At 43.0% G+C, this 144,179-nt stretch overlaps 3 protein-coding genes across 5 annotated transcripts in view; all 3 read left to right on the forward strand.

Annotated features, from left to right (window-relative positions):
- The first annotated feature begins 58,416 nt into the window (after positions 1–58,416).
- On the forward strand, positions 58,417–79,196 carry HMGXB4 (HMG-box containing 4). 2 transcript variants are annotated; one of them, XM_054989257.1, is made up of 11 exons: positions 58,560–58,636; positions 64,915–65,020; positions 65,631–65,776; positions 67,186–67,264; positions 70,668–71,692; positions 72,081–72,162; positions 73,489–73,553; positions 73,877–73,982; positions 75,415–75,584; positions 76,516–76,638; positions 77,243–79,196. In XM_054989257.1, the coding sequence occupies exons 2-11, from the start codon at positions 64,990–64,992 to the stop codon at positions 77,285–77,287; spliced, it is 1,872 nt and encodes a 623-aa protein (XP_054845232.1). In that variant the 5' UTR covers positions 58,560–58,636; positions 64,915–64,989; the 3' UTR covers positions 77,288–79,196. The 2 variants fall into 2 exon arrangements, with proteins under 2 accessions (XP_054845233.1, XP_054845232.1); XM_054989258.1 differs by lacking the exon at positions 64,915–65,020 and having other exon boundaries at positions 58,417–58,636.
- Positions 79,197–81,290: 2,094 nt separating this feature from the next.
- Positions 81,291–109,556, forward strand: TOM1 (target of myb1 membrane trafficking protein). 2 transcript variants are annotated; one of them, XM_054988585.1, is made up of 16 exons: positions 81,291–81,389; positions 89,857–89,941; positions 91,795–91,873; positions 92,903–93,052; positions 93,747–93,881; positions 94,936–95,082; positions 95,763–95,879; positions 96,117–96,250; positions 96,364–96,397; positions 97,709–97,823; positions 98,561–98,681; positions 102,828–102,903; positions 104,156–104,209; positions 107,280–107,339; positions 108,113–108,143; positions 108,489–109,556. In XM_054988585.1, the coding sequence occupies exons 1-16, from the start codon at positions 81,338–81,340 to the stop codon at positions 108,635–108,637; spliced, it is 1,539 nt and encodes a 512-aa protein (XP_054844560.1). In that variant the 5' UTR covers positions 81,291–81,337; the 3' UTR covers positions 108,638–109,556. The 2 variants fall into 2 exon arrangements, with proteins under 2 accessions (XP_054844560.1, XP_054844561.1); XM_054988586.1 differs by lacking the exon at positions 104,156–104,209.
- A 23,010-nt stretch (positions 109,557–132,566) lies between these two features.
- Positions 132,567–144,179, forward strand: part of HMOX1 (heme oxygenase 1) — a 15,650-nt gene continuing 4,037 nt past the window's right edge. The window contains exons 1-3 of the mRNA XM_054989437.1: positions 132,567–132,727; positions 133,159–133,279; positions 141,765–142,256. Of these exons, the coding sequence (XP_054845412.1) occupies positions 132,717–132,727; positions 133,159–133,279; positions 141,765–142,256 (624 nt within the window). The 5' untranslated portion in view covers positions 132,567–132,716. The remainder of the gene's footprint in view (positions 132,728–133,158; positions 133,280–141,764; positions 142,257–144,179) is intronic.

The following is a 144,179-nucleotide window of genomic DNA, read 5'->3' on the forward strand; positions in this document are numbered from 1 at the left end:
ACTACATTCTGCTTAGGGTTACCAGACCTACACTGTTAGAGTGTTAGAAGACTGAGAACGAGGAGCATCACTGATGCCATGATGTCACTTCTGGATAAGTACCTAGAAGTGATGTCATAGCACTTGTGATGCTCTAGAAATCCCCCAATCTCATTGGTAAAACCATAGAGATTTGGGTAAGTTCCTAGAGCATTGCTGGCACTGTGAGTTCTCAGTACTCATCTCGAAGTGAAGTCCCAGTATCTATGCCATCATCTTCCCCCGTTTATTCTTCTGCTGATCTATCGAGTGAGTGAGGGAGACAGAGCATGGAGACGGGATGTAGCCATGGGTGGGCAATTGGTAAGCCTAATTCTGCTGCATAGGCTAGTCCTTTCTTTCAGTATAATGTAGGCCTGGTCTGGCAACCAGCAGGATACCAAGTAGGGCATAGCCATTAGTTGCAGTGTGCTTTTACTTTTAAAAAAATTATCCTGTAGGCTGCTAGTGTGCCAATGGTCAAAGCCTGCTGGGGACGAGAGATCTCCTGCCCCCAGAGGACACTTGCCAATCCTAGTTTAATGTAGTTAGCCATTTTTTTTAAGGCTAAGATAGAGCCAAGGCAAAGGACAGGGGGAATGGTCCCAAACTCCAAAGCAAAGGCACACTAAGGACACGCCAAAAGACCGCTGCTGCAATCCAAAGCTTTATTCATAAATGCCGAGGGTCAAAATCAAAAGGATGGGGGAGCACCCACTCTCTCCGGCTGCTCCCGGCAGGAGATTGGCAATGGGTTTGCCTGGCTAAATTGTCCCGTTTCGCAAGGCTCACAGCTTCATCAAAAGCCACAAATGAATTCTTAGTGTAAAGCGTATTCCTTTACTACAAAGTAACCTGCTGGACAAGAGTCAAGTTTCTTCTTAGTTTTAGTTCAACAATATTTCCTCTCCTGTCCAAATAGGATAGAGCCAAACCTGTTCTGCATTGCTGAGCCAAATAAATACAAGGTCTTCCTGCATCATTCTTAGACAGGTAGAACATTCTCATAAAGGGCCTTGGTTCAGGATGGGAACAATCAGCTGGGTTTAGTGCGTGAGTTGTACTTGTTAAAGTCTGAGACTCTGAGCCAAGGCCTTAATTCTCCTAACCATGATTAATAAAGGGTTCTTTACACCAAGGGTGTATATTAAAGAAAGGTGGGCTTTCTAAAGGCATTAACTTGCTAGCTTGCATGTACGTGGATCTGAAAGAGAGGTGTGAGGTTGATGGATGTTCTTGTCATATTTACGGTTTGTAGCAGGGTGATTAATGTGCTTTGTGGTTTATAATGCAATGCTCATTTAACTCTCCTTTTAAAGATTGAAGTGATTTATTGGATCTAGCACTTTTGTAGCATTTCAGTGGGTTGGCAGCAATATTATGATATCATGCTGGATTATCAATTAGTCTCGTGATAGAGTCTTCCCAACTGCAGAATGTGTGACCCTGATTAAAGTGGAATTAAACAAAGACAAATGGAAAACCAAGTCTCTGTACAGGTGTTTCCTTGCCTACCTAATGTGTTTCTATCCAGCACTCCAGGTCACCATGGAATTCCTTACAGAGAAACTTAGCATGGATCCCATAATGTCAGGGTCAATCAGGGCAGATAACACAGCTTTAGTACATCACTTCTGATCTTCCCCTGCAATGTGCAGATACTAGGGAGGTATGGGTGTGTCCTAGAAGGCACAAGCTTAGCTCATTAAGGGCCACAACAAGAACAACAGACAAAGACAGTGCCCCTCATGAACTGAGTGTTCTGTCTAAAGCATGCCCCATAATCCTTTGCAATGCAGAGGGATATTTATCTTGTACTACATTTTTATCCTGCTTTTCCACAAAGAGGTCAGGATGGTATATACAGCTCCTCACCCCTCAATTTAAAAATCCTGTGAAGTCGGTTAGGTGGAGAGAGCGTGACGAGCCCCAAATGAGCTTCACAGCTGAGTGGACTTGACTTTGGATCTCCCAGATCTCTAAGGTTGCCAACTCTGGCTTGGGAAATTCCTGGAGATTTGAGGATGGTGCCTGAGGAGGGCAGGGTCTGTGGAAGGCGGGGAGCTCAGTGGAGAGGTGATGCTGCGGAATCTGCCCTTCGAAGCTGCCATTGCCTCCACCAGTAATGATCTTTGTAGTCTGCTGACAAGTTGTGGGAGCAGGTATGTGGTGGACTTGTGAGGTAGCTAAGCAATACTGGGGAGGTATAATAGAAATAATTAATGAGGGTGTGCAAACCCAAATAAATAAGAACCCAGAATTGCTGCTACTGAACTTGGGAATGGAAGATGTTCCAATGCAGTATAGAACATTGCTATTTTACATGACTACAGCAGCAAGACTTTTGTATGCGCAGAAATGGAAAGTGCAAGAAATACCAACTATAGAATATTGTATTTACAAATTGTTGTACATGGCAGAAATGGACAAAATGACAAGAAAACGGAAAGATCTGGATCCAGGAGAATATTTTGCAGACTGGGTGAAACTGAAACAATATTTAGAAAAAAAAATGGGATGTGAAAGAAGGACTGTGGCAGTTTGAGAATTATTAATTTGTGATTTTATAAAGGGGAGAGGGAAGTAACTTTACCATTAATGGGGAAATTTAGTTATTAATTAATCTAAGCTAACACTATTATTAAGAAGATTGTATTAAAAATAGATAGGTTAAACAGTTAGGAATAGAATGGATATATTAGAGAATCTGAGATATAGAATAATTTGAACATGCTTAGAATAAGGGATACAATATATATAAGATTCAGAAGAATATAGTTAAAAATAATTTAAACGGTAAGATGGGTTAAGGGTTGGAAAGCCGTTGGAAGTCAATAAGGAGGGGGGGAAAGGGTGGGGGTTGTTATAATCTAGGTAATATGGGGAATTTATGTAAAAGTTATGGACTCACCAATAAAATTTTTTTTTTAAAAGTTGTGGGAGCAGGCAACCATATCACAATCTAAATCAGGTCACGTCACCGCTATATTTCACTACACTTTCTTTTTTGTACAAAGCAAGTTCCTGTGATTCTGAAGAGCCGCTGCCAGTCAGAGCAGATAACACTGACCTTGATAGACCAAGTATATAAAGCAGCTTTGTGTGTTCATCTGCCCAAGATTCACAAGACAGTTGTGCTTTCTGCTGTGTGCAGTTCAGGTCAACCCATCTTGAAAATCACAGTGTAGAGCTAGAAAAAGATCAAAAGGTTAGGGCAACTATTCCTATGTGGAATTACTAAAACATTTGGGCTCTTTGGTCTGGGGGCGGGGGGAGGGGAGAAAAATTTAGTGGTAGAAGCTTATAGAATTATGAACAGTGTGGGAACAGTGGAAAGACAAATACACTCCCTCCTGCCTCCTCCACATTAGAACTGAAGATTTGTCAGAGGCCCTGAACAGAAAAAGAAGCACTTCTTCACATGACATATTATAAACTTCTGGAATCCATCATCACAAGATGCCAAGATGGCTATAAAAGAGGACTAGATGATAGCAGTTACTATTTAGCTTTATAGCTCAATGGAAGCTCTAAGTTCAGAGGAGATACATCTTTGAATGCCACTTGCTAGAGCTGAACAGTAGTAAAAAGCCATCTGGAAGTCCTATTTCACCTTCATGTCCGATTTATGAGCTTCCAGAGGCCACTGTGAGAAACAGAATGTTGAACTAGATGAACCATGGTGTGATCCAGAAAGACAGTTTACCTTCATCCCCTCTCCTTATCAGTTCTCCTCCCTCCAGTCTCTGCTGTCATTGCTTCTCCCACCTGCTGCTTCTCCCAACTCCCTGGCCAATATGCAGCTGCCTTCCTTCCTCCTTCCCCAAGCTTCACCTACAGTCCCTGAAGTCCTCCTATCCTGGTCTCCTAGGGCTTGCTTCCCAAGAACTCACCTCCTAATCTTTAGATCACTCATTCGCATGTGATCATTGCAGTCAGATTCCCACTGCATGCATTTCAAGGAGCCACCAGCCTACCCTGTCTTTGTGCGAATCCGTCCTAAGCATGGTCCAATTTCTGGTGAAGCAAGCTTGCCTCGAAATTAGCATTGTGCACTCTGACTATGGACACACGCTCACATGATGTCAGGATGTCCCCTGGCATACTCTGCAAGGTCCTGTATAGTGCTTGTATTTTGCAAGGCCCTGTATATTGTTTGACTCTGCTGATAGAAACTGAAGCTGTTCTCTGACTGTTCTCTGACTGGAATATGAAAGCCTGAGAGGGAGGAGGTTACTCTGTGGCTGTGTGTTTTCTCTTTAGCCTGGAAAGCAGTGCCTCACAGCCTTCAAGTTTCCAACACATCATCTCTGCTTTGTCCTGCTGCTCATCTCTTGAACTTAACTGTTTCCTGAAGGGGGCGGGGACTCTGGGGATCAGGCTGTGTTTAGAATTCTATATACGTTATGTGCTTGTAGAGAAATGCCACTTCTGGCAAGGAACATAGTAGGAGTAGGATTCTAGTAACTTATCAATAAAGTGCTTTAACTCATGCAGTTCCTGGACTCATGCAGTGAAGTCTTTGAGAGATACTTGGCAGCTCCTTACTAGATCTGGGCACGAACGGGGGGGGGGGGAAATGAATACGTTGTTCATTGTTCATTGCCATCCACGAACAAGGACAAATGAACAGTAACGAACATGACCTGTTAACGAACATGTTCACTGTTCGTTGTTCGCGGGGGGCAGAATGGCCCCTTTGGGACTTAGAGAGCCCCTATTCACAGGGAGTGTTCATCAGGCTCTCCTCCAGCCATCACCTAAGTTTGGTTAAGATTGAAATACGGCTCTTGGAGTTATACATTCCCAAATCCAACACCCCCAGGAAACTCCCATTCAATAAAATTGGAGCCATCCGTTGACTTTGACCCCATTTACAAGTGAATGGCTCGAAACCTCATGGCAGGCCACCTCCCCTCTAGGGGGCAGGGGGTTGGCCGCTCATTGGAGGCACCCTCCATGTGCCCGCCTGCCAGGCCTCAGAGAGGCCACCTTCCGGGAGCCAGGGATAGGGGGATGATGTCGGTGGTGGCAGACTGCCTCCCCACTAGAGGGCAAAGGGGTTGGCAGCTCACTGGCGGCACCCCCTATGTGCCCGCCCGCCAGGCCTCATAGAGGCTACTTTCCACATGGCCAGAATGTGGATTATGTCGGCAGCCGGCAGGCCTGGCGGGCTCAGGGAGGTGGAGGCAGGCTGCCTCCCCTCTAGGGGGCAGGGGGGTTGGCTGCTCACCAGCAGCACCCCCATGTGCCCACCTGTCAGGCCTCACAGAGGCTTCTTTCTGGACACCAGGGAGATGAGATGTGTTATGTCAGCGGCCGCCAGGCGGGCTCAGGGAGGTGTTGGCAGGCTGCATCCCCTCTAGGGGGCAGGGGGTTTGGCCATTCACCGGCAGCACCCCCCATGTGCCCGCCCACCAGGCCTCACAGAGGCTACTTTCTGCATGGCTGGAAGGTGGGTTATGTCGGCAGCTGCCAGGCCTGGCAGGCTCAGGGAGGAAGTGGGGGGCTGCTTCCCCTCTAGGGGGTGGGGGGTTTGGCCACTCACCAGCAGCACCCCGCATGTGCCCACCTGCCAGGCCTCACAGAGGCTACTTTCCAGATGCCAGGGAGAGAGATCATGTCGGCAGCCACCGGGCCTAGTGGGCTCAGGGAGTCATTGGAGGGCCACCTCCCCTCTAGGGAGCAGGGGGTTGTGGTTAGGGTTAGGGTTAGGGTTAGGGAGCTGTGGGCTGCCCCCATCATCACCCACCTTCCTGCCTTAGCAGAAAAGACGGGAGTCGCAGAACCCATTCCCCCCTGTTCAGAGGGGACAGCAGGTGCCATGAATAGGGGGCACCGTGCTGTACAATTAAATGTGCCACAGCAGCTGAGGTATTCCTCATGCACAAAAGCGACAGCAGGTGACATGACCCACCTTCCTGCCTTCACAGAAAGGACGGGATGGGCAGGACAGTAGAGGTTGTTGCCAAGGGTCAGAGTGGTTCCAGAGAGGGAGAGGCTTAAAGAGGGACCGGGAACTTGTCAGGGAGAGGAGGACAAAGGGTTACCAGCCGTGGAAGCAGCCCTGAGAACTGAGGGGGCTACAGCGGTTCCCCACCACTGAAAGACACCTTACCTGAGCAGGCAGGACAGGCACTAATAATAACCAGTGTGAGTCCTTCCTGCCTTTGTGGAAAGTACAGGAGTCAAGAGACCCATTCCCCCCTGCTCAGAAGGGACAGCAGGTCCCTTGGATAGGGTGCACTGTGCTGTACAAACATGTGCCAAAGCTCCTGAGCTGACTCCCGTGGCCAAAAGCAGCAGCAGCAGACAGCACCCACCTTCCTGCCTTTGCGAAAAGGATGGGAGTCGTGGGACAGCAAGAGACATGCCCACTGTGCTGCGCCCAACCACACAGCCCACCAACGAGGCCCAGAGATCGAGTGGGCCCATTTGGGTGGGTCTCTCCTGTCATGGCTCTGTTCCCCCCTCCTCCCCCTCCTCTGCCGCCTGTCCCTCGCCCCTGCCTGGTTGACTCCGTCCTGCCTTCTCTGCCTGGAAATGGAGAACCACTTTGTAGAGCTCCTTTTTACAGCTCTGCATCTCCCCCCGCCCCCCGGTATGGCGATGCTGCCCTTGATATGGGGGTCACAGAGGGAGGCCATTTGGTACGGTACCTTGTGGCACAGAGGATTCAAATGCTCAGCCAGGCATTCCTGCATCCTCCTCACAAAGTTCCTGACCCTGGGGAAGCAGCTCTTGCTCATGCTCGATCTCCTTGGCCAGGAACTGGTTGAGCCCATGGATCAGGGGGATGACCTGACCCAGGCTGGCCTCGTACGAGCACAAGTGCTCGGTGGCCTCCTTAAAGGGTTTCAGCAACCAGGACATCTGGGCAAGGACTCTCCATTCCATGGAGTTGAGGCTGAACTCTTCCTTCCTCAGAACGTCTGGTGATGACAGGATGTCCTGCAATGATGTCCTTCTGCTCCACCAGACAACTTATCATGTCATAGGTGGAGTTCCAGTGGGTGGGCAGGTCCTGATAGAGGTGGTGTTCGGGGTCCCCCCTCCCCCTGCCTCTGGAATACCTCGCAGGAAGAGTTTATGCTGCGGGAGAAGTGGGAAGCGATGTGCCAGCAGCTGTCCAGCAGGTTGTGCATCCACAAAGTTCCCTCATCTCAGCTGTCCCTCAGCTTGCTCCCTAGCCCGAGAACATCCCTCATGACCAGGTGCAGCTTGTGTGCCATGCACACCAGGCCTGGGAGGGATGCCTCTTTCAGGGCTGCCAACATGTTGCTTCCCATGTCTGTCACCATGAAGCCACAGACAAACCCTTCCCCCAAGGCCGTCCACTCCCTCAGAACCACCCTTATCATGGTGGCTATGTTCTTCCCAGTATGAACATCGTCCATCCCCCAGGCCTGGAGAAGAACTACCCTGTAGCCCGGTGTCAAGCATGGCACCTGTTTTCAGGTGCTAGTTCCTGGCTTGGGGCGGCGGAGGTCCTCTGGTTGCCACCAGTAGGTGATGATGCCAAGGTAGCCGTGATGGCAGAAGCTCCAGAGGTCAGCTGTGAAGTGTACAGTACAGCCTTTGGCAGCCGACAGCTTCCTGAGCACCAAGTCTTGCACAGACTGGTAGAGGGCAGGCAGGACTTGACAGCCAACAGTGCCCCGTGACGGTATGGAGAACCATGGGGCAAATGCTGGAGCAGCAGTTGGAAGCCCATGCCCTCCACGACGGATAGGGGGAATCCTTGTAGGGCAATTGTCTTCCATGACGCGAATGCCCACCTCCTGAGCCCTCGACCTCATCCTTTTCAGCAGCACTATCCCTGACCCCGAGAGAAGAACCTCCGCAAGGGCAGCTTGCCTGACCATTCCACTCCCACCAGCAGCAGCCTCGGGGCAAGGCTTCTTGCTTGGGGTGGATTCTGGTGACCCTCCCACTGATCCCTGGTCAGAAGAGCTGGTAGCCATCTTTCTCCCCCTGCCAGATGTTTTGCTGAGTGAGGAGGAAAACCACAGGCTCGGGTGGTGCATCTTCAGATGCCTACTCAGGACCATCGACAACAGGTGCTTTGGGTCATTGCCCCTGCGCACTAGGCCCTTGCAGGCACGGCACTGCACCACACAGGGGTCATTCAGAAGGACCCGAAAGTGCCTCCATATGGAGAGCTTGAAACATGGCCCACTAACTGTTCTAGGGGAAGGAGGACGAAAAGTTACAGGCCACACTGCAGAGCTGGCACCGGAAGAAGGAGTGAGGGGTGGACTACAGGCAGGGACAGCACCGAGAGTTTGGGATGGGGATGGGATGGATGTTTAATTGAACTCCAAACATTCCTCCACAGACCCCCTCACCCTCCTCTTCCTCCTCAAAAAGTTTAAAGATATCCTCTTCCCCCAGTGGCAAGACCTCTTTGGCCTCCTCCACAGCCCCCACAGGTGAATCTTGGAGAGTCTGTTGCCCCCAAGCCCTGCCCTGTACTGCTTCCTGCAGGGCAACCGGGACAATCTTTGCACTTCCCCCCACGACCACCCTTGGCCCCTGCCCGAAGCCTCATTGTGCCAGCAAACAAGAATTAAGGAGGAAAGAAAAAGAGAGAACACGGTGAGCCCTCAGCCAAGGTGCCCACTGAGCTTGGCCCCAGGGCCTAGCAGCAACCCTGGAACCAGAGGGAGGGGGTAGAGCCCTAGCCCAGCACTCCCAGAAACCTGACCAGATCAGGCAGGCACTGATAATAATCAGTGTGAGCCCTCAGCCGAGGTGCCCACTGAGCTTGTCCCCATGGCCTGGAAGCAGTCCTGGAACCAGAGGGAGGGGATAGAGCCCTAGCCCAGCACTCCCAGAAACCTAACCAGATCAGGCAGGCACTGATAATAATCAGTGTGAGCCCTCAGCCGAGGTGCCCACTGAGCTTGGCCCCAGGGCCTGGCAGCAGCCCTGGAACCAGAGGAGATAGATCCCTATCCCACCACACACAAAAAATTGAAGCTCCAATGCACTCTCCCTGTCTCTCTCCCAAAATGCTAGCAACAGCTCTCTCCCACTCCACTGCCTGCTGAAACTGAAAGCCAGAGCTTGGAGCACGCTTCCTTTTATAACCAGAGGTCCCATAGAGCAAAGCAGGAGGTCTGTGGTTGGCAGTCAGAACTGCCTAATAGGGTTTGCAGAGATAAGATTGGAGTGCCCATGGCTACAGAACACCCCCCTCCCCCCTACCTCCCCCCTGGTCTTTGCTCCCATGTAACCAATTTGGAGCTCCACACTTAGAAGGAAGACCTGCCCATTAAGCTAAGTTGGTCTTAGATTGGGGTTTCCAGTGCAACAGAAGGAGTGCAGTCAGAGTTCAGGCAGTCCCTGCATCTGTTGCCAAGGGGATTGATTGAAGGCGCCTGACTGCCTGGCTTCATGAACAGCAGATGAACGCAACAAACGAAGCTTGTGACGACCACTTGTTCGTTTAAAATTGCACCTCACGAACAACTTGCTCACGAACAGCCGATCGGGCTGTTCGTGGCTTTTTTTCATTCGTATTACTGTTCATGCCCACCTCTATTCCTTACACATATATCACAAAGGCAGGTTCTTCTTCTTATTTATTTATTTTATTTTATCGTATTTATATTCCGCCCTCCCCGCAAGCAGGCTCATATTTCAACCCCTATGCTTTAACTGTTCATAAAAAAATAATATTAAGTTAGTAATGTTGGGTGCACTGACAGTCTTGCTAACTCTTCCACACTTACAGATTCATCAAATATAGAGCAAGATAAGCAGGTGCAGGAAGGCATGTTTGAGGTGCTTCAATGACTATGCAGTGAGTAGAACAGTTGCTAGATTTAATGCATGATGGCATGAAGTAAAATGTGTACTAAGTCATCTTTCTCTTTGTTTTCCAGGCTGGTGAGCAGAGTCACAATAGGTGACAACTGCACCTATTTACCAAGGAGAGTCCTTATTTTCTGACAACTGTCCCTGATATCTTACTGTCCCTTATTTTCCAATGTTGATCTTATTAGAAACAGATTCTACAACAGGCTGGCATTTTTTTCTATATGGAGCCAACTTTTTTTCTTGAATTAGTAATGACTGATGTGGCTTAACTCTACCTGGGCTGACCTTAATGAAGAGCCGAACATCCTTCTGCACTAGTGAGCTTTTGCCTCCCTGCTGAATCCCCCTTATCAAGGGAAAATTGAATTTCAAAGAGCACCATCGGGCTTCTGGAAATAAAAGACTTATGTCAAGGTTAATTGCCTGATAACATTGGAATAGGACCAATCTAGGCCTTCTGCTGGCCTGACAGTAGAGACAGAAATGTCAGTGCTGGCTCATTATCCTAATTTAAGGAGAACCGTGGGAGCATCTTTCATATGGCAAAGCAGCGGATTGGCTGGCCAAGAAGCGCTCTGTGTCAAACTATTGATTTACTGTTCTAGGAAAAATTCAGTCCTGTGAAGAAAGCAAAAGGGATGTGCAACACTTAGGACTGCCTCTACCATATGCTCCAGCTGTCTGTATTTAACAAGACAGGGACAGTTTCTGTTTTCTGGTGTCTGTCCCCGGTATATTCATCTTATATTTTAGTTTGGTTGTGTTCTCAGTTTGCATTGGTTAATGGGGACAACTAATGCCACAATGTCTTTGTGCAGAGCAACAGTGTGGCCCCGTTTGGAATAATTTTTACAGCTCTAATCACTGCATCTCGTACAGGATATTGCAGAGCTGGAAAAAGTGCAGAAGAGGGCACCCGAAATGATTAAGGGGTTGAAGCATCTTTCCTATCAGAAAGACTAAGGAGTCTGGGACTTTTCAGTTGGGGGATGGGGAAGGCAGGTAAGGGGGAACATAGAGAGAGCTTTTACTCCCTCTCCCATAATATTAGAACTCAGAGGAACCCAGTGAAGTTGATGGACAGGATGTTCAAGACAGACAAAAAGAAATACTTCTTTATCTAATAAGTAATTAAATTATAGGGGTTCACTGCCTGTGGCTGTAACTTAACTGGCTCTAACAGGGAATGAGACAGATTCATAGAGGATAGATCTGTCATTGGCTAGTAGCCATGGTGATAGTTTCGGGTGGGTAGCCCTGTTGTCTGCAGCAGAAGAGCAAGATTTTGGGCCCAGTATAGGGTTGCCAGGCCCCCTTGATCTCCCAGCGGGAGACTGGGGCCTGGCTCTTACCTTGGAGGAGCTCGTGTGCGCTCATGCTTTGCGCGCGCGCATGCTCCTGCAAGCATGATGACGTCACTTCTGGGAGTGACGTCATCACGCAGCCCCCATTTGGGCGCTGATCAGGCCCGTTGTGGGCCCCTGCGGAGCGCAGGAATGCTCCCACGCCCCACAGGGGCCCACAACGGGCCCAATCCACGCCAAAAGGGACCCGATCCGTGCCAAAACAGGCCCATTTTGGCGTGGATTGGGCCTGTTGTGGGCCCCTGCGGAGCACAGGAACACTCCTGCGCTCCACAGAGCCCCTGATCCAGGCCAAAACAGGCCTGATCCGGGGGCCGCTGTGCGTGGGTGGGCGCAGCACCACAGGGGGGCGCGCATGGAAGGTGTGCGCCCCCCCGCTGGCCAGGTAAGTGGGGGCGGGTGTGGGAGGGTGGGGGTGGGGGATCCCCCTCCCCCACCAGGGGTCTGGCAGCCCTAGCCCAGTAGGACCCTAAAGGCCTCCACTATCTTGGTACTGCAAGGAACTCTGTACATAATCTGAGGAACCTGCTACAATCTAGGTAAAGTGTACTTAGCTGAGTTAGACCACATTATGGTTTTCATTTGAGAGACTTTATGGTGTGTGACAGTGTACTCTTCCCTGTGTTTTGTATTTTGCACCCTTTCCTTTTGAAGACACCCACTATTTCCCCCTTTTTTCTATAATAAACATTATTTCTATAAAGGCATTTTTTGCTTAGTACAATTTTTCCAGGATATTTCTCTTCCCTACATGCCAGATCACCTGGGAGCTACATAGTTTTCTATAAGGTATTTTCCAGAGTTTCTGCCCTGTTTACAGGGCAACTTCTCAGTAGGTCAGTCTAGATGTTCTCAAGAGGTGTTTGAGTGGTGGCAACCAATTACCAGGGTGCTTTCCAGAGAACCCTTTGTCCAAGGGAGATCCCAGCAAGGAAAATCACTACCGCCTCCCCAACTTGGTCTTTAAGGTGCTACTCGCCACAATGAGTAAAGTATCCTCCAGTGTTCCATTTTTGTGGTACAGGCAGAACTGGCTTGAAGGAAGAGTTTTCGTCACTCTCTTTTACCCACTTTTTGGTTTTCTTCCTGGCTGGTATTGCTCAGCGGTGAGAAACCGTCCAGCCACCCACCTCTTCCTTGGCTGTCTGAGCTCCCTTGTAAGTATTCCACCCTGTAATGGCACAGGCCCAGAGCTGGCTTGCAACTCCTCGCAGCAAAATTCCTGAAGGTTTTAGGCGTGGATCCTGGGGAGGGCGGGATTGGAGGAGGTAGGGACCTCAGCAAGGTATAATGCCATAGATTCTACCCTCCAAAGCAGCCATTTTTTCTAGAGGAACTGATATCTGTTGTCTGGAGATCAGAAGAAATTCTGGGAGATTGCGACTCAGACCCACCTGGAAGCTGGCAACCCTAGTAGCAAGTGACATCACCTTGAAAAATCCCTGAGGAGAGCTCTGCCCTTGCTAATGGGGAAATGCCTCTCTAACTGGGCAATGAGACCCAGCTGGCCCATCAGAGGTGATCAGGCCTCCTATTTTTCCTCCCCTCATCAGCTGGGAGGCAGCAGTCCCTTGGGGAGGAAGTTGGGGTCAGATGACTCTGCCAACTCCATATTCTTCTCACAAATCCGTACTTCTTTGCTGAATCCCTAATACTCCCTTACATATCTACCCAACCATGGTGGCCATCTTCAGAGGCCCTGAGTCCAGTGCCCCCACTTCCTGAGATTAGACAAGTGGCAGCCCAGGGGAGGGACTTCTCAGTTGTGGCAACAAAACTCTTTCCCCAGGAAGATTCATCTGTCTTCTTCTGTTGCCATCTTCTGCCAGTGGGTGAAGACTTTTTTGTTTTATTTGGCATATATCAGCGATCTCTCCTTTATACCCAATATTTTAATTGTTTTAAAAAATGTTATGTCTTTGGTTTTAATTGTTTTTGATGTGTTTTGGTTAATTTGAATGGTTTTATAAGGGGATTTTTTTAGTATGTATGCTTTAATTTGTTAGCCATCTTGCTGGCACTTGTGAGGGCAGAAAGGCAGGATATAAATTTTGTTAAATAAATAAAAATAAATGAAGTGGATCCTCATTGCCTTGCCACCAGGGATGAGGCACGCCTCAACTCTTCTTGGGTAAATCCAGGAGAGCAGAGTCAGACTGTGGACAAATACATTGGAGGGGTTAAAAAAAACAATAATAGAATCAGTGCTTGTAGCTTTACGAAATGAATGCCCTCTCAGTGGTTGCTGCTAGGCAACCACAACAGTATTGTCAGCCTTCAAACCTTGGTTTTTGTTAGTAGAAGGCAGGGGGAGGGAGAAGGTCCTGTCCAGGGCTGCTCAGGCATTTGAGGGAGGACTTAGCTATTCCAGGTCTGGAAACAACCATCAGGCAATTTGCTACCACAAGGCATTATGCACCCATAGCTGCTTGCTACTGTGCAACCACAGTGTAGTATAATGGTTAGAGTTTTAGAGTTGGATCTTGGAGATCCAAGTAAAAATTCCCACTCTTCCATGGAAACTCCTTTTTTTTTTTTTTGTAAAAATTTTTATTGGATTAGACACATATAGAATTTATTACAATCATTCCCTTAAATTTTCCAATTCTAACCCCCTCCCTTTCCCCCCCCTTTTGTTGACTTCCAACAGTTTTCCAACCCCTTGTCTGTTCTCCCTCTACTCATTTCAAACTTATTGTACTTATTATAATATACTTTCAAACTCTTCTAAGCTTATCTATAGTAACATAGTGCTATCTCTATTTTCTTCCCAAATGGGTAAAAATATGACAATCTTAACTTATCTTTTTCAATAATAATAATCATCATCATTTTGGTATTCTGTACTCTATCTTACTCTTTCTAAGTACTTCAAAATGGGGCAAACAATTTGTCCCTCTTTATGCATAACTTCAAATACTTTTATAAACATTGCATACATTTATTATAAATCAATCAATTTGACTTATACTCTATATGATACTCTTTACTTTCTTTTACATGTCTTGTCCTTTTTGATTAACTAATTTCTCCATTATAAAACTATCCAACAAACAATTCATGTACACTTTCAGCAAAAGTCTATCAATTAGACCTATATTATGTATGCTAATGTATATTTATTCTCCATTGCACAGTTATCTGCTGACATAAAAAAAAATTAATTAAATTCTATCCTTATAATCCTTATGATAGTAACACTATTGATACCCAACTATTCATACTAATCAAATAAAATAATTGCTTAGAATTTTTTCACTTTACTCTCTCCCCCCGGTATAGTCACTCCCCTCTCCTTTTGTTATATTTCAGTAATTATCAAACTGCCACAGTCCTCCCACCTCCCATTTTTTCACCAAATATCGTTTCAGCCTCTCCCAGTCCGTGTTAAACTGTCCCGGCTCAAGGTCTCTCAATTTTCTTGTCATTTTATCCATCTCTGCCATGTACAGCAATTTGTAAATCCAGTCCTCAATAGTTGGCACTTCTTGTACTTTCCATTTCTGCGCATATAAGAGTCTAGCTGCTGCTGTCATGTAGAATAACAATGTCCTGTGTTGTGCTGGAATATCTTCCATTCCCAAGTTCAGTAGCAGGAGTTCTGGGTTCTTATTAACTTGAAATTGTAAAATCTCACTTATTACTCTTATTATTTCTCCCCAGTACTGCCTAGCTACCTCACAAGTCCACCACATGTGATACAAAGATCCCTCATGCTTTTTACATTTCCAGCATTTATTAGACGTATTCAAATTCCCTAGCGCAATTTTCTTTGGTGTCAAATACCAACGGTAAATCATTTTGTAGAGATTCTCTTTGATACTGGTGCATGTCGTAGTCTTCAATGTATTTTTCCACAAATATTCCCACGCCTCCATTGTTATTTCTTTATTAAAGTTTATAGCCCACTTCACCATTTGCACTTTAACTACTTCATCTTCCGTATACCATTTTAACAGTACTTTGTATATCTTAGAGAGTTCCTTTTTTTCTTCTTGTAGAATTGCTTTCTCTAAATCTGAGTTCTCCATTCTTATCCCTCCCTTCACACAGTCCGAGTAATAAAGATCTCTAACTTGTCTATATTGAAACCAGTCATAATTTGGAGACAACTCTTGTTGCGTCCTTATTCTTATTTTAGAAAGTTCTATTCGCGTTATCTCCTTGTACGTTAAGCACTGTTGTTCATTATCAACCGTTCTCGGATCTATTACTTCATATGGAACCACCCAGGAGGGGATTCCTTCTTGCAGGTAGTCTTTGTACTTCTTCCAAGTTGAGAAGAGGCTTCTCCGAATGTAATGGTGCAGAAACATAGAATCTGCTTTTATTTTATCGTACCATAAGTATGCATGCCATCCAAATAATTTTTTATATCCCTCTAAGGCCAGCAGTTTGCGATTTTTCAGCTTCATCCAATCTTTCAACCATACCAAACAAATTGCATCGTAATAAAGTCTCAAATTGGGAAATTGCATTCCACCTCTTTCCTTTGCATCCTGTAATACTTTCATTTTCACTCGAGGCTTCCTGCCTGCCCACACAAACTCCAATATTTTCCTCTGCCATTTGTCAAACTGCTTAGAGTCCCTATGATTGGTATTGTCTGTAACAGAAACATCACTCCATGGAAACTCCTTGGTGATCATGGGCCAGTCACATACTCTCAGCTTAACCTACCTCACACAGTTGTGGTAAAGATAAAATAGAGGAGAGGAGAATGATGCAAGCTGCTTTGGGTCCCCATTGGGAAGAAAAGAGGATATAGATGAAGTAAATAAATAATAAATATAGGTAAAGATGTGAGGCAGATAAAAGGTAAGTTGGCTGGTGGATGGGGAGGAAAGAAGGAAGCAGGGAAAGATGAGGATATGTGGGCTGCCAAGAGAAGGGAAGAAATAGTGGGGAAATGGACACAGGGGAAAGTAAGATGCCCCCTGCAAGTCCTTGCATGTTCTTCACCACATAACTGTGCCCAGCCTGGCAGCTGACACTGGGCAACTCAGTCAGAGTTTGCCTGGGGAGAGGCTGCCAGGAGGATAGACAGAGAGAAAGCTGAAGACAAGGGGGATAGACAAAGGTATGTTGGATAGTGGGTGGAAAGGAGAAAAGGAAGTGGAAAATGAGGAGAGTCTATAAGGGTTTCAGGGAAAAGAAAGGGGAAATCGTGGAGGAGGGGGAAATGAAATGGGAACGAGAGGAAAAAATGGGGGAAATCACCTTCCTTCTCCCAGAAAGAACTTTTCTGGCATAGTCATACTTTCTCATCTGTCACCAGGTGTACATTTGTTTGTTTGTTTGTTTGTTTGTTTATGTTCTGTCTTTCTCAGAAACGCTGAAGGTGGATTACTCAGTGTGAGTTGGTACCTTTCAATAAATAGTGTAATAGGGTATACAAATGCAAATTTGCAAAGATTTAAAACCAGAGGAAATCCAATACAAAGTTGAAGAAATGCTGAAACAGAGCATAAGTAATTCTAAGCCTGACATATTAAACAACATAGGAACTAGCCAGTAGGGTCATACTTACAGCAGTACTGGTAAAGTCCATAGTCTATCATACTTACAGTAAAAGTAGTAAAATCTATAGTCATTCCCTGTCCCAATACTGATTCATCTCTTTGAGACTGTTTCCTTATATTACAGCCCTCGTATCTGAGTAAAAAGCCTTCTTGAATAATTTAGTTTTGCATACCGTGGGAATTCACCATAGAGTTTCCAGCAATTCCTACAACAAGATGGCGTCACTTCAGCTTTTCCCCAGAAGTGATGTTAGAAAGCATGTGACACTAGTGGCCTCTCTGTGTCCCCACTCCCCAAGCCTGGCAAACCTGGAGTTGATTGACCAAGCATCTCTGGTTAGTAGTGGACCTTCGACCAGACCATGGCCCTTAGCAGATACCCTCCCCTGTTGACCCATGGTCACAAGCCTGTACTGATATGACAGTGGAACAGAGGGTCTCAGTATCCTGCAGTACCTTGGTATGATAGTCATAAAACTAGGAATACTTGATTTCATGGTTCAAGAAGCAAGACTTTTTTTCATTTGGTACGTATCTTCATCTCATTGCATATGGGTCCATTCCTTTTTCTTCTGTTTCTGGACACCTACTGCCTCAATGTCCCATTCCCTCTACTATCCATCATGCAAGTTGTCTAGAAAAAAAATCTGCAGAGAAGTTATTTTTAAGACGGAACAGTACAAATGTATCTGCCTTGTGGAAAATATTCTGCATGTAGAATTTAAATGTCATTATACTGTAGTTACCAATTGATACTTCAGCAATGGGGGACCTATGAAAGTCTGTGCATCATCATTTTATGTATATGTGCTGAGTAGTACATTTCAGACTGTAGTCATGTTATTTTGTAAACTCCATCTACAGTCTATATGAAAAAAGAGGCTGTGCAAAATTATGCTCACCTTTGATGAAAACAGACTGTCAATGCTGTCAAAGACCACCATCATTTTGGACAGCATCGACAGACTATTTTCATTTTCTGCATGTAAAGGTTATGCTAGTCCAGTTATTCCAGTAAGGTAATATCAATAAGATTGCTAATTATGGCAATTACATGATGGATCATTAACTAGTGATTATGACTTTGTCAAGTGCTTGGCAATTTTATGCAAGGATCACTCAGCATGTCACGGGAATATGATCCTCTTGGCATCACTGACTTCCTGGCTGCAAACAAAATCTCAGGAGTTGGAAATTGAGAGGGCGGAAGTCCACATAGAAAAGAAAACAACTTATAAAGGACTATGTTTATGGGGATATATTGTGTGCATACATCTCTAGTAATGTGACAAAAAGTGATACAATTCCCAATGGACTATATCAAACCCCAAATACCTTAAGAAATCCGTAGCCCATGCTGATAAAAGGGATCATGGTTACAGGAGACAGTGACCAATTTCTTATGTAAAAGAATTTACAGAATTTGTCGTTTCCCTGGAGAGTCGAACCATGTCTCATTTCATTTGAATAAATTATTACTTTCACTTAGCCTGCAGATTTTGGTTTTTTAAAAAAGATGTACCCATGTGGTTTGGGGGGGAAATTATAGTGGGTGCCCATGAATTTTCCATGGGAATGGACATTTTCCTGCTATTTGTGCAGCCTTCCAAGGGCAGAGAAGCAACAAGAGAGAAAATTCTATTATTAAATTAGAGAAAGAGAATGAATTATGCTAGAACTTACCTGTTGGAAATATTGCAGAAAGGACTCTTAATATACAATTAATAACTATTTAACCAGAGTGATAATTCTACTAAAACAGTGACGCTACGTACCATACCATACCATACCATACCATACCATACCATACCATACCATACCATACCATACCATACCATACCATACCATACCATACCATACCATACCATACCATACCATACCATACCATAATGATATACCATAATAACATACCATACCATAAGAACCTATCCCTATAGGAATTTGAACTAAGATCTCATGATCCTAATCAAACTCTAACCACTGCAACACATTGGCACATTTAGGTCATTGTGGGAGAATCTGCTCCAGCAAGATGCCAAACCCTTGTGATTATGTTACCATTGGTGAGGTAAAATGCTCACAGTCGTTCCTCCATTTCTCTAGAATTCCTTTCTCATGGAGCTTGAGCCCAGATGCTCAACTACAGAAGGCAATCTTGTTTAATCCTCAAGGACCTGTCCATGAACATCAATTCTGCCTTTCCATTATGGAGCATGGAGATTTGAATTTGCACTGCTGTCTTCTGTATGTTAAGAAGGTCTCCCAAGAAATTATATAGCTGTCTTCTTCCATGATGTTTATGCACTTCCAGCTTATCCCATAAACTGTTTTTTCTCAAATCTATCAAAGGTTCCTCAATGAAATCAGTTATGGTGGACAGATTTCCTTTAAACATAACATACTTGTTTAGCACAGAAGCACGAAAGCGGGGTGTGGCTGCCTGAACAGAATATCTAAAGTGAAGGTCCCCTCCATTTATCCCTTTTTTCCCCATGGAAAAAAGGCCTCCTTGATCAGACAAGTCTGGGGAGGTAGTGAATTTCCTGCATTGTGCAAGGGGTTGGATTAGATGAACCTAGAGGTCCCTTCCAACCCTATCATTCTATGAAGTCCTTCTTAGTGCTTTGACTTATGGCTGTGTGGATTCTGGAACTGGTGGGGCAATTGAAAGTGAACAATTTAGAGATGAAGTAGCCAGTGGCTAAGAGTCTGTGTTATGAAGTCCCTGATTCAACTCCCACCTCTGCCACGAACTTCAATGCTGGTCTGGGGCAAGCGCCCTCGGTTGTTCACCTGCAATATGAGAATAATCATACTGACCTACCTTACAGAGTTGTTGTAAGGAATATTGAGATAATATACTTGTGGAATTTGGAACACTAAAAAAAAAATCAGATATTGGTCAGCCTAAATTAGGGTTGCTAACTCTGACTTGGGACATTTCTGGAGATTTTGAGGGTGGACCCTGAGGAGGATGGGGTTTGGGGAAAAACTTCATTGGGGTATAATGCCATAGAGTGCACCCTCCAAATAAGCCATTTTCTCTAGGGGAACTGATCTCTGTTGTCTGGAGATTAGTTGTAAACACCAGCATAAATGCTATAAATTATCATTAGTCCTTGAGGCCCTCAGCCCACTGCAATCTTTGAGAACTCAGTTCCATCTTCCTTTAGGGCATATCTGCGCTATGAATTAATAGGTTGAACATTTATTCCTTATTCCCATGGGAAGAGAGAAATAATCTCTACAAAAGAATTTTCTGTCTCCCTCATCAAACTACAATTCCCAAGGTTCTTTGGAAGAAGCCATGACAGTTAAAGTGGTATAAACTTCAAAGCTGCATAAACATGGTCCTTACCTAGAAAGGTCCAGGCATGAATGAAAGCTTTGAGTGCCCTCAGTTCATGAAGATATTTAACAGGAACTAAGAACTGATTAAAGTAAAATAATTTGCTCACAGAATTTCTTTTTCAGCAGAGGTGGCATCAAAATTCTTTTCCTTCCCATAGTCGAGCTAATAATAAGAACTGTACAAACCCTCCAAGAGCAGGAATAATGCAGACCATACATGCATCAAAGGATGGCAAACGGGGAAAGACAGATAACACTTCCATTTTTCATTTGACAAGAACAGATTAATTATGATGGTGCATAGCTTTGGATAACTAGAGGGAAATCGGGACTGTTTGTTCTCTGCGGTCAGCATTGATTTACCCTCACTTGAACTGAGAGGCTATTTAAGCAGTAATTTCAGTTTCCTGCAGCTCAGAGGCAATAAATGGATTCTTGCTTACACTAGATACATTTTACTAGGCAATTCATGGGGAAAGTGACTGGTGATTATACTCCAGAACATTTGAAATAATACCTGTGATCAGGGCTTTTTTTCTGGGAAAAGAGGTGGTGGAACTCTCTATTATCACATGTGTAAGCGCAAAGCGCGCGCGCATGCTCCCAGAAATGTGTGATGTGTAACGTCACTCCCAGAAGTGACGCTGCTTCCTGGAACCCAGCACAATGCATTACAACGAGATAAATGTTAGTAAGCTTGGGAAATTACACTATTATGAGAAAGGGTTTTTTTTCCCTTTCTGTGTCCTCTACAAAAAGTGAAATCTTCCATTCCGTTTCCCAAACATTTCATTTCTTTGGAATCATATTTTAAAATATGCAAGAAGGAGAGGGCCTGTAAAAATCCAAAATCCAACAGGGATTCAACAGCGATGCGATCCCATAGATTGCACCCTCTGAAGCTGCTACTTTCTCCAGGAGGTCGGATCTCTATAGTCTGGAGATCATTTGTAATTCCAGGACAACTCCAGGACACACCTTGAGGGTGGTAACCCTAGGGTTTCATCTAGGGATACCAAAGTGCCTGTCCATTTCTGGCAACACCTGAATATTCTGTATTTGGATCATCTTGCAAACTGTTCTTGCCTCATCCTGTTTGATATTTAGAAACCATATATGAATGACTGTTGTTTCTAAGTGAGAAACAATACACATTAAAGTAGTTCGTAGTTTGTTTGTTTTTTATGTTTGTAGACTGAAATACATTTTTTTAAAAGGAGATGGGCTCAAAACTTTAATGCAAGTTATTTTTTCGGCTATTTAAGCTAGAATATTATTTGTTTTGATAATAATTGGAATTAAGGCATTCTCCACTCCTCATAACCATTAAAACATTTCGAAATGTGTGCAGTATGTGTAGAGGGGGATCACACTTCTACTACATTGATAGATTTGTGAGAAATATTAACTTCATTCACACATGCACTCATACACACACACGCCCTTGCTGAACATAATATGAAAAATGGTTTTCTTATCTATGATTAATGGCTTGATCTTATGCAAAGTTATTCTAGTGTAAGCCTATCCCACTGCATAGGATGGTGCTGTTAGCGTATGTTTTAACTCCCCAGCCAGCGTAGGAATAATGTGACTTCAAAATGGGGAGGGGAGGGATGAAGGCATACCAGGTTGGATGACAGACTTATGTTTGTCTCAGCCTTGCTGTAGTCATGGAGAACTTTCTCAAAAACGAAACTGCAAAGAAAGGGCAGTAAAGACTTTACAGGGAAGCTAGTGTCAGCCTGTTTGCTAGGCTCAGTGTTTCCTGTGCCCCTAGTGTTTGCAGTAAGAACTGCAAGAAAATTAAAACTCATGCAATTGTTGTATGCAGGATAATTCCAGCTTCAGGGGTGGTCAAGTTAAGTTGAGCTCTGGGAATTTTGTCCTCCAAGTCCCCTTCTCTCAACAGTCCTTTTCATATGTACATTCAGCCTTCACACTACAAAAATTCATTATTATTTCAAAAAAAGATGCAAAACATTCCGCAGGCTGAAGGGGAGGGTGTTGATAGGTACATGGATACTAGCCAATATGTACCCACCATCACCTATCCTTCCCTGGTTTAAAGTGTATCATACTGAAAACCTACAGAACCATTTTTTCCCAGAAAGGCATACGTGTGTTTGGAGGTTTGTGGCAATGCTATTAAACTCTCTCTACCACACTTGAAATGATAATCTTATCCTCTTTTAGTAGAGGGGCTCTGACTTAATGTCCTTCATGTCCATTCCAGTTATATAAGCCAATGAGCATCCCTTTGATTTAGTTTTTCCTTAAACCTGTAAGCCATGTCATGAGAAGGAGGGCAGGAGAGAACTGGTAGCATGGAGAAACTTGCACGTCTTGTAAACATACTGGCAGCATATACAAGAAATCAACAATTAAGTATTTCCTGCTCTAAATCCATTTTTGTGCTGCTGTTTGCCAGTCCTAAATTCAATTGAGGAAAATAACAAAAGAGGAAAGCAAATCTGCCAGGTTATAGCATTAATCAGCAAATATAACTTTGCCTAAGTGACACAGAATAGATGTAACAGAAATTTAAATGCAATGGCCATCAGGCTGATATACAGTAACCCAATAAGGAGCATAATTTAAAAGCCTTTTTTTTTTCTTTTAAAAGTGTTGTTTGCAGAGATCTTTTTTTCAAAACCTAATAAAGATGTTTGCATTTTCACATTCATGGACAGTACCAGATCAACGTTCTCAGGGACTGGCAGTTTCTTTTTCTCTAGCAAAAACAAAGGCTATGGGGAAGACTGTAAAAGCCGTTGCAAAGAGGGTCTCCCCAAAAACATAAACTGTATACAATATCCAAAAGTGTCTGCTTACTGTTAAATCACCCTTCTAACATCATATGTAACTCACTGCCACTTGCAAAAATTATTTTTATCTATCACAGTGAACACTTTAATCAATACACAGTCAACTATAAATAAATGAATATAGAACTACGGGCAGCTTCTCTGCTGCTTTGTTTCCAAAGGTCTATGCAAAACACTTGGGTTATTTTTCTCTTTGGCAAAGCCTGAAGCATGCTTGGGAGGGAGAGGAAAGCAGCCATTTAATCCTTTCCTGGCTTTTAAAGCCAGGAGGAATGTGCAGTAACCTTGCAATGTTACAAAGTTATACTGATTACAATGTTACAACCCATTCTTGCCTGCGGGGGGAAGAGTGTGTCCATACCCCAAGGGAAGAACAGGAAAAGCATCCATTTAACCCTCTCCTGGCTTTTAAAGCCACCAGGGAGTAAGCAGCAACAGTGGAAATCATTCCTGGCTTTGAAAAAAAATGAGAGAGTGTGTGCATACCCCAGAGGAAGGAAGTGAAGGGAGAAGCAGCCTTATGACCCTTACCTCTTTTTACTGATAAAAATGGCAGGAAAAGAGTTCAGAATGCTGAGGAGAGTGGGAGTGGTTAATTCCACACAGACCAATCTACTCCCAGGGAAAAGGAGAGGGGGGAGAAGAGAAACAGAAGGGGAGTATAGAGTTCACACTGACATTAATTGGGCCAGATGTGACTCGGCCATATGTCTGCAGAGTGAAAAACCAGGAATACCACAGACAAACATCAGTACTGCACCCCATGACTACCTTGAAAGTATGAAAATCCCGCAAATATGGGAAACAGAACACATACAGAAACGCTTTGAAGTCCCAGTGCAAAAAGGACCTGAATGTGGCCAGTCAAGTTAAGTATTGTCTATTACACTGGCAAGTGATTTTCCAGGGTCTCAGGTGGAGGTCTTTCACGTCACCTACTGCCAGATCCTTTTAACTGGAGATGCCATGGATTGAACCTGGGACCTTCTGCATGCCAATCAGATGCCCTACAACTGAGCCCTCTCTTTTTTGACCCACTTGTGGCTGTTTAGAAGGTTGCCTCACTCCTTCCTAACCATGAAGAACAGCACAATAATTTTTCTGCACATCTGCATTCTCACACAGCCCAGTTGAGTTCTACTCCCCACCCCACCCTTGCTGCATGATGTAGCATGCAATTGTTTAAACAGACAAAACAGTCATATATTATAGAAATCCATCATTAATAAATGCTGTTTTAATAAAATCATACCCTTTGGTTTCATCTTAGACCCTAGCAACAGTAATAGCTAATGATTGGTTTGTGCCTTTGCACATGTGCAGTAGTTATTTGTAGGTGTTTGGAATGAACCAAACAGACTGGGTGATTGGTTGAGGTCTCAACATGGTAAGTTTGAGTATTGAACATGTTCACAATTAAATTAGCAGCCTCATTACACAGGAGCAGTGCTGGGGCATGAGGAGGAAACTTGTTAACGCCAAGATTAGTAATATCTGTTCTAGAGAATTACATATGCTAAAGAAAATAGCTCATCCTGGCTTTGATTCCCTTGGAAGGAAACACACCTATAAAGTTTGGTGGTTTTAAAGCCACCACCATCCAAAGTGAGTATAGCATCTGCCTATACATTTCAGGCAGGTTTAAATATTGCTTCATTCCCTACTGACTACAGCAGGGAAGAAATATTCTTGATTTATTGGCTGTTTAGCAGACTTTACATTCATTTTTCCCTCGTCACATTCCCTCAAATCATTGCAGTGGCATGTGTGTGCACAATCCTGTTTATGGAAGGTGCAGTCACATTTCTTTTTCTCTGTTATGCTCACATTTAATTAATTGCTTCAGCTACCAGTTTCTGCAGGGATGAAAACACCACAAAAGCTATTGTTGGAAATGGCTCATGCAGGCTTGTCTGGGGCGTAGATGTAGCCAGTGGTCTTTATATGAGAAATGAGAAAGCTATAGGCAGCCTTGGGATGTCTAGGAGGGAACTAAGAGGAACTGGTTAACCACTGTAAGAAACAGGATGCTGGACTAGATGAACTGTTGGTCTGATCCAGCAGGGCTCTTCTCATGTTCCTGTGGAGTGACCTGAGGGCCTGGCTGGAGCTGCCAATCTCTTTTCAGCAACTTGCCATCTCTTTTTCTGCTCCTGCTTCTATGCCTTTAACAGCAGCTTAACAGATGATGCCGGCTTCTACATAATAAAGATTCTGTTTTGCTTTCATTAATGCTTTAAATGCAGAGGCATGGGAACTGGCAACGGAGCTGCCGCACAAGAGTTTTCTGCACACTTTCTTCCTGTGGCCTTTTCCCCACACCGTGCCACCAGAGAGCTTTCTGAGAGCTTTTTGAAAACAATCAGTCATTGCTATAGCATTATAATACTATAGCAATTACCAGATTTTTTTTTAAAAGGGCCCTCAACAAGCCCTCTGGTAGTTTAGTGAGGAAAACTGTAGCCAAGGATGGCACTGATGTGAGGACATGCTTTGCAGGGCAAGAAATGTACACCTTTCTTAGATGGAGTGATAAGACATTTGGACTTTGATCTTCCCAAAATGATTTGTTTGGCAAAGGGTGTCCTAAGGGCAGGGAAAGGATGATTAGAGCCCAATTAGGGCATGATGTTAAGTGGATGCCTCCCTCCAAGCACTGCAGTTTGGAGACCAAAATGGAAGAAAACCTCCTTGTGGAAACAGCCACGAATGAATCATTCCCTGCTACTTCTCTCCATGGAAGGAAATTTTCCAGTGGCTCTATGGGTGTGTATCAGACTGTCATCAAAAGCACGGGAGCAAGGCTAGTTTTAAAAGGTGGCAATCTTTGGTCTGCAGCTTGTTCCCCTGGCTCCCATAAGGTTCATGTGGAGAGAAGAAGGAACAGGATGTGCTCCTGCCTGACCCCGACGGATCTGGAAGCAAGGTTCGCCAGGCAGAGCCGGCGACAGAACAACATGTGCCGAAGTGCCAGCGGCAGGCTGGCGGGTGATGCATCGGTTGGCAGCCAGGCCTACGATGCCAACGGGGATCCTGCCCAGATGCCAGGCCAATGCTCCATACAGCTGTAATCAATAAAGTTGTGGCCATTTCTAACCCATACAAGTGTCTGGTGTGAGCACTGACCATCAGCTAGCTGGTGTCAACGGGAAGGGCATGAGAAGGCAGTGGAGCTGTTGGAAGCCCTCCTTTGTTAGCTATTTGGGGAGTGATGAGGGATTGTGGAATAGATAAGTGCCAAGCTGCTTCAAGCTCTGCTGTCTGCTATACTGGGCTTTGCCTTAAGCAAAAGAGGGGAAATATCTAAGATGTCTTCTGAAATGTTTCTTATGTAACTCCTGCACATTTCAAGTTCTACAGACTCCTCCTAAGAGAATTTCCAACTATATGTTAAGAGCAAGACACACTCTCTGTCATTGCTCAAAGGCGTGTTGCTATGCCTGGATGAGAAAAGTAGATAAGCAGGTAGGAGATACTAATTCATCTCATCTTGCCTTTCTGAGATTGGAATGACTGGATACACCCATGCCACATAAAGTGGGGGGTATCTCCTCTAAACAGATGCATTCTGTCTGAAGTTAGTTGAATCCTCCACTCATCATTTCCCCCTGTAGAACTGTACACATTTAATAGAATTAGATCCATGAAATTGGCAAGGAGTCTGCTGACCTTGTCAGTTTCACTAGAGACAGGTGGTGAAAGAAATGGGGGAAAGGCAGGTAGGCAAGTAATACAGAAAAGAGAGAGTTGCACATTGTCAGACAGTCATCAACCACATTGTGTTAAAAGAGCATATGAGCACATCTGAGCCTAGCCAAAGGGCAGAATAGGCCAGCATCCAGGGGAAGCAAGTGGAGGAATAATTTATTCTGCATTGGCTGGAGGAGGTACAGTGATGTGAAGGAAAAAAACTTGTGAATGCTGGTAATACACATGAAGGGAAGTGGGGGGGAGATTCCCAAGGGATAATTAAAGCATTTTAAATATGTGCATGATTTTGGCTCTAATATACATGTTGAAGCTCATGACAAGTAATATTTTTGGAAACTGAATATCACATTTCACTTTGCCTGAATCAAAGAGGCAGAAAGTAATCCAAGTAAAAGATCTTGTTAATTTCCCCTTTGAGGTTCCTAGGGGGAAGAAACTTCGTAAATTCTCTCACAGATTTGATAGATTCATCACAAACACAGCCTATTGCCTTCCCCTCCAGCTCTAGTTTCCAATTATACCTCTTGTATCCATGTCAGAAAAAAACAGTTCCTTACTGGAAGACACTGGCTCATTCATAGACATGTGGAATATCACTAATGATCTCTTGTCACATAAGAGGAAAATCATTTTTCATGCAAAAAAATTAAGATTTCAAGTAGGAGGTTACAATAAAACTACAGGTATACCATACGACATCGGGTATTAATGGAAATATAATATTCTCAACATAAAACCCAGCCACGATGAATTAAACTGCACTTTAAGATTTCATAGCTACAGCACTGCAAGTTTATGACTTCTGCAAACATTTTCCCTAAGTATATCTCAGGGAGTTTTTTAATATGAAGTGCTATAGAAGTGCTATAGAATTTATCAAATTAAATTTTAATGCTGTAATTTTTGTAATGTGTACACTGTTGGCAGATTGTGAATTTTTGTAGAACAATTTTCCTTATCAAATGTTTTATTCAGAGTGCAAGGGAAAATGTGCCCCATATAAGCTTCAGAGAAAGCCAAGAAAACAGGGTATGTACCATTCTGGAAACGGAAACGTTGCAGAACTGTCATTTTATCACTCAGATCCTGCTGTTTGAATGGCGGTCCTTGGATGCCACTCTTTAGGGCTGAAATCACCGCTTCTAGAGAGTCCCATCGAACTCAACAAGATTGAATTCTGAGTAGTGATGCTCATTAAAATTCTCTACCATTGAGCATCTTTGCCAACTATGATGCCTCAGCCCATCAGGAGAACCCATTGAAATGGACCCATCTGTGGTTTTTTTCACTCCTCTCATTTCACCACCTATGAAATTGCTGTTTCGTATATATTTCCTTGCATATTTATTTACATCTCTCTCAATGTGATACTAGAATGCACAGAAGCCCCCAGGTTATGCAGCCTGGGGAGCAGCAGCTGATTCCAAAGCTGGTTTTTCATGCTTTCCGTCGCCTGAATTCCAAACAAGCCTCCATTCTCACACAAAACTTCAGGGAATAGTGTGAGACTGCAATGTTAATTCAGCCAAATGCTTGTAAAGTGTCACACTGAAGGCAAATATGTATTTTCAGGTGAAATGCCCAAATCAATATTCTAAAGAAAAAGCAGGAGACCAGATGTTTTAGATAGACTCCAATGTGATTTGCTGGCTCCTGTATCATTGCTGGTCTAAGACTACTGAGATGGATGCAAGGGTTTCTGTTTTCGTTTAGTGAAAACCTACCAGATTTTGTTAAAAGCCACCATGGAGGAAGGGACAAACAAAGACCCCAAGAAGGCAGGAAGCAGGACACAGTAGGCAGAGGCCACCATTTGCACAACAAAGGGAACAATCCTAAGCAGGTCTACAAAGAAGTGAGTCTCATTTTGTTCAAGGGTGCTTTCTCCCAGGAAAGTGTTCTTAGGACGGTAGGTACTGCAAGTCACTGAGCCAGCAATGACTGAGGGAAACATTGTAGAAAGAAAGATAATCAACACAAGTCGATTGTAAGATCTTTTTTGACTGGAAAGCATAGATGATAGTTTCCTATTTTATGATCTTTTCCAGGGGCACCATCAGCATACCCTGAGGTGGGGCAGCTGCCAGGGCCTGTAGTTTCTTGAAGGGCCCACTGTTTTTGGACACACACACCCCACCTGCGCACCTCTCCTTCCCTGCCCATCTTATTGCGTGTGATCTGCCACCCATGCTTCTATTCCCCAGCATTGATGGGAAGTGCATACAGGTGGTGCACAGCGGTGGCACTCCTGGCGGCTACAGCAGCAACACAACCAGCTGAATGCCCCAGCCAGAATGGTCAGGGAAAGGACATGAATGTGGTACAGGCAGCTGTGAACAGAGGTGGTGGGGAGGCTTTTGAGCAGGGGAAGGATGCACATTCGGGGGGGGACATGCGGGTGGGTGGGTAGAAAGGAAGCATGAGAGGGCCTAGTAGTGAGCAGGGGCATGACCCTGGGCTCTATCTGGCCTGGAACTCCCAAAACCTGGAACAGCACTGAATGCTGCTCCTGTCTTCTTCCCCCATCCCTTGGAAAGTTTGATGTCCATTTCACTATCCTTGAACTCTCTAAACCAGAGCTCCAAACACAAAAATGAATGAAATAAAGCAAATCAATAACATGTGTTCATTCATTGTTATTCTTATTTGCTACCCTAGAAAGACAATGAATTGGGCTTTTGTGGGTTTTCTTTCCTATTTGTTTAGAAATGAATGCATGTCCCTAGTTCTCTGCTCCTCTGATTACTCCATAGTGAGATAAAGTTAGTCCATGCTGGAGAACAAGATCAAGATAATTCATATTATGGTATTCCCCATTACTATTTATGGATATGAAAGTTGGACAGTGAAGAAAGCTGACAGGAAGAAAATTGATTCATTTGAAATATGCTGTTGGAGGAGAGTTTTATGGATACCACGGACAACCGAAAAGACAAAGAAGTGAGTTCTAGGTCAAATCAAGCCTGAGTTCTTCTTAGAAACTAAAATGACTAAACTGAGGCTATCATACTTTGGTCCCATCATGAGAAGACAAGATTCACTGAAAAGACAAGAATGCCAGGAAAGGTGGAAAGCAGTAGGAAAAGAGGAAGACCCAGCATGACTCAATAAAAGAAGCCACTTCCTCCAGTTTGCAAGATCTGAGTAAGTCTGTTAATGTTAGATGTTCTGGAGGTCTTTCATTCATAGGGTCACCGTAAGTTGGAAGTGACTTGACAGCACATAACACACACACATCTGCTCACAGCAACTCTTCTTCTTATAGCCACTGCTTTGGAACTTCAAGAGCAGAGCCTTAGCACTGGGGAAAGTTCATGAGCTGTGATCTGAGAGACCCTGGCTCAAAGTGAGCCTTGCTCCCAGGACAGACTTTTGGAGAAAAAGGAGGAAGAGAAAGTAGAAGAAAAAACAAACGGTGACAAAAGGTGAAGAGACAGCTGAGTGCAAAATAGGAGTAAAGCAGAGTGGGGAAGGGAAAGATCTGGGTCTAAGAAGGATTCAGAAAAAGACAAACAAAACAAAACATAAAACAAAGAAGTGTTTCTTTGGATAATGCATAATTAACAGAAAGAATTCACTGCCACAATACTTAACAATGGCACTAGCTTTGATGGCTTTAAATGGGACCTAGACAACTTCATAGAGGATAGGTCTATTAATGACTGTTAGCCATGATGGCTAAGTGGAATCTCCATGTTCAGAAGCAATGTAACTTTGATTACCACGACATAGGGCAATGGAGGCTTATTGCCTTCATGCCCTGCTTGGGGCTTTCTGGAGGTATCCAGCTGGCCATTGTGGGCCAGCTGTGCTAAAGAGAACTTTACAGTGCAATCCTATGCCCGCTTACTCAGAAGTAATCACATTATATTAAATAGGCTGTGCTCCTAGGTATGGATTCCTAGGACTACAGACTGAGTCTGATCTATCAGGGCTCTGGTTATGTTTGGGGATTACTGTGCTACCCATTGCACTTCATTGTCAAGCAAATGAAGACGACTGAAATTATTGCTCTGGTGCACATGGAATTTGAGCTTTTATGCTGATACTTGATGGCTGTCTTTTGTTTGTCACTTCCGTTTGTCAGAATGCTGCCGAAAGAGAGAAATTACAGAGCTGTCTCCTTGTCCAAAGATTCTTTTCATATCTCACATTCCGAAAAGTGCAGTTCAAGTTTTATACCATCAATGGGGATGTGAGACATGAATGCAAGCTTTTTAATCTCATCCAATTCACATCAGTTAATGCTTCACCCTCCTCTTCCCTCTCTATTGAGTGATATTTGCATAAAAGTTGTGCCAAAAAAAAACCCCAACACAACCGACAGAGAGAAAAACAATTTCCTCCTATTTAAAACCTAATTGCAGTAGAGCAGCTGAAAGAAGAGATTGGCATAATGTTTTTTCTGCATCTAGAGAGGCGTATTCTCTATTCAGTCAGGAATGTAAGATAAGCATTTGGTAAGCTGATCAACGGCACAAATCTTCATGAAATGCAGATGTAAGGTGTAAGGTTCATGCAATATAAACACTGAAAAATAAGAAAATACAAAAGAGATCCGTTCATGCCCTAAATGACCAGGGGTGCAAAGCAGTAGTTGCCAATGGCAACAAAGACTGGGATTGACTGCTGAAGGCAGCAGGAAGCAGTCTTCCCTTCGTTCCACATGCGCTGGGGCACACTAACGTACTGCAGGAGAACTGCTGATGCGTCTTCATATTGTGTCTTCACATGAATCACTGCTTTGGGGTCACTTCCTTCCAATAAGCCTCCTCCGAAGGCAGGTTATTCTTCCACATCTCTGGGTGAGATTGTATCATTTAATCACTGTTGACACAGACACACAGCAGAATAATGTAACTTCAGAGGAGGCTACCAACTGCATCATTGCACAAGTCGTTACTCTACTCTGCATTTCCTTCTTTCCAGCCAAGAGGCTTGACTGGTGCAGAAATGTAGGAGGTGGGCTTCTTTAGAAAGCTCTTCAAGGCAGCAGGGGCCACTACCAAGAATGAACATGACCTAGCCACGGGGGACTGAAGCTGATGATATATTGGAATGAAGAGCAATAGCTGCTGAGTTAACCTCAACTGCAAAGTGGGTGGATTGAGGAAGAGATGATCTTTCAGATATGTAGGTCTCAGCTTGTGAAGAGTTTTGATGGTAATAACCAGTATAGTGAACTATTCCCTAAAACAAATAAGTAGCCCATTAAGTTGTTTGAACATTGGCTTCATATGTTCCTGATAACCATCAGTTATGAAATTAGGATCCTGAAAAATATAACAAAATGAATCAGCAATCACTTTGGCTGCAAAAGGAAAAGTAGTCATTAAAGCCTCCCACAGGAAAGGAACTGATTAAAATTCAGGAACGCTACAACCTCCCAGGGTTAACAAGATCTAATTAACCGTGAAGAAGAAGAAGCACCTGCAGCCAAGTTGTTAAATAAAAGAGAGAATTAATAAAAGGGACAATGGCAGGGGACAGTGAATAGGATCTGTTTGCTGAATAAGATCTGTTTCCAGGTAGACATGGAATCTTTCCCACAGTAATGGGATTGCCAGACAAAAACACAAAGCCGTATTAACAGCTGGGTACTTTCTGGGGTTACTAAACTGGGCGTACTCGCTCATTTTTTTAATGAGCACTATCTGAATGGACATCGTTGGTGAAGATGTGCAGAGAGGGGAACGTGGAGGAACTCCTGCATTTTTCAGCACCGATGTAAAGTATGAGGACTGAGCGTGTGTTAGTAATGGGAATGAAGAAATCAAATGCCCAGTTTTATATACAGGTTTTATTGACTTTTTCCTTTTTATGTGATAGTATAACTGAGTAAAAGACTTTGTTTCACAAGGCAGTAATCTGAGTGACTACATGTGGGGTGGGGGTGAATCGAAGGGGGGAAATTGTCGCCTAAACCTTGTAACCTACACATTCACACTTTCTTTAGGAAAAGACAAAAATCCACTTCCAATTACCCTTCTGTTACGCAGGGTAAGATAGCTGACCGATTTTGGGATACCATTAAAAAGGACAGCAAATTGTCATTTACAGTGTAATCCTAAACATAGTTACATCTGTCTAATTCCAATGAAGCCAATGAACATAAAATGGGAGAACTCTGCTTAGGACTGCATTGTTCATTTATCATCTTGTTTTTACTACTGTGTGTGTGGTTTAAGGATTTTTTGCCTCAGGCACTAGAATACCCTGGGACATCTCATATCAATAATCCAAATAGTTCCTGCATCCAAATTCATTGCATCTTTCAGGTATGAATTTCTTATCTAAAAATGAACTGGGCGTGCATATGAGCTAGGTATCCGAAGAAGTGGGCTTTGCATCTCAAAAGCTTAGACCTGGAAAAACCTTGTTGGTCTCTAAGGCATCACTGGACTCAAGTCCCGCTGTTCTACTGCAGACCAGCACAGCTACCTACCTGATCCTTATCTACATATTTATCCCACTCTTCTTTCAAAGGGCTCTGGAAGGCATGTATGGCTCTCTCTTCCCCACATAATCCTCACAATAGCCCTGTAATTTAGATTAGGCTGAGAGACCATGAATGACTGAAGGTCATCCAATGAGTGGCATGGCAGTGGAGGAATTTAAGCCTACGTGCCTCAGATCCTTAGCTGACATACTCACACTACATTGGTTCTCTCACTATGCTTCCATCCTTGGGACAACCAAAGCATAACAGAGCCTACTTGATAAACCTTAAAAACCATCAGTATAGCCATGCTAGATTTGGAGAAGCTAAGCATCTGCTTTTGCTAGAAGATTAGAAGGTAATGAAAATGAATGTGCAAAAAAATCCCTGCGTGTTCATCCCATTTAACATCACACAAATCAGTGCAGACATGGAAACTGACCCTGTGGTAGCAGAGGATGCTTGAGGGTTGAAACAGTTTGCTTTTCTGTCTCAGCCTCAGAAAGATGTGGAGAAGTCATTGTGAAGGTCTGCTGAAGGTCAACAGAGTGGTGTGATAGAATTTGCATAAGATGAAGGACTGCACGGATGAGAGCCGTTTAGCCTGCAAGGGTGAACGGTTAGAAGGTGGCATGTCAGAGACATTCAGGGATGATCAAAGGTTTGCTGCAGAATAGATTGATTCTCCTTTTTTACCTTGTCCCTGCAACATTACAAGAACAAGCAGCCACTCACCAAATTGAAAGGCCAGCAGGTTGCAAACCAATAAAACAAGAAATAATTCTTTGTGCGGCATAGCATTAACCTATAGAATTCATTGCCCTGAGAGGTCAGTCCAGCAAACACTCAAACTCAATTTTAAAGTGAGCCGGCTAATTTTATCTATTTGCTAATAACATTTTTTTTACTATGCAGCAATAAGAATAATGAGAGAAATAAAATTTCAGGTCGTAAACTGATTGCCTTCAGGGTTAGGGAATTCATTGCCCGGTAGACTGCCTTTGTCCTTGTAACCAGGCTACTCTGGATACTTGGGGAAACCTCCCCATCTCTCTCCATAAAGTCACCTCCTTCAAATCCTTCCACAAGCTTAATCTTTCACTGAAACCACTGGGAATTTGGCTGTTGATTTCAATGGAGTCAGGATTCCACCTTAAGAGGATTAAAGCATTATCCCTTCAGCTCGGTAACAAGAAGAACTGGTATTAGTTACTGCTTTTGCAGAACAGCTCAGCTCTGCAAGTCAGAAATGAGTCAATCAGTTATAGGAGTCAGGCAGCTTTTGGAAACTCACCCAGCGGCTAGCTGATACAGACATCAAACAAAACCAGGGTTTATTTTATCAATGGTTAGTTAATGAAACTCGTATTCAATTTGCAGATGATCATTCAGATCTTGGTTTGCTTCAACAAATGTTTGCCTTCTCCCTTTCCCCCATCTCTCCTGCACAGACTTGGCTGATAATATGACCTTCATTGTGGTGATGGCCAGGGCTTTTTTTCTGGGAAAAGAGGTGGTGGAACTCAGGACTGCACAATGACATCACTTTGGGTCAGCTGGAACAAGGGTTTTTTAAAAAAAAGTTTAAATTGCCCTTGGCGAAAATAGTCACATGCAGCAGTGCGGAGGGCAATCTAAACTCCCCTCTGTCTGGAGATCAGGGGGTGGGGCCACCAGCCATGTGACCATTTTCAAGAGGTGCCAGAACTCCGTTCCACTGCATTCCCACTGAAAGAAAGCCCTGGTTATGGCTGAAATCAGGCGAACAAGCCAGGGTGTTTGTGAATGTTCATCACATGAAAACTTAGTTCATCACATGAAAACTTAGTCCCCCCACCCCAGTGCTGTTTACCCAACCTGCAACAGTTCTGGGGGAGTGCAATATCTGGCCTACTAGGAAAACCCATGGGTATCCAAGAGGACAAGTGGGTTTTCCCAAGCATTGCCCCACCAGCACTGTTTCAGGTGGGCAAAATGGTACAGGAGGGAAGGTTGCAGCCAGCCATGGTCCAGATCTGAACTGGATACTGCACAGGCAAGAAGAACATCTGCCACTCATGTCTGATTGGTACATGTGACACAGGGTGGAGACTCAGATTCAACCTGTGTACTCTGTAATGAATGAATCAGTCCTTTAGTGGACTAGCCTGAGTTCAAATGATCATACTAAACAGAGATGCTCGACACCTGAATTGAGTAAATTGGATGTACAATCAAAGACATTCTTGATTATTTGCACTGTGGCAATACACAAAGTCAGCTGGACAGATACCTGGATCCTATTGGATAAGAATTTTGTAAACATTTCCTAGTAAGAAAACAAGTTCTCATATGCCAGCTGCATCATATCTCTTGGTGGGCAAGTTACATGACTGAAACTTTATAGCAGGGATGGCCGGCAGATGTTGGGGGAAAGAACAACTCTTCCCCAGTGTCTTGCTTTCCAAAAAACTGCCACCTCTGATCCATTCTAGCTCCTCTGGGGGGAAAGGAGCAACTGTATTTCTTCCCCAACAGTGCCAAAAAATAGGTTGGGGGAGGTGATTTTCATCTTCACAGCATTGGAGGAAAGATTTAAAAGTTCCTCTGCCCCTCTCCCCCATAATTGCATTGTGAGAACTGTGACTTGGGTGCTTGTCATAATTACTTCCAAGAGCAATGAAACTTCTTCCTGAAGTCATACTGCAGTGCAAAGTCACCATATGAGGTATCAGAGTAATGGTGACCGCGGGATAGACATGGTGTGCTGAGAAGCCGCATGAAACTGCCTCTGCACCACTCCTCTGTCCACCAGCTGTTTACCCTTCAATGGGACTTTTTTCCTACTAAATTGAAACAACAGCAAAAAATTATACAACTGAATGACTGTAGCAGCTAAGACCATGAGCTGTAAGGCTCAATTCTCTTTTTCAAATGTGACTAGGCCAATAGTAGGAAAACAATTAATATTGGGATTCATGTATCTTTAACATTTCAGTGAAAGGAGGGTATTTCAGTGGGTGTAATTGAAGAACTGTCACTGAAGAAATTCATTCTCCTACTCAACTATTCAAGGTACAGGAAACCAAATGTTAAGAGTTTGGCGGCAGTGCATCCATCAATAGATACGGTGGTATTTTCACACCAAGACGGAATAGTGACAAGCTAGGGAACCTGTGGATCTTATGGCAGGCAGGGTTAAAAGAGAGGAACAGAAAAAGTGAATAAAATATAACTACCAACATAATGCAAATGAATAAAGCACCAGTTAATCAAACAAATTAAAGTGCAGAAGTATGATTAAAAACAGTCAGTGTGGTTCAGCAAATAAGTGCCATACCCTTGTATATACACATAGACAACTTATAGATGTACAGATATGTTAGTACATTTTATCTCGATATGTATATAACCAGAATCAGATGTGTTTTGGCCCAATTGCCTTCCTTAGTGGTATATATTAATACAAAGCACTCCATCAACATAACTAATAAATCCCAAATACCTGACCCTGCACAGAATGGATACAAAAATGTTGTATAAAACAACTGTGGAGTAAATGCATTCAAATCTTCCCATTAAAAAACAAAAAAGCTTAAAAGTGCAGTGTGGGCTACTCCTCCAGGTGATTTTTGTTTTTTCCATTTCCATGACTTAGCACTCTATCTTTGGTTTGAATGCTTCTGACCTGGCTAAAGGAGATCTACAGGCAAAGGAATAAACTTTCGTCCTGAGGCATTGCCCGCATGGCACTTTAAGCAATGTACCAAGGTTTTCTACTGAGCTTCCACTCAAAAGGGGCTGCAGTCAGTCCTAGATCACTGATGGGTGTATGTATGTTATGTGCTATCAAGTCGCCCTGACCTATGGTGACCCTGTGAATGAAAGACCTCCAAAATGTCCTATCATTAACAGACTTGCTCAGATCTTGCAAACTGGAGGATGAGGCATCTTTTATTGAGTCAAGCCATCTCATTTTAGGTCTTCCTCTTTTCCTACTGCCTTCCACTTTTCCTAGCATTATTGACTTTTCCAGAGAATCTTGTCTTCTCATGATGTGACCAAAGTACAACAGCCTCAGTTCTGTCATTTTAGCTTTTAGGGAGAATACAGGCTTGATTTGATCCAGAATGAATCAATTTTCTGAATTCAGCTTGAACATTTACTGATGGCTGTATCAATATGATAGTTTTTTTAAGTATCACATTCACACTATACATTTTTAGTCATACTTTTAAAAAACCTCAGATTTAGTCCTAAAAAAATTACAGCGCTGTTCTAAGCAAAGTTACATGCTTCTATGCCGACTGAAGTTATGTCCTCTTAGAAGCATGCAAGGATAATGGGTGAACACCTTAGAATAATGCACAATTAACGTCTGAAGAAGCTCTTAAGACGGAATGGAAATTAAAGGAACCAGGTTTTCTGCACAAAACTGTCTGCTGGAGATGCCGCCTCTAGGCTTCCTCTACCGTTCACAAAGTCACAATTCAATAATTTCATGATTAAGTTGATGTCTTTTCTTCAGTGTATAAATCTGAAATTTGTTCCAGTTCTATCATAATAACAGAAAACATCAGAAACATTTCTGACTATATCATGGCATTTCTTCCTGACTTACATGGGAATTCCTAATGAATTCATACAGGCAATTGGCTGTTGATGGAATTATATCCTCTCCCATTCACCAAAAGTTGTACAGGTCAGGTGTACAAATTATCTTGCCATCTACAAATGCATTTACATGAGCCACTGAGTTGTGATGGGTTCTCGAAAATGCACTTAACCCAGCTTGGATATTAGCTGGCCATTCAAATTGCTTTATCAGAAATCTATTACACTGATTACCATTTTTATTTTCAGGCCAGCAACGTTCATTTTCTTCCCCTCCCAGCTACCAGAGTTACCATCTACTTTTACAGAATAAATTGCTATAAATTAAGTTAGGAGCAGCATAAACAGAGGTAATAGATCCCTGTCTCTATAGTAGCAGCTGACAGCAGTATGCAAATGCAAGATGTCATGTCTATTTCGGAGTTTATTCTGATGCTGATGAGTCTCCATTAATGTTTGCCTCTCGCTTTAGTTCCTCTTTTCATTCTGAATCCTTGGGTACAGTGAATGCTTATCTCAATAGATTTCTGTTGATGAACTCAGATACAGCCCTGGAGGCTAAGAGAGAGGGACATACTAGGCAACCTTATTTATTTTAATAAGAGAGTTATATTGAGCTAAAAGAAAATCTGATGGTACTCAGTGCATTTAGACCAATAAGCACTTGATAATCTAATTGCCTAGTAATGTGCAATGATAAGAAAATCAAATCTCAGATATTAGAAATGCTGTACAAATATGGCTGATATTAACTTAGTGGTGAATAAAACTGAACAGTCTCAAGGTCTTTTGTCTCCTCAAGCCAGGCACAACCATTGCTTTCTCCTTGTGCTACCACCAACCCATTCTGAACTGAAACCTTGCCACGTGTCCCCGGCCACTTCATTCTACCACTTCAAGCAGCTGCCGAGATGAGTTGGCTAGAGAATTGCCCTGGAATAGGACTTTAAAATGTGTGTAGAGAAATGAGAGAGATTGTGTTGAACATGAAAATTTGGGATGCCTCAAGTTCTTCAGAGAACAAGTTTTACTGAGAAACTGTCCCAGTGCGCAAAGCTTAAACCTGTTCAGTGGAGCTTACTCCCTGGAAAGGGTTGCTTTTTGCTGTTCAAGCTAGTCTTTTCAGAACATCCTGGTTCTGGTATTTAAAAAAATAATAATAATTAAACATTTCTCCACTGAGGAAAACATTCATGCAGATGTGTTCCTAGGAGAGGAAATGAGAAAGAAAAATGAACACTGTCATTAACAGAGGCACCCTAAGTAGAGCATTGACTCAATGGATTTAGAAAGGCACAACTCGTCTTAGAATGGACACAATTCTGATATTAAATTACATAAATCTGATATTAAATTACATAAATGGGCATAAATCTGCCATTAGAAATCGCAACACTCAAAAACAGCGGGAAAACATTTTAATCTTCCAGGACATCCCTTTGCTGACCTGAAAGTGGCTGTCCTCAAAAAGAGAAACTTCAGGGGAGATTACAGCATGAGATTGCTGAACTTGAGTTTATTCACAGATTCAGAACAATGGACCGCCCGCCCCCCCCCCCCCCCGGCTGAAAAGAGACTTAAGATTCTTATCTCACTACGGATACTAATTTCTGTTCTAACCAAGTTGCCATGTACCTGTACATCTTGATGTCCTCCCTTGTAACAACCCCACCCCACCCTACACGTTTGGCTGGGTTATAAGGCTCAGGAATCTCCATTTCTACTTGTGTCTGTAGAAGGAAACTCTGATTCTTGAAAGCTCACACCCTGAAAATCTTATAGGTCTCTAAGGTGCCACTGGTCTCAAATTCTGCCGTTCTACTGCAGATCAACATAGCTAAACTATTTGTTAGGATGGGACTGTTAATGCATTACTGGAAGCTAAAAATAACAACAACAACATTCGAGTTATATATCACCCTTCAGGATGACTTAACACCCACTCAGAGTGGTTTATAAAGTATGATATTATTATCCCCACAACAAAACAACCTGTGAGGTGGGTGGGGCTGAGAGAGCTAGAAGCTGTGACTGACCCAAGGTCATCCAGCTGGCTTCAAGTGGAGGAGTGAGGACTCAAACCCGGTTCTCCAGACTGAAGTCCTGCACTCTTAACCAGGGCAGGATCAAGGGGAGCAGGGGGGGTAGTCTGCCCCCGGCGCCGCCAGGGAGGGGGCGCCGGGAGCAGCTGCCAGCTGCCAGAGCGTGCAGGCAGCAGCATGGGCAGCCTTGCAGCCCCCCGTGCTGCCTTTCGCCTGCCCCGCAGGACAGGGGGCGGCCAGCTTGCCGCACACCCCCTGTCCTGCAGGGCAGGCAAAGGGCAGCGCAGACGCCCACGCCATTCGCTTGTCCCCTGTCCTGCGGGGCAGGTGCATGGCACGGGCGGCCTCGCAGCCCCCTGCGCTGCCTTTTGCCTGCCCTGCAGGACAGGGGGTGTGCGGCAAGCCAGCCGCCCCCTGTCCTGCGGGGCAGGCGAAAGGCAGCAGAGGGGGCTGCAAGGCCACCCGCACCATTCACCTGCAGGGAGGTGAATGGCGTGGGTGGCTTCCCAGCCCTGCACGCAGCCTCCGCCGCCCTGCATGATGACGTCACCAAAATGACGTCATCACGCCACGCCGGGGGGTGCGTGCGAGGTCGGACTAGGGTTGCCCCGGGCACCGGCAACCCTAGATCCGGCCCTGCTCTTAACCACTCCACCAAACTGGATAATACAAGATAATACAACTCAGAAAGTGAAGAAATGCCAAGAAATTAAACACGTTAACGTCATGGCATGTTACACCGAACTATGTCCTGCTCCACCACCATCCCACCAGCTACGAAGAGGAAGCAATTGTTCTTAATCCTGATTGTGATGGTGATATGACACTTTTGACAAAGAGTACTGCTGTCATAAGTTTTAGTCTCACAAAAATTCTGTGGACAGCTTATTCCTACCTAGTGTAGAATTTTGTTGACAAGGCTAGGAAATCTCACTTTACCTCTGCCAAACCAGTTTCTCTCAGTCTCAGTCTCACTGAAACCCCGGGGGTGATTACAGGTCTACTTTACAGGGCTGTTTGAAAAACTACTGAGATGATGTATGTCGGGTACTTTGGGCACTTTAAAGCTGTAATGAAACATTATGTAGGCTGTAATGGAACTTAATGATAATAGCTCATCTAATTTACTTTTTGCCACATTCCTTGAAAAATCTGAACATTTCATAGTTCAGAATTTAAGACCTGGTTCATGGGGAAGAGATCTGAAGTGGTGAAATGGACTGTACCACATCTGGTTGAAGATAAAGGATCACATTTTGAAATCCCCCCCCCCATGTTAAAACTCCCCACAAATGGTTAACCGGCAGCTAGATACAGCACAGTCCATTTTACCACTTCAGATTCTTCCCTGTGAACCAGGTCTTAAATTCTGAACTCTCAAATACTCAGAGATATTGTGAAATGCACCAAAAAGCAAATTAGATGTGCTATCATCATTATGTTTCATTGCAGCCTAACTAAAAGCCTTGTGTTCTTTCTCTCAGTGCATTTATTCCTGTTTCCCAGCATTTGAAAGCTAGTTAAAGGAAGCAATTGAGAGAAAAAAGGCCAAGATCACAGTAATGTAGCAGCAGGAAATACATATATTTCTTCAGTGGGGTTGGTTTATGTTTCCATTTAATGCAGAATTTCCGAATCTGGAAGCCTGCTCTTGTCTAGATGCTGTGATTACACATTAGGTAAGTGTGGCAAGAAAGAAAGGGAGTGTTGCCATATGGTGGTTTTAACAGGAACTGCAGAGGAAGAAACAGAGGTGAGATAATCTTGGTTAACAGCACCACCAACAGCCTACTTGCAGAAACAGGTAAGGGCATTGATTCCAAAGAAAAAGCTCGCAAGATTGTTAATGTGGTGGCATCACGTCAACAGATCCTAGCTGGCAATTAGCAGTATATTCCTCACATAGGCCTTAGGGAGGTTGTGACTGCCTATTAGATGCCATTCCTATCCCCAAAGCATTAGCATGTATAATTCTTAATTTCTTTGGCATTGTGCTTGTGAATTGGCAAATGTATACTATTAGGAAGAATTAAAGCCATTGCAGATTTCCCTGTTGCGGCTGAAGTTAGCATTCATCATACAATAGATGAGCAACCACCCAAAGAACTGCAAACAGGGACTCAAAGGTAGACCTTTGTATGCAATAGACCCCAAATTCAATCCCTATCTTTTCAAGTTAAAGATAATGTGAAAGGCCTCTCCGCAAGACTCTGGAGAGTTGCTGCCACTCTGACAATACTGACCTTGACTGAGTAGAAGGCAGTTTCTTGAGTGTTGAAATATTACAGTAATTAGACCTCACTGATTTACAGTCAGGCCAAAAGGGTTATCTACAGCGGATCTCATGCATGCAAGTTTGCTTCAAGAGAAGGCGGAGGCTAATGAGGAGACCGGTGCTGCTCACAAATTATAGTTTTCCAAAGAAGTATGCAAACAAATACACACTTCCTCCTTCACAGACTTTCTCTGCAGTCTTCAAAGCTCCAGCTCCCAGATTGTGTGCCAGCCTTCAGAGAGGTGATTTACACATTTTTATTTGGCCAAGCTTTTGCTTTACCTTTCCTTGTCGCTTCCATTTTTTTAAAAAAAAACTTCTTCCATTGGATTTAAAGTATGACTTCCAATGAAATTTTTGGTTAGTTTGTTTTATATGCTTTTCTGTCATTGTATTATGATTATGTTGCGGTCACTTTGACGGCATAGTATAAGCAACCTTGCAGGTACAAAAGAAGTAATTATTATGACGAATTATTATTGTTGTTAATGGGCAATGTGTTTATCTTTTAAGCTTTGTATAGAAATGTCTCAGACTGTACCTCTTGCATTTTTTGCCTTTGAAACCCATGGCTTTTTTTTTCTGTAAGTGCATCTGCCAACACTTCATGCATCTAATTAAGTGAACTCTTGTCCAAGAAAGTTTATGCAATAATAAATCTGTTAGTCTCTAGGTGCCCTAGATTATGCTTTTTTAAAATCACACCAATAAGATTACCCCTCTGAAATCCAGTATTCTACAAAAACCCAAATAAGCTTTCCCGATACATCTGTGGTTTTTCTTGGCCTCCCTTTCAGGGTAATTTATGAAATTTGAAGTTTTATGTATAAACCCTATATTTTCTATAATTTCACAGCATATGATCAGGAGAATCTTCTCTGTTTCAATCTTCATCTTGAACATTAGATTTGCCAAATCCTTGCCCACAAAGACTTCAGTCTGTACTTCTAAGAACTTCATGGAATAGATCATTTCCCCAGAAACAGCTTTGTCCTTCACTGCACACAACATTGTAGTAGCAAGTGCCATGTAGGAGATTCTGCCAAAGTTAAAGGCATTTGCTAAGTGGTCTTTGACTGACAATAGCTTGCATCACAATTATTTAATTAGTGTTTAAGATGCTACAAGATGCTTTGTTATTTTGGCTGCAGCAGACTTGCATGAATACCTCTCTGGAACTGGTTGTTAATGGCATATCAAGGTTCAAGCTGGGCAACTCTATTGAATGCAATTATGCAACTTTATAATGGCAATGCCTTTAAAGTATTTAGGTCCCGGCCGAAGAAAATTCAGCAGGACCCTGCTCTCTAAACCCTTTAACCAATTATTTTCTGCATTGCCACTTTGAAAGATACCAGTGCTAGATTCTTTAGAGGGAGGTACAAGATATTGACATTAAGCATTTGTCTTGAACTGTGACTATCAGTTCATCCTTCAATGGCCTTAGAATTACGTAACTCTCTTTAGGGATATGCTCTATGAGGACTTCTGCTTCATCAAAATGTCTGCTGAGGATGCCTCATGTAGCCATCTTAAACCAAACAGTTATGGAAGCCAGCTTTATACCAAAAGAAAGGAACAGATGAGCCTTCTACAATTTTGAAAGATGTAACTCTGGTCCAAACTTTGATTTTTGCCTAGTTGTTCTTCAAGGCCCAGATCTCACTACAGACTAGCATGTCTGACGTGGAAACCATCTTTCTGTACCCCTTGATATTTTCAGAGGGGGTTTCTCTTGTATGGACAAGAGTACTGCTTCAGGAAGTCCATTTCCTGAAGTTCAAGAAGTAATTGTTAAGCTCACATGACCAATACAGATGTAAGTTCTGTCCAGATGTAGTATCTGAGTCACAGGTTAGAGGGGAGGAATGCATGTACCCACAGCGCTCTAAACAACCTTCCCGCCAGGCAGAACAAACAGAAGAGACATACTCTGTTTCTGATCAGTAGGAACTACTGAGTCCCTCAGTAATTACATTCAGTGATATAGTGTCTCCAAGTTGCATCAATTTTGATTTTGTCCAATTTGCTGAATAACCAGACAGATCACCAAAATTATTAATCAGGCACATTAATTCAGGAATTGAAGACTAAGGTTCTGAAATTAATAATAAAAGATCATCTGCATATAAAATAATTTTAAATTCTAAATAATTACATTTAAAGCCATGTATATTATTACTTTGTCTAACAGCACAAGACAGAAGTTCCAAATATAAATCAAAAATGAGAGGAGAAAGAGAACAACTTTGGCTAGTATCTCTTTCAAGAGGAAATGATGCAGAAAAAATACCATTGGTCTGTACCCTAGATCTGAGGTATAGCCAAAATGCGTAAACTGACTTACTTTTATTTTGTAACCCACCTAAAGTTTCAGTGAGAAAGACAGGCTAATGAAGGTTAATAAATAACAATAGCAGCAGCATTAGTTAAGAGACTGTTCCTGGCTAATTGAAAAAAATGTAGAGTATGATTTCTAACAGAAATGTGAGACACAAGCATTATTTTTAAAATTGTAGATGTTCTGTTTTGTCAAATGGGGAATATCAAAGAGATGCACAAATTCATAATGGAGGGGGCGGGATCTGTTTTCCTTCTTTCTGCCTCTTCAGAGATTTGCTGTTCTTCAGTCACCTGCCTATCAGAGTGTAATTTACATCCAATTTTCAACAGAAATGTAGCTGAACAATGCCTTTGCATTCATGTACAGTTATCATTGAGTAAAAGCATGGGAACATCTGTTCCTGCTAATTTATCAGAGCAGTTTATGGGGGTGTTTGAGCATTGATAACCTGCAAATCTATTAGTAATCATAATCTTTTCTTCAAATTCCCTCAACTAGAAACAATTGCAAAATAGAAAAATAAAATTTGAAGCAAAACTAATAACTAAAATAAGCTCAGTGGGGGAGACTTTGATTTGCTGATTTGTTCATTTCCTCAGAAATAAAAAGCCCTATTATCATGACTGAATATGAAAGGAGGAGGAAAGAGTGATGCTTCACATATACAATGTGATCCATACACACTGTTTGGTTAGTACTTGTCAAAAGAGTGTTTGTGTGTCTTGTTGCATCATTTTGAAAAACATGTCATTACACTGATGGATGGTGCACCAGGTAAATGTTTTACATCCTAGAAATAATCTTGGGTTGTTAATGTACTAGAACTCTTTCACATTTACATTTTACCCTGGTTGTTCTCCATTGCTGTCCCAACTCCATGTAAAGGATTCCACTGTTAGTGACAGCACATAGGCTAGAGGAGCGCCCTAGAACTGTAGAACTTTTCCCATGGCCTTGAGAATTATTTACTTATTAAAATATTGATGCTCCACCTTTTCTTCTTGGCTCAAGGCAGCTTGAAAAAGCACCAGAGGCTATTCAAATAGCAAAGAGTCCAGTAACACCTTTAAGACTAACCAACTTTATTGTAGCATAAGCTTTCGAGAGCCACAGTTCTCTTCATCAGATGCTGTGGCTCTTAAAAGCTTATGCTACAATAAAGTTGGTTAGTCTTAAAAGTGCTACTGGACTCTTTGCTATTTTGCTACTTAAGACTAACACAGCTAACTCCTCTGGATCAGAGGCTATTAAGGATGCCTCTTCTAAGTTTAAAGAGCTAAACAGCTGAGATTCGAGCTGTGAAGGTGGGGGAACCTTATTCCTCTTTGATTATTTCCCATAAGACTTTCCCCATTTTTTCTGTTGGAGACACTGGTAATTGTGAGCACAGTTTTTAAAATAAATCTTAGCCAACCTTTTCTTCAGGGAATGAGTAGAATGCTTTTCAATGTTTTTTTTAAAAAATTCTTTGGATTTCTATTCCGCCCTCCCCACGAGGGGCTCAGTGCGGATTACAACATATTAAAACACATCAATTTATACAGTTAAAACCATGAATAGATTGATAAAAACATATATTATAACATATTTCACATATAAAAATATATATTCAGATATATATTTAGATGGTGGCAATCAATAGCAGCAGATACAACTTGACACGATAAGGTGGTGGGCAACCTTAGTAGAGAGGGATTCAGATTATATTTTAATCATTTCCTCCATTTTTAAGCCAGTGGAGGCCAAGCCTGACCTCAGCCATATGCCTGGCAGAACATCTCTGTCTTACAGGCCCGGCGAAATGATAACACATCCTGCCGGGCCCTGGTCTCAGTAGACAGAGAGTTCCACCAGGCTGGAGACAGGACCGAGAAAGCCCTGGCTCTGGTTGAGGCCAGGCGGGCCTCCTTGGGGCCAGGGACCACTAATAGGTGTTTCTCTCCCTATTGGAGTGTCCTCTGGGGCACACATAGGGAGAGGCGGTCTCGCAGATATGCTGGTCCCAGTCCGCATAGGACTTTATAAGTTAATACCAAATTTAAAATATTGTTTTTGCTGACATTAAGAACAATTTTTAATAACTATGTAATAACCGCATATGACAATGACAACAATGTATTGTACAATTGCCTTATATACTATAGATATATACACCTCCTCTTACCTGCTTCGAATTCTTCCTTTTCCACAGCGTGTGAAAAAAATTGTCTATTAATCAGAAATACACACACCAAAGCAAGACATTCTTATTTGTCTATGGAAATGTTCAGTTACCTGAAGACCATAGTTATAAAAACAAAAATTCAGAATGGGAAGCTAGCTACTGACCTTTCAGAAATTGATTCTGAATAGAGAAAGAAACTTGAAGGCGGTATTTCTAAGGCCATTATTTATTGCTTACAATGACATGGGTCTCAAAGAGTTAATTATGACCACAGTTACTATGACATTTACTCTGTGTGTAATGATGATACATTACTGAAGAAATCAATGCTATTCTAAATTTTAATTCAGTATCTAGATTTACTGGTAGCTCTAAATTCTGTAAGGCGGGAGGCTTGCTATTTATTTCAAGAGTTGGAAAGAGTAATAGTTGTACTGAGTAAACTAACGCCACTGCTGCATCTTATAAGTTTTCATGTGCTTTCAAGATAATGCTGGCTCCATGAAGATAGTTTTTAAATGTTGATAATAAACTTTCTTTACTCCAAAGTAGACATGGGCACAAACCAAAAAAATTTAATGAACCAGTGGTTCATGGTTCGGCTACAGAACACCCCCCTTCCCCCTCCCTCCCCCCTGGTGTCTTCTCCCATGTAACCAATTGTAACCAATTTGCAGCTCCATGGTTGGAAGGAAGACCTGCCCATCAAGGTAAGCTGGGCTTTGATTCAGGTTTCCAGGGCGACAGAAAGAGTGCAGACAGAGTTCAGGCATTCCCCCAGCTCCATTTCCAAGGGAATTGATTGATGGTGCCTGACTGTCTGGCTTCACGAACTGTGGGCAAACGCAACGAACCAGGCTTCCAATGAACACTGGTTCGTTGGCCATGGACTCTCACGAACCGCCGGTTCGCGAACAGACAATCAGACAGTTCGTGGGGTTTTTTTGTTCGTAATGCGGTTCGTGCCCATGTCTACTCCAAAGCTCATTATTTCTGTTTTTCACTCCTTTCCCCCTAGTTTTCTCAATTAAGATATGCTTTTGTCTGAACTTGCTGCACTGCTCAATTTCTAACAATGGATAAATTTGTAATTGCTGTTTGAATAAAACTTAAATTGAATAAATATACCAATCTGTACAATTTTTATGTTAATTAGGAATGTAAAATGTACAACATAAAAAGTAAAGTAATACATTTCAAGGTATTAAAAAAACAAATGTTTCAAAAACCTCAGTTGTTCTAAAACGTCCAAACTTTTCCTCTGAAAAAAACATCCTGTGACTGTTCTTGGAATTTTTACATTCCTAGGTAGGATAGTGCTGCCTGGATCTAGATGGCTGGGGAATCAGCAAAAAGAGAAGCTGGCAAGTGCAAAAGTGTGGACAGTTTTTGTGGAACTGCCAGAGGCTGCCTTTAACTGTCTTTGTGTTTATTTTATTAAAAGTATCAGAGGTTAAAACTGAGCCTTCAAACTAAGTGATCTGTTGATTCAAGTATGATGAACTTTGTTGGCAACCTAAAGGCTTTTGGGTCAGTCATAGATGCTGGCAAATCTTTATGTGCAACACATTTTAAAAGTAGCACATTATTACTTTACCACTGAATGGTAATATAGACTGCGTAAACACAGGATGCTTTCTGTGCTGCTGCTGCTGCTACTGTGCAATAGCCCAAGTGTCTCATTTTCAGAAGAGAATTTTCTAAACACTTCAGAAGTAGGAGAATAACATGGAGTGCATTCACTATGTAAGCTCTGGATGATGGATTGACAGTTATTTGGGTGGCTTATGCATAGATATAAGTTCAGAATGATTTGAAATCCTCTGACTGAAATGCTTTTCCTCCAAAGAAGCTAGTCATTGCTGTGATTTAGGCTGTATGAAAAGCATTTGCTTTCCCACCCCCCCATTCAGTCTGAAATACAATTTAATGCCACCTACAAAGCATTTGATAAAATAACTAAACTTCAAGGAAAACGCATTTATGCCTCATTCCAGAAAGCAGAACTCCCTCTCCTTACATACTCACACCCTCTGTGCCTATTCACTAGTCATCTTTACCTTCTGTTTCATCATCCTGATTTTCAATTATGCTATGAAATAAACTTCCTCTGTTCTCTAATGCTAGAATTGCCTCTTGCATTTTTTGTTTTGAAAAATTTGAGAGGAAAACCAAAAAAAGCAAAACAAAAACCAAAAAGCAAAACCAAAAAAAAAATCTTGTGGCAGCTTCAAGAGTAATCATATTATTATTATTAGTCCACCTTTCTCACTGAGACCTACGGCGTAGTACACTGTGCAAGTAAATTACAATATAATCAACAGTTAGGACATTCAGTGAGCAAACACAATTGGGAATGGTAACATAAAATTTGAGAGACACATAAAGCCAAGGACAGAGATGAAATCTTTCTGAAACAAAGTGTAACTAGTTCACATGGCATGTTTACCAATGTGGAAACTTTCTCTCTATAGAGAGAAAGAGTTTCCCAATGGCATAGAGTTCCCAATGGCATAGTCTATAGTCCCTGTGCCTACCAAAGCATCTCTCTGAGCTATTTCTTATGACACAGCCCTACAATCTGGGTAGAAAGCCCTCCTGAATTTTGCAGTTTATGGAAAGCCAGGAAAGTGGGAACTTTCCAGACCTCCTCAGACAGGCCATACTGTAAGGTGGGAGCAAGGAGAAAGCACTTGTATGGGCAGCTGTTGATTTCGCCCAACTGCAGGGTGGTATCTGCAGAAGGCCCTGTTCAGATGAGTGAAGCTGCTGTGATGGAACATAGGCAAAGAAACAGCTGCACGGATATGAGGGGCATAGGCCAAGAAGGGCTTTGAATATGATAGTCATGACCTTGAATTGAGTAACTGATGGGCAGCCAATGGACTGACTGCAGAATGGGAGTGATATGCATGCAGTTTCACCTTTCTAAATCCACTAAAGTAAATTCAGATTGCACTACCAATGTAGAAATGCATGATGCCTGCACTGCACTATGCTGCAGAATTCTCTACACTGCACACCTCTTCCTGGGATAGTAAGGAAATGTAACCAAAAGTTCATTTTCAGTCTTCTGTGCAGTCCCACATAGGATGTGCATGCGCAGGCCTGCTAATATATATAGCTAAAATTGTATAGCTAAAATTCCTCTAAAAAGCATCTGCCCCTTCCTAGAGTGCAAGCTCAGCTTGTTTCCCGCCTAAACAGCCCGCCCTCAATTCCTCTTACTGAAATACAACAAAAGAAGAGGGAAGTGACTTTACCGAGGGGAGGAGAGTTAAATGAGAAATTCTAAGCAAATATTTTATTTGACTACTATATATAGTACTAAGTAATAGAGGTGTTACTATAAGAATTATAAGGATAGAAATTAACTAATTTTATTTCTGGCAGATAACTGTATAATGGAGAAATTATATAACTAAAATAGAATGAATATAAGATAGAAGGAAGTAAAGAGCAACATATAGAGTACAAGTTAAACTGATTGACTTACAGTGAATGTATACAATGCTTATAGAATTACTTAAAGTTATACAGAATAAGGGACAAATTGTTTACCCCATATTGACGAGACAAGAATGAAATAAGATAGAATATGGAGTACAAAAGTAGACAAATGACTGTTATTATTAAAGAATATATGCCAGGAATGTAACATTTAGTTGATAAGTTAAGTGGGAAAGGGAATAGAGATAGCACTGTGTTATAATAGAAGCTTAGAAGAGAGTGAAAGTATATGTTTAATAGAATAAAATAAGTTTGAAATGAGTAGGGGGAAAAATGGATAAGGGGTTGGAAAACTGTTGGAAGTCAACAAAAGGGGGGGGAAAGGGAGGGGGTTAGAACTGGAATATTTAAAGGAAATTGATTGTAATAGATATTATAGAGATTTCTAATCCAATAAAAAAATTTTAAATAAAAAATTCCTCTTTTGCCTCATTTGGAGAGATTCTTCTTAGCGATCTTCCACTGATTTCATTCTTTGCCTGGTCAAAAAGGGAAGAGAGAGACAGTCAGAATGACTGGAAAAGCCTTATTTAAAAAATGTATTTGGTGAAATACAAAAATGACTAAAACGGATGGGCACTCTCTTTGCCTCATCTGCTTGGGAGAGGGACACGTTAGCTATCCCATCTAGTAAATCGGCTAACTCTTCTGCTCCTGCAGAGCGTGTCAACTGACTGGATCCAACACCACCAATCATCGCATTCTCAGAGGCTCCAAGCCCCTCAGATCCAACCACACCATCTCAGATCCAGGAACGTTGCTCAACCTTGAGTGCACCAAGCTCATTGGATCCAATTCCATCTCAAATCCATCAATCAGCTTTGCGTACCTCAAGCCTTCGGATCCAACAATGTCTCAGATCCAACATCACCGAGCTTCGAACACTCCGAGCCCATCAGCTTCAACAGCTCCTCAGATCAGACAACGCTCTGAATCTAGAGCCATTGGATTAGAGGGCATGAGCCCAATCTATGACACCTGCCTTTAAGGATCCACATTCGGCTTTGAGCCCAATAGGGCAAAGATCTGAGGGATCAGAAGGGCCAACTCCAGAGTCTCTGGAACCACCCAGAAAGAAGACCAAGTCTAAATCAAAGCATTCCAAACATAAGAGTTCTCATAAGATGCAGGACATAGACCTGGAGACTGGAGCTCCCACATACCTATTCTCCTCACTCAGGTTCCCGCTCAGCTTACTCCTCCGAAGAGAAATAGTCATAGTTCTTCAGAGGCATACATGGCTGTGGTCCATGACTCTACCTATTGAGGCGAGGGGCAGGGTGGAAGATTTACCATTCAAGAGACAGAGATTATTTTCTTCAAAAACTGAATATTTATCCCAAAAGCAGAAGGATAGGCAGACCGCAAGATCCTACGGATTGTTACAACCCTCTTAGCAATCAAGTTAGAATCATAAAGTTGGAAGGGGCCATACAGACCATCTAGTCCAACCCCCTGCCCAGTGCAGGATCAGCCTAAAGCATCTCTGACAAATATTCATCCAGCCTCTTCTTGAAAACTGCCAGTGAGGGGGAGCTCACCACCTCCCTAGGCAGCTGATTCCACTTTTGAACTACTCTGACCGTGAAAAAGGTTTTCCTAATATCCAGCCAGTACCTTTGTGCATGTAATTTAAGCCCATTGCTTCAGGTCCTACCCTCTGCTGCCAACTGGAACAGCTCCTTGCCCTCCTCCAAATGACAGCCTTTCAAATATTTAAAGAGAGTAATCATGTCCCCCCTCAATTTCCTCTTCTTCAAACTAAACATTCCCAAGGCCCTCAGCCTTTCCTCGTAGGGCTCGGTCTCCAGACCCCTGATCATCCTCATCGCTCTCCTCTGCACCCTCTCGATTTTGTCCACATCCTTTTTGAAGTGAGGCCTCCAGAACTGCACACAATACTCCAGGTGCAGCCTGACCAAGGCAGTATAGAGAGGGGCTATGACCTCCTGTGATTTCGACGCTATGGCCCCTTTGATACAACCCAAGACTGAATTAGCCTTTTTTGCCGCCACATCACACTGACTGCTCATATTTAGTTTACAGTCCACTCTTACCCCAAGATCCCTTTCACATATACTACTGCCCAGAAGTGTATCCCCCATCCAGTATTTGTGCTTCCCATTTTTGTGGCCCAGATGTAATACTGTGCACTTGTCTTTGTTGAATTGCATCCTATTCACAGCTGTCCACTTCTCCAGAGTACTCAGGTCTTGTTGAATTTTAATTCTATCTTCTTGGGTGTTTGCTACTCCTCCCAATTTGGTATCATCAGCAAATTTAATGAGCAGCCCTTCCACTCCTTCATCCAGATCATTGATAAAAATATTGAAAAGTACCAGGCCCAAAACCGAGCCCTGTGGCACCCCACTGGACACCTCCCTCCAATCTGATGAAACGCCGTTGACCACCACTCTTTGGGTGCGGTCCTCTAACCAGTTCCCTATCTACCAAACTGTCCTATAGTCCAGTCCACAGTCTTCCAGTTTGCCTAAAAGAATGTCATGGGGGATCTTATCAAAAGCTTTACTGAAATCCAGATAAATCATGTCAACAGAGTTCCCCCGATGCAGTAAACTGGTCACTCGATCAAAGAAGGAAACCAGATTGGTCTGGCAAGATCTGTTAGGGACAAAACCATGCTGACTTCCCCGGATCACTGAGTGGTCCTTCAGATGCTTACAGATTGATCCCTTTAAAATCTGTTCTAATAGCTTCCCAGCAACAGAAGTCAGACTGACTGGCCTGTAGTTTCCCGGGTCATCCTTATTCCCTTTCTTAAAGATCGGGATAATATTCGCTCTTCTCCAATCTTGTGGCACATTCCCAGTCCTCCAGGAGGCCTTGAAGATGATGGACAGGGGTTCTGCAAGTTCTCTAGAAAGTTCTTTCAGCACTCTTGGGTGCACCCCATCTGGCCCAGGGGATTTGTATTCATCCAGTGCTGCCAGATGCCTCTCCACAACCTCTCTGTCAAGGTCAATTAGCCACTCAGGTGTCCTACCACATTTTCTACTATCTCTAGATATGCCTGAGTTCTTCAGGGAGAAAACAGAGGCAAAAAAGTCCTTAATCCTGTCTGCTTATTCTCTGTCCTGCATCAGAGTTTCTCCATCTACTCCCAACAGTGGTCCAATTGCCTCTTTTACCTTGCGTTTGCTTCTCACATATCTGTAGTTTTTCTTATTACCATATATTACCATATATAAAAGTTGTCAACTTTTCTACAGGAAGCAGCAGCAACAACAGCGCAGAGGTCACTACCTCAGATACCAAGTTTACCAGCAGCAGTATCCTCACAACTGCCTGACATCTACCAGTCAAGGGCAGTATCAGAGGCATAAGCTCACTCATAAGTTGAGACAAAGTGTCTCATTAACAGGGAGCAAGGATCTGAGCCAAAGTCAGAAGCAATTCTGACTAATGCAGGAGAAACCTATTGTTTTCGGTGATAGACTAACACACTTTTACACAGCCTGGGCATCCATCACTGCAGATATTTGGGTATTAAAAGTTATCAAGAGTGGTTATAAAATTGAGTTTAACAGTTTCACCATGACTGAGTCTCGCATAAACCTATTCGAGATACATTACCTGGGCTGGCAAGAGAGTTGTCAGCATTACTAGAGAAAGCAGCAGTATAACAAGTACCAATATCCAAACCTAGACTGGGATTTTACTCGAAGTTCTTCTTAGTCAAGAAGGACAGGGTTTTTTGACCCATATTAGACCTGAGGGATTTGAATAAGTTCATCAGAATATGTAAATTTAGAATGGTAATATTCAATATGGTATTGCAGTTGTTACCCCACGATTCTTGGTTTGCAGTCTTGGACCTTAAGAACGCTTATTTTCATATTTCTATCCATACAGCCCACAGAAAATGTTTAAGATTTCAGTTTGGGGAGGTCACATACCAGGTCCTACAATTCAGATTAGCTACAGTCCCAAAGGAATTTACCAAGTGCATGGCTATAGTAATTGCACCCCTGAGAACTAGAGTGTTTAGTTTACCAATATCTGGACAACTGGCCGATTTCTGCTCATTCTAAAGAGGCCTTTCAGGAGCACATAAACCTGGTTTAGAGATGTGTCAATGCTTGGGGACAGTGGTTAATTTAAAAAAATCCAACCTCAACCTCTCTAGAAAAGTGCTATTTATTGGTGCATTCTTAGACTCCTCTTTAAATAAGGCTTTTCTCCCACTGGAAGGAGCGTGAAAACTAAAGACCATAGTCTGTGACAAACTGTAGATTCCAATCAGCTCTAAAAATTCAGATGCTTCTTGTACTGATGGCTACAGCTACAGCAGTGACTCCTCTAGTAAGATTGCATATGAGGGACTTACAACTTTGGTTTCTATCAGTCTACAACCCCTTGATGCACTCATAGAATAGAAAATATTCCATTCCTATAGCAGTGGTTAAATGGCTAGCTTGATGATTGCTAGATCCCTATTTATTTAGAGGGGTTGAGTTTGGTTCTCCGAAAATCAAAGCCACGGTTACTATAGATGCTTTGATAGAAGGTTGGGGAGCACACTGTGACCATCTCATAATCCATGGTACTTGGTTGAAGGGTGAGAGAAGTTTACATATCAATGTGTTAGAAATTAGGGCAGTTTGTTAGGCGCTTATCTCCTTTGCAGATATCTTGCAAAACAAACATGTCCAAATACTTACTGACAACTGTACCACCATGTACCAACCGTATCACCATGTTTGCGACAGAAGAGAACAGAAAGGCTCCATTGTTTTGTTCCAGAGGGGGAATGGACTCAGGGTTCCTGGGAGACACTTTTCGGTTAACATGATCAGGGAACCTGTTTTACGCCTTCCCACCTATACACCCATAGCTCACACTATTGGCAAAATACAGGTGGAAAAGACAGATTGCATAGTAATAGCAACCCTCTGGGCCACGTCAGGCATGGTTTCACAGATTGTTTCTAATGGACAAGGGCAAATTTCAACACTTACCTTTGGTAATGGATCTCCTGTTATACTGAGGCAGAGAAGACTCTACTCTTTTATTTAAACTGCATGGTATCATTTAGGTCAGATGTCCAACATTTTGTTTGTTATGCAAGCCCAAACAGGTAAAAGGGCTACTTCTCAAACCATTGCCAGATGGGTAGTTCAGTCTATTTGAATGTGTTATGAACAAACTGACATATCTTGTCCCCTGGGAGTCCATGCCCATTCCACCAGGTCACAAGCACCTTCAGCAGCCCTGCTCAAAGACGTTCCTCTTCAAGACATCTGTAGAGCCGCAAAATAAGACTTCAGCTGATACCTTCATTAGGCACTACGCTCTAGATGTACATAACAGGATGGAAGTAGCTATGGGTCAAGTGGTCCTGCAAATGCTGTTCTCATGAAGAGTACACCCTCCTCCGTAGGTGGCTTGTTAATCTCCCATGTGGGACTGAACAAAAGACCGAAAATGAAAATAGGGTTGCGCTTACCTGTAACTTTTGTTCATTGAGGTCTTCTGTACATGCACATATACCCTCCCTCCTTCCCCACTGTGCGCTCTTCACTATTTACCTGGAAAGTCTGGTGGCTAAGGACAAACTGAGGGTCAACAGCATCGCTCCTCTCAGAGAGTGGGCTGTTTCAATAGGAACAACCTCTGAAACAAATTCTTTTAACTGCTATCATATTTTCATCCTGCTTCATTAGTCCAGGCAGTTAAACTAATATTTCACTATCTTTAACTGCTCAAACTAGAGTGCTTGCATACAGAGGCAATTGGCATGAAGTCTTCAAAAAAACCCTTACAGCTTGATCATAAATAAACTTATTCAGAAGTATATCTCACTGAATCAATTAGGACTTCATCATAAGCATATTTAAGTTCAATTATATGCATCTGTATCATAAAAAATAAATCCCAGTAGATTTAATGGACACTTTGTTAAACATTTTGTTATTAGCCTAGGTCATATTTGAAATGCCTCAAGGTCTTTTATCACTAGTTATTCGGTTGCATGTCTTGCTTTTGTTTTAATATGGAAAAGTCCCATTGAAAGGTAAACAGCTGGTAGACAGAGGGGAAGTACAGAGGCAGTTTCATGAGGCTCCTCCCTCAGCAGGTCTATATTGCAGCTACCATGACCCAGAAACCTCACATAGTGACTTTAAAAAGAAACTATGTTAGCTATTAATGGAATCCTTAATACATTTTCATTTGTAATAGCTGGTATTCAGAAAGAATCATAATCTTCACATTACATGGAGTGTATGTGTGTTTGTATCACACAGGGCTTTTTAGATATCACCCTGCTGTTGAGCAAAATCAACTGCTGCTCACATACACACTTTATCTGTGGTAGCCACTACATTATGGATTGGTCTGCCAGAGCAGGTCAGGAAAGCTCCTACTCCCCTGGCTTTCCACAAGCTACACAAAATTGTCCTCAGGTAATGAGGACTGTGCTGTAAGAGAGATGCCTTGGATAGGGACAGGGTCTAAAGACTATTCTACTGGATACTGTCTGTTGATGTAGATATGCAGTGTTTCATCTCTGTGTTCCTGACTTATGCCCATTTCAAATTTCTGCATCCCATACTCTATTGCATTTGTTCACTGAATGTTCTAGCTATTGTTCATACTGTGTTTGTTCATTAAATGTCCTAGTGGTTTTTCTTGTTGACTTGCACTGTGTAATCCACTTTGAGTTTCAATGAGAAAGGTGGACTATAAACAAAATCTGTGGATTCTTAAATCTGAAGAGAGGAGCCATGAAAAGACAAGGCAGATTTTTGTACAAGCCTGAGAAAAATGCAAGGTTTGCAGAAAATTTTTTTTTAAAGTGGGGATTAATCTCCCCTCCCAAACAGAAGCAGCACCTGTAGGTTTAAGAAACAAATTACCAGGCAACAGCAGCATTGCCCTTTCAAACATTTGTGTCTCAGTAAAGGAGAGGATGAGGGGCAGGGCCCTTTTAAGGGCAATTTTGGCCTTTGAGGGAGAACTCATCTAGGCCAGGCCCACCTACCACTCAAGTTTCATGACTGACCCAGCTTCAACTGCTTATTATTGTTCAACAGCAGCCACCCCATGAAGGCCAACATGGTGTAGAGGTTAGAATTTCGGACTGAGAGACCAGGGTTTAAATCCCCAGGCTACTACGGAAACTCACTGGGTGACCTTGGGCTAGTCATACACACACTAATCTACTCATAAGTTGTTTTGGGTCCCCATTGTGGAAAAAAGCTAGGGTCAAAATGAAGTAAATAAACAACAAATGTAGCTGAATAAATATATAATAAAATATAACTCAAAATGGTGGGTAAAACATGGGTGGGTGGGTGAGTGTGAAGAAGAGAAAGAAGCAGGGAATGGTGAGGCTATGAAGGTTGCCGGAGGAGAAGGAATACAGAGGGAAATTAGGTGCCCCCCCAAGTCCTTGTGGGTTCCTTACCACACACCTGGGATTCGCTCAGTGGCTGGCACTGTGCAACTCAGCCAGACTTTTCCCAGGGAGAGGCTGCCAGAGTAGAGAAAGAGGGTAAAGGTAGGTTGGCTGGTGGGTGGAAGAGAGAGGAGGCTCAAAAGGGCGAGAGCCAACAGGCACTTTCAGGGAAGTGGAAGGATATAGCGTGGGTGGCAAATACAAGATGACCCCTGCACGTCCTTGCAGTTACTACATATATCTATGAATAATGTAAGTAAAATAAGTAAGTCATAGTAAACTGGATGGCTTATATGGATTTTAAAAAGGTGTACATTATGAAGTTCCACCAAGTTCATTTACATAAAGTTGTAAATAACCCCTCTCAAAACACACAGTCAGTTGAGGAATGACCGTACTCCAGAAACACGGAATGTTGAAAGGCAATGAAAAACTAGTCTGCAGTTCTCTCTGAATTACAACGGACCTGTAGGCATCACCTGGAGAAAATAGCTGCCTTGGAAGGTGGACTCCATGGCATTATCCCTCTTTGGGGTCTCTCCCCAATACACACAGTCCAGGCTTCACCCTCAAATCTCCAGGTATTTCCCAACTCTGAGTTGACAACCTTAGCCCTAGGAAACCGAAACTGTTACATAGATCCAGAGGAGTTAACCGTAGTAGCACAATAGAAAAGAGTCCAGTAGCACCTTTTAAGACTAACCAACTTTACTGTAGCATAAGGTTTCGAGAAGCACCGTTCTCTTCATCAGATGCATGAAACCGTTACGGAATCCTTGAAGGAACGATAGGCCAGGGGTCAGTTCCAAACCATGTATTCAGAAACTAGGATGCATGCCGCTTTCAAAAGCTCTGCAGTCAGGAGTCTTCCGCCCGGCTCCAGCAACGGATCTCCGGGAACTACCCTCTCGCTTCTTTCCCCAAAGCCAGTACCTGGCAATCGAGGCACTCGGCACTCGGTTACAGTTTGGCGTCTCTATCTCTCTGAACCAGTCTGAGCTGCTCGGTGCTCGATTGGTTCGCCTCAGCCACCGAGAACAGGCGGGTGTCTCTTCCCCACGCCAAGATGGCGGCCGTTGGTAGCGGTGAGGTGGTGTGAAGCTACCACCCCCCCTTTCGCTGCGGGGCGTAGACACCGCTTGAAGGGGGGGGGAGAGTATCCGTTCTTCATCGGCCGCCTTTACACATATCAGTACCCCGAGGCGGAGCGGCGTGTTGAAGTCCGCCTGGGTGAGAGAGCGAGTAGGGTACGAGGGAGCAGGGCGGTTAACGGCCGTGCCAGTTCAAACAGAGGCGGCGGGAAGGAGGGGACCCGTGCGGTGTCCCCGCACCTTAAGGGGGCTGGTGCGCATGCGCTCTGTGTGTGATGTGTGGGCGCTCCAGGGCGAGCCGGGTCTCCCTGCAGAGGGCGTTTGTGAGCTGCTGGTCGAGGTACAATAGACAGGCGTGGAAGAAACTGGGCATCAGCTGCAGGCAAGAAAACACTCGGGTTATTTTCTGCTGGCTCCATTATTTTCTGCCTACTGGGACAGTCACGTCGAGGGTTCTTTTCTTTACAGAAAGTGATAAACATGATCTTCCAATAATTGCCTCACTGCTCGCAATCAGTGGGGGGGGTGTCACATCAACATTACCAAAACAAAGGGAACTCTGATTTTTTTTGAAGCGACTTTTATGGAACCAGTAAGTTTGGGAGGGGGTGTAGTTCAGTGGTACAGCACCAGCTTTAAATACAGAAAATTCCAGGTTCACTCTGCAGTGTCTCCACTTTTTATTTTTTAAACTTCATTTCTACCTTGCCTTTCTCCCCAGTGGGGACCCACGGTGGCTTACATCATTCTTCTCTCCACCATTTTTTCCCTCAACAAGCCCTGTGAGGTAGGTTAGGTTGAGAGTTTGTGACTGGCCCAGGGTCTCTTAATGAGCTTCCATGGCAGAGTAGGAATTCAAACAGGGGTCTCCCAGATTGTCACTCTGACCACTAGATGACATGAAAGACCTCTGCCTGAGCCTCGGGGAAGCTGTCTCCAGGCAGAGAAAATAACACCAACTTCAGTAGTCTAGTTACCTAGTATGAGGCAGCTTCATGTGGTGTCTCTTTGGTGTTATGAAAGTATGCTAAGAGATACCTGTTGTAAAGAGTTCTGTTTTGTGCTCTAGATAAAAACTCCAAGGAAGTGGTGATGCTATGGTGACTTGATTTATGGAGCAGCAGTGCTTTGTAATAAGTGGGAATGTTGGTTATTCTTTGCAATATTTTAAAATAAGGAGAGCTATACTCTTCTAAGCCTGTTGACTTAAAAGAAGCTGTAACTCAGTTTAGGATGGCACTGTTGTAAACCAATTTCACTTACTGTATGGACATGCACCAATGCCAAAGTTACTAAGGGAATAACAGAAATGGAATTTTCCTTTTCTAATCATGTATACCTTCCCAGAAAAGAAAATCTCAAGATTTACTCTGTTTGTGGCATTGTAGTTATTGTGGGCAGCCCCTTACAAAATTAAGAGTAAATGTTATGGTGGCCTTAGTGCTTTTGAAACCTCATTCTCCCACACACCATACCTGTTAATAGTAATTGCTGTAGTGTTTGTGGATGTTCTGATGGGTTAACAGTCTCAGAGTTATTGTTGTGAAGGAACTGTTGTGTGAATGTAATAAGAATAAATTGGTGGATATGACATGTTAAAGAGATCATTGAAAGTCATCAGAGTACTCAGCATGAAAGCATTCTTTTACAGTTCTCAGTACTACAGGTGATGGATGCAACAGTAGCAATTCAGAGATGCACCACTCAAGTAATTCTAAGGGCAACTTTTATGCCTTCATTGACTAGTAGGGCTACAAAACTATGTTAACTACAGAACACCACTTTTTGTCATAGATTTCCTCTTATGTACATATGTAGCCCAAAACTATGTATATTTACTCTGAAGTGAATGATAGGTTCAGTGGGTTTTACTCCCAAGTAAGAGTGAATGGAATTGCAATCTTAACAAGACTGTGAACAGATTCTGCATAAAATGCTACAGTTTGTGTAAAAATGTCAGAATCTAAACATTTCCCTCTAATTATTTATTCCTTTTCGGAATGGCATTTCTTTGGTGAAAAGCAGGATATAAATCTTTTAATGAATAAAGGCTATAGAATGCCTGGCTTATTACTCTTTTAACTAGCTAATCAATTAATTGACTAAGGTGCCTTTTTTGAAATGTTGAATTATGTCTCAGATAGCTGAGACTGCTACTCATTATTAGAAGGAAAATAATTTTTAATGTTTTCTTCGCGTGTGTGTGAACAGTAATATGCCAACATCATAATAGCCTTTAAAAGTAAAGTATGGTTTTAATATGCAGTTCTACCAATTGAAATTTTCCCTAATTACTTATAGTAAATCCTGAAACAATTAAAACTGCAGTCTTCGATCACTTACTTGGGAGTAAACTCATTGAATAATATGAGGCTTGCTTGAAACATGCATAGGTATGCACTGCAAATCAACTAAATGTTTTTCCTTTTTCCCCTTTTAATTTGGTACAAGGGTTTTGATCTGCTTTATATCTTAATCATTTAAACCTGCTAAAATTGATAATTCCTTTTGTGCCAAAGTATTATAGCTGCCAAAATAATTATTTGTGTTAGCTATGTTATTGTATCATAAACGTATGTAATATCTTCTGCTTAAATTGTTTTAAGTTGCTGGTTTGTGATATCTATAACTGTAAAACTACAGTTTTAAAACAGCCTTTGTTGTAAAACAGCCAATTTGCCAAGTCCGTATGTACATGCCAGTAGCCTTTCTGTCCTATCTTTCTTTTATTTGGTTAAAAAATATTGCTAAAAACTTGGTGCTTATTTAAAAAATAGTGATGGTCAGCTGTTTTAAAAATCCACTCGGCAGCACTAGCAAGGTTGTAGGATTGTGGCTAGTGTATTCTTTCTTAGGGGTAGACTTTCCAGGTGTCACTTCTCTGTCACCCTGATCTCATATTATTAGATCACATTCCACAGATGTTCACTGAGCCACATGTGCACCTGTCTAAGTAGTGGTGTGAATGATCAGCTTGAACAGCACCCATCACTGGGGGAAGTGGGGAGAGGAGGCTGATTATGCTAACCATCTATTAAAGATGTGTAGATCTTCTGAAGAAATTTGAATTGGAGAATTTTCCAATGCCATAACTAAAGCATCATCTGATTTACTATGTTTAATTATGACTTATATTTAATAAATGTTTTTAAAGTACTCTGCGTTAAGTTTAGGTCCCAATAGCAACAAATCCCTGAAATATTTAGTAAAGGGGGGAATTTAGTGTGATCAAATATTATATTCAGACAAATTCAAAGTTTATGAGGAAATTGTTTGTATTACAATAATATAAAAAAACTAAAGACATAGCACATGCTTCCCTTGTATTGTTTAAATTTAAACTATGAAGGCACTGAAAATTGTTGATACAGTCAAAGAACTGTGTTTTTTGCACATGACTTTCTCTCATTGGATAAAAGCAATACCATGGAAATATATTCTACTGAAACTGTTGGGGTTTCAAGACTTGAAGTGCCACAGCCCGATTGTGCATGAACTTTCACAGAAGTAACAGTGAAACTCAGTTATGTCATTAGGGAATAGGATGTGATGCTTTGAATTTCTTTGAAATTATTGAGTTTGTTTTGTTTATTGACTGTGTTCAAAGTGTTTATAGACTTTGGTACTCTGGGAAAATCCAGCTGCAGTTAAACACATTTTCTAATGCCCCATTGTTTTTTAAAGCAGTTCACATTTTCCCATTAGAAATCCTTACCTTTGACTGGATAATGTTCTTGGTTTGTAATATTATTGTTCTGCTTTTGATATAAATTAATTGTTAACTGTTATAAAAGGGAGCCAAGTGAGTGTATGGAAGGGTAGAGTTTGGTGGAATTTCACTGAAAAGGACCTTAATTACCATTTTTCAATTACATTGGCAACTCTAAACTTTTGTAGCTTACAAAAGTGTCTAGGAAGACATGGTATGAAATGGAGCAGTTATAAGATGCTGGTTTCCAAGTCATTACACTCTGGTTGAACTTCTTTCACAAAAAATGCTGTCACAAAGAACATACGTTTAAAACTAAGATTAAAAGCATGTCAGTTTTAGCAAAGCGCTTGCCGTTATAGAATTTGTGATTAAATTGTTGCTGCTTCAGTTCTTTGATCTTGTGATTGCGAAAATTGGATCTTGGTTTTGCAATTTCCTTTTTGTGTATTATCATCTCAAGAAATTTGTTGCTTAAATTACTGAAATCGATCACACAAGCTCTGTAGCCTGACTGATATGCTATGCTCATTCTGATTTTGGTAATCCCAGTCTCTAGTTCTTTGCTCATTCAAGGTCTCATATTTATTGCAGCAACCTATACTGTACTTTTAAGATTTTTTTTTTATGGACTGTTATCAGTTTACATATAATCTGCTTTTAGAAAGGCAGACTATAAATACAGTAAATAAAACACAATTACAGCCATCAGCTATGGGAAGTTTCTAACTCACTCTTTTTTTTGGTCCCATGTCTCAACAACAAATTGACATGACAAAGTATAGCAAATGGAGTTTTTTCCATCTCTTATATCCATGCTAGGCAGAGCTCTGCTGGTTGCATCAAGGCTGCTGTTAAAGGCATGGGAGTAGGGCCAGTAGCAAAAAAGGATGGCAGTCCCAGCTATGGGATAAAGAGCACCACGAGTATGTACATTTGTTTCCTTTCCTAACGTAGAGTTGCTAGGTTGATATCCTGAGAACTTCCATGTTACTTTTTCAGGCCTGTTATTACCCTTCCTCCAAAAAAGGATGCTATTATAGCCTCTTTTGCTTCATTGCTCATCCTCTACCCCTGCTTGCTGTAGGGCAAAACGAGTCCTCCTTGTTCAAGCACACAGGAGGTGAGGGTTGGTGACAGGAGTGGCTTAGAAGAAGTTGGTGTCCTCCATTGCAGTTTTGGAATTCTTTGCAATCCACTTACCTTCTCCATAGCTAAAGAGCCTTACTATGCATCAGGACTAGTTCTGCTGGGTTGCTGCTTGTGCCTGGTTGTCTATGCAAGATCTGCTCTTCTGCTTATAACTGGGAGTAAGGACTTACCTTTTCTGCCTGTGTGCAAACAGGGCTTCTAAGCTACCTTTGTTTTCTTAGTAAATCTGCCATAAATAGCAGTCGTTTCAAATTATCGGTATGCTGCTGAACATGCTATTGTGATAATTCTTTAGGTAAGATGGAAGATTATTCTCTGTGAATTGTACCCAAAATATCTTCTGATTATATTTTAATTACTAAAGTAACTGACAACTGGAATTTGTTGATTTAGTATACATGCATTATTTATACATTACATTACTGTTGGTGGGCACAAATGAAACTTCCCTGTCCTAAGAGCACAAATTGATTTACATATTATGGCTGCTGCTTGTAAATGCATTTAAAAGTGGAAGGCTAATTTGCTGTTCATAAGGGGTAGAGAGGGGAGAATGAAAAATCAATTACATCCAGGAGCTGAATCTCTTAAAATATCGTGAGACTCAAATTCAAAAATGCTTACTGAGAGAATGCATGCCTGTCATGCAGTTGATATCTGTTGATTTTGTGAGGCAGAGTGAATTCTCCCATAACTTAAATGGCCCCTCTTACCTATACTAGCATCATATATTTTTTTGCTAGAATCAGCCAGGTGGAGGAAATCTTGAACATTTGAGGTGACAAAGGCTGGAAATGCTGCAGAGGCCCTGGGGAAAGGACTGCTTCTTTCAGCCTTCTCTCTTCCTCTTCCTCCCACTACTCTTTCCTTTTCTCCTCACCAATTCTCTTCTGTAAGATAGCACTCAGTATCTGGGAGGGAATATAAGACAGATGTCTGCTGTTGCCACCCAACCAGTAGCAAGTAGAGCTTGTCAGCTTTGTACATCAAATGAAAGAGGGGAATCCTTGGGACACTGCCCTGAATTCCTTGAAAGAAGGGCAAGATTTTAAAAATGGCATGGATAGATTGCATATAGCAGATAGTAAGCGGGATTCTTCTCATCAATCATCCACTTTCATCCTAGAATGAAATACTTTCAACCTGTTTCAGCCCCTTCTCAACATACATATCCTTTGTTTAAAGGATGCTTAATACTAGTTCTCTTAAGTTCCTGCAATGTTACAAAACCCAAAACAAGTCTTACAATAACTCCAAAGTCACTTTCATTGTGCCTTATTACATAACATACTAATCAACTTGAAATTAGTGGAATAGGGGCTTGATTGCCATCTTAGAAAAACATTCCTCCCCTGATTTCCAACTGAAATCTGCTAAAACAAACTACCCTGGAATTTAGTATTTTTCTCCAAGGCTGATCACAAAACCACCCACAAGGCAGCACACTTCCTCCTCCTCCTCCTCCTCCTCCTCCTCCCCATTTCATCTTCATTCAGGTCCTTTCTTCGTTTTGACTCCACTTTATGGGAGGGTTATTCTCATTCTCTGTTTCTTAGACCTTGTCCTGTAGACGGGAACGGGGGAAAGAGCCCAGGCGTGGCAACACATTCCCAAGCCCCTGCAGGACCGCCATGGCTTATGATGACTCCAAGAAAAAAGAAGGTAGGATTGTTTCATAATCAAAGAGGTGTTACAAAGAACATACCATCCCAAGCATTTGGAGTGAGAGAATAAGAAAGAAAGCCAGTGTCCTGCATGGATTGGATTTCTGCAGCATTCCAGATCCCGCCCCCCCTTTCAGAGATTTGAGCAAACCAGGATTAGAACATGAGTCTCACAAATAGTAGTTCAGAGTGCTGAATAACTGCTGGGCTTGCCCACACACAGCACTTTTTACTCAGCTCCATTGAGCAAGGATTCTGGATTGAATCCAGATCTACACAGCACAATTCTGATCCCTATTCTCTTAATCTTTACTGTTCCATGATCCCTGGGAAGAAGCTAGCAGTGTAATCCTTTGCAGTTACTCCAGTCTAAACCCATTGAAATTAGTGGCCATAGACTGAAGAATCTCAGCAAAGAATGCACGGTAAGAATAAGAATAAAAGCAGCCTTCCACATGGCAGTTATAAAGCACAGTATTATAATATAACTTCTTTTGTTTTTGTGCTTGCCTTGTTTTGTGTATCACATTTTTGTTTGACTAGTATTATTTTCTTATGTGTTAGCAAATAATTAGTTTATTTTCTAACAGTTGCACTTCTTCCTTCAGATTGTTTAGAAAGTGACCAGACTGATGGTGTGGGATTGGTAGCAGGGAGAACCCAGCGAGAGAAGAAACGCTCCTACAAGGATCTGCTTCGGGAAGAGGAGGAGATAGCTGCTCAGGTCAGGAAGAATTCAAAGAAGAGGCTGAAGGTGAGACTGAACAGGGGAAACTTGCCATTCTTGCTTCACAAAAAAGGCATCATCATCATCAAGAATGTGTGATGCAGCGTTTAGAAAATCAGTGCATTGGACTGCTTTTTACATGCATGTTTTTTTCTTTAAAATTGAATGTGTGTGTGTGTGAAGTGCCATCAAGACACAGCTGACTTATGGCCTCCCCATGAGTAAAGGCAAGAGACAAACTGAGGTGGTTTGCAATTGTGTAGCAAACCATGGCCTTCCTTAGTGGGACCCCATCCATGTACTAATCAGGGCTGACCCTGCTTAGCTTCTGAGATCTGACAGAATTGGGTTACCGTGGGCCATCCAGGTCAGGGCTTCACAATAATACAGTTATTAATAGAAAAATGAATACAGGCTAAGTTCAGTTATAATCATTTATAACTAGAGCAAATAGAATGAATTGGAGCTGAGAAATGCCTGGCTGAATCAGTTTGAGAGCGGTCCTATCCAGCATTCTGCCTCCAACTATAGTCAGCCTGGTGCCTCTGGGGGCTTGCAAATAGGACAGTATGAACATCCCTGTCTCCTGCTATTTGGCCCCAGTTTCTGCTGCTCATATATTACTAGTTAAAAGGTGCCATTTAGCTGTAATAGCTTATGGATGTGACTGATCCTCTAATCTTCTCTTAAATTCATTTAAACTACTGGTAGCCACTGTACTTTGTTTAGTGTGTAATTTTGAAACCATGAAGAGAATAGCACTCTCAGGTTGTAGACAGTACACATCTTGCTATTTCACCATTGCGAGAAGATGTGGGCCTTTTCAGTTTAGTAAAATGATCTTCCCTTTCTTTAGAATCAGGAGGAGGCTGATGTGATCTCTAATTTCCTGTTTAGCTTTCAGAAGTCTTGTTTGCTGAGCTTATATTGTAAAGGTGGCTAAAACCTCTCACAAATAAGAAACTGAGTGATCATCTTAGTGGTGTTTTTAATGGCTACATTGGGGGTTAGTAGAATGCAAAGTGAAACATGGTTGTCTTCCTGATTCTACATATAGCCTGAAAAAAATCTCAGGTGTGTGACTTACCTCATTCAACTCCTTGGGGATGTTTCACTGAAAGATTTTCACAAAACATTCTCCTTTGAGCTGAAATTTCTGCTATCAGTCCAGACATGATTATTTTCATTGTTGCATTTAATTTTTTTCTTCTGTGGGGAAATGTTATTTTCTTTTGTAGAGGGAGAGAAGGAAATTCTACTGTCTCTTGACAGTATATTTTCCAAAGATAATATACAGGCCACCTTCAGTTTCAAAGCAAAGAAACGCTATTTCGTAGAGAACGTGTTTACTAGCATATGTGTATTTCAGAATAATCTCTATCAGAAGCAAGTTTTCCCTCATTACCTTGCTCTTTTCTATCTGTTTTTTGTGGCAGGAGAGTGACCTCTTCTTACTGGGGACAGAGTCTCACAAGAAGAAGAGCAAGCACTCCTCCAATGAGTACTATTACAGAGGTAAGGGTAGAAACTGTAGCAAGAGCCACGAGGAAGGAACATATGGGACACCGCAAGTTCTCTTGTACAGTCAGACTATTGGTCTATTTAGCTTAGCCATTTTCTCCTCTGACTGGCAGCAGCGCTCCAGGTTTCTAGCAAAGGAAGATCATTCCAGCTCTTGCTACCTAAGATCCTTTAGGTAGACTTGCCAGGGATTCAATGTGAGAACTTCTACTTATAAAGCATGTACCACTGAGCCACAGCACTTCCCTAAATGGCGAGATAGTAAATGTTTCACAAGTTTTGGTGGTCTTTTAAGGTTCAGTCAGTGTGAATGGTACTTCATGAAGTGTTAAGTAAAACAGCAATTTTTCAGAACACCTTTGTATTGAAAAGAATTGTGGGGTAAAAAAGTGGAGAAAGGGCACATACTTTAATAAATCATATGTTCAGTTGAGTTTTATTTGCAGTGTGAAAGAGAATAAAGTTTGGCTGTCAACCAGTTAAAGGCATTTTGGATGCTTTCATTTGTCTTCTAACCAACTGATTGATTATTGGAATATAAACCAATTTGCATATATGGAGGTCTTTTGAGATATTAAGTAAAGAATGATAGGACTTATAACCTTATTGCTAAACAGGAGAACTATATTTTTTATTTTTCTGCATAGTGGGCCCAAAGTGGATTATAAAAGTGGACTTGCATATTTACATAACTATTAAAACCTGTTAGGGAATTCTACCCTGCAAAGTCTGCTCTTCCCTCTAAGGTTCGGATCTTGTGATGTAAAAAGATTCTCAAGGCAAGGCAATTGGCAAAGTAGAACAAAGTTCATTAGGATGGCTACTCGATGTAGACCAGCTTGGCTAGACTGTGTACCTGATGCCGTTTCAGCTTTAGTTTTATACAATTCAATATGATAATGAGCATCATCAGTTTACATGTCACAGGGTTCTCAGTTTGAGGTCATTAAGAGATATCAGGTATAGCAATACAGCAGCTGCAGATTATATAATGCATATCAACATTGGTCAAGCTGATGAACAGAACATGTGTAAGCATCTTAGATAAGAGATACAGTAAGGCTGGGTACGTTCAGGAGTGGACCATCCTTTCTAGGAAGAGGCTATCTAGTACTGTACTGGTTATCACACACTAAGCAGAGAACAAGCCTGGTCAACAGAAGCACATAGGAAGAAAGGTCAAAGAAGGGAGAAGCGAGTTCCTACTGGGCTCACCATAAGGGCAATACTATATATCATAAAGGGGGTATTTAATATTCCCTAACAAAACCATAAGCCATAGCACAACATTTTTCTTAATAAATAGCATCCCACAACTAAATCCATGGAAGCATCAGTAAAGTCAGATATCATAATTTGTCAAAAGCTCTTCAGTATCATACTTTTATATACTCTGTGTAACATGGTTGTAGTGGGGATAGGCATCTCATATGAAGCTGCCTTATAGTGAATCAGACCATGTTAGATCAAGGTCAGCATTGTATTGTCGAAGGCTTTCACGGCCGGAGAACGATGGTTGTTGGGGGTTTTCCGGGCTGTATTGCCGTGGTCTTGGCATTGTAGTTCCTGACGTTTTCGCCAGCAGCTGGGGAAACGTCAGGAACTACAATGCCAAGACCACGGCAATACAGCCCGGAAAACCCCCAACAACCAAGGTCAGCATTGTCTACTCAGACAGGCAGTGGCTCTCCAGGGACTGGGGCAGAGGCCTTTTGTATCATCTACAGCCTGATCCTTACTAGAGATGCCAGGGATTGGACCTGGGATCCTCTTCATGCCAAGCAGATGCTCTACCACTGAGTCATAGCCTCTCAATCTCCTCCATTGGTGTCCCATTCCAGACTGTTGGAGCAGCAGCTGAGAATACCCTAGAGCAGTTCTCCAGAGATCGAACCTCTCTGGAGGGAGGGCACAGAAAGAAGAAGCTGGAAGGAGAAGCAGTATTCATGCACTAGCTCATATACAGAGAGGTGCTTCTTCAAATGTGGTACCAGACCATGAAGGGCTTTCAGGATCAAAGCAAGCACCTTAAATTGGATCTGGAAACAAATCAGCAGCCAGTGTAACCATTCTAAAACAGGCATAATGAGATGGAAAATATGTGTTTTAAGATAAAGTTGGGCTGCTTTGCAATGAATGGTTGCAAGGTTGTCTTTAAGAGCAGGCCCTTGTGAAGTGCATTGAAGTAATCCAAACTTGAGATTACAACAGCATGGATAAGTGTGGCCCTATCAACTTATTTTAGGTAGAGAGTTAATCTGATGTAATTAAATGAAGACACTTATAGGAACATCTGTGACTTGTCTATCCAGTGGTAGACCTGGGTCAAAATGTGCCCTTGAGCTCTTCACTGTCTGCTTAGAAGAGGGCTGGTCCATCCATCAAAGGTCAGTAACGCATCTCCTTCCAAACTCTCAGCTTTTCCAGCCATCATCAACTCCATCTTGCAGGGATTCAGCTTCAGTTTATTCCTTTTGACTCACTTTACCGTAGCACCTAGTATGCAGACAGCTACTTCTGGAAGCATAGTTTGTGACAGAGAGAGCTGCAAAAATATAGATCATGCAGCACTATAGATGATCATATTCAGTGGTCTAACGTGTTAAAATAGTGGAAAGAATAGTACCCTGATGTGGTGTAGTGGTTGGAGAGTTGGACTAGAATATAAGTGAATCCTCACTGTGCGGTGGAAACTTGCTGGGTGCTTTTGGGCCAATCACACACTCTCAGCCTAACCTATCTCACAGGGTTGTTGTGAGGACAAATGGAGGAGAAAAGAATGATGCAAACTGCTACTGGTCCCCATTGGGGAGAAAGGCAGGGTATAAAAGAAGTATAAATAAATTAATGTCACACATCCACTTGTAAGGAACCAATAATTCCCTATGTCTAACCCAGACAAGAATGATTAAAACCACTAAAAAGACAATCCCTTCACATCTATTCTGCTCTCCAAATGATTTAACCAATAGAGTTTTCATGGCTTTACTAGCTACAGATAGATTCTGTAGAATTAACAAGGAGACATTGCCTTTATCTGTAAACATCCATCACTAGAGCAACTAATGCTGTCCATTCCAAAGCCAAATTAAAATGGGTCATTATATTTATGTAATATCTTCCTTTTGTTCCAAATAGCAGTAGTACTTTAGAACAAAAATGCTCTCTGAAATGAAATGTTTCATTTTTTAGCCCCATCTCTTAAAATTGCCCCCCACTGATTCATCAACTAAACCTGCCAGCCTTGGTAAAGGGGGATTAGCAACCAATTGCTCCAGGACCAAATCCCTGCAAAGGATCACTCCTAAAGCCTCTCAGCTGACCTGTAGGTGATGAGATGTTTGATATTGGGTATGCAATATATCTTCTTTAATCATTCTCCTCTCGATGCTTTCAGATCTTTCTCCTTTTGAGTCATCACTGCCTTTGGAGCCATCTTCAAAAAAGAGGAAAAAAATAGAGTCTAGTTCACTCTCAGCTGATACTGCCATGGATCTACTTAAGTCTATCACCTCACCTTTGGCTGCAGGCTCTAAGACTTCTAAAAGGACGACTGAAAAGTCATCTCATTCTTCACTCACTGCTTCTGGATATTCAGAGACGAAGAAAGAGCATCATAAAAAAAAGCCAAGTGGAGGCAGTAGTGATCTACCCTTGGATGATGGTACTTTACACAAGTCCAAAAAGATGAAGCCACCTTATGTGAACACTGAAACATTGACCTTGCGTGAACCTGATGGCTTGAAGATGAAACTCATCCTTTCACCAAAGGAGAAGGGAGGAAACACAGTAGAAGAGCCCTTTCCACACCCAGCACCACCAGCAATTAAAAAATCCTCTAAAAAGTCATCTCGGGATGAACAAGGATCATTCCTCCCAAGTCATGATATGCACGGCTTTCTGAAATCCTCTCGAAAGAAGCACAAACCACTGCCAGACTCACATCCCCCTCCAGTCGCTGAGAGCTTTGGCCCAGACACTCCTCTTTTCCCAGAAGGCCAGAGCAGTGAGTTTGAGCTTCTAGGCCTGGAACCACCACTAGAATCAGGTTCATCCTCTGGAGGTGAGCTGGAAGCTGGCGAGCTGGTGATTGATGACTCGTACCGTGAGATAAAGAAGAAGAAGAAATCAAAGAAGAGTAAAAAGAAAAAGGACAAGGAGAAGCACAAGGAAAAGAAGCACTCCAAGTCTAAGAAAAGTTCCGGGCTGTCGTCTTCCCTGGTAGTAGCAGAAGTAACAATGCCACTGCCAGTTTCTCCAACCAGCCCACAGTTTGCTGTTCCTATTCCACCACCACCTCCCCCTCTCCTGCCACCCCCACCCCCACCCCCACCACCTCCTGTTTTTCACACGGATGGCCAGAGTGATAAGAAGAAGAAGAAAGAAGAAAAAGAGAAGGTAGAGAAATCAGAAAAAGAAAAGGTAAAGATCAGCCACTGAGCAAATTGGTATATGCTTATGACAACTAAGTAGTTGTTTTACTAGAAGGCCAAGCCTGTTTTTTTAGCCCCAGACCTGTAGTTAGAATTCACTATTTATTTCAAGAAACTTCAGTGACTAAAACATTTTGCCACTGCTTTATTAAAAATAATACCTTTCAAAATATGATATAGAAATTACAGAGAGCCAGAAATACTCCATGCTGGAAAAGTGCCCATTAGGTGTTTAATATTAAAGCAGCAGAAGCAAACCACTAGCAACTTGTGAAGGTGGACACTAGGAAAATATTATCCAGGTATTTATATAAGAACTACAGTCTGTTTTTAAATATATATCAGTATCAGTTTCTTTTTCTCTCCTCTGTGGTTAGCCAAAGAAGAAGAATATGTCTGCCTACCAAGTATTCTGTAAGGAATATCGAGTGAACATTGTTGCTGAACATCCAGGGATAGGTAATAAGAGAACAACTCTGTAAGGCTGTGTTTTGCTTCCCTTTTTTCCTGCCTTTAAACTCTTGGAATGTGTTTGTGCTGATCCAAGTCCTTTGGGCTATTTAAAGCTAAAGTACCCAGCACAGATTTGTGGCATTCTGGACATCACAAAACACAAGCACTAGCTATAGGAAAGATTTGTTTTGGGATCTGAGACAGCTGTGTCTCCATCTGAGATAGCTGATCTGGTCATTAAGCCCCTTTCAAAATAGCAGGTACCATGCAGTCTTAATAGTCTTTTTAATAAAATGTGGGTGGAAAGATTTATTCCCTTATTTGGTACAAGAATGCATTATACAGAAGAACTAGGCAAAAATGGTATAAATGGTAACCAAATAAAGATGCCTTTGTCTGCTGCCTAGCTAAAACAGAATTACTAAATAGTATCTCACAAACTTGCACCTTCAATTATTCATGCTGCTTTGAAGAACGCAAAATGGAACTGATCCACATGGCTTTGATAATCTCTAGACACAGAAGTAGTTCAATTTCTTCTACCTAGCCTCTGTAGGTAGAGTTCAGCAAAGAGAGAGCTCTTGTTCTATCTGTTTTTAAAATCTAGATAAACTGGTAAAAAGTCAGACCTCCAGGTCCCTGGGTTAGTTAGAGCTGGGCAAATATAAATTACATTATACACTAAGTAGACATTTAACTTTACCTCTACTAAGAAACAAAGTTACTAGCATTTATGTTGGAAATATCAAGAGAGCAGACAGTATGCAAACTTGTGGACTAGGGATGTTGGGGTGGGGCGGTGGACACACCTGATATGATTATAAAGGAAATTCCCTATATGCACACATGAGATGAACCTCTTTGCTGACTTCCAGGATAGAATTTTGCCCCTTTAAAATGGATGACACAATTATCAAGCTGTACTTTTATAAGCCTTGTTGATCACTAGCTCATTTTCTGTTTTTGTGTTAACAAACAACACATATTTTATTTGGACCTTTTTTAGCATTGCTTTTCAGACTTACAATGTGAATCTTATACAGGAAATGGAAGAACTTGTTTAGTATATGACCAGATTTAGGATGGTTCCATCTAGGTTCAAAGTTAGGTATTGTGTGTAAACAAAGTATATTCAGCCTGCATTCTGCAAACTGTTAGATTCCTGTCTCCTAGTGGAATTCCCTCTTTCCCTTATTTGTAATATTTTAAGGCTTGTAAACAGGAAAAAATATGTAGACCTGGCTCATTCCATCTTTATGTAGCCTTCTCTACATATTTTTTGGAAAATCTGTTTCTGTTCTGAAACTTTTACCTTCTCTAATTTTTTGCTAGATTTTGGAGAGCTGAGCAAAAAGCTGGCAGAAGTTTGGAAACAGCTGCCAGAGAAGGATAAGCTGGTAAATATGAGAAGTTTCCATAAAAATTATACATGTAATGAGTTGCCTTGCTCCTGGCGTGTTGCCACTGTGGTATTCACTTTCATTCTTCTCTCACTCTCTCACACACACTCTCTCTCTCTCTCACACACACACACCCAAAGAGTTTGCATATTGCTCTCTGGTGCATGAGTGTGCATTATTCTGTAATATTTGTAAATAATGTATTATGTAATATTTGTCATCTGTTCATGAAAAATTAAATAGTTGTTCATTCCACACCTCTGAGTCTGGACAGCTGGTGTGAAATTTTTAAACGTGTTTTGTGTTCTTTATTTTTTCAGGTTTGGAAGCAGAAGGCTCAGTATTTGCAGCACAAGCAGAATAAAGCAGAGGCAACAACAGTTAAGAGAAAAGCAACCTCATCAGAGGGTGCCCCTAAACTGAAAGGTAATATCAAAGGCTGCTTCCACGCAAGGTTTTTTTCTTCATGGAACACAACATGCTCCCACATTTTCGGGGGAGCTTCTGAATGGTATCATGTTCATTCCAAGCACAATTGGTGGGGCTCCTGTGTCTTTCTTATTTGGATCAAAGGGAAAATGAACTTTGATATATAAAGAGTGAAATCCTAAACAGGTCTACTCAGAATCCTACTCAGGTCTATTCAATGGGGCTTACTTCTTGGAAAGTGTTCTTAGGTTTGCACTGATAATGTACTTTGAGATAAGGAAGAAATGCAGGGTGGCTTTGAGGATACTCTACTTCAACCAATCTAGGGAGGGGGCAGAGCTAAGCTCTGCCTTGAAACACACAGTGTTAAGCTGTGCAAAAAAGAGGGGTGGGAAGAAATACGAAGCTCTGTGATTTTTAAGGAAGCTTAGCTCTGCATTTCCTCCTGTCCCCATTTTTAAAAGCCTTTTTGGGCTTTTTACGTGTTCCCAGTTGACCCATGTTGAAACTTTAACTGTTGCTCAGCTAGAAGGAGGCCTGACATGACGTAGGGATGGTGACAGCAATGAGAGGTGTGCAATTCGGTATTCTGATTAGGTTAAAGTTACCGAATCAGGGCCGTTTCGGTAATTTCGGTAATACCGAATCAGAGATCGCTGAATCGATTCAGGATGATTCGGGTTGATTCGGCAATCCAAGAATTTGCTAGCCATTTGTATTTCCTCCAGGTTTCCGGGAGCCGGGGGGGGGGGGGCATTTTCTGTCTGAATCAAACCAAACTTGGTGGAGACCTTCTCCTAACTCTCCTCTAACTACCCCCCCCCCCAAGTTTCAGAAAGATTGGACTTTGGAGGGCCATGTTATGCCCCCCCCAAAGAAGGTGCCCCCATCCTTGTACACTCTCCATGGTTCTCTATGGGGAAAAACAAGTCATCTTTTTAGGTGGCTTGGGGTGGCATTTTGCAAGCAAAATGAATCCAACTTTCAGGGGACCTGCTCCCACCTGTCCTCCCACCCTCCAAGTTTCAGGCAGATTCCACTTTTGGGGGGGGGGCTATTTTATGGCCTCCCAAAGAAGGTGCCCCTATCCACCTCCACTCCACTATTCCCTATCGGGGAAATAAGAGAGGCTTGTCTGGCTAGGGGAGGCATTTTGCATGCAAAATGCCCCCAACCTTCGGGGGGGGGGGCTATTCCCTATGGGGGAAATACAAACGGAGAAAGGGGGGCTAAGAGCAGGATCTTTGGAAGGCCATAAAATGCCCCCCCCCCAAGTGGGATCAGCTTGGGCCTTGGTGGAGGGTGGGAGGACAGGTGGGAGATGGGCCCCTGAAGGTAGAAAACTGTTTAGACATATAGTGTAATATGTCTGCTTCTAGTGTATTTATTTCATTTACATTCAATCTTTCTTCCATTATGGAATTTGCAGCTTCTCTAACAGGTGTGCTATCACCCCATAAGAAGTCCCCGTCTAGCACTGTAATGTTATCTTCTTCACCTGTGAAAGTTCCCGAAACAGATCCTATTGATGTTGCTGCACATCTACAGCTTCTGGGAGAATCTCTGAGCCTCATTGGCCACAGACTACAGGAGACTGAAGTAGGTGCATGAGCTTTTATTGACTAATGGAGCTATTTTATTTATACCAGTATAAGCTTCGTACTCATCAGGAATCGTAGGGATAATGGAAATAAATAATTGGGATATCCCCACCTCTCCTTATAGGATACTGTTAATTGTTTCAGTCTATTCAATTTCCTCTCCCCTCTCTGTTTTCTTTAAAAAAAAACAACTGACAATTGCTGTTAGTATTTCAAGAACAGCAAGCAAGCTCAGCCCTCTTCAGGCCATGGAGAGTGGATCATTTTTTAGAGATAGTTCTTCCACATACCTAGCGCCTTTGTGATAGATACCCAAGGTTGCTATTAGGCAGAACAATGAGGAACTGCTGTGGAGAGAAAGTTAAATGAAATTCTCCTCAAACTTCAACTTCTCTATCCAGGATACTGTCAGTTGTTAGGGGCTTGATCAAGCTAATTTCTCCATCTCCTCCACCCCCTGGCCAGCTGACTGCTTGCAATATCCCATGGGTCTTACTCATTCCTCATCTGGCTGTTTGTGGAAAGTGTTTTCCCATTTAAAAACTTAATTTTTTGCACACCCTGGGAATTCCCTGAGCATACAGAAACACCGTCTTTGCAGGTGAACATGATTTACTGCTTTCATGACAAGCATTTAACTATGAAGTTGGTTACTAGAAGGAAAAGTCGGGGCATATAAAATAATAAACAATTTGGACACGGACACACACACACCCATCTCTCAGGAACTTAAACCTGCTAACTTCCCTTGTCTTTCTGCTTTGTTTTCCTTTGACTGGCATTCAACATTATCTTGCTCATGATGACTTTGTAAAGAGCAGTTACGAGCCTTTTAAAGAAGCCTGTAAGTGAATATGTGTTGACTCTAAGGCAGAGAATGATTGACACTTGGACTGTTCTCTTCACTAATCTTTCATTCACCTTCTTAGGGAATGGTGGCTGTATCAGGAAGCCTGTCGGTGCTCCTGGATTCAATTATCTGTGCCTTGGGCCCTTTAGCATGTCTAACTTCCCAGCTTCCTGAGCTCAATGGATGCCCTAAACATGTTTTGGTGAGTTTTGTGTGATAGTGGCTATTTTCCTGGGGAAAAAATGAATTAGAAAATTTTTCTGATGCCCTAAATAGATGCCAACTTCGATCCAGTATGTTTTTATGTCAACAAAATTTTAAAAGAATTTATTGACTTCATTCATAGTACATCTTTCTCACAGACACAAAGTTCCAATAACAGCAAATACTTTAACTAAAATACTTGATTGGAGAAAGGGGTGTGTGTGAGATAAATAAGGTTTAACGTTATATTCAAGGAAATGCAAAGTTTTTGTAGAAAATATTTTTATTGGAATAATACTTGTAAAAATTAAAGACAGTATCACACTTATTTCTCTTATATTGTTTAAATTTAAGGGGAGGAAACAAAAACACAGGAATATGTTAATAAATGGAATCAGCTTTCCTAAGCTCAGAAATGGCTGCTGCAGGGAGGTGAAAGTGAGGGAGATCCACAGTCCTTGCACCAGTGAATCACTGGATCTGTCCCATTGTATGTTGTTAAGAGACTGCATTTCCCTTCATTCACTTGTTCTGCCTAAAGCCTGTTTGTTTTATAATCTACTGGATTAAGTCAGTGTGTTACTTGTTTTTCTTCTTTCCAGTCAAACACATTGGACAACATTGCCTATATAATGCCTGGACTCTGACAGGAAGGGATCATGGGATGTGACCTGCTGCCATGAAACTAGTGTGTGTGCATAATGCAGTTATATTGGCATTCTTCAACGAGGTCAAACATGTAAAGTTTTATTTTCAATCTGTAATGCATAAGACAAAATTGTTAGCCATTTCACTTGGTTTTAGGAACAGTTGTGAAACTTAATTTGAGTGAATCCATGTTTTCTCCCGAGTGCTTATATAATGTCTAGAGTTAGGTCTTTTGATACATCAACCTTAATTTGGACGAAATAAATAAATGAAATGGGTTTTATTTGGAAACATCAAATTAAACGAGTGTTACAGATAAAACTAAAAAAAATGTTTTAGATATAAATATTTTCCTCTCTGAGGGAGGTAAATTGGATAGATAGGGGGATTGTTTGAGGAGTTGGCCTGCAAGTTGTTTATGCTGGGAAAGAATGCTGTTTTTTCTTGAGGGCTTGTGCTGGCACCAGTAAACCTCAGCTTCTTCATTAAATCCCCCAAATATTGGGGGGAGGAGGGACAGAATAATGAATGAGATGTTCTCACATTATTTGAGGAAAGTAGGAGTTTTGGTGTATATGAGTAGCAGATCTTGGTGGAAACATAAACGGCTTTTTCCCAGATTGTGTATTGTCTGCCAACTTCAGTATTTAGGAACACTTATCACCAGCAGTAAATGGACAAGGTCCTCTTCTCACGGTGCTGCTGTACATGTTTTAGAGGTAATGAGTGATTAAGATGAAATGTAAGGGCTTATTGCTGAGAGACATTGATTGGACAGATCCTACATACCAGACACAAGGGTCAGTGTTCTGAGTGCCTGATTCTCTTTGGGGAAGCACTTCATTTGCACACATAGTACTAAGTGTTGCATTCTTATTGTGTATTTGCATTTTCATATATTGTATGTAGTAGATTAATTTATATTGTATATTTCTGTATATAACTGTAATTTTTTTAAAAAGCTTTTCTTCCGCCAATAGTGTAGGGAAACATGAGCTTGCTGTTGTCATGTAAATGCTGTATAGGATCAGGCCTAGAATCAAAATGGAGGCGATAGTAGCGATCGGATTTTTGTGATCAGTGGAAAACAATGGTGTAAAACCTTCTATTCTGCCCTGAGTCCCCTTATTACTTGTAATGTCGAGATCTTGCAGTGGCAAAAAGGTGAATAATTTTGTTTCCAGGATTTAATTCCATAATTTCTTTCCACACACCTAGGACTGAACTGTTCTTTATTAGATTGACTGACTTGGTTCAAAGAAACATTCAAGTAAAAGTGTTTACATGATTTTTTCCATACTATATGGTAGCATTTAGATAACTGAAGATCTCCTTTTCTGGTTTTTCTCCTGAGTAAGCCAGGACAGGCTAGGTATAATAGGTGCTATTCTATAAATTAACCTGTGTGATGGTGGCTAATGTCTTCATTGCCACAGAGTATATTCAGATCTTGGTATTTATCTGAACAGTGCTTCCAACAGCATTTAAGAGGAGGAAAGAATTTTGATGCATTTCTTTGAAGCTCAACAATTGTCAGAAGCTTTATTTCAAGAGACACATAATACCTAGTCTTATGATTCCACATTTTAATCATGGAGAGCAATGTTAGTTCTCCATACATAAATACACAGATCTCATATTAAACAGAGGGGCAGTCTGCTTCAGTTTTGCCATCTGCACTATGGCAAACTTGAAGTTTTTTAAACAGAGAAAAAAAACCCTTTTCATGTACTCTTATTTAAAATTTGTAGATATTTGTATAATCTCTATCTTGTGATATTTGTTGCTAGAGAGCTTTAGACTGAGGCTCTAGCGGGTTTTTTTTACATTTGTTATTTCCTACCATGTAGTCCAAATTGTCTTGTACAGATTTTTTGCTAATGTATATAAACTTTTTAAGAACTTGAACCTTGTGTCTTGATTTATTTTGGATTTCTTTTTTTTGCCCTGATATACCATCACTACTCCTCCTTTTGCATTCAGCCAGTGACAGAGTCCCTATTCATTTTTCTCTCCATCTGCACAGTTCTCTATTACTTCCTAAATTCTTCACTGCGAATCCAACATGAAATAGCCTTTAACCATACCTCTGTTTTCATTCATTTTACCACAAATTTCTATCAGTTGTAAAACAGGAACAATTGCTATGAAAACTCAATTATTGTAACTGGCTCTTTATAGAACTTCTATTACAATCTATTTGACTTTGAGGTTAGTAAGCAGCAATTCCTGAACTGAGCCCAAAAATGTTTTATAATGGGAATACATTGATGCCATGGTTCCAATAGTTTTAGATTCAGAGTCCTAAATTTTCTGGTTCTAAGACTTGATTCACTAAATACTACAGAACATATGTGTACATGTGTGTAATTTCTCACTCCAGCTTGATACCACAAAATTCAATACTTCAACATTCTTAGATGCTTCCTTACAGTGTAATGACATAAGTTTCAGGGAGATTTTAAAACTGAAAAACCTGTTCCTAAATGTTTCAGCATACCAGATAAACCACAGCTTGTATGTTCTGTTTTGAAAGAATTAACAAATGGCATTTTTGAAGATAAGGGCGGGGGGGGGGGGGTTGCACATTATCTTATATGGATGATTAAAAATGGGAAACATGGAGTCAAATACTTAGGGAAATTGCAATATTCTGTGTTCTGTCTTGTCCATTAAATGAAATTGTACATGAAATCATTCCTTCAGTAAATTTATTGTTGATTTCTAATTATGATTATGTAAAAAGGAATTCTCAGGTTTTTCTAGCTAAGCAGTTCTGCTTTAGGCTTTGTAATTTGAAGATTTCCTGATCCGCATAGCCCAGGAGAGCCTGATCTGGCAGATCTCGGAAGCTAAGCAGGGTCAGCCTTGGTTAGTAATTGGATGGGAGACCTCCAATGAAGTCCAGGCTTGGAGAGGCAGGCAATAGCAAACAACCTCTGTTATTCTCTTGCCATAAAAACCCCACCAGAGATCAACTCTGATTTGAGGGCTCACTCCACCAATCTCTAGATGGGATTAAATAATCTTTTAGCTCACAACAGTCCGTGTCTTATCAAAACTAAGAACTCTATATTAATACTTATCAGTTACTGTCACGTGGGGGCTTTCATTTGTGTTTAGCAACCTCATTCTAGAACTACTCCCAAAGCATGATTTCTACTAGTTTGAACAAGAGAATATGATGCACATCATGATGGAATTAAAAGGCCAAACCTTGCTCATGCAAAACGTGAACACTTCTCTGCAAGTTAAACTGGACTGTGCTTAAAGAGATCGAATAGTAAAGGGATAGGAACTATACTAATATGTACTGTTGCTGTAAATATGATCTTGCTGGGTAGTTTCTGTGTAAATATTTCAGCCTTTGACTTCCTTGTGATCTATTTCAGCATTTCAACTCTTTATTGAATTTCTGCTGGCTTGGTTTATGCAAATTTGCATTTATTGAAATGTCTTTGAAACTGACTGTATTCTCTTACACTATGTAATCTGCCTTGAGTCTCAGTGAAAAAGGCAGACTATAAATTATGTAAATAAATAAATTTATTGTGTAGTGAGAAGCAGCAAAATACTTTTTTTTTTCTCCCCCAAGCCTTAGTTTCCCATGGTCTTTCTCTTGGCTCGGGGTAGTGAAAGCAGCATTGAAAAACGCCCTTTTGCTTTCTGCCAAAAGCATCATAAGGGTTATTGCACAAGAGGCAGAGGCAAGCCCCAACTACTTTGGAAGGGCAACGCGTGCCCAAAGTCCTTTCTGGGCGGAGCTCGTGCGCTGCAGCGACAACCACGTGCGCCGTGTGCTGTGACAGCGGCCGTCAGTCACGAGGTGCCTAGAAAGGCGCGCGACGAGGCGAGTCCCACCGAGGGCTCAGCGTGACCCTTCCCCTGCCGCCCCCGATCGCGCCGCCCTTTCAATTCGGCTTAGAACGCCCTGAGAGGTGACGTCACAAACGGGGGGCCGGAGGCACGCCCAGCTCGGGGACGACCAGATCACGTGACGCGCTCTCACGGCTGCGTCAGCTGATCTCGGCTGAGCTGTAGAGGCGGCGATGGAGTTTCTCTTGGGCAACCCTTTCAGCTCTCCTGTGGGCCAGCGTATCGGTAAGGCCGCCAGACTTCGCCGTCGTAGTCCTCGTTCCCAGGTTTTACTCCCCCCCTCCCCCAACATCCTCACTCCTTTTTCTTCACTTGAGTTTCTCCCTCAGGTGAAGGGGCTGCGCGGTAGGCGGGGCTTATAGTCCTTGGGGGCGGGCATAATGATTCCTGGAGCCAACCGAAGCGCGGTGTTGTTTTGACTGACAAACAGCACAAGCCAATAGGAAGCGGGGAGGGAGGTGGGCTCTTGGGAGCTGCCCTCCTAAACCAATCCTGAGGTGGGGAGGGGTCTCGAAGCTAGGAAAAAGTTTGTGTACTTAAAGGGGCAGCGCCCCCTGTTGAACTAGTGCCACGCCCCCTTGGAGGAACGGGAGCGTCAATTGCTTCTCACTCTGGCTGTGATTCAAAACAGAATCTCCGGGAATTTAGGATGATCTTGAAGTGGTACCGCTGTTGCCTCCGTTGTGGCGAGGAGGAAGTAACACTTGTTGCAACAAAGTTTGTTCATAGAGGGTTGCCTCACACGCTTGACTGACTTCTCAAAGTGGGTTTCCAGGGAAACGAATGGATGATCAGAGCCCTAAGGGTGACAAAGCTAATCCGAAAAATCCCTCTGAAATCTTTGTTTTTGGAATAGGAAAAACAAGTTTCTGATGGTAATTAGTGAACCACTAAATCTACACTCTGGGGGAGTGTAGTTGATTACAGAGGAATTCCATCCATTGGTTTCTGCAGCAGAGTACTTTTTTAATGGGCAAGAGCCTCAAGGAACATTATAGTTTTCTGGTCCTCGTTCTTTCTGATCTCAGGATTTGCATGCAAAGAGGGGGCTGTATGTTCACTTCAGAGCTGCTCTTAGCTTCCAAGGAGAATACTGGCTTTTGTGTTTTGTAAAAGTGCATGCATTGGTGGCTTAATTGACTAAAGCAGGCCCCGGTGACTCACCTGTTGCTTCAGTAGATCCGACTCCTTCCTCATTTCATCCTGCCCTAGTTCGCATAAGACCTTCCCATGTGGCCTTATAACACAAAATCCACATATATTGGGTGGAGTCACTGGAAATTCCTGGCAATCCAAGACTATTAATTTAACAACTGGGTAGTAATGGAATATTCTAGTCATTGTCATTCCTCTCTATTGGTCATCAGGGATTCGTTTAGAGTACTTTGTTCCTCTATATACAATAATGGCAGCCTACTAATTCCTATGTGAATCTGTAGTAATGCCCTGGTGAATCAGTGTCAGTGGTTGAATTAATAATCATGCACGGTTGAGAGCAGACTATGGTTGCTGACTGGTTAAAGCAGTACACTTTCTGTTCATTTGGTCAAATGGTGAGCAGCCTTGTGATAGTAATTGATTAAGGAAGGATAGTGCAGAGCTTGGAAGCTGGAACAAGAGCTGGAATATGTTATAGCCATTCTCTTCTGACTGTAGTGGCCATCATGATTTAGCTTGCCTTGGTCACACCCAGTCCTATGCAGGAAGCCCAATCCTGTGCATATTCACTCAGATGTCCCATTTTGTTTAGTAAGATCTGCTTCTAAACACCTGTGCATAGGTTTGCAGTCTGAAATTTGTACTAGAAGATCTCTAACTCTCATACCGCAAAAATTGCAATGGATGATCATGAACCTTTGTTCCTATTCAAAGCAACTTTGCCTGTTGGAGCCATCTCCCAGTTGTTTCTGATGATTAATCAGTTAATCAATTGAATGAAACATTTCTGTGTTTCTGTATAAGTAATGTTTGTGAGACAAACCCCTCTGTAAACCAGATACTGTAGTTTGAAAAGCCAATTTAAAATCAATATCTAATTCAGGGGAGGCATATAAATTGCTTATAAAAATATCAGGGGTTTAGTCCCTGATGTTCACTCTTAATCTTGCTGAAAATTTGCACTAATACAATCCATGTCACTATTCTTTCAAAAATCCATAGTAAACACTTCCATTTCACAGCATACTAGAACCCCCTGAAATCTGAAATAACCTGACCAGCCTGTAAAACATAATGCTTCAATGTTATGTTACACATTGCTAGTATCATCACCACACCCGGGAGGCAGTCTAACACCCTTCTAAACTGACTTTGAAGTTTGCTAGAGATGCTTACACATGTCAGCTTGGAATTTTCAAGTTGCCAGCTGGGTTTAGTCTTTAATTCTTTTGTCTGATAACCCTACCATTTGGAATATTTGTGGGCCAGTGGAAGTCATGCCTGCTTGCCTGCTGTCAAATCGCCCTTCTGTGCAGAAGTCATGCTGGCCTGGGTTAGATTTCAAGAAGTGTGGATGGTTCTAATTACAGCTCCTATAGTTGAGCCTGGCATCTAGATCTTGCATGTGACCAGTGAATAGCCTTTGTGTTTCTGAACAGCTTCATCAAAGGAGTAAAGTCCAGGATTTCCTCCCCTCTCCCCTTTTTAAAATGTAAACTGACTAAAGCATCACTAACTTCAAGATCCAGCCCATGGATTTATGAAAATAAGAAGCATTGTTTAGGTAGTTGGGAGAGGTTATGAAAGTCTAGCCCTTTGAAGCAATAGTCTTCATGTACAGTGAAAGAGGGGAAAAACCTGATCTTTAAATGTGCAGGCAGAGTGACGCAAGAGACCTGTAGAATGAACTAGAATTACACCAGAGGTTCTAACAGAGTGTGGTGCACTTTCCTAAAGTGGTGAAAGCAATTGCTGAGTCAAATATAGTCTCCACTTGACCTCCCTCTCCCAATATTCTGCATTGCTTGGATCAGGAGGCAGATGGTGACTCAGCACTCTCAGTAGCTGTGTGCCCCTCATCTTTTGTGTGAGAGCGGAAGGGATGTTATGAAGGGCAGCCCTTTGTTTTAAGGTTCTCTCCAAGTGGCTGCAGGTAGTTCTGCTTTCCTGTCCCTGTTTTTTATCTTGTTCATCTGTTCATTGTACACCACGACCAAGAATGAGAGTTGTGATATAACCCAGCTATACTTGAATGGCATGTTATAGATTTTCAGTTTATTTATGTAGGTGGGCTCACTATCAAACATTGAAACCCCCTGATCTAGACTCAAATCAGATTGTCAAACAGGGTGTCGTGTACCTTTTCCCTTGCCTCATCCAGCTGAACCTGGGTGGTCTTTTGGGAGAGGTGCCCATATTTTTTCAATTTGATCAACAGTTTCCAAAGAAAGTGGAATTAGTAATGATGATAAGATAAAATCTGCTTGGATCTGGAAAAGAGTTTTTTTACTGCTATATCTTTTTAAAAAACTTTTTATCATCAATTATTACAAAATAACCTAAAGTAATAATATACTTTAAATTATAATCTATGAATTTAGCTTTACCTAAATTATTTTAAATTAAGGGTTGGCAGAACTGAGTAATTGCCCCTTGGGAAATATGTCTTGTTCCCTGGCCATCAGAGAGGAGAAAAACAGTTACTCTGCTCCCAGCAATCTGATGGAGCCCTCCTTCTTCCCGAGCTGGGCCTTGATCTCAGTTCCAAGTTGTACTACCCTTCCCTGCACCTTCCTTAGCAGTGGCACAGGTCACATCCTGATACTCTACATTCTTCAAGCTAATTCTAATCCTTGCTCTTGGTCTCCATATGTAGTTCCTGTTTCTCTGTCATCTTCAGTTACATTACCCAGGTATACACATTTTATTTTGAAATAGGGTTGCAAGCCTCCAGGTGGTGGCTGGAGATCTCCCGGAATTACAACAGATCTCCGGGCCATAGAGATCAGTTTTCCTGGAAAAAATGGCTGCTTTAGAGGGTAGACTGTGGCTGATTCCGCACACGTTGGATAATGCGCTTCCAGTCCTCTTTATAGATCATTTGGGACGGATTTTTTCGTGTGCGGAACCAAAAATCCACCTCAAACGATGGATAAAGTGCATTGAAAGTGCATTATCCAATGTGTGCGGAATCAGCCTGTATGGCATTATACCCCACTAATGCCTCTCCCCTCCCCAAACTCTACTCTTTCCAAGCTCCACCCCCAAAATCTCCAGGAATTTCCCAACCTGGACCTGGCAACCCTATTCTGAAAGCAGAATTTAGGTTTTACTTCTGATGTACATGACACCAAACCCTGCTTATACTTTTGTCAGGTGGTTCCTTTGCCATTCTTTCTTAATCGCATTCTTCTCCTACTGTATGCTCCCTTCCATTGCTCTCCACTCTGGTTTCCATGTCCATGTACTATGCAGTGAAGTACTGGCAACAGGGGTCATTTCGTAGAAAAAGAGCTGGAGGAACTAATTAGCATAACTCATTAGCATAACTCATTAAAATACGCCATGCCTCTTGCCATCACCGGAAGTGTGTCATTAGTATGACTGATTTGCATATGCCACACCCCCTGGCACCACCTATTCTGGCTGTTTTGGACCCAATCCTGGCCAAAACGGGCCCAAAATGGCTGAGAGTCAGGTGGGCGGGGCTACCTGACATGTGACCTCTTTGGGGAACTGCCGGAACTGCATTCTTGTGTGTTCCCCCTCGAAATGAGCCCTGACTGGCAATATTTTCTCCTTTCACTGTTGCTAGTCAGGGTGCAATTGGATCCTATTATAGCAACTTTTTCTAGTATTATAGCCATTTGGCTATTTCCATTGGAATTTTCTGTTTCTTATATATGAGCTTTTCCAGGCAGCTGGAAGAATTCTCTCTCTCTCTCTCTCTCTCTCTCTCTCTCTCTCTCTCTCTCTCTCTCTCTCTCTCTCTCTCTTTCTTTCTTTTATAGTTTTATTTATAGTCTGCCTTTCTCACTTAGACTCAGGAAAGATTACATTGTAAATCACTATGATCAACGGCTTGGACATTCAGCAAACAATTCAAATATGCAGCTTGTTTGCATTCCTTTCTGTAAAGTAAATGGTTTGGAACCTTGACAGAATCCCCTTTGCATTGGAGCAAGGGTTAGCAAAGATTCTATAGAACACAGTCAGAGTAAAAATGGAGCTGGTAGAGAGACACCCTCCCTCATCACTGGGTAGGGGCTTGAGCAGGGTTTAATTTGAACCACAGCTTTAGCTCATAACCTGCTTTCTGGGCCATAGTTCATCCCTAGAAAGTGTGAAGTAATAACTGAGTTCCTTTGAGTGTATAATGAATAATGGTTTCTGCTGTTGCTGTCTGCTGACTCCAGAGTGTCAATACAGCATAGTCCGTACAGCGTTACCAATGGGGAGGAGCAGGATTCCCCTTTTAGGCCAGCAGTAAAGCTCACTGGGTTCTCTTTGCTGTCTCTCAGCCTATCTCAAGCCAGAGCCACCATCCATACCACCCTGGACCTCTTGGAGAAAGGGCAATGTAAAAATGCAATAAATAAATGTTTTTTTTTCTTTTGGGTAGCCTGTGGCATCCATTGAGATTGAACAGCAGTTGCCAAAGAGTAGGAAGAGGCTGCCACTGAATGCTATCTAATGGTGACGTAGCAAGGATGGAATGCTTTTCACCGATGATGTTAGTTTGCCAGTTGTGGCCGTTTCACTGTTAATTCTGCATAGCTTGGTAACATCTAGATTAGTCTCCTGTAACATGCTTTTTATGTAGGCCTGTATTTGACGAATGCCTGGATCTGGTTTACACTGGAGGGAGCAGTCTTATATGGAATTTGTCATGATGAAATTTTAAATTTGGTGTTCAGTAGCGCCTTAAAGGCTAACTAGATTTGCAAGATCCCAGATTGTAAAGGGCTTTGAAGATTAAAAGTCACTTTAAGTGCTAAACATAGTAGAAAGATAGAATATAAATGTTCTGATTAAAATAAATACCACTTTGCATTTGCTGTACATAAGAGCTTGGTTCTTCCTTTCCCCCTCAGTTGTCACTCAGTGGCACTTCATACCCATCTTGGGCACTTTGTATCTATCATGTTACCTCATTGGGTGTGTCTGTGAGCTGGGGCGGCGCCAGGGTTTCTGGTGCCCGCAGCTGCCCCTATGTGTGCGCCCCCCCCCGGACTGCGTGATGACGTCACTGCATGATGACGTCATCATGCAGCAAGCCGGCCCCATTGGCTGGCGGGTGGCTGAGACTGTGCACGGAGGCTGCCTGCGCTCCCAATCGGGCGTGGCGGGTGGCTGGGAGGTTCCGTGCGCCACCCTGGACGCCTGCCGTGCCTGGCCCATGGCTGCTGCACCTGGCCGGGGGCATGTTGGTGGCGGTGCGGGGCTGGCCAGCGCCAGGCACGCCAGCTCCATGGTGCGTGCCTCCGCCCCCGGCACCCCCTCCGGCGCCCGCCTCACCGCCTCAATGGTGGCGCCAGCCCTGTCTGTGAGTAACTACACACCTAGGATTAAAGGGAAGAGCATGCATTTTGATTTTTTAAACAACAATTTGGCTCTAAGGTTGCCAGCTTCTGAACCATGGAGAATTCCAGTAACTTCACTAGCTGCGGTATTCAACAGCTCTGGATATTTTCACTCTCTAGACTTTTACAAGGCACAGGACCACTCAGCAGAGCCCACTGTTGCCAAGCCTTTTTGGTACAGAGAATGTTCAGCACTCCTTATCAACTCATTTGAGCTGACATCCTTAGCTATTCTTTCAAAGTGCATATGTGTGTGGGGGGAGCTAAAGAAGTCAATCTCTCCAATTCTTGTGTAAAATGTTTAGAAATTAAACAGGGAAAGCTTTTCATCCTGTTCTCATATGGCAGTGGGAAAGGTAGGAAGTGTCTTATTTCGGCTTGTGCAGCTATGAAAGGTGTAGAAGCGTTGCCAGGAAAAACAGGTAGCAACCCTACCTGTGTTACCAGATTAAATCTCTGGCAATCTCTGTCTCTCCATTGGCTGCTGCAAGTCTTGCAAATGCTACCATGAACAATGGATTGAGTTGCTCTCTCAGTTCTCCTCTTCCCTATAGCTTGTTATTTTGTACGCTCCCTGCTGTCCTGCTTTCCATTTTTCCTTTGAAAGTTGACCATCCTCCTGCTTGGGCTGACTCGATCTGCTTGCCAGAGGGGGTGAGGCTGTACCGATTACAGGGTGGGGACTCTGGTAATGCTTGAAATAACAGCTTGTTGTTCAGTACTTTTGCCGTGAGAACAATCCTGGCTAGTGCAGGAACTGCTAACTGAATGGGGATGCTTACAGATAAAGACTGGATTGGCCTTTGCTTGATTCTGCTACCCGTTCTGCAAATGTTGATGTCTCTTCTGATAATTCCTCTGATGAACCTTCTAAAAATGAAATAACTAATACATTCTGGCAGGAGCAGAATGAGCTCAAGATACTTTGATCCCTGAGTCAGAACATATAGATTTCCCCCCTTACTTAATAATAAACTAAGCCACTGACAATCTACCGCATTTCAGTGGTATCCCAAAGTATGCCTCTGAAGTGAGCTGCCACTCATTGGCTGATTCCGCACACGTTGGATAATGCACTTTCAATGCACTTTATCAATCGTTTGAGATGGATTTTTTGTTCCGCACATGAAAAAATTCATTCTAAATGATCTATAAAGAGGATTGGAAGTGCATTATCCAACGTGTGCGGAATCACTCTCTATCTCCTGGAAGGGCAGTCACTGATGGGATCTCTGTGGTAGTAGTCTTAAGACTATAAAAAGGACCAGCTATTTCAGCACTGTTTCAACCAGCCAGATGGCTTCTGGGACTGTATTTATTATTGATTTATTATTTATTTAGTCCACCCTTCTCCCCAGTGGAGACCCAAAGTGGTGTAGTTCTCTTCTTCTCCGTTTTTATCCCCATAATGGTCCTGTGAGTGTATGAGTGGCCTGAGGTCACACAGGAAATTCAGAAGCAGGGTGCTGAGGAGTCGAGCCTGTGTGGTATAGCAGTTGGAGAGCCAGAACAGGACCTGGAAGACTAGGGTGCACATTCCACTCAGCTATGAAGCTTGCTTGGTGATTTCGGGTCAGTCACTCTTCCAGCCTCATTTACCTCACACAGTTGTCATGAGGGTAAAATGGGGGAGGGGAGAATGAGGTACACAGCCCTGAGCATCTTGGAAGAAAGATGGGGTAAAAAGGTTTTAAACTTTAAACGAACGAACAAACAAAAAAGATAGGGGATGACTATTTCCAGTGTGTAGCTTCTCTATACTTGGAGTTTGCACTCCTGGTGATTGTCACAAAGAGCTTCACTGCAGTATCCCATGGATGCTACTCTTTTTGTAGCAATAAAGAGTAATAACAAGATCTTCCTTGTTCTTCTCTGGTGCTGAGTCTTTGTGTCCCTGGAGGGTTAGGGTGGGCAAGCAGAGGCCTGGGAAGAGAGCTGGCAAGGGGCACTGTGGCTAATGGTAACACCCATCGCAAGCAGCAGCTGCCACAAGCAGCCAGAGTTTTTTGACCACTTAGCGGCTCTTTTTAGGCCTACTTTGTGAACTAGTCCTTAGAAAGCAGGTATATATTTATAAACTTACCACCACCTGTGCTCTAAGAATGCTCTAAGAATGCCTCATCATGTTTTGGGGGATATTATTAGCTGTTTAATTTTTTTTCTTTCTTTAGAGAAAGCTACTGATGGCTCCCTGCAAAGTGAAGACTGGGCCCTCAACATGGAGATTTGTGACATCATTAATGAGACAGAGGAAGGGTAAGGTAGCTGATACTGCTAGGACAGGTGACATTATCTGTATGCTTGGATGTGTCCACTGACACACCTGTGAACATATCCTGTTATGTAGGCTCCATATTAACGACTGGGAAATCCTCTGATTATATCCAATTTCAGCTGAAGTTCTTTTCTTAGGAACATTAATAATACAGTAAAATCAAAAGAGATGAACCAGGAGAGAAAGTGAAATTTCTACCTCATCCCCTGATCTTCTCTGCTCACACACCCATATGCTAGGCAACACAGCACTGGCCTATCCAGAAACCTGAGGAATGCCAACCCCATTGATGTTGAATCCTATAAATAATTTGCAGTGGGCTAGCTGGTGTCCTCAGTAAAGGCAGGAACAGCATGTGCTAGGAGTGGCACTCCATGGAATGCAAAGCTGTGGTTACGTGGCTGGAACTGTGCCCCCACAGAGGAAAATAAGGAAAACCTCTAAGTACCTCTCATTCATGTAAAATCTGAAGCCAAGTCATTTGTTTCTTTCAAAAATATCTCATTCTTGCCTTGCAGCCCTTCTGTTTCTGCTCCAGCCCTGCATCTTGGTCTCACTATCTGTCCAACTTAGCATATTTCTGCCCCCCCCCCCCGACCCCCCACAATTGATCTCTTGGCAGCATACAGCTCCATATTGCACATCTGGTCTATTGCTCATATATTTTACTTAGACCCAGGGGACAATGGATTCCCATCTTAAATTAGCTCTGGGTTCCGTGACTTTCCCAAGGCCACTTCGTATCTCCCAGACTAAATTTATTGTGAAGATGGATGAGATGAAGCACTTTGAATGCTGAAAGGGACAGAGACGATGTTGTATCTGGTAATCAAGTTTCATGTCTGCCCTTCATCGTGTTTTGCGCAGAGTCTGCCCAAGACATTTTGGTGCCTGGGGAAAAAAGGGAAGGCGGGCAGACATGCTAAATAAAGTAGGGCAAAATCCACATGCACACAACACACAACATCCTCTTTTTCAAGTCTTACAGAGTGATTGGAACCTGTACAAGAGCCTTGTGTGCTCTTCAGTGGGGCTTATCTAGGAGCATTTCCTGGCTGGATACTGTCCTGCATCTCTGGTATTCTTAATAGCACCCAAGCCACATCTGTTTTATTATCCCAGCTCTACTTCTCATTTCGTATACTGCAGTGTGTTTCATTCCACCACCTCATCCAACAAAAAGTAATGCAGAGATGTCTGCTTTCCAGATGCAAGCAAGTTCTTAAGTTATCCAGTAATGTTTCAGGCATTGAGAGAGTTGTAAATGTGCTAAGAAAGCATTATGGTTTGCCTTGCTTCCATTTTCCATAGCAGGCAACAGGTAGTACATGCCCTATTCTGCTCTAGATATAGCAGTGGCGCTTATCCCAAGATTATAGAATAAACTTTGGAAAAAGACATTCTTCTGTGGATAGGCTGTTTTATATTTTGCTCTCTCCTTGTCCGAACAACCTGTCCCTTGTCCCTTTCTGGCATGCTGTACATATTAATCTTTCCTCACACCAGCCAACATCATAAGATTTAGCTCTGTTAGGGTACATTCACCAGTAATGCCTTTTCTCGCACGTGTTCTCCGTTTCTGTGTCTCCTGTGTTTTCTTACTTTTCACATTCTTGTGGGATGTATGCACTTGTGTCTCTGATTAAAGCAAATTAAATTTATGGCTGTAGAAATTTTTGCTTTTGGCATTCAGGGAGGAGCAAGCTTAGGTTGTTTGGTTAGTTGCAAGACTCCAAAATATTACTGAGGGATTAAAGCTCACTATTGACAGGTAAATTGCAGCCATATGTTTTGCCTCCATGCCAGTACCAACGCTCTTTTAATCTGCATTCAGGCCCAAAGATGCCTTTCGAGCCATAAAGAAAAGGATTGTAGGGAATAAGAACTTCCACGAGGTGATGCTGGCTTTGACAGTGAGTAGTCTGGGTCCTTTCTTAGTAACACAGAGCAACATAAACATTGCTTTTTTCAGTCTTCTTTGTTTCTTAATAGCTGTTGGGTGGGAGTGAGTTTCACTTAGTGCCGTTCAGTTGTCTTCATTAGCTGGGTGAAAGGAAGAATCATTCCAAGAACTGTCATTACTCCAGCAAATTTGTATAGGAAGTTATAGAATTATCATTGTCTCTTTGCAGCTATTATGGGACATATGTGTGTATTTATGTAATTGTATATGTACACATTGTAAATATTTGACTGATTGTATATCTTTTATTCACATGGTGAGCAAGACACGAATAATAATATTTTGAGTAAATAATTTATTGATTTATTGGGTTCCTAGGGCATCTTGCCCTTGGTGGTAATTGGCTTTGTTGGGACCCTTTTCTCTTTCTCTTTTTGTGGCTGTTGGGTGAAAGGCAAGCCATTCTAGAACCGGGTTGCTTCTGGACAAGAGGCACAGTCTCCAAAGTGGAATTTTAATCTTGGATTAAGCAGTGGGAAAGCACCAAAAGATTATAAGAAATATGTAATGAGAGGAAAGGAAGTAGAAATACAGGGGTTGACAAAGCAGCAATTATCCTGACCAAATTTGATAGGCTCTAAACTTGTGCCTGTCTGTATTTGCTACCTTATATAAGAATATATACCAAGTTAGATCAATGGTCCAACTTTCTCAGGATTGTCTCTTCTGACTGGAAGCATCTTGTAATGGTCTCAGGCACAGAAAGTTCTCTCCCAGCATCCACTGCCTGCTACCCTTTAACTGGGACTGCTGGAAACTGATTCTGCGATCTTCTGTGTGCTGTACCACTGAGTCACTGCCCTTTCCCTGAAGGCTCATATGTTAAACCTTTTGCAGTGCAGGGTCTGATACTTTCTGTTAGGCAGGGAGAGGGGTAAAGGGTATGTAAATTTGCATTTTTCTCTGTAATCATGATGGAAAGCAGTAGGGAGCCAAAAGCCTCTGCCTCTCCCCACTGACATCTTGTTTGTCTCTGTAGGTCCTTGAGACATGTGTCAAGAACTGTGGGCACCGTTTCCATGTGCTAGTTTCTAGCCAGGACTTTGTAGAAGGTGTGCTGGTCAGAACCATCCTCCCAAAAAACAATCCACCTGCTATTGTGCATGACAAAGTTTTGACACTCATACAGGTGAGTGCACTTAGATTTCCTGCAGCTGTACAGTTCTCACTTCAATGGCGAATATTCAAATTAAGTTACCCCAAAGGTGCAATTTTTTGTGCCTCTCAGTGTGCTTCTAATTAAGCTCTGCACTATGAGTGACAAATGAGGACCAGTTATGAAGCTCTGACTCCACCAGTAACTACTTTGAGTCTGAACCTAGGCTGTGATGTACACCTGGGTTATTTAATGGACTAAATATGCTCTGTGCTAAAAAGAATCCAACATTCTGTCTCAAAAAAAGTTGAATTTTGTGACTAGTATATAATACACATTTGCTCAGTTTGTAATAATATATCTCCTGTTTTGCATAACATGCCCTGCAGTTTTTTTCTATTTTGTATCATTCATTCTAGTGTTGCCTGTCCGGGGGAAGGGCAAGAAGGGAAATCTCATTCTTTGGTTCTTCAGATTTCCATAGGCATTGCTCATATTTTCCATATATTTTCTGATTCAGAAAGACTAGAATCTTGCTTTAAAAAAAAGAAAAAGAAAGAAAACTTAACATTTTCTAGGAACCTGCCTTCTATGTCAAAACCACATGCTGCTCTTTTCTTGTGCTGCTACAGAACAGCAACATTTACACCATCCACGTTATTTTTCAGGAGGGTCACAGTGTACATTGTAACACTTAAAATTGTAAACCTTTTCCTGTTTTCACCAGTCCTGGGCAGATGCATTCCGCAGCTCACCTGACCTGACGGGAGTGGTAGCTGTATATGAAGACCTGAGGAGGAAAGGTCTGGAGTTTCCCATGACTGACTTGGATATGCTGTCACCCATCCATACACCACAGAGGGTAAGGTTTATGTCTCTTCTGCAGGGAATGTCTTTAAGGTTTGTGGCTATTATAAAACTAGAATGGGAAAGACTGGGGGACCAGAGATATTTATTTGAACACCCAAATATACAGAAAGGGACTCTGGAGTCTATGTTACCAAATTGCTCATAAACAAATTACTCATGTTTCAAACATTTTCAACAGTAATGTATACACTTCTATTGATTTCAAAGGTAATATTTTTTTTCTTGCACTAATTCACTAACAGTGAAATCCTAGAGTTGCTGCAGTCTAAGCCCATTGAAATCAATGGGCTTAGAGTGGAGTAACTCTGCTTAGGATTTCACTGTAAATGGAGAAAGATTGGGATTCTTGGAAAGGTATCAACTTTTTCATGGATGCTATGTTTAGTGTTTGTTAAAATTAAAATATTGCCCAGTTCTTTATTTCTGTTCTGGTCCAATCATATTTATTCCCTATAAATAATAAACTTTAAGGGGGAAAGTTTATTAGACATAACATGAAAAAGGAAAAGGGCTTGTGTAAGTAGAATGTCAAGCTTCTTTTCAAAGGGGATGGATTAAAATCTGAGTAAAATAGACACTGTGTATTAACAAAGCCTATGCAGCATTCAGGATTCTTGCCTCCTCACCACCCTACACCTCATTAAAGTCTGCCTTTCATTTCTGAACTGAAATCGCTGGGTTGGTACCAGTTTTTCCATCACAAGGATTAGCAACGCGCTGCTTACTTGTAAAACTGAAACGAGGATTCTCATCTCGCCACATTCCTCACTGCCCATGGAAAGGCATTGGCTGTGCATTTCTATAGTTGCTGCCCAGATAGTGGGACCCTTGGTTGGGCTGTGTAGCCATGAGTGCAGTTTTCTTTGGAAAGTATAAAAGGTCTGTCCAAAGAACATTTATAGGCCAAGAAAGCAGAAAATGGCATATAACGAGAGAAATAATTTACCTGAAACACTGCTGGATGAATTCTTTGTGTCCAGATTTCCTGTGCATTTTTCGCCTGTTACGGAGCCATTTTCCTTACCCTTTTGTGGATTCCTCTCTAGACCGTATATGCCTCAGATTCCCCACCAGGGCAGAATTCTCCAGCAGTGGATCCCCCTCAGACAGTGGAGTCTCTCCTGCACCCTGTGTCCCTGCCAGGAGCTCCAGGAACTTCAGCCGAAGCCCCCATCACACCCACTCCAGAACAGGTAAAAGTCTATAACAATTTTCTTGCAGTAGAATCTGTCTGAAAGGTGTCCTATTTTGTCATCTGTTCAGCTCTGCACGCGTAAAGGAGATTGCTTCATAAAGCAAGCCCCAGCTCCTTCGTGGTTCATTGGGTGACTTACGCTGTCTGATTGCACCGTTTTTATATGTTGTAATCTTCCTTGAGTCTCAGCAAGAAAGGTGGGCTCTAAGTAAAGTAAATCAGCAAATGTTTGGGCTTTCCTCAGTCAGAGGTGGGGAGGCTTTTTAACTTACTCAGAAAGTTCCTGGTGGGCTGACGACCTGGAGGGCCACCTCTGGCCAGGAGCAAGCCAAGGTCCAGTGGTGCTGGCAGCCACCGAGGCAGCCGTGACAGCAATAGGAGGCAACCTCTGCCCATCATATCACATGCTTTCCTCGCAGAAGCTCCCAAGTTCAATCCATAGCATTTTTAGGGTGAGGATATCAGGTAGTAAGTTAAAAAGAGAGGGACTTCTGTTTGAGTGTCTGGAGAAGATCCACTGAGAGACAAAACAGATAACAGTGGACAAGCTGTAGCGACGGTCTGACAGCCTAAGCCACCATCACATGTTCACACAGCCCAGCCTTCTGTGTCTTCTGATCTTCTTTTGTAGCCAAGAGAAAGCCCAGCTGGGTTTAACAAGTTTGTTTGGGCTTTCAGATTGGGAAACTACGTAGCGAGCTGGAAGTAGTGAATGGGAATGTGAAGGTGATGTCCGAGATGCTGACGGAGCTGGTGCCAGGACAGGCTGAAACCTCTGACCTTGAACTACTCCAGGTAGGGAATTTCCAGAGCATCTGTCTGCTAGCAGACTCTGTGGCCTTGTGACTTGATATGGCTCACCCAAGTGAGTGCACAGATGGGTTTCATTTCAGCCAGCCAGCTTACTTGCATCGTGCCCTTGGTCTGTTGGTTAGGAATGGATTTTTAGCCCTGGGTGGCTCCTTGCTGCCACTTCTTAACTAATTTCCTTGGCTCATTTGTTGATCATTTACATTTTTTTGCTGCGGGTAGGAACTGAACCGGACGTGTAAAGCGATGCAGCAGCGTGTTCTGGAGTTGATCCCCCGTATCCTCAATGAACAGCTAACAGAGGAGCTGCTCATTGTCAATGATAACCTCAACAACGTTTTCCTGCGTCATGAACGGTACTCCCGAGTCCTCTTCCCCCTTCTCCTACTTTCCCCCCCCCAGCCCTCCCATAACCAAAGCAGTCCTTCTTCTTCCACTGAAGTTCATCTTCTTTTTCTTATACTTATAGGTTTGAACGGCTCCGATCTGGACAGCCCACTAAGGTGACTCAGCACTCTTTCCCACTAAAGCATGCTAATAATGTCTTCTCATGTATGCTGATTAAGATGATAAGGCAGAATTTATCATTGCTGTTGTGACATTTTAAAGCCAGAGTACGGTTCTTAATGTAATCATTTCAAGTTTTTTCATGTTACACACATGCAGGTTTCTTCCATTATTCCCAAACAGCTGATGAGGTTTAGGGATGTTGTTCTGGTGGAAGTATTCTTTTGTGAATATCTTGTAACCCGACTCTCCAAGCGTCTGGCTCAGATTGTGCTTTGGCTTCTGATAGACATAAGCATATTGAAGCTTTTGTCCCGTGCTGTTGTCTTGAGTGGAAATAGAAAAAGGTATCTTACTTACCTTACCTTACCTTACTTACTGCAAAAGTTTCTGGTCCATTGACTTTCGTTATATTAGTAGCCACATAGGACCGTTTTTCTTTCATCTGCATACATTGCTAGGCATTTTTTTGTATATATTAGCACGATATGAGGTAAATTTCACAGAACACCAAAAAGCTGAAAACAAAAGGAACTTCATGTGTGTTAGGTACCATCAGATCACTTCTGAATTATGGCAACCCTATGAATTAAAAACTTGGTATCATTAACAGACTTGCTCAGATTTTGCAAACTTCCTTTATTGAGTCAAGCTATCTCATTTTGGGTCTTCCTCTTTTCCTACTGCCTTCCACTTTTCCTAGCATTATGGACTTTTCCAGAGAGTCTTGTTTTCTCATGATGTGACCAAAGTACAATAGCCTCAGTTTTGTCATTTTACCTTCTAGGGAGAATTCAGGCTTGATAGGGTACATGCAATCTTAGAGAGAGGCTTTTCATTGTTTGAGGTCACAAACACTAGCTTGGGGACTCCTTTGTTGCTTATCCTGCGTCAAAGCCAGCCTCCCTTGCAGAATAAAGCTGAAGTCGTAAGGCACAATCCGGAGGAAACAGCCGTGTTTCGAATATAATTGAACCAATCAGAATTCAGGGTGCAGTTAAGCATTCACTTCCCATTGATTTCAAGCCAATGGAACAAAAGCAGGCCTAGCTTTCTTGGTAATGTGTTCACACTGCTCTTTGTCCTCCAGTTAATATTGAGCGCCAGAAGAATGCTCATCAAATGAATGACATTTATCCTGCATGGTCAGGTTGACTGGCTGTGTGTTTGACAGGCATTTGATTCACACTCTCACTTTTCCAAGGTGCTTGGGTGCCTGTGTTTCCCTGTCTGCATGAAATACCTGACCTCCCAAACAGAACAAAACCTGACCAGAAATAGCAAGTAAATTTTCTCTCTCTTCAAAGCAACACAACAATACAGAAAATGCAAGCAGTTTGGTTGATGTGGGGCCTGGTGCTGCACCAGCAGGGAATGACTCGGAAACACCCAACACTCTTTCATCTCAGCTTGCGGGAATGAGTGAGTAACCTAAATGTACCCCATGAGTGGTAACCATCATAGTTTTGTTTTCTGCCTCCAGCCGCGTTTCCACTCCCTATATTTCTTCTTCCTTCTGTTAACTTCCTTCTGTTAAATTTCCGAGCTATTTGTATTTCAGGTAATAGACTCAGATGTGAAAAAGCAGGCGACCCCATGATTTTCATCATTGATTAATAGCATTTGGATTGGGGCTGAGTTTGTGATACATCCAACCATCAATTTAGCTCTCCTTAGCAGCAAGTAGGGTAAAAAAGGCCTGGTGCCTGTGATCATCACCTCTGAAGGGCCCCCTCTCCCTGTATGAACCCGTGTGGTAGCTTTGGTCATCACACCAGACGTTTCTCTCCATCCCTTCTTATAATAGGATGTGGTCAGCCACAGTTTGATTGCAGACATTTTCACTTGCTCTTCCCATTTTAAGAGCATCCCTGAAATGAGGTTTTGAGAGAAGCTGTAGAACGGGGTTTGGGGTTTTATAGAAGGGCAGCACTAAAGATTTTTAGAAAGCAACCCATTTGTGATGTCTGTGGCTAGTGTCTGGTATAAGCTTTGGTTGTATTTTTATTGTGTTGGTTCTGTATTGTTACTAGCCTTGAGTCCAGGTTTCTGGGAGAAAGATAGTCTTATAAATAAGAATATCAATATCTTGCTCTGTTTTACTGGCCTCAACACATGTCATGAGTTAGCTTGTTCCTCCTGTGTTTTACCCCCTGTAGATCTGGGTTCCGGCAGTGTCAGTGCAGGGCTGCAATCCATTGATCGTTCGGGCAAACTGGAAGAAGAGTTTGACATGTTTGCATTGACCCGTGGCAGCTCCTTGGCTGAGCAACGCAAAGAGTGAGTGGCAGTGCCTGTTATGATCTGTCCAGCAAAACGGTGAAAGTTGCAAAGTAACAAAAACAGTCAGGCAAATTTTGCTCTATTTTATATAGGTCTCAACATTCAGCTTTGGTTGATGCAAAACTTTATGTATTTTTGTGCACATTTTTTTGTTTCAAAGCACTGAATCCTGGCTCTGTTCAAGAGAAAGCTGTGGTTCTTGGTCTCTCAGTATATTTTCCATGCGACTCAGCAAATTGCTAAGTCACGAATTCTAGTGGACCACAAGCAGATAAAAAGGAAGAAAGCAAGAAAATGAAATTGAGGGTGCCTCCACAATAAAGAATAAAGGAGCAATCCAAAATAGGGCTACTCAGAAGTCTGATGTTATTCAGTGAGGCTGACTCCAGGAAAATATCCTTGATATTGCAGCCTAAGCTCACTAAGGGATACCAAATTGACTTCAGCAGCCATCTGTCTCCCACACTGCTGGTATGGGGGAAGCATGGGTTCACTTGGACGCTTGGGAGAAAGCAGGGTTTCCCTTTCCAATGGATTTATGTTAGGTTTTAAAAGTGTTGATTAATAAAATATATGGGGGAAAGTTGCTTTAAAGCAAAGAACGGTGAAATAGAAACATTTTGAGATACATAAATATAGGTATATCAAGAAAAAGGGAGGATAAAAGATTGCTAAAAGGGTGATAAATTATCATGGCAAACACTCAAAACCACAAAATGCCACAAAAACAAACTATTCCCACCTTTTTCCAAATACACCATTCTCTTTTACAGTGCATTACTCTTCTTTATTTATTTTCCTAATTGTGTTGGATCTGCCTGCTCATGCTCTGTGTGGGGCAGGGGGAGTTGCTTTTTCATTAGCATTCATTTACTCAGGGAAGCCTGCACAGTAAGGGCTATGGGATCTTCATTGCTGTATAATCTTTAAATTTTTCATTTGGAGTTGTCTTTTAGGGTGTTGCTCTCAACTTCAAGAGGAGGCAGTCTGTATGTTAAAGGCAAAGAGTCCCTGATCAGTTTTATGTTTTATCTCCATGGAAATAATGAAGGCAGATGTAAGCCTTCATTAGCACTCACTGGCTCCTCCACTCCTTTTTCCTCCCTGGCCTCGTCTCACTCTCTAATGGCCTCTGGGAATTGTGGCAGTAGCGACATGAATAATTTCTTTTTAATAGCTTAGGCCAAACAGAGAGCAGAGTTGTGTGTAGGGTACTGCAGAATGCCGGCTGTTTTAGATGGGTGACGCTACCACCAACCCAAGATTAATACTTCAGCTAAACTCCTACAATGGACTTGTTTAAATTACCGAGAGGCAGGCTGCTGTTTTTGCTGTGTGCTCTTCTTAGCTTTGTGCGGGGGGGAGGGGGGTGGAAAACCACCTCACCCATATCTGAACAAGCTGGCGTGCATGTGCAGACCTGACTATATTTTGGTCTGGGAAGGAATTTTCCTGCAGGGAGGGGGTGTTTATGCTCCCCAGCTTCATGTGGCATTGCTTACACCTTAAGTCATTCACTTTCCTTGCTCCTGCTGTCCTGGCACAGAACGATCAGTGTTGTGCGAGGGCTGGTGGAGTAACCAAGCCAAGAAGTCCCAGGTTCAAATTTCTTGGCCCCAACTCATATCTGCAATAGGGAGAGGGTAATATTGACCTACTTTACAAGATGGTGATAGTATGGATTACTGAGAGAATTATGTGGCGCGCCTTGAATGCTCCAAATAATACTGTGCATAAATGTCAAGCACTGTGAATCTGCGTAGGACCAGTGGGCTGGAGGATTTTGTCTTGCAGTTGCACTTGGTTAACCTTCTGGTCGTCCCAGCCCTGAAAGTCCAAAATACACCAAAGTGTCTCTGAGAAGCCCCAGCCTGCAGTAAGTCTTGGAGTGACCTCTGCTGATGCCAGAAACAGATGTTCGTTGAGGGTGTGGGCAGCTATATTCCAAACACTCCCACTCAGTACTTAGCAAACCAGGCAAGGTGCCAGCGTGCTGCTGCTGCTGCTGCTGGAGGGCTCATAATGTTTGGCTTGGAAATTACTTTCCCTAAACAGCCTGGCTGATTCACCAGTGAAAAGGAAATGCACTAGGCTAAAAAGCACAGATGCTGAGTGTGTGAAGCAGACTGTGGGAATGGTGCTCTCAACAAGCGCTTTGCCGAGAGTAGTGTATGGAGTGGAGCAGCTGGAAAGAAGGTGGAGAAAGAGCCAGAAGCAGCTGATCTTGTGCTGAAACCCAACCTCTAGGAACACACTCTGGGCACTCCTCTCTCTCAGTAGCTGCAGAGGAGCTGGGCAGCGTATCTTCTCCAGCACAGCCTGATTCTCCAACGGCGGAAGGGTGCATGATCTTTCCGATTAGAGGCAGATTCATCATTCTACAGCAGGACTAGCTGCCTCCAGCTCTCTGCCATCAAGCTAAATTGGAACAGTCCCTGCTACGAGCCCCAGCATACTCCTGTGCCTTCTCTCTCTCTCTCTCTTTCTCTCTCTCTCTCTCCCTCTCTCTCTCTATCGGCTTTGCTGTCAGATCAGGACTTTTGTTGACAACTATCTTGAGTTTTGCTGTTTTCTGAGAACTCCATGAATACCTGCTTGCAGAATTTCTGGCAACACCTCAAGCCCTTTGTGCCCTTCTGCCTCATCAGCGGCATGGTGGTGGCCCTCTACTTCATCCTTGATGCCATCGTGCACAGTGGGCCCTTCACAGATGAACACTTCTTCGAAAAATTTGAGCAAAAGTGGCCCAGGCCTGTGGTCCAGAGTAGGAATGATTCCCATTGATCATGGGAGAGGCAGAGACATGGCTTGGGGACGCTCGGTGCTGGGCCATCATTGGCCAAGGGAACTCTGGCCATCCTGTGTAAGAAATAATTGGCGTAGATCTAAGGAAGAAGGCAAATAAAGGGTCTTGATTTGGGGGGAGGGAGTATTCTAAAGCAAGAGGTGGAACTACTGGTTCCTATGGCGGGGGCAGGGGCGGGGTTATCGTTGAGTTTCTTTGAGATACTTTTTGAATGCAGAGGTATCGCTGTCACTGGGCATGCACTGGTTGTCAGGAACAATTAACTTTACCCAAGCCTGACTGCAGTATGTAATGCATCTTCCCACCATGCTTCATGTAACAAAGTAGAGATGTGAAAGGATGCAGAATAAGTCTTGGGATCATGTGCTTAATTAGAACAAAGGTGTTTGCAAATTTATGTACATGCTGCAGTTCTGTAGGAGCACAGAAGGAGGATTGAATGTGGTCTCAGATGCAGCTTTCAGCCTTTTTGAATCTTGTCTTGAATGTGTCTGGGCCCTGTGTATACAAATACTTGAAAATTTGTGGTCGATACTTGCAGAAATCTCAGAAGCTGGAGTGAGTGGCTGAACAAGATTTCCAGTTGTTGAGCATAATAGGGCTTCGGTATTTTCTGTAGTTCTCTGCCCTTCCCAATGATACATTATACAAAATACTCAACATTTAGAAGAAGCCCTGTAAAATAAGAAATAGCATGCTTTATACAAGTTGTATAAATCCTTTTTTCTTGATGCAAGGTTTTACTTTTTTATTTTCCCTATCATGCAGCCCTGGGTAGATGATGCATTTAGGCAACAAAATATGAGCACAGCACACTTAGCTATATAGCCCTTCCATAAAAGTCAAAGTTGATAAACAGATCTGGTTATCTAATTTTTATCTTATACCATGCCTCAGAGTTCAGTCCTTCTTGTATTACAGGATGGAGAACTGGAGCTGAAGGGAAATGCCTTGCCCATAATTGCTTAATACATGGCTGAGCTTGAATCTGAGGTCAACACTTGTTTTGATAGCCCCTGCTGGCAAAATTCATAATGAAGTCCATTTGTAAAGGGCTTTCTGCGTATAACACAATATTCTGCTCAGGAGCACTCAGGTGGTGTACACCCTTTCAGAACAGCTGAGTTTCTGTGCTGGGGTGCAGCAAGACATTTCCCAGGCCCGGGGTGGGGGGCGGGGGGGGTGTCAGACTGCCACCATCTTGGCGTCTCCCTTCGCTATCATCATGGGAGGGGGCTGGGGCTGTACAACATGGCTCTACTGGGCCACATGCCATGTGCACCTGCCCTATTACAGTCTGTCTGGAATCTTTTCTTTAATTTGCTTCTCTTTTTCAGGGTGAAATATGAAGACCCTCTAGCAACCAAAGGACTAGCTGGAGCCTTGGATGCCAGGCAGCAGAGTACAGGCGCGGTGAGTAGCTACTTCTGAGGTGCTCAGAGTATTCCATGTGTGATTGCCATGTCCTCATAAACCCCAGATACCAGCTGTAGGTAGTTTGCTCACTCAGCTTCTCAAAGCAGGTTTCAGTGTTCCTGATACACACCAATACAGAAAGTGTAAGGGCATAACCTTTTCTGTATTTCCAAAAATCTTTAGCTTCCAAAGTGGAGCTCATCTATCTCCCTTGAGTGCTGTTCCTGCAATGACAGTGTATGCAATTCCCCGCTCACATTTACTTCCTGGATTTGCGCCTATCTATTTGAAGCAGCGTTCAGTAACTTCATATAATTTAGTCACAATTGCAATCAACGGCTGTCTTTTCATTTAAACACAGCCAGTAAATGCTGCTATTTATACAACTTTTTAAAAAAACATTGCCGCATTCTTTCCAATCTTTGCCTTCATGTATGTCTGGTTTAAGACGGAAGCCCTGGTTAAACTGAGAGGGAAGACCTTGTGCTTTGCACTTGCTGAGCCATGATTAAGAGAATGGTAACATTGCATCTGCAGCAGCCCATGGGTTGCCTAGGAGGGAGAGTTGCACCAGGTGCGGTTTTTCTCATTGTAGTTCTACGCTGATAGGAGAAGTGCACCTAACTGAATTCTCTTATCTGTATAGTTCTGTATATATCATGAGGTTCAGGCCATGGCAGCTCAGTGTTAAAGTTGATAATTAGAGCCATGTAGGTAGGTGCCACCTGTCTCTGAACACTAAAGGCTGAAGGAATTAGTCCCTCAGAAGCCTCCTACTGAAGTCACTCATGAGGTGAGACAGTTGTGTTCGCGTGAATGGTCGCTCTGCATGCTGAAAACCTTAACTTTCTAAATATATTCTCTTCTTGAGGTTGGCGTTACTTTCTGACGCCATAGTCCGCCAAGCTTCCTTTCAGGCTCTGGGTTAGAAGTGTAGCAGGCCATTCTGCTGCTGCCCTGTCCTTCCATTCCACAGAAGGAGAAGGAAGGAGTCACACTTTTTCTTTCTAGCTCTAAAAGGAATACAGCTCCATTGTTTGTTCAGTTCGGGGTTCTCCCTTACTCCATTAGTCTCTCCAAGAAATGGAAGAAAAAAAATTTATCAATCCATCAGTCATCTTTTATTTGTGGAAGAAGGTACCTGGTCTCCTTGCTGACCTCATTGACATTACATTGTGGAGGATGCGTATGTTTCTTACCACTCCTACAATTTCTAGCACCTTTTCAAAGCAAACTCTCTCTTAACTAGCTGGAGCCAAATGATGGAGCCCTGATCTCAAACTGGATGATGCAGCAAGGAATGGTGAGAACGTGCTGCTGCTGGGGAAAGAGCAGAATAGATTTCAGGCACTGCTAACCAAGGGTGTGCTGCTAATCGAAGAGTGTATGGGGACACATAATAGGCAGAGTGGCTGGAAGCTGGAAAATCCCTTCCAGTAAATCCACATTCTAGAAAACTCTTCGAAACGGAAGAATGATAGAAAGCATGATTTAAAAAATCGAGCAGAGAGCTCCTAATTCCTTTAGTCTCAGTATCCTGTTGGGATTAGAAACTGCAGTCTCTAGATCCAATAGCAGATGCCCTTGATGCTTCATCAAGCACAGAGCCTACTTTCTCCTTTGTACCAGCATTGCACTACCCTTAAGGAATTGTACAAACTCCATCAGTGATTTCTTGCTGGCTTGTTCCTCTGCACTGCAAGTTATTTTTATTTCAAAAAAATAAAGACTTTTCCACACTAGGGTGAATATCACCCATGAGGAGAAAAGTATAGGAGTGGCCAGCTGTTATGCTCCCATGTAGCAAGAAGAAATTGCACTCCCCAAATGGCTAACCATTTCCCAGTTGTCTTCCACATTAGCAGCCCAGTAGCAAGCTACTTTCCATGACTGATGCACCTTAGTTGATTCTCTCTCCAGTTCTTGTTTGAACCGGACTGCTACCTGTATAATGCAGCAATGCATGCCATGTCATTATTGTGCATGGGTAGCAGACCCTCTTCAATCAGTTGACATGAGTGTGCAATATCCTAAATGCATACTTTTGCTGCACCATCTTTTAAAAGGCCTGTAGTGCCATCTCAGGGAAAGCATAGGCAAGCAGCTTGGTCAGCATCTGGCTGCTGGTTGTTTTGATTCATTTAGTATATATAATAGAACCAGTCAGAGAAATCACCACAAGACTGGAAATCCTAATGGAGGTTCACGTCCAAGGTATCCCCATACACTTTTCCAGCTTTGGGGGTAAATCCTGGCTTTTGTTCCTGTAAACCTCATTCAAGGACAAAGGTACTCCTGCTTGTATCTTCTTATTTCTTTCCGCATCAGTCCTTTTCCTCCCTAGTTGTGATAACCAGTCTGATGGGCGCAGGGGAGACAACACCTTTACCTTGGCAGAGGAAAGAGAACATAGCAAGGATAGCTCAGATGTTGCATTACTGGCTTGGATAAGATGGATTCTCTTGCTTTGGTTTTGCTCTTTTTCTCTTCCATGGATTTGGAAACCGAAGACTGATGAACAGTTATGCAGCAAATAGCAAGGGCGTGCTTTTAATCTCTGCTTAGAGTAACTTTGGGGAGTGCTAGCTCTCTCTCATCCTTTGCTGTTCCAAGTTTATTTTGAGAATTTCCCATCGCACTTCTGGATCTGAGGATTTCAGCTGATCCCTGGTTCCTTTAGCCCTTTTTCTCCACCAACCAGTTCCCTTCCCTCACCGTCTTAAAAACATTTCTGGGTCTGGAAGTAAATGACCACTGACTCTGCCTTGAGCACTTCGCCCTTACCTTAGATGGGCAGCGCAACCAGTTTTAAAAAGAATCCATGTGGGATCTTGAGCCTTTTTTCTTGTCATGTCATGTCTGCTTCTTCCTCATTTCCTGGAATACCACTGTGATTCCAAAGAACCTATTATTGGGAAAGGAGATTAAATATTTTTTAAAGTTTCATATCCCTGTATGCTCAGTAGAACGTGCATAGCTGCTGATCGGAAACACCAGCATGTCTGTGCATCCCTCATCCTAAGTTTCCATTGTTCTTAAATCCTTGGCCTGACCCACCTAGGCCAGCATTCTTTCTCCAGCAGTAGCCAGCCAGCTTCCTCTGGAAATTCACAGGCAGGTTATGAATGTGATGTTCATTCTCTGCCCCCTTGTCCCCAGCATAGATCTGTTTTTCTTGACTCCACTTAAGCTTCTTGAACGAGGCATGCTGGAATGCCCAGAAATCAGTTCTGCAGTAAGAGAACCCCGAAGGCACTCTCTCCTCTGTTGACAACCATCCAAGGCTTATAGCTACACAAAGATGACCCTATCCTGCAGTCCTGGGCTTCATACTATTTACCTAGGAGGGTAAATGCTGCATTAAATGAGAATATGGAATGACTGCAAAAATACTGTCTTCTGCACACTCTCTCACAGAGTGAAAGCTGTCCTTTAAGGGCTTCAGAAGCCAGATAGAATAAATCAAAGGTGCCTTACGCTGTGGGCATGCCAGATCCCAATTATCATTCTATGTCTGCGTGAGTAGCCGTAGAGAGAATGTAAAGACAGCATTGGCATTGATTGGTAAGTAGAGCTTTTTCGGAGGCAAAACATTTCTGTCGTTGTAGTGGATATTCAAAATGTGAAACAAAGAGAAAGAATTTCACAACATCGGAAGCTTCTCACCTTCGTGGAGGAAAGGCTGAAAATAGGATAGTGTGTCCTAAACTGGACAGATACAGGAGATTGCAGTATTTATATCTGTTTGAAAAATCTTTCAGTCTTATGAATATTGCATGATTTTTTTCAGACTTTCTGGTTCCTTGGAAAACATTGCACTCTGATTAGGCAGCCAGAACAAACACGTTTGTACAGATACACTGCTCCCACCCTAGAGCCACACTGTATCAATATACTTCTCTCTGTACTGCCACTAAGAATGTTTCTTGCGAAAAATCCACTTGTTAACATAACATAACATGGGGTGGGGGGAGACATTAACAGTGAAATCCTAAGCAGAGTTACTTCAATCCATTGAACTCTTCCACTGTATTTCCCAGACAGACCTCGAAGCCGAACCGTTTGTCTCCTCTGAGAATCACTTCTGGAACTGCGAGTTATTAATGATACAGAACATGGGAGCCTGTTACTGTGACTTTGGAATGATTATCTATCTAAAGCTGACAAATATTTAATCTCTCAAATGAGGCTGGTCCAGAACTTAAAAGAAAAGGAGCCAGGAGCAGGGCCAATGTAAAATGTAGCTTCAGATGCTGCTCTCGGATAAAGGACGATTCAGGGTACAGCTTGGTTCTGCCCAGATGAATTCAGCTCAGGCTCTTCTGTGCCTGACTGTGCCTTGTTCTTCCTTTTGTTTCCCCCTCTCATGCCAGATTCCTGTCCCCCAAGCCTCCCTCATGGAGGATATTGAGCAATGGCTTTCCGCTGATGTGGTAAGTAAAAAAATGGAGGCATTCATTCATTACTTAAGGTGGACTATGAACTTCCTGCCAAATCTGTGGGGAGCCTTAATTGATACTGTAATGGCATAACATTCAGTTCCTGGGTGTTCTTGTTATATCCGGTGGTGCCCTTCTCTGTTTTCCATTCCCTTTTTTATGATTTGTAGTGAGGGAGCCTGTGGGCTGATTTATATTTCAGCATTCCCTGTGATAAATCATCGCATTTTTTTCCCAGCCAGTGTTATATCATTGCAAATCTCACTTGTGGGCTAAGTTTTCTGATTTCACACAGTTATTTTGCTCCGGACAAAATGTGGGCAAACACTGAACATAAAAGCTGCCCATTATAGAGAACGTGGCTGTGCAAATCAGCTTCATCATGTATTCGCTAAAATGTTAACCACTGGACTTGCCTTCCGGCTTTAAGCCACTGCCCTGCAGATTCTGTCTCGCTCTTTTGATGTGGATGCAGAATGGGAGCCTCTCTGTGGTTCATCACTTCTGGATGCTTTTGATAGCTTGGAAGGGTCAGCTTTTGATAGCTGTATCCCAGTACATTTCTTCTCTGCTATGCTGCTTGCTCCTACTGATAGGAGAGATCTAAAATGAGGCAGAGAAATATGTACCCCCTCCATAGACTGGGTGCCACAACATCTGTCTTAATCAGAATGGAATTCTCTACCTACTTGATATGTTCCAAAGTTTTTATTGTGTCTTCCTTTGTTTCCATGTTGTCTTTTGTTCTCTCTTCTCTGGAAAACGAGAATGAGGACCCAAAAGGTGTCACCAGTGAAGGTGAGCTGCTGTCTACTACCTTGCCCATGCTCCTGCTAATTCATGCAGGCATATATTGCCTCTGTCTATTGAACCATATACATTAGAAAAGATACCATATATGAATGAGTAGCACACATTCATATATGCCCCCCCCCCCCCCAGTGTATCAGAGCTCCGTAATAGGGTTGTTAGATCACAGGACTGTCGGGATGCATCGCTCCCATGCCTGCACAAGTAGGGAAGTCCTGCATAAGGAGTTACATGAGACCTCAACACCCCAGGATCTCAACCCTCAAACTCTTCTTGCTCTGGTGAAGTTCCTCCGTCTTTGTTAAAACTGTTCCTTTTGCCCTTTCTTTCCAGAATTTGACAAGTTCCTGGAAGAGCGAGCAAAGGTGGCAGATCAACTGCCCACGCTTCCCAGTCCCCCAGCTGGGGTTCCTTCCCCCCCATCCAGCTCTGGCCCTCACCGGAAGAAAGAGAAGGAAGACGACGCAATGTTTGCTTTATGAGCCGTCCTACAGACTGGTGTGCCGTGGCTGCGAAAGGACCTGTGTGCTGCACTGCTCTCCTCCTCCGTGGGGGAGGGGGCAAGAGAGGAGCGGGTGGGGAAAGGGCCCCCCCTCTTTCCTTTCCTCCTGCCTCCCTTACCAGGCTGCTTTGGGGTTAAGTTAATCATTGCTGCATCCAGGGACACAAAAGAGAGAGAGAAGGGAGTGGTGGGAAGAGTTTGCAAAGATGCCAAATGTGTTGTCAAGAAGAGTGGGTGAATTTGGGATTTCTCCTGTGTGGTTGAAATAGGTTTTTTTTTCCTACGATCAGTCCTCCTTTTTTCCAATGAAGTGACTGTAAAAGCAATGGTAGTTTCCTGTCATCCCCGTAAGCAGCTGCATTTAGTTGTAAAACTGAGCACCTCCCTTTTTACCTACTTTGCCCTCCTTTGGCCGGATAGGAATCATGGACACTTTTACAATGACACGAGAGCTGTTTAAGTAGGGCAGTGATGCCTGCAGGCCTCTGCTAGATCCCTTCCCTCTTGTACAACACCTGCTGGCATTGAGCATCCTGTCTGCAGGCCATACAAGGTTTCCATAGCTAGTAAAAGTATCGGCCTCATGGCAGAGGAGGCATCAGTGGTACCATTTAGGAGGCAAACTCTCTTTTGAAATGTCCTCATAAGGCCCATTAATCATGGCTTCTCTTCCCTCTCTGTAGCTGTCCTCTAGCGCTCCGCTCCGTAACCCATCCTTCTTCAATCAGTTGAATTTTTTTTTTCTGGTGTATTAGAGAACACTACGAGGAAACAGCATTCACTGTGTTAAAGGTTGAGAGGTGAGCAGCTTGTTTGGGATAAAATGCTGAATATTCCATGTACCTGGGAGACTTGCCTTTTATATTTACATATTAAAAAAAAAACACCTATGGACCTCACTAGAGAACGTGTGGTTTTTCTGCAGCCTTGTTTAGTGAGATAAAATACAGTCATACCAAGTTAGGAAGAAGAAAACACAGCCACGCTGCTGAATGAGTGAGTGTGGCTTCTAGGAGAGAGTCACAGCAAGAGGCTACCTCCTGAAGTGGGTACTGTCTCTGGAGGCAGGGGTGCCTCTGTTGCTGGAACCAGACACCATCTCATTGAATCTAGTACAGCTGTCCTTACACTATACCCATCAAATCCAAACTGCACACCAAGGAAATACGGAGATATGTGCTCAGATTAAGTTGAGCCATGTATGAAGATATGCCTAAATCACTTAATTTGTGTAATTACTCTGATTGCAAAATTCTACATTTGTCCTTTTCCTTCTTCACCTGTGCCAGATCGGGAAATGTAAGAAAGTAGGATGGTATGGCTTGATGTGCTGCTACTGACACAGATAGTTTCAAACTGGCTCTGCATGGGGAGGCTGTGGTTGGATTTATATTGATAATTTCAATGCTAGCTTTAAAATGTGTATGCTGAAAAGAACTAGCAGCTATAAGACGGAGCAAGAGAATGATCAAAGAAGGATACTGAGCTCTTCTGTGTGGTCACTGGATGTTCTTGCCACACTACGGTTAGATGAGGAGGGGTCCCAGGTCCCAGTTACTTGCATGCAGCTCTTTATCAATGTATGTAATGAGATCATTTGAGAGGAGCATTTAACAGCCATTTGCACTCTCCAGCCAAAGCAGTAAAACATAATGTATGAAATCGTTGTATACTGAATCAGGCCATAGATTTGCCTAGCACAGTATTGCCTATACCAGCTGACTGCCTGTCAAAGGTCTCAAGCAAAGAAGGGATCTTCCCCAATACTTGCAACCTGTGACCCTTTAATTGGGGATGCACTACCCCTCAGTCACTGCCTTGTGTGCATTACCAAAGCAGTAAGTAAAATAGCCACACGTGGTTTCTCACAACTAGAGTTGCCAGTTTCCAGGTGGGGCCTGCCTGGAGTTCTCTTGGAATTATAAGTGCTGTCCAGAAATATTGTCGAAGGCTTTCACGGCCGGAGAACGATGGTTGTTGTGGGTTTTCCGGGCTGTATTGCCGTGGTCTTGGCATTGTAGTTCCTGACGTTTTGCCAGCAGCTGTGGCTGGCATCTTCAGAGGTGCTCCAGTTTCCCTGGAGGAAAAAAAAGCAGCTTTGGAAGGGTGACTGTATGGTATCATATCCCCACTAAATATCTTTCGCAGAGGCCACCCCCAAATCTCTAGGAATTTCCATAGTAGAGGTGGCAACCCTACTGCATAAACCATGTTAGCCTGTGGCAGCTATGTACTCTTGAGGATGGAGGAAGATAATCCTTGTGGAGATGCCTTGCATAAGAGGCTAGAAAGGAGGCAGGTAGCATTAAGAATTTATTTACTGGGCCAGGCCAAGGTCTATTTAGTTGCAAATTCTGTTTCCTTCCCTTGTTTTCCCCTAGCAGCTGGTATTCAGCTGTACTGCATCGATCAAAGTCACATTTCGCTAACAGGGCTAATTTTGCTTTGTGCCCCTTTGTTCCTACCTAAAGGTAGATTCAGTGTTTTTGTCTCTGCTCTGGGAGGCAAGGCAATCACAGGAGATTAGACTGTATTGCCTAGGAACGAATTAAAAGGAAAGAGTCTATGAAATGGCCAGAGTGTTGCTTCAGGGGTAGAGTTGAGGGTTTTAGTCTTATTTTTTCTCCAAGATCCTAGCAGGAAATTGCTCAGCCCAGCTATATGTAGAATAATCAAAAACCATCAGGTTCAAAAGCTGGGAGAAGTCCAGTTACGCATTGATAGTAGTGTCACAAACACTAATCCATTACAGTAGATGCCTATGATACTCATATTCCAAAAAGCAATCATAAAAGCAATGGATGCAAGTAGCTGGGTGTTAAATCACATTTTCCAGCATCAAAATACTGCTGTTTGTTAGCTGGTAACAAACAACTGGAAGCTCAGCATTAAGAGATGTCTGCATGTGTGCAAGCACACACAGCATTCTGACAAATCAGTAAGACAAGCTCACTAGCAGAACTAAGGTTGCAATGCTATCTGCAACTACTGAGGATTAAGAGCCCACTGAACTCCATGAGACTTAATGCCAATTAAACATGCATAGACTATCAAACAGTCTTTGCATGCTTTGACTCTCCTTCCTGTGATAGTCAGCAGATAGATACCAACTCATTGACTATGTCCTCTTGCTATAGTGCTGGAGCCATCTCTTCCTGTTCCTACTGCCCAAATAGAACACCTGTAAAGCTGGAGAGACCTTCAAGAGCTTGCATGGTGTTTGCTTTAGTCACTGTCACCCTGGAGGATTAATTAGAACTGAAGTTTTCAGTTAAAGGCTGCAAGCTTTGCACAATAAGTTATCTCGACAACTTGTAAGCAAAGGCATTGTTTTCCCAGTTGCATGACACCAGTTAATACCAAGTGACTTCTCAGGAAGCTCAACAGAAGCCATGATGTTTGACTTATTACCGGATTGGTACAAACTATGAAAACAGACTGCATTTCTCATAAAAACAGCTGCATTGATGATAAGAGGCAGGGGTGGAGACGGGGAAGAAATGGCCCTGGAAAAGTGGCCCAGCCCCAGTCCCCACAAGGAAAAAGGGGCCAGTCTCAAGCAGGAAGTACCTAGGTAAATTGGAGGGGGGGGCGTTAAGGCTGAGCTGGCTGGGCATGCCCTTGGGTTGCTAAATTCAGGATGGAAAATTCTTGGAGATTTGGGGATGGAACCTCTGGAGGGTTAGGTTTGGGAAGGGGAGGGAGCTCAGCAGGGTATAATGCCGTAGAGTTCACCTTCCAAAACAGACATTCCCTCCAGCGGAACTGGCCTGTGTAGTCTGGAGGTCAGTTGTACTTCCAGTAAATCTCCAGGCCCCACCTGAAAGTTGGCAACTCCAGTTCAATCCATTCTGTGGCGAGGCGCCAGATCGAAGCATCCTGTCCCTTGAGGCGGGACCGGACGCGTGCATCCCTCGCTGTGGTGAGCCCTGCTTCTCTGTGCCTCTGGCATGCACCCAACCCTCTTTGGAGCTGGGGTGGCTCCTGGGTCGGGATGGCCCCAGTGGCGATGCATGGCTTGCAGACCATCAGCCTGCTGGGACTCTTCCCTTGTCCTTAAGGGCGATCTTAATAGCCAAGCAATCCCTAATACGTGGGGTAGTGTTTGGAAGCCAGTTAGATGGAACAAAATCTGTGTCGGCTGTCTTCCTCGCATGGTGACTATATATGTCGCGTCTTCCAGACCGTAGCCTCAACCTGATTCTTCCTTGCCGCTGGGGCACCCCAACCATAGCATATTCAGGACACTCATTCCACATTGTAGGCTTTTATGTGGAACTTCCCCATGTGTGTGTCCTACCTTCCTGATCAGTTAGAGGGGGGGGTGCTCTTGTGCTGTTGCAGTCTTGCAGTGAAGCAGTGGTGCAGTCCAGCAAAAAAAATGTAATCTACACATGTGTCTCATCACTGTGTTGCTTAAACAATTACTGCCCCCCAAACCCACTAGTGAATCGCATCTTGCGTACATCTCTGGCCTTTGATTAGTTAGCTGCTTTCGCATGATTGGCTCATTGTTTGGCTTGCTTGTTGTCCTTCCTTCCCTTTTTGAATGATGGACAGTAGCTAAAGAATTCAGCATAGCTATGATCACGGTCAGCCACAGGACTAAGGGGATGTTGCTTAAGCACCCTTACACTTTGTTTTGTTGTCATGTTCTGATAATCAGTAAAGAATTTAGCTGTTTTTATAATTCTTATATTGAGACTGGATTCGATATTACCAGGGCTCATTTCGAGGGGGAACGCTCAGGAATGCAGTTCTGGCAGTTCCCCAAAGAGGTCACATGTCAGGTGGCCCCGCCCACCTGACTCTGCCATTTTGGGCCCGTTTCAGCCTGGATTAGGACTGAAACGGCCCAGATCGGGCCTCTGACGGGTGGTGGATCACTCTCCCGCTCAGCAGCAACCCAATCCTGACCATTTGGGGCCCAATTTTGGCCCTGAATGGCCAGGATTGGGTCCAAAACAGCCAGGATAGGTGATGTCAGGGGGTGTGGCATATGCAAATCAGTTATGCTAATGACACACTTCCAGTGATGGCAAGGGGTGTGGCATATGCTAATGAGTTATGCTGATGAGTTCCTCCAGCTCTTTTTCTACAGAATGACCCCTAATTATTACTGTGCACAAATTTCATTCATAAAAATGGCAGGGGGAGTAATGCTTAATGCTGCTTCCTTAATCTGGTGGTACAATCCATTCTATCACCTCATTCTTTTACATGTTTACCCTGTCTGCCTCATGCATATAAGGGCCTGCATGTACTCTGTTGTTACACGAGGCTGAAAGATGCATTGGTGTCTGGGTCACAGTGAACTGGTGGGTGGGTGAGTGTGAGACAGAATGTGTGTGTTCATCATCGTTGGGGATGGGGATAATTCTTCCTCTGATGCCTCTCAGAGTTTCTCTCCCTGCTCTTCAGCCTTTCAGCCAAGCAGTGACAGCATTCTCTTTGGGGTTACCCATTACACTTTCCCAACACAGCGCACACTTCTGGTTTGCATGTAACGATCTTGCATGTCTGTATTTTGCTACACAAACACACACATTGTACATGTGCTAAGGAGCAGTGACCAACGGCAGCTTTCCAGCATGTGTAAATGCAGTGAAAATCACCTGTAAAGTTGCCTGCATTTCAACGCAGAACAGCCTTTCATGCTTTTTTTTCCTGTCCCAAGAGCACGTTTCCAAAACCAAACAGCCAGCAGGGGGCAGCACCATTCCACTGCAAACAGATCAGCACACAGTCTCTTTCAGTGATCTTTTAGGACTTGGTTCAAAGACAAGCGCTCTTGTCCTCCTTGTGGGTTGCCTTGTGCATGATGGATGATACTTGGCATCCGATAAAGTGGGCCGCAGCCCCTGGAAGCGCACGCTACAATAAATCCATTTGTCATGAAAGTGCTGCAAGTATTCTTTTTGCTTTTGCTGCATGATGTGAATCTTTACTTTTCCATTTGTTACCGGTCAGTTTTTTTATGTTTTCACACCACCTCAGAAGGAGTTGCTTGCCTCAGACCTCCCCTGCAGAAACACTGCAGGCACTTCACTGTGCGAATCGTGGCTTGGCGCCACTTTCACTGCCATCATTGGAGGTCCCTTGGCACTGCGGTTGAATAACCTGATGAGGTACAGTTTCCTCCTCTGCCCCACCCATGTCGTTTGTAAGGGTGCAGATAAATAGATACATGGAAAGGTAAAGGAAAGTGGGCTTTTACTGCATGAGCATTCATTATTTTGTTAATAACGTTTTATTACTACTTTTTTATCCCACTCTTCTTGCAAGGAGCTCAGAGCAGCATAGTTTCATTCCCTCCTCCATTTTATTTATTTAGTGCATTTTTTATTTTGTCCTTTCTCCAAGGAGTTCAGAGCAGTATATATCCTTCTCCTCTCCCCCATTTTGTTCTCACAACAACCCTGTGAGGTAGATTGGGCTGGGAGAGTAACCAGCTCAATGGGATTTGAGCTTGGGTCTTCCTAATCCACTTTGAGTCTCAGCAAGAAAGGTGGCCAATAAATTTATTTATGTCATTTATAGTCTGCCTTTCTCACTGAGACCCAAGGCAGATAACATAGTGTGAGATTAGTACAATTGGTATCAAGGACATTTCCATAAACAATGCCACAGGATCAATAAATACAAGTTTACAAAGACATTGTACAAAGAAATTGAGTAAGTAAATAGTCTGACACTCTAACCACTACACCATGCTGTGAACCCCATGGTTGAGGAATCTAACGCAGATTTCCCAAGTCAAAATCCAAAACACTTGTTTCCATGAAGCCACCCCTTCTCCCCAACAACACCTTATTATTTCCAGAACATTTCCTCATTGCTTTACTGCCTCCTCCCCTTTTGAAGGACGTAGATTCCCGTGTCCACTAGATTTCTCCTACCCTTTAAAAAGACTCAGAACAGGCTTTTCTCCTTATTGCAGGATTTTCTCCTTCATCCTTCCCCTCTACCATTATGATTGAGCTCTGTTTAAAGTACTCGTACAGAAATGGAATGAGCAACACTGTAGTTACTGATTTTTTCCTTCCACGCTACAGTTTTGAATGTGGAACTTCCCCATGTTTGTTCTACCGTCCTGTAAAGTTTGCATCTTTGAGGAAGGGGGTTGAACCCGTGATGGAGTGATGGTGGAGTCTAGTGTATTACTGTGTTCCTTAAGCAGCTACTGCCCCCAAAGGCCACCGGCGAATCGGATCTTGCATATGATACATTTCTGCATGCGCTAGTTTTAACGTGCTCCCTGCAAATATACATCAGCTGAAGGGAACTGCTTCTTTTTTAAAAAAAGAGAGCTCAAACGAGCTCAGGATGGCGCCACAGGGAGAGGAAAGGTTCCTGCTTTCCCCTCACACGAGAACGGCATGCAAGTTGAGTTATTTCAGTGCGTTCCCGTATTTGACTGGCGATTTTGATTTGACTGTGTTCCTTCCTCCCCTTTGAATTTTGGACAGGAGGTAAAGAATTCAGCACAATTATGATCATGGTCAGTTGCAGGATTAAGGGGGTGTTGCTTCGGAACTTGATTGTTGACGTTCTTCAAAACACCTTACACTATTTTGTTGTCCCATTCTTTTCATCAATAAAGAATTTAGCTGTTACACTTTATGTCAAAGTCGAATTCTTTTATTACTGTGTGCACAAATTTTATTCACAGAAAGTGTGTGGGGGGGGTTCGGGGTTAATGGTTAATATTGAGGCAAATTCTGCTTCAATATCACCTAATCATGAATAAATCATTGTTAATGCCAAGAAATACTTTTATAGCTGCATTCTGATTCATGAACTATTACTCATGAATTTTTAATAGACCCAGTGTTTTTTTAAAATAGTACTAGTACTCATATATATATATATGCACTAATTCCCACAAATTACCACCTCAGTACTTGGCAGAGCCACTCAAAAGGTGCTGATACTCAGTATCAGTGAGTACTGCTCCAAAAAAAGCCCTGAATAGGCCACTTACTGTGCTGGGCCTTTGCTAGTAGGTTTCCTTTTTGTTGTTTTCTGCTGTTTCTGTGGAGGGCATGCTGGACAGGATGGGTGCCCTGGGTTATGAGAAGCACCCTGAACTTTCTCCTCAGTACTGGTGAGTGTATGTAAACTGCTGTCAAGTCTCAGCCAGCTTATGGCAACCCCTTACAGCTTTCAAGGCAAGAGAAGAACAGAGGTGGTTTGCCATTGCCTGTCTCTGCATAGCAACCCTGGACTTCCTTAGTGACGTCCCATCCAAACATATGACCATGGCTGACCCTGCTTGACTTCCAAAATCAGGCCATCTAGGCCAGGGTCAGCAATAGTCAGTAAGCCGTTTCTTAAACTGTTTGGAGCCCAAATCAGCCTAGTGCAAACCATGAGAATGTTCCCAGGGCCTGGGATGCCTGTTCCCCCACCTTCTCCCACCACCACCAGCCAGGTAAGTGGTGGCAGGAGAAGAGGCTGGGACTAAAGGATCACCCACCCCACGGAGGGACCTGACAGCCCTAGTCAGCAAGTACTGCCAAAAAAAAACCCTGATTAGACCAGTTACTGTTCTAGGCCTTTGCTAGCAGGTATCCCTTTAACTGGTTGCTGTGATCACTCTGGGGAGCATACCATGGGCATGAGGTACGAGAAACACCCTGAACCTTCTCCTCACTAGAGATGGGCACGAGCCGCATTACGATAGAAAAATACCCACGATAATGGCATTCGCGCGATTGGGACCCGGCGGATCGGTGCTGTCCACGGCAACCGTTCCAGTGTTCAGGGTGGGGTGGGGCTTGATCGGGGTGATCGGTATCTGATCGGAGATCCAGTCACTCCGGCGCCAGGAATTATTCCCCTGGCAACGGAGCCAGGGGAATGCCTGAGCTGAGTTTGCCCTCCTTCTGTCACCCTGGAAACTCGAATGGAAGCCCAGCTTGCCTCGATCAGCAGGTCTTCTTTCCAACCATGGAGCAGCAATGCACTCACCAGTTGGGAGAAGACAGCCAGGGGAGGGAGTGTTCTGTAGCCATGGGCACTCCAAACGTTTTTTGCTTTTTAAAAAAATGGAGCTTTGTAGGAGGAATCGCTATTTTTCTGTCTGTCTCTGTTTTTAACCTGCTTTTAAAACACTGTATTTTGTGGGAAAACCTCATTCACGGCTCTGTGTGTGTGTTTAAAATATGCTTTTGGAAGACGGGCTGCTTGCTTTTAAAATTGGGTGGGGAGGAATGGAGGATTCTGTCCCTGCTTTTTTTTAAAAGCTGGGTGAAACATGTTCACGGGGTGTCTCTCTCTCTGTATTTGGAGAGGCAGGGATGGGTTAAAAACTTTCCCCCCTCTGTTCTAAGTGTGTGTGTGTGTGTGTGTGTGTGTGTGTGTGTGTGTGTGTGTGTGTGTGTGTGCGTGTGTGAGAGAGAGAGAGAGAGAGAGAACGTCCCCTCCCTGAGGGGAGGCGGCTCATTGCCGGGTTAAACCCCCCCCCCCTGCTCTAAGTGTGTGTGTGCGCGTGAACGTCCCCTCCCTGAGGGGAGACAGCTCGTTGCCACCTCCCCGTGCCCGCCATACCCGGCGGTCGCCACCACCACCCACCTTCCCACATAGCTGGGAACAGCGGGGTGCCCCTCCGCTTTGGCCTCCCTGATCCCCGATCCACGGATCGGAAACAGGAGATGATCAGTGTGGATCAGTCATTTGGGGTCGTCGCTGGCCCCGATCCCCAATCAGCTTGATCGGTAATTTTTTTTTTGGATCGTGCCCACCTCTACTCCTCACCTAGGGTTGCCAGCCTCCCGGTAGTGACCAGAGATTTCCCGGAATTACAACTGGTCTCCAGGCCACAGAAATCAGTTCACCTGGAGGAAATGGCAGCTTTGGGCGTGGAGTCTATGGAGTTATGCCATGCCAAGGTCCTTTCCCTCCCCAAACCCCACTTTCTCCAGGTTTTACTCCCCAGATCTCCAGGAATTTCCCAACTTGGAGCGGGCAACCCTATCCTCACCCCAGACTGATAGCAAGACAATTGTTTCCTTTTCTGCCCAAGTGATCTCACATACTTCCCCAGGCTTACCTTTTTGTTTCCCTTTAGATTGCACAGTGAAAAGAAACCTAGCATGCAGGGCACACAGAGCTTGAAAATGGTGCCTACCTAGTGCAGTGTTCAGCAGTGTTTGCTCTTACGAGGAATGTTTCTAGTGGCAGTGCAGAGAGGATAGGCTGCTTGTTTCCGGCATTCTGATTGGCCATGCAAGTACATTTACCACGTACACAGTATATCACTGGTTCAATATATCACTAGCATACGATTTTTTTTAAAAAAAATCACTGAGCAGCACCCCACACCAAAACAAAATGGCAAGGTAAGTGGAACAATGAGAAACAACACAGGCATTACAAACAGGTGAAAAACCCAAATCTATCCATGTAAGAAAGACCAAGGAAACGGGTTTTAGAAAGCGGGGCGGGGGGGGAGCAGAATCAGAAAAGTCAGGTCAGCAAGAGCTATGCAGTGAAGCTGTGGGGAAATGATGAAAAAAGGTAACGAAGATAATTTAAACAGGAACGTTAAGGCTGGAAGGTGCCAGTGTGTTGGATTATATAATGGATTTACTAGACTGACATTTCCTGTCTTCCCCTTCTCCCTGCAGCTGCCATTGAGCACTGAAAAGATGGTCCATAATGGGGGGGGGGACACATGAGCATGCAAAAAGCAATGTAACTTTTGACTGCAGTGAGAAGGGAGAAGTGGCTGGAATTGAACGTCTTTTTCCTTGTATCAGTAGAGCCTTATCTGGGGCAGAAGCACAGAATCTGCTCCAGAGTCCAGAGGGTTTCATTTTAGGTGAGATAAATTTTTACAATAAAAAAGAAAATGAATAAAGAATATCTGTGAGGCAGATTACACAGGGGGGAGGGATTTACCTCAGGAAAACATCATGGAGGGGAGAGAGACCACTTGCTCTGTCCCTCCCATCCAGCACTGGGCATAAAAGGAAGCGGCATTCAGCAGGGACGGTTTCCATCAAGGGGGCTGGCGGAGGGTGACATTTTATGCCACTTTGAGTCTGCATTGAACAGAGACTCAAAAAAAAGAGAGAAAAGAAAGCAGGCTAAAAGTGTATCCCCAGTGCCACAGCTCCAATAAATATCAGAGCTGCCCATAGCAGTTTTTATGTAAAAATTAAAATTGTTTCAGACTCCCATAGTGGGTCATGTAGAATGGCTCTTTAACACCTCTGCCTGGTCTGTCCACACATCTGAAGAAGGCGAAATTAAGTGGTAGGCTCTTGAGGTGACTGAATTGCTGCACTAGAGTATCAGGCCTTCAGTTCCCCTATCTGCTGTCCAAAAGTCGAACAGTTCACCTTTCTACTTCATCAATCTAACATGGCATTTTCACCTGGGTATAGTATGGGGCATCCTGTTGCCACAGCTTTGCTATAGATTTGGGTCTGAGAGATCTCTTAGGAACCCCAAGAATACTACCTTGGAGACTATAATGGAAGAAAGAAAAGTATTTATAGAGCCGGCTCTCTACACTGTATGCTTGCCTCTCGTTTTTCAGAAGTACTAAGCTAGCTAGTACTACTAAGCTAGTACTAACCTCCCACTAAAAGTCCCTGTTAACTATTGTTACACATACCCCACTTCCCCAGTCAAAGAGAACTTCCAGGCTTACACAGGTCATAAGGGATAGAGATACAGCAGTGGATATTTATGGTGTCTTTACAGTATTTACTTGATTTTTAGGGTTGCCCACAGGGCTGGAGGAAAAATGTCCCTTCAACAGAGGCTTAATTGAATGTGATTTACCAGCCAATGCCATGCCAGGATTTGCTACCCCTTTCCCTCTCTTAAAAAGACAGGACATCCCCCCCCCAGCCCTGTTGGCAACTCTACTTTATTTATAAATATACACGCAGAGTCACTAGGCACCTCACATCAGATCGCCAGAGAGAGAAATCCTGTACCCCCCCCCCCCCGCAGGTGCTTTAGTTCGCTCCAGCAGTGCCTGTTTGCTCACACCCCCAAACATACAGACATTCTCTCCAGGCAGCATCTAAATGCTGTGGTTCCTTTTCAATCACATACACCTAAGGTTGCCAGCTCTGGGGAGGGATACAACTGGAGATTCTAGGGGTGGAGCTTGAAGAGAGTTGGGTTTGGGGAGTGGCTGGAGCTCAGCAGGTTATAATACCATAGGGTCCACTGTCCAAAACAGGTTATAATACCATAGGGTCCACTGTCCAAAACAGCCATTTTCTCCAGGGGAACCCATCTCTGTCACCTGGAGATCAGGGTAATTGCAAGAGATCTCCAGCCACCACCTGGAGGTTGACAAGCTCACATACACCCCTCTCCGCATCAGCTCTTCCAAACTCTGGTGAACTCTTGAATAAAACCATTAAGAAGCATTACCATTTCTTTCTGTTTCGTCCAGGCATGCTTATTTTAGGCCAAGTTTCTAGACTGCAGTCATTCATCCTAAGTTCAGGACAATAGGACCATCAGGACCACTCTTGCTGTGTTCATCTTGTGCTATTCATCGCTAAAACGATTTCCTGTATCTCGGTGTGGTTATTTTTACTCTTGGGAGCTAATTTACATCACCTGTGTTGATCTGGATGAATCTCATTCTTCCTCCCCCCCCCCCACTTCCTTTGTGCACATAGGTCAAGAGCCCTGGATGACAAAGGTGCAATGAGGGGTTAAGGGTTCAGGAAAAGAAACTCCAACCCAGATCCTAAATCATCATTTGTTAGGATGTTTCTTTGAAGTTAGTGGGATTTGTTTCCGCAAAAATAGGTTTAAAATCCAGATACAGATATATATCTTGAGCATTTTTAAATTATTGATAACTTTGAGTGTGATCTGCTGATTGATATGTAAGATATCTTACATCAGACATTTTGCACGTACATATGTATGAAATCTAGCAGAAAGCTTAATTTCCCAGATATTTATCCTGGCCTTTCTCCAGAGATCTCAGGTAGCATAGATGGTTCTCCTTTGTCCATTTAATCCTCACTAAAACACCGTGAAGCAGTTTAGCACAGGGCAAACCAGACAGAGCAAGCTTTCACAGCTGAATAGGAATTCAAATCTGGGTCTTGCAACTCCTACTCCAACACTCTAACCACAACACCACAAAGATTTTTCTGTACAATCCCACTGAATGTGCTCTTGTCTAGCTTCCATTCAGTTCAGCAGGTAGCGTTACCAACCTTCAGGTAGCACCTGGAGTTCTTCTGGAATTACAACAGACCTCCAGACTACAGAGACTGGTTCCCCTGGAGAAAATGGCTGGTTGTCAGGGCAGCCTCTATGGCATCACATCGCCACCGAGTTCCCTCCCCTCCCCATACTTCACCCTCTCCAGGTACCACCTCCAAATCTCCAGGAATTTCTCAAGTCACAGCTCTGGGCAAAAAGACCTTTCCTCTGGGTTGTGCCTTATAGTAATTAACTTCTCGATCAGGCTGCATTAATTAGCTTTCAGTTTCTGGATAGAAAATATGTGATTTCTGAGGGATTTTTTAAAGGAAAGATGAAAGATCAGACTAGTGCTGAAAAGTGTTGATTTATTGGGACATTTTGATTCTTCGGTGGTATTCAATAGCATCTTTGTATATCTTAATAAGGTATTACCAGCTATTATTCCTTTTTACTAGTGTACATGACCTATTCCTCAATTTTTTTTATAGTACATGCAAATAGAAGATTGCTAACTAATACATTACTTATTTGGGCTGCAGTTTGAAGCTTTTTCTCTCCTTAATAACATGGAATTGAAGTTAGTTCTGGTTTATATCCGGCAAACCTGCAAGGTCTGTAGTGTGTGTAAAAGTTAATAGTTTGGATCCCAAAGAGTTCAAGGGAAAGTCTTCTTGCATTGGAAGGAAAGGAATACGGTTAATGGAACAGATGCAGCTGGCATGTGTGTGAGAGAGAGACTTAAGAAGTTTTTTCTGCGTATGTACTCTTTATCTACAAAGCAATTCAACAATGTGAAAAGAAAGAGTAAATGTGTAGATTGTGCTGACTAACATTGTGCTGGCTAACGTTTGTAGGGGCTTTCTGAGGCACACATCTGTTTCTACATTTTGCTGTGTCATGTTTGCCTCTCCATTTTGCTGAGTAAAGGTTTCAGTCTCTGGGCCACATTTTTGCTGAGTCATGGTCTACCACGTGAGCCTGTTTTTAATCAAATGATTTCCTGTTCTTTGTGCTGAGATTACAACTGTTTGAATTGGCTCATAGCCCAGTTAAGAAAACAGTCCTCGGAATGATCTGGAAGTAATTCTTTTCTAAGAAATCTAGTTCCAGTATCCACTCTCTAATGACTACTTTGGAGAAAAAGACCGTAAGTCACACACAAACCCTTAAAGAGACCTTTCCTAGTCATTTGCTTTTAAGAGAGTGTGTTGAATCTTTCCCAGACAGAGATTCTTCAACTGTGTATGCTAACGCTGAGTGTTACCCCACCCCTATATTTATAATGTTTACTGAACTTTGTGTGCAAGTTCAGAGTACCATTTCTCCCTTGCCCTGAAAAGCAGTTCTTGGAAGTGTGAATGCTCTAATGCTATTATTCAGTCAGAACTGCCTTATCTGCCTTTTGATAACCAGAAAGTAAAAGAAGGCCCAAAATAGTCCTGTTAAGGAAACCTAAACATATGAAAGTACCTTACTAAAAAAGCCAGGCCTTTGGTCCATCTAACTTAGTTATGGCTGCCAACTCTGGGTTAGGGAGAGTGCTGGAGATTTGGTGTCAGAGCCTGGGTAGTGTAGAGTTTGGGGACAAGAGTTAGCTCAGCAGGGTTGTGAAACCACAAAGTCCCTCCAAAGCTGCCTCTATAGTCTGGAGATCAGTTGTATTCCTGGGACAGCTCCAAGTCCTGCCTGGAAGTTGGTAAGCCTCTGAGAGGCTACAGCCCCTCCTTTTAAAAGAAGAACACAGCTGAAGGGTTTGTACTGGGCATAGGTGGAAGTTACTAGAGAACCATGGTGTTTGGAGTAGGCTTGCCAACCTACAGATGGAGCCTGGAGATCTCCTGGAATTACAGCTAATCTCCAGGCTGCAGAGATGAGTTCCCCTGGAGAAAATAGCTGGTTCGGAGGGGGGTCTCTATGGCATTCTACCCCACTGAGTTTGCTCTTCTCCTCAAACCTCTCCCTCTCCTAGCTCTACCCCCCAAATGCTCAGGAATTTCCCAATTCAGAGTTAGTAACCCTATTTTGGAGGAGCCACATAGGGATCCCAGGTTCCCCAGTGGGGGATTCTCCACTCCCACCCTCCACCTCCCATCATCGCTCACCTGCCAACGGGGGGGGGGGAGTGTGGGAATGGGCCTCCCAGATCTGATGTCGTCGTGCCACCCGGAGCACTCCCATGCTTGTGCAATTATGACACTTCACAGAAGTGACATCATTGCATAGGTACTGGAGTGTGCACTTGTGCATGCATGAGAAGAACCACTCTCCAGATGATGTGAAGGTGAGTACTGAGTCCTCACCTTCCTGCTGGGAGGGTAAGGGGACCTGGCAACTCTAGACCTCTATGCAGCAGCAGCAGCAGTAGACTGCCTTCTTTGTGTGGGGTGGCATTAGGCTGGCTCCCAGGGAAGGACTGGGCCTGCTGATCCTCCTCCATCTGTCCCAGGAGCAGACTCAGATGTTAAAAGACCCCCGGAACTAGATGATTCAAGTGGTCCTTGCAGTACTGGGCACACCTATGAGGTCTGTTCAGTTTGACAATGGGTGTAGACTTGCATGCCTCTGTCAGCTCCATAGGGTCCATGGAGCTCCGATTGCTCCTGTCTGCCAGTAGCCTGCACCCCACGGTAGCAACCCATGAGGAACCTATCCAGAATGAGAAAGGGCCAGTCCACACTAGCTTGCAAGCTGCTGTCACAGGTGGAGGAGGTAGCTCCTCCTCCTCTAATTCATTTGTCACATACTCATAGGGCAGGCAAACAGCTGGTGCTCCCAGTGGCAGCTTGTTGACTCAGAGCCAAGCTACAAGTGACTTTTTTCACGTGGAGAACACTTGATTGTTTTCGCAAGTTTTCCTGGGAACTGAAGTCCGAGTGTCCTTTCCCTCTCTGTTAGAATCGCTGCCTGAAGAGCCAGAGAAAGCCGGCGGCCACAGCAGCTTTTGCAGATCGTTCCTCCAGTCACAAGCCTGCTGCTCTGGAGAAAGCCCCATGTCAGTGAAGCTCCCCGGGAGCAGGATGCCCAGGGAGAAAGTAGCAGCTGCCCGCCCCCAAACAATCATTGAGAGCCCTCTTGTCCAGCAGGCTTGTGACTGGAGGAACGATTTGCAAAAGGGAAGGACACTCGGACTTCTGTTCCCAGGAAAACTTGCAAAAACAATCAAGTGTTCTCCATGTGAAAAAAGTCACTTGTAGCTTGGCTCTCAGTGACTAGGAACAACAACTGCCATTCATGTGCCTTCTTTTCGATCTGTCATGCCTGTCACTGGGAGGAGCCGCTGGACAGCCTCCTGCGGAGAACTCCCAAACCTAGCGCTGGCTCTGGGAAGAAGTACTGATTTGTAAATCTGCCAGATTCACACAACTTGTGTTTTAAGAAGCACTCCCACCCAACATGTCCATATTGTAAGAAATGGTACATCGATAAATGAGGAAGGGTGGCTTTCCCGAAGCATTGGGAAAGAGGCGTGGCCAGACGGACATCGGAGCTAGCATTTGATCTGTTTATGAGCATGCTTGTCAATTCACTTACTCTCCCTGGAGAAGCTGGGCTTGCCCCACTGCTAACAAACTGCTGTAAGTGCTCTTTTGCATTCACGAATACATATTTCCTGGGTTGCAACCTGGCAGCCCTGCCAATAAATGCCACTTTACCTACTGCTGTGCTAAGAGGCATGTTTGAAGTATCTTATCCTTATTCCAGATATACTGGAATTAGTAATGTCTCATTAATTTAGCCAAGTAACCCACCTAAGAACACATTAAAACCCTGGAGGCACCCCGAGGTGAACTGTGAAGGCTGAGCTCTGCTCCTGTGAAGTGTACTATCTTATTTGTTATTTGTTTATGTGCACATGCCCTACCTTTCTACTTTAAAAAGCAACCATTCAAAGCTGCTTTTGAGAATTAAATATGATGACAATATCATTTAAAATTGCTCTTCAGCAATTCTGTTTTGGCACTTGATGGAGGGGAAGAGCCACCTCAATAAGAATGACTGGGAGATTAAAGGCGTACGAGGGTAGTTCACCAGGCTCTTCTCTCCTTGAGGCAACAATCTTAACTTACTACCAGAAGCTCTAGGTCAGTTATGGGCTCCCATCCAACTCCCTGGGTCTTGGTGATTTTCAACACTATGCCCTAAGCCCATTTCTTTCAAGAGCAAAGGCTGCCTCTTCTTCGGAGCACCTCCCTGAATGCCACTTTCGGGAGGATTATTACTCAACTTCAGGGAGCATTTTTACCATTGGGAGTTCCAAGGTAGTGACGTATGGATTTGCTACCCAGAACCTGAGCTTAAACCTTGTGCCTTTGTGACACTAGAACCATGTGCCTTCACTCTTCATGTATACTGTATGTGCTCCTGACTCAGAACCCCTGAAGCCTGACATCAAGTGACAAGCAAATGGATCAGCATGCACTGCTCTGCCATAGCATGAGCCAAAGGATCACCATCCATTTGCAAGTAATCAAATTATGTTGAGCAAACATGCATGCAGATGTATTTAAAAATATAAAAAATTGTCAAAAATAAATGTTTTTTAAAAAATACTAAGCAAATACATACTAATGGCTTGTATTCTGGGTGAACTTTTAAACTTTTCATGAACTGTCTGTGCATTTTTTTAGAGTGTTAGGTAACTAAAACAGGTGCGCTTTAATCTTTTGACAGCTAATTAAAAATAGTGGACCCCATCTAGATTAATGTTTCTTTATCAGAGACTGGACCAATGGTGATCTAGTATCTTAACTCTTCTCTCATTTTTCACGGATTTATGGCTTTGTTTTGCAAGTTAGCTATCACGTCATTTTGGGCTAATTAGACAGGTTATACAATAGAAATTATGAATATTCAACGAAGCATTAAACCAACCATAGTTTGCTTATGCTATTACGTGAAAAGATCTTAGATATTTGCATATGAGAACCTATAAAACATGCTAATCTGGATAATGAGTTAGAGTTCTGATTGGAAGAGATCTCATGAAGAGTAGGTGCGATTCTTATCTTTGCAATGTAAGCTATGAAAATCTTAATGCATTTCATAAGAACTTTGATTATTTTAAACTTAAGAGTTAGTTAGGAAATGTTAGCAAATTTAATTCTGATTGCCTTTCTATGTTCTATTTTTGTAGGACTTATATTAATAATCATATATATTTTAACTACTTGCTTCATTAAAAAAATAGAGTGTATTTTCAATAAAAGAAATAAATTCTAACAGGTGTCTGAAGTACTTTGATTAGAAGTGGCAAAGCAATAAAGAACCTTTTACAAATAAATGTACTGATAAGCAAAGATCAGTTTTGCTTGACAGGTCTTGAACTAATTGCTGAACACTATCCAAGAGAAAAGATAAATCTTTCCTTTAGAGTAGTGGAATCTTAGTTAAGACACAGGCAAGAGAGCCTGTTACACACCAAAATGAGCAGCTCCAGCAATCTGATTAGAAAATTGGTCCATTGAACTCAATTGGACTGGCAATGGTTCTCCATGGCCTCTGGTACAGCAAGCTGTCTCCTTTAAGATCTTATAATTGGCAGTGCTGTGATAAAAGCTGGGGCCTTCTGCCTGCAAAGCTCATGTTCTACCAGTGAGTTACAACTCCTCCCCAAGAAAAATGTGGATGATACAAGACATGATAGTGACTTTTAGGGGAAGGGGGTGTTGAACTACAGCTTCCTTTATTTCCAAGACAGAATGTCTCCTCTCTTCTCAGTAATGTGAGAAGATGATGTATCAACAACCTGACAGTGCAATATTATTTACTGTGCAATCATAAACAGAGTTATACCCCTTTATACCCATTACCTACAATGGACTTAGAAGGGTGTAGCTATGTTTAGGACTGCACTGTTGTTTTGTTAGATCATCTTTCCAAGTGAGCGAGTTTGGGATTACAGCCTTAACATAAATTGACCTGAGTGCATTTGAAGTAAAAGGTCAGGGTATAAATCATCTAAATATGTAACACCACAGCCAGAAACATATGGATACTTTGTACTGAATGCCATTTGGATATTTCTAATGAATTACAAGAAGCAAATGTGGTAGAAAGCACCCTCAAGTCATAGCTAACTTATGGTGACCTCTCCTGGGGTTTTCAAGGCCCGTTATTAACAGAGGTGATTTGCCATTACCTGCCTCTGCAACCCTGGTTTTCTTTGGAAGTCTCCCATCTAATTACTAACCATCACCAACCCTGCTTAGCTTCCAATATCTAACAAGATCAGGCTTGCCTGGGCTATCCAGGGCTGTTTTCACATACCTGCAAACCTCCAAAAAATCACGCAAAACTCATGGCACGATGGTGTCTTTATAGTGCAATTTCCCACCATGATCTAGTTTAATGGCGCGATTTCTGGTGTCATCAGGAAATCGTGCTATGAAGATGCCATCGTGCCATGAGTTTTGCGTTATTTTCTGGAGGCCTTACAGGCGTGTGAAAACAGCTGAGGTCAGGGCACAGGAAGCAAATACAGTATACTGTTTGCTGTGTAATGTGATGTGCCTCACAAGTTGTTGTTGTTACGTTACTGTTCTCACTGAGCTCCAAGGCAGATAACACAATACAAGTGAAAATACAATATAACCAAGAGCAAGGACATTCACTGAGCAAAGTTCAATAATGAACAATGGTTAGGACATTGAGAGAAACAAATACAATACTGCTGACATCTGCCCCATGGTATTAACTGGGAGTTTTCAAGCAGACATGGCTGTATTATTGAAGCACCTAGGTAATAATTTTGCACCTACAAAACTAATGTTGCTTTCTTCTTAACAGCAAAAGTCATTCTGGAATTGCTAATCTTTCTCCATTCTACTTTGTTTTATACTGACTGGAATTCCTTCTAACTCCCTCCACAAAGAACTAGTCACTTCCTGACAATCTGTTGCTTTGTCCTGTTGTGCAGACACATCAGGGACTTCCTGAGTCAGCACTCAGTTTTGCTGTGTCATTGTATGATGTGTAGCAATCATGCTTTCTTTGTAAAGCCGGGATGCTTTTGCTGAGTAATGCTTCCTTCCAAGAGGCTGAACCTCTGGCATTGTTCCCTGCAGCTGGAAGAGCAACCACGGAAGGAAAACTTAAAGCTGATTTTTAGATTTGCTCTCATGTATTATAACTTCTAAAGAAATTCTCATTTAAAGAAAAATACTTCCATCCTCTAAAAGGACAAATATCCTTTAAATCCCAACAAATCATGTGGGACTATAATATCTGGGCTGAATCCACACACCTGCGGAGTGTCCCGGCGTTGCACTAAATGTTCGCTAAACACCCGGAAGTGTAGCATCTTTCTAGTGCGATTGTGCTAGAAAGACGCTACACTTCCGGGTGTTTAGCAAACATTTAGCGCAACGCTGGGACGCTCCGCGGGTGTGTGGATTCAGCCCTGGTCATGTAACAATGGGGTGTCCTGACATGAATAGCCAATACAAGCCATATTTTGTCAGATCTCGGAAGCAGAGTTAGTTTGGGTCAGTAATTGGATGGGAGACCTCTGAGAAAGATCAGGGTTGCTATGCAGAGGCAGACAACAGCAAACCACCTCCATTAGTCTCTTGCCTTAAAAATCCCAGCAAGGGGGGGCGGTCTTCATAAGTCAGCTATGACTTGATGGCACTTTCCACCACTACTAATGCAATCTTGAGCCTGGCAGCACAGAAGACAACAATGGGTATACAATTACTGGGGTAACAAAATATCTTGAAGTAGTACTGCAATTTCTGGTAATCCTAAAGACTGCCTTGGATATAACAAATCCATTTTCATTCAGCTGGTGAAAGAAAAAGGGCATAAACAGCAGTCACTCCCGGAAGAGTGTGCCTTTTGGTTGGATCGTCGCAGTGCTACGAGTTGCTCTTGAGCCCCATTCAGTGTTACTGTGGAGTCTTTGTGACATCACAGGCTTGTATTTTACCACGCAGCAACTTTCTTCTCCCTACACATTGGCAGGTCCACTGTAACATTGGAAGAGTGCATTAAATATTGGTGATTATACTTGGATGACTTCACTCAGCCACATGAGGTAACGTATGATCACCTCTTTTCATAGGTAAATATGCTGTCAGAAAGTAACCTCACTGCGATCCAGATCATCACATGTGGACTTCAACTCTGCCAGGAGAATTCCTTTTTAATAGGCCCACATACTTGAGACTTATTAAGAGTCAACAGCATTTTTGATACCTTATTGTACCAGAGCATAAGATGAAGCGGTAGCAACTTGACAGTGGGTAATCAAATGATCTCATGTTACATAACTGTCTTATTATTCAGAATCAACACCATAATGGGACCATGGTCCAGACACTAGAGCAGTAAGGCCAAGGGCAGTACAGCAGTGTTCTAGAATGTTCCAGATGCTTAGCGAGAGGAAGGGTGACGTTCTAGAGGAAACTCAAATCTGAGTCAGCTACAATTGCAAGCTTATTCGTTGAACTCTTCTCCATTTGACATTACGTGCCTTCCCATTAAGCAATAACAAATGGAAGATATTCAACTTCTGCTAAACGTTTTCTGAATGTCAGTACTGGTGTGGCCCTATATCCACACTAAAGCAGCCTCTATGAGCCAGTTATGCAGATAAAAAGGTTCCTCATAGCCCATCATTCCCATTTGGTTTCTGCCCAACGTCACCAACTTTTTACTTGCCCTGCCTCTATTCAGCTTGAACTGTACAGGGTTCTGCCTATCTCCATACCATGAAACATTCCATTTGCGGTTATTTTTAAGAGCAAAAAACAGCCTTGTGGGATCTGACCAACGGTCCATTTAGTCCAGCATCCTGTTTTGAACAGAGGCCAGCCATATACTTCTGAGAAACCCACAAGAAGGACATGAAGGCAACAGCCTTCACTTATAGTTTATCCCTTGCATCTGATAATTAGAGGTATACTACTCCTGAACATAGAGGTTCCATTTAGCTATCTTAATAAATAGCTGTTATTTCTGTAGATAGTTTTGCAATAAAAGAAATAAAATGAAGCTAGATTTACTTTTGTAGTCAGTTGGCAACATTATTTCTGCCCTTCTTCTGATTGGGGAATACTTTACGTGTTGAAAGTGGGCCCAGTCAGAACCACTTTTATGCAAAGTTCCCACTTTGGAGGGCAGGGCTCTGTTACTGTTGCATCTCTCGGGCATCCTCAAGTTCCATTGGTGCTTTCCTGACATCAAGATACTGTGAGGTGATATCTTGAGGAAAGATGAGTAATGACTGTGCCCGTTATTTAAAACTAGATTGTCTAGAATGGCTTGTAGGTTGTAGTTCAAAGCGCACTAACGTGGAGGTAAGTTTAATTTGCTTCAGTGAGACTTAACGGAATTTAGAAATCATAAGCAAACTGGAGTTTGATTCTGTTTCAGTAGCACCTTAAAGACCAACTAGACTTCCATGGTATGAACTGTCGTGAAAGCTCATACCCTGGATATCTAGTTGGTCTTTAAGGTGCTACTGGTCCCAAATCTCACCCTTCTACTACAGACCAACACGGCCACCCACCTGAACCTGGAGTTTGTTCATGATGAGAACAAGCACTTTAGAATTCAAGTTTGTGCTCAAGAAGTGAATTTTGATTGTTTGAAGTGCCTGGATTCAGGTGTTGTTGTTCACTTTGTTGATGTTAGATTAGACACTTTCTAAGCCGGGATGTTTTTAGTCTTGGCCTCAGGCACAAGGGGAAGGGGCTGGAGGGGAGACAGAGCAGGCAAGCCTTATAATAACCCAGGCTTGTTCTTGTCGCAAAAGGAAAAAAGTTGGAAAGGGCACCATTTGCTTTTCCCCCAGTGACCCCCCACTTCTACATTCCCCCGCCCTCACTGTCATGCTGGCTGTGATCATGTGTGTTTGAGCCCAGCTGTGGCTTTTAGCCTGTGCCTTGGCACATGTGGCCCTGAATGAGCTGGTCCAGTACCAGGATGTTGTGTATTATACAGGAGGGCTGGTTTGGTTTTTCCCCCTTCTTTGTTTAATCAAATTATATTTTTGTCAACATGGTGTAGTGGTAAGATGGTCACACCAGGATCTGGGAGATCCAGGTTCAAACCTCCACTGGGCCATGGCAGCTGACTGGGCAACTGTGGTCCAGTCACACATTCTTAGCCTGACCTACCTCACAGAGTTGTCGTAAGGAGGAAGTGGAAGAGAAGAGAACAAACTACGTGGCTTTGGGCCCATTGGGAAGAAAGGTGGGGTATAAATGACATAAATAAATGGATGAATGATACCACCTTATCTGTGTTCTTTCTAGAAAATGTGTGAGGAGGAGGTTAAGCTAACACACTGCCCCTTACACTCACATAAGCATACATAGGGTTTTAAAATAGTTTGTGCATCTAGTAATAATGTAGGCAGCTTTCTCCTTCATCAGGCCTGTTGGGTTTTTCTCCTGTCTTTGTATGAAAGTAACAGCATATACTAACTACCATTTGGATTAATCTAATATTACATGCTAGAAAATATACATTGTTGTGACTGCAGGGAAGAGAAGGAGTTAATCAGCTTGGGCAGAGTGCCCAACATTCACAAAAGAAGAAGTCTCTCGACATCCTGTTGTTGCGCTTAGCTGTCAAGATGCATCAGGTGACTTTCCCTCCTCCCTCCTCTGAGGAAGAAGAAGAGAAGGAGGGGCTGAGCTTCCCCAGCGGGGAGGGGAAAAGTATGTTGCAATTAACTGAGAACTGTACGCTGAGGTCAGATGTTTTCTGGGCTGGGCACGTGATCCCTGGATAAAAGTATAAAGAAAGATGCGGGAGAAGGGCTGCCTAACTCAGAAGCTTCTCTGGAGAGAAGGGGACAAAAGACCAAAAGGAAAAAGAAAGAAGAGTTAACACAGAAGCAGGAGGGGGCCATGGCAGAAAGGTACGTGTGGGTTTGGAGCCAGAAGGGAGAAGCGCCGGGCTGCCACAGCCACCATATCCAACAGCCTTTGGCATCTTCAAGACTAACACATTCATTGTGGCTCAGGCTTGCCACATGCATCTGGCAACATAGGCATTGACCAGAAAGCTTTTGTTACAATAAATGTGCTTGTTTTTAAGGTGCCAAAAGGCTCTCATTTGGGGGACAGTGTGAGAATTTGATTTGGGAGACAGTGGATTTGAGTTTGAATGGAAACTTTCTCTTGAAATTTGGGGTGTTTTAACCTCTCGCTAGGCAAGATGCTTGTATTTCCTCTAGAATCTTGCCAGATTCCTCATACAGAAAAGGTATTGGAAGATGCTTCTTAATATGCATTAATAAGCACCTTAAGATGCGTTTCTAAACATCTTTCTCTCTTCCTCCCCTCCTAGAATGTCTCAAGATCTGTCTGAAGCCCTGAAGGAAACCACCAAGGAGGTCCATGAACAGGCAGAGAACACACAGTTTATGAAGAGTTTCCAGAAAGGGAAGGTGTCACTTCGGGAATTTAAGGTACCCGGCTCTGACAGGGATGACTGGGGAAGGGACTGCTAATACTGTTTGAACTAGTAAACTGAACCAGTTAATAACCTCAACCTGATGCAATAAAGTGTATTTGGAGGGGTCATAAATGTTGTCATTTTCTGCAACTTGTATTCACTAGCCTCAATGAGGCCAGTTGCCCTGTGGTGTTTCATCTCCTCCCCCTCCCCCCCCCCACACACATTGCAGTGTATAACTTGATGGTGTTGGGGTCATTTTTACCCTGTTTACATTGAAAATGGCACTGAAATTAGGACTAAAGACAAAATTGAAATATATATATACTTTATTCCTGGTATCTTTGCTGCTATCTTCTTATTCCTTTACCGTCAAGGTGTAGCTTTGTTTACTTTTGTTTTTTTCTTGGCAATTGGTGGCTTTTGCAATGCAACTCCCAAGATTTTTAAAAATTTCTGTTACTTACTTGGGGTCTCTCTGACCCCGCACACTGGATTAATAAAGTAAACTTTTTGTCTGAGCAAGGGTTTATTAAATCAGCAAGGAAACAGATTAAACTAGTACAGCATCCTGAATGAGAGCCTTAAATGTATGCTTCAAACTCCCAGTTTGAAAAATTGCACCCATATAAACCACAGTTAAAAGGGTTAAAGTTTTTCTTAAGCATACAGGCCAAGAGAGTATCCAGTTCTGATGACCTAGCCTGGGTTAGGCTAGGTCAATGATTTTCAGTTCAGTTCTAGTTACGCTCTTGCTGTTCATTGAAGTCAGTGGGTTTAGAAGGGTGTAATTGTTTAGGATTGGCCCTATTTGTCTCTTAGATCCTTCTGTACTATATTACAGTGATAATAAGCATGCTCTAGGCAATGTTGCCTGCGCTGGTTTCCCCATCTGCCCTCCCATCCATCAGGTGCACACCTGTTCAGAAAGGTGTCATAGCTCCTATTTGTGGAAGGGCGTGCCCGAGGAGGTCCACAGAGAATCCTCATTACTGGTTCTCTGTGAGATGTGCAAGGCAACTCTTTTCCGTAGGATATTTACAAATGTGTATGAAATTGCCATCTGCTTCCATTGAATGGAGTTGGCTGTATAGACAATTATTTGATTTTTTTATATATCTGCCCAATTTCATCATTACTGTTTTTACTGTGACAATTGTATTTGAATGCAATATTAAATTTGTTGCTGCTTCAAACATAGGCAAGAGGCAAGATATGCATTTATAAAATAGCTAAGCTGTTCAGCACTTTAAAGTCATCTCCAATCCTTTAAAAAGTTTACGCTGAATAGGTTTTTTCTAAGCAAGCGTGCTTAGGAATGTAGTATTTAAAAGTGTAATATTGTGTTGTACCCAGCATTTGGGACAGATTTTCTGCTAGGTCACAAAAGAACCTGGAGAGCCAGTGTGGTGCAGTGGCTAAAGTGCCAGACTGCAATCCAGGTAGCCTGGGTTTATTCACCAGTCTGCCATGGAAGTTTGGTGGATGACCTTGGGTGAGTCATGGTCTCAGCCTGACCTGCCTCACAGGGTTGTTGTGAGGATAAAATGAAGTGGAGAAGAATGGTGCATGCTGCTTTGCATCATGGGCGAGAAAGGTAGGGTATAAATGAAGACAAAAAATTAAAACCCTGAAAGCTACATAATCCTAAGAGCTGCTTGCTAGTCTTGAGGGGCTTGGATCCACCAGAGGATTCTGCGGACAGGAGCTGATTTTCAGAATTCTCCGTCTCTCACTGAAGACCTTCATTGTTCTGGAGGGTCTCCTGTCCCAAGGAGCAGCTTTGGGAGGAGGCATTTTAGGCTGCATCAGGAGGAGATAGGTGAGAAAGCCATGCCCATATATATAGCTGACACTAAAGAGGAAAACAAAATTCTGATAACTATCAGAAAAGATTCCCTGACAATCTGGCCTGCTGATGCTGGTACATGCCACAGCTTCTTGGACACCAGTTACACTTCATGTAGCAGAGAACAAGGATTGCCACCAATTGTGCACTTAACTGGCAGTTTGGTATAGTGGTTAAGAGCATGGGACTCTAATCTGGAGAACCGGGTTTGATTCCCCACTGCTCTGCTTGAACCCAGCTGGGTGACCTTGGGCTAGTCACAGTTCTCTGAAGCTCTCTCAGCCCCACCCACCTCACTGGGTGCTTGTTGTGGGGATAATAACGACATACTTTGTAAACCACTCTGAGTGGGCATTAAGTTGTCCTGAAGGGCAGTATATAAATCGGTTGTTGTTGTTATTGTTATAGCCAGTCCTGGCTCCCCACCAGTTTTGCCTCTTCGATACCTGTGTTTTTAAACACGTTTGTCATATTAACACATTGCATTCTACATCTATGAAAAAATAACTTAAGTGTGCTTCTTTAAAAACAACAAGCAGCATATAGCATCTTGATTTCTGTCGCGTAATACTGGATTGTTTTGTCCCAGAGAGGAGGGCACAATTCCCCAGCCCCTTTTCTGAATCTGAGCAAACTCTGCTTTGCAGAAGCCTGCCAGTGCTAATCGTACAAGCGAATTAAAAACATGCTAACTACACAAGCATTCTCTGCCAGAGGCCAGTTGAACCAGTTTGAGATAATAGATAGGTGTAGGTCTGTATGAATAATGGGGTGCCAGTAAGCGGGGACACAGATTTAACAACTAAGTCAACAGGAAAGAACAGAGAGGCTATTTGAACAATGGTGAAATTCTTGAGAGGCAGGTTCAAAGGACCAGTTTATCACCAAACAATTTAACATTTCCTGAAGATTTCCATTTAAAAAATAAATTAGTTGGGTTCCAAAAACCAGTCCAAATGGATGGGAGGGGAAAGCATGACGAGTATGGCATATCATAAATGAGTCAGTAATCTGTCTCTGAAACCAGTTACAGATACTGGTTCGGTATGGTAATGAGATAGAAGTTCAAAGTGATTACAGGATGGCTGTTTCCACTCGGCTCCCCGCTGCTCGTAACAACCCGGAAGATCGCACAAAAAACACGGAACATCGCGTTTTCTCACGTGAGATTCGCACGAGAAAACACAATGTTCCGCATTTTTTGCGTGATCTTCTAGGTTGTTACGAGCGGCGGGGAGCCGTGTGGAAATGGCCAGTGTTGGCAACATGTTTTAGGGAGTAGAATTAGATCTGAAGGCCAAATTATTTAAGACAGTGGAAGATTGATTAATGGATATCCCCAGCATTTTACAATGAATAATCACAGTTGCCTGGGAGCTTGGTTTAGGCTTTGGGCCATGAAGCAGGAGGCAGCAGGTTTAACCCTTTGTGTAGTTTTGCAGTTGAAATTGTCCCTACTCTTAACATACAGGTAAACTCTTTGGAGAGTCAGGACTGGATGCAGCTCCCTGTTATGTGTACATTTGGTAATAAATTTGGAAGGGAAAAAGACAGCTTACCTCTTTGCCTGTCTTTTTTCTTTCTTCCAGGACTAGAAAAAGAAAGGGTGGAGGATAATAGATTCATTCATACACACCCAAGATATATTCATTTTTGACCTCAGGATGCAAAGCCTGCCTCTGGCCAGGGTCATTCATTTATTCGTTCACTTCATTAATTCCATTCATTCACTTCTTTTATACCCCACCCTTCTCTTCTCCTCTATTTAATCCTTATAACAACCTCATGAGGTACATTAGGCTGAGAGTGTATGACTGACTGCCCCAAGGTCACCCAGCAAGCTTCTATGGCAGAGTGGGAATTTGAACTTGGGTCTCCCACATCCTAGTCTGACATTCTTGACCACTACACCACAACGGTTCACCCTAGTTCTTGGTTGATTCATTCATTTACTGCACTTTTATCCCACTCTTCTTCCAAGAAGCTTGTGTGGCATAAATTTTTCTTCCCTTCTCTATTTTTTCCTCCCAATAAACCTATGAAGTTGGTTAGAATGAGAAAGAAAGACTGGCCCAAGGTAATCCAGTCTGGCAAGTGGAGGTTTTAATCCAGATTTCCCCAGTTCTGTTCCAGCATTCTGATCACTAAACAACACAGACGTCCAGATTTATGTTTTAAATATGCTTCAATTCAGAGGCTGTAGCTGACCAGCAATATATTAAAATTTGTATGAAACACTCTTTCCCTCTTCTGGCCTAACCCTAGGACTGACAAAGATTCACTGTCTCATGGAAAGTGCTGATTTAAGCAGGAGAAGCAATAGTGGTTCCTTCTTCCCTAGTCTTGTCCACACCCCTCCTTCATCTGTTGAAGTGAGCAGGATGGAAGATGTGCGATATAACATAGCAGATGGGGTGCGTTAGTGAAGAGAATATTTGTGGACAAATGGATAGGCAACTTTTCAAGTTTCCTGCTTAATGGTTTTCAAATTGCAGTTGGGTGATTCTGCCCTCAGCCAACAAATCCCAACCAAACTTTTAGAGAATGTTTTAGGGCTTCCAAAAGATTAATACTTAGCAATCCTTTCCAGGGCAAAGGAGATTCACAATTCAGAGCAACCTCTTAGTATGCCTTTCTCTTTGGGTTTGAAGTCCCGCCTCATCTCATATGGGTGCTCTTGGGAGACAACACAATGGAGAGTACAGGAGCTTGTTAGTTATGTTGGCACCACGCCTTCAAGAATTGTATAGGTCAACATGCACTCCAAATGCCATTTGGCAACATCAAATGTAATTATGTACTGCTGGTTGCCTGAAGAAAAGTGAATGAAGAAATCTAGGATGTGACCAGATAGCTGTTTGGAACAGACCTGTCTTCAGTACATGTTTGCCTAAAAGAGGTTTACAACAATATGCATGAGGTAGAGAAAGTAGATAGAACTCCACCCCCCTCCCATATTAATATTTGAGGGCACCCAATGAAATTGCTGTATAATAAATTCAGGAGCAATTAAATAGTGGAATTTGCTGCCAGTGGACATAGCAATGGCCATGAGTCTAGACAGCTTTAAAAGGGAATTAGGCATTCATGGAGGAAAGGTCCCTCGGTGGCTACTAGCCATAGTGACTAAAGGGCATCTCCATATACACAGGCAGCAAATGTCAGAATACCAGTGCTAGGAAGCAACATCAGGAGAAGACCTCGGCCTCTGTGCCATGTTCACTGGCCCTCCAGAGCAGCATTGTTACCTTTGTGGAACAGGATGCTGGACTAGATGGACCAGTAGTCTGATGCAGCAGGCTGCTTCTTCTGTCTCAGCCACACACCCCGATGCCTTGAATCCTACGCAAGCTTCTCTTTGCCCCATCTCTGTGTACTGACAGCACAGGCGATGTTGAGCCAACATGGTATGAATAGCCTCCCCACCCAACCCTGAAAATTGCAGGTACCCCCCTTTCCTTGCACAGGCATCATCTAACCTGTAGAAACCAGCCATGTGGACATGCCTTCAGCCACAGAACTCCCCTATTTTGATGAACAGGAATTATATGGATAGCTGGAACTTTGCTGTACCCCCATATTATAAAAGAAGTTCTTATTTATTTCTTTGGAAATGTCTTCTACGTAAGAGCATTTTGGCTTGTTCATTCTCACATTTTGTCAGAGGATTGAGCAATATTCTGGACTGTCATCTTTCCTGGAACCGCCTTTATTATTTGAAATGAATCTGTCTGTTTGCAAAAGGCAAACAGTCTCGATTTGAGGACTGAAAGAACGATTTGTAAAGCAACAGTGTGGAAATAGGAGCCATTTCCTCAGTACAGGAAAGTGCCAATGACGAGTTTGACAGAGTCTGATCTACTGACTTTACTGACAGCATTTCCTGCATTGACACAGCTGTGGGTAAGGTTTGCAGGTGGCTGTGAGAACAATGTCCTTTAACAGAGGTTTAATGCATAGCAATGGCAGCTGAAGCATTTCAAGGCATGAAGTTAAATAACATCACCTGATAATTGCTTGCAGATGGAAATGATATTAAAGAGACAGCTAAAGAAATCCGTCTAAAAGTCTGACTGCAAGAGGTCCTGCGAGGGAGCCACACTTCTGCCCTTTCTTGTGCCACTTTCTGCTGCTGGTGTAGTGAGGGCACATTTTTGCAACCTTGTGTAGAAACAGCCTTACCAGACGGCCAAATTAAATGCAATGGTGGCAGTTCCATGAGCTTCAACATGGAATTTCTGTCCCATTCACACAGAAAGAGGGATGGAACCCAGTTTTAATATCCAAGGGAATATGCATTTGAGGAGTGCAGTACCCTCCCCACACAGGTGTCTCAGCCCTCTGTGCCCCCCTCTCTCTCCAAATATTTTCCCCTGAGCTTCTGTTTCAGAGCTTAGGCATTTGGAGAGAGAAATTTATAGGAAGGTAATGTATGACCAGTTCTAGCAACACTGCAAAGTCTAACCACATGATTGTGTTTTTATTTAGATGTCATGAACAAACCACCCTTTTTTAATGACACGAACAAGCCTGAAGTGAAAATCCTTGACCTTGCAGGCTCTCCTTACCTGCATAGCCAAGACTGAAGGATTTCTTATGTAAATGAACCACAATTTGCTGTGACATCCTAATTTAACCACTTTAATAAAGTGGGACTTGATTCTTTTACAATAATTGGAATTCTAAATCAAGATGAAATCCCAATTTGTTACTGTGCTAGAATGCAGATGTGGTTAGATCACGTGGTGGTTAGATCAAAGAATTCCCAGATGAGGAAGCCTTCAATCTTGGCTCCCCATGTGAGAGCAAAAGGAAGGGAGTGTGCATGCCCACGAATTTCAGGCTCAGTCATGTCAGAGGCAAACTGTGTCATCAGAAAACAGCCTGAATCATGTTCTCTGGGTCATGTGGAAACTAACAAGCATGGAATCTAGAAAAGCAGGAATGATTTCTTGGGTTTAATACTGTTGTGTGGAGCACAAGCAAAATTTGAAAAGGACCACTCCTTGTCCTCTGCTCAGGCTACCATGATAAACTGAAAAATCCTGACAAGAAAATAAATGCCTTCCATGTGTCTGTTGTACAGAAGGCCCACCATTCTGCTTGCTTCTCAGTACAAGTAATACCCTTTGTCCTCATAACAGCACTTTATTATGAGCATTAAATTTTCCAGGAACGTTTTCTGTCTAATCTGGAGTTGACCAAAGTGCAGTGAAAAGACTTTCCTTCACTGCCCGCTTTGAGTGAGACATTACTAAGCAGAAGCCTTGGGCCAGATAATTAGATCCCAGTGTAAAATAACACTAGAGCTGTCCAAGATGTAGAGAAATGGAAGAGCACCATCTGTTGGGAGTCATCTAAGACTTGGCAGATATCAAATACTGCTCCTGCATTGTCTGTAGCTAAAGGAATATGCTAAACTAACAACCAAGCCTGTTGTATAAACTATGGGCTCTAGAAAACTTGGTGCCCTGGCTGCACACTCGGCCCTCCACGCTGAGGCTGCCGCTGCCCCTGCTGCCGCTTGAGCCAGCACCTGCAGCTTGGAGAGCAATGGCATGGGGCTGCCAGCTGTTCCCTTGGCCACCCTTGGGGTGGCCTGCACCGTCCCTGGCACTGCGTAGGCCAGCAGCTGAAGCCCCAGAGGGATCAGCATGTCTCCGCTGGCTGCTCCAGCAGCTGCTTGGGCCAGTGCCTCTTCTCTCTATGCTTGGGCCGGGGGTCGAAGCCCAGGAGGGGCTGGTGCGCTCTGCTGGCTGCTTCGGTGGTGGCCCGTGCTTGGGTGTCTTCCCCCTGAGCCCCGGTTGAGTCCATGGGCACGGACTCCATCTCTGGGCTCTCACGGCCAAGTAAGTCCATTGCCAATGACTCACTTCTTATCCCCGCAGAGTATGCAGGCAGAGGGATAAAAAGTGAGTCATCAGCAACACGGTTTGCCTTTTATATCTTAGGATGATGAGTTGCTATACACAGTTTCCCAACTGTCACTTCACTAAAATAGTGATGGTGAAATGGGGAAACTATCAGTCCAAACTGTGCATGGATCACAAATGTGTTAACATATACACAATAAGTGCACGCATAAGTACAGGCCCTTTCTTGCCACTCCTTCTGAAGGAGGGGCCTTCTTTATGATGGAGTTCCTTTCATGAATCTCCCTCTCCACTAAGGTTCATTGGCTTATAGTTCATCCGTTTTTAGATACTAGATGAAGCTATTCCTTTTTGCTTAAGCTTTTGGTTGATAGTGCAAAACTGGAAATGCTTTCTTGGGAGTAATTCCCATTAAGTAAACTTCAATAGGATTCTGAACAGGCCTGCTTAGGATTGTTCTCTTTATGTCTGATTTTCAGGGGGGCGGGAGGAGTAACTTCTGCTGTTAGATCCTGAATTGTAAGGCTGGTTTGCTTTAAGGCAGGCTCTGTTTGATTTTATGGCTTTTTATGTGTTGTGCTTTTATGTTTTATTCTGGCTTTATGATATTTAGCACTTGTCAATGTCAATAGTTGCCTTGTGAACTATAAAGCAGGAAGTTTATGAAATAAATAAACAATGCTTTTATAAGAAAATGGAGGATTAGTCTGCATGGTTAAATGGCAACCTTAGAATTAAGGCTTTCTCTTCCTCCCCAACTCCTATCCCCTTTTTAGCTCTATTTAGCTTCCCTGTACTACGTCTATTCAGCTCTGGAGGAGGAATGTGAGAGGAATAAGGACAATCCAGTCTACGCCCCTGTTTATTTCCCAACTGAGCTGAATCGCAGTGCCTCTTTGGAGAAAGACTTGGAGTATTTCTATGGCCCTACATGGAGACGGGAGATACAGTGTCACAAAGCAACTCAGAAGTATGTAGACAGACTCCATCATGTAGGCCAGGATGAACCCGAACTCCTGGTGGCTCATGCTTACACTCGCTACCTGGGAGATCTATCTGGGGGCCAGATACTCAAAGCAATTGCACAGAAGTCTCTTCATCTGCCCACAACTGGAGAAGGACTGGCTTTCTTCAACTTCCCTGAAATCACCAACATCCACAAGTTCAAACAGCTCTATCGAGCTCGGATGAACGCCATCCCAATGGACGCAGTTACTGAGAAGAGAATCCTTGAAGAGGCCAAGAGATCTTTCCTGCTGAATATAGAAGTGAGTAATTGCCCATCTCTGTTCTCCTACTATGCAGGTTGCAGCTATCTTCAAAGTCAAGGTGACCTTTCTGATCATGATTCTAGGAGATGATAACAAATTCTCAAGAGTTTCTCTGTACTTCTTCCACTGAGAAATTACTTCTGTAAATTGAAACAGGTATAGTGAAATAATTATGAATTATTTCACTTTCATTATGAATTCAAAAGAACTAGCTTTCAAGTTTCATAGAACACTTCCTACAGTTAACTGTAAAAGAATAACAGGAGGTAAGGACTGGTGGGGAAATTAAAAGGTCCTAGGAGCAAGCCACGCTAGCAGTGCCTGTGGTGCAACAAGCCAGTACTGTAGGGTCTACCTACCTCTGACCCAGCTAGCAGCACATGCTATCAATGCATCAGCTCATCCTTTGCCTCCTCCCAGACTGCTGCCAACTGATTGTAGTGCCGGAGGAGGCAATGAGTGAATAGACACTGGTCATTGTTGCTGCTGAAGGGCCCAAGGCTAGTGGATCCTCCTGCACTGGCAAAGCTATTGATTCTTGGCGCTTCTTGCTCCTGGCCACCTGCGACCTCTAGGACAGCAGCTCTCTGGAAATTTCCCCTCTGAGTTAAATTGCCAGTCCACCCCTGAGGGGAGAGGTGAAGTGTTCCCTGTGGAAAACTTGGTGGAAGTCCAGTCTGGAATATGTTGGTTTTTCCAATGACCAAAATATGCAGGCCAATTAGAGAAAAATGTTGGCTTAGGGAAGAAATCCAAATAGGAATGGTATCATAACACCTAAAGAAAATATTATATCTTAAGATATAATTCTAGAAGCTCATTGGTGACTAATTAGGTTAGACTGTGCCAAGTCCAAAAGATCCCAAGTTGCACTATTGCATGCTGGGACAAAAAGAGATGGCCACTTTCCCTTCAAAAATATAAAAACTAGCTGTTATTCAGAAGAGCTCCCTAAATCCCTGCTCCTTTGGGTTTATTAGAAGATGCATCCTTTTTACCTTTAATCAGTCAAGTTTTTAGCATTTTAGTTTGGTTTGCTTAATTTTTCTGTCTGTATTTAATTTTTCCCTTTTTTCAGCTTTGTTTAATTTTAAACATAAAACCAACATTTGGACCTGGGAAATTTTAAATTAAATACAAAGCCATTAAATACATAACCTATTATTTTTCCTTCTCTGATGAATGTCAACTTCCGCATTGCTTAGCTGGTCATTTTTCACAATCAACTGCAAGCGGAAAAGAAAATACAGTTCTGTACTGTGTTTAATATAGTTTGTCCCCTAAACGTTCAGAAATGCCCAACCCCACAGAAAAGATCCTACTATATAGTTTTTTTCTTCATAAGTAAGTGTCATTCAGGAAGGGCTCCAAAACTCTCTGTGATTTGTGATAATCTGATTACTTTATACCTTTCTTGTCCCTCAGTTCCTGTTCACTCACAGTGCCCATGGCATTCCTGAATAAATAAATAATCGTAATTGTTATTGAGGGGAGGGTAAATTAATTACTGCTTTTCAGTTTGCAGCCAAAGCAATTGTTCATTGGAAAAAGTACAGTTGTCGCTGTGCAATTCTGATGTAAAGTGAGCAATTACTTTTGCTGATTGAGCCTTCTAACCAAGCAGGAACTAACATTTAAGGAATACTTCAGCACTTTAAAAGATAAGGGTGTAAATGGCTTATAGGTAAATTACTCCAGGAATTCTCTTCCAGAGAGTTTTTTTAATATTTCTAAGCATACGCCCTAAACACAGATATTTGGGATTGGTCTACAAGACCATAGAACACTGGAAAATAAAACATTAGTAACTAGCTATACTCACATTATATCAAAATCTCTAAACCTCTCTCCTTCTTGAGAAGGGATCACACATATATTTGGGATAAATGTACATACAGGTGAAACAGAATCCAGAATGCT

This window comes from Eublepharis macularius, chromosome 9 (genome assembly GCF_028583425.1).
Source record: "Eublepharis macularius isolate TG4126 chromosome 9, MPM_Emac_v1.0, whole genome shotgun sequence".
Taxonomy (NCBI): Eukaryota; Metazoa; Chordata; class Lepidosauria; order Squamata; family Eublepharidae; genus Eublepharis; species Eublepharis macularius.

What these genes read in the sequence shown, in the direction of transcription:
- HMGXB4 (XM_054989257.1), top strand. Translation starts at nt 64,990, where the DNA reads ATGGCTTATGATGACTCCAAGAAAAAAGAAG. An exon ending in TGACTCCAAGAAAAAAGAAG is followed by an intron (nt 65,021 to 65,630) that starts GTAGGATTGTTT and finishes TTCTTCCTTCAG; the next exon opens with ATTGTTTAGAAAGTGACCAG. An exon ending in CAATGAGTACTATTACAGAG is followed by an intron (nt 67,265 to 70,667) that starts GTAAGGGTAGAA and finishes CGATGCTTTCAG; the next exon opens with ATCTTTCTCCTTTTGAGTCA.
- TOM1 (XM_054988585.1), top strand. Translation starts at nt 81,338, where the DNA reads ATGGAGTTTCTCTTGGGCAACCCTTTCAGCTCTCCTGTGGGCCAGCGT. An exon ending in ATCTCAGCTTGCGGGAATGA is followed by an intron (nt 97,824 to 98,560) that starts GTGAGTAACCTA and finishes TACCCCCTGTAG; the next exon opens with ATCTGGGTTCCGGCAGTGTC. An exon ending in TTGGCTGAGCAACGCAAAGA is followed by an intron (nt 98,682 to 102,827) that starts GTGAGTGGCAGT and finishes TCTCTTTTTCAG; the next exon opens with GGTGAAATATGAAGACCCTC.